At 39.0% G+C, this 144179-nt stretch overlaps 2 pseudogenes; both read left to right on the top strand.

Moving 5' to 3' along the window:
• The first annotated feature begins 2098 nt into the window (after positions 1–2098).
• Positions 2099–4293, top strand: LOC104656164 (annotated as a pseudogene).
• A 69052-nt stretch (positions 4294–73345) lies between these two features.
• On the top strand, positions 73346–132368 carry LOC104656165 (annotated as a pseudogene).
• The last annotated feature ends 11811 nt before the right edge of the window (positions 132369–144179 follow it).

The following is a 144179-nucleotide window of genomic DNA, read 5'->3' as shown; positions in this document are numbered from 1 at the left end:
ACAAAACACGGGCAAAAAAATAAAAAATAGACAAATGGTATTACATCAAACTAAAAAGCTTCTGCACAGCAAAGGACTCAATCAACAAGATGAAAAGGTAACCCACAGAATAGGAGAAATATTTGCAAACCATAATCTAATGAGAGGTTAGTATTCAAAATATATATGGTACTCAATCTAATAGCAAAAGAAAAAAAAAAAAAAAGGAAAGAAAGAAAAAAAAGAACCACCCAAATAAAAACAGGTATATCTTCCGAATAGGCATTTTTTTCAAAAAAATAAAAAAGTTACTAACAGGTATAAATACACAAAGGTGCTTGATTGACATCACTATCAGGGAAATTCAAATCAAAACCACAATGAGATACCACCTCACTTCTGCTACAATGACTATTACTAAAAATAGTCACCAACACCTCACAAGAGAGAACAACTGTTGCAGTGCGTGTAGAGAAAGGGAAGTCCTTGTACACTGTTGGTGTGAATGTAAATTGGTGCAGACATATGAACTAACATATAGATGTTCCTTAAAAAGTTAAAAATACAACTCACTTCTGGGTATGTATCTAAAGGAAAGGAAATCGATATTTTAAAGAGATAATCTGCACTTTATGTTTATTATGGCGTTATTTAAACCAGCCAAGACACAGAAACAACCTATCAGTCCACAGAGGGATGACTGGATACAGAAAACGCAGGATATATATTTAATGAAATATACTCAGCCAGAGGAAGGCAGAAACCGCCGTCTGTGACCTTTCGTCTGACCTGGAGGACTTCATGCTAAGAGAAATGATCCCGACAGAGAAAGGCAAACCCAGGATGGTGTCACTTAACTGTGGACTCCAGGGAGCGCGCCCCACGCTCAACCGCTGGCACCGCCCACTAGCGTGTCGCGGCGGCTTCGGGGGGTGCCTCATCAGCCCCGCCCTCCATCTCCTCCTTGCGTGCGCCGGGCTCGTGTGGCCCCGCAGCTGTTCCGCGCCCACTGGGGAGGCAGAGGCCGGGCCGTAGCTCTGCTCGTGGGCGCCGACTCTCAGCAGCAGCAGCCAGGCCGAACCGGGCACCACGCTAGGCGGCGCGGAGGAGGCCCCCACGGCGGCTGGCCAAGGACAAGGGGCCGGCCTCTGCCCGCACGAGAAGCGGCTGCTCGCGCGCGCCCGGGGCCACTCGCTGCCCCACGGCTGCGCGAGGAATGGGCAGGCGCGGGCCCCGGGCTCTCGGAGCACAGGTCGCTGCTCCGCTCCTTTGCACGCTGCGGAACGCGGGGCTCGGCCGGGCGCGGCGGAGTCGGTGGCAACTCGCTCGGGAGCAGGCACCTGGTGAACTGACCAACCGCAGGAGCCGCCGCGCCTTCCCTGCCTGGACGCCGAGCTTCTCGGGGCCGCGGAGGAGGAGGAAGATCCGTCCGGACAGGCCCGTGAAGCGGCGACAGCGCCAGCGGCTGGCCGGGCTCAGGTACGTTGGATGTGACTGCCCGGAGGCAGCCTCGGAGCTCTGTCTGGCCCGGGAGACTGCCTGGCAGCGTCGGGAAGCGCGGGCGGCCGGTCCCTTCCTGCTCCTTCCCTCAGCGCCTCTGTCTTGGCCTCCCGGAAGCGGGAAACCTTCCTTCCGGTTTTCAGGCTTCGGTGGAGACCCTTATGTTTTCCACCACTAAGGTTAAAAGATTCTGGAATAGAAGTACCGGAGGAGATGGTGAACCTTCTGCAATTCCTCCGATTTAGCCAGACTCCCTTTTGGGGCAGAAGACCACCCTTGAGCACCTCCCCAAGGGGTAGCTCCTTTCCGGTGTGACTTCTCTGATCTGCCCCTAGGAATGAAGAGTCTTCTGATAACCCGATAGGGCCCTGGAAGTCAAAGGGCAAACGAGATCTCGTAGGACATAAGTTTGTGATCGTTTGAGGCGGGGGGTCACTCACGTTTCTGAACGGAATTGGAGGAGCGTCAAAGCGGTGCCTGTGAAGAAGCGCGGCAGTCCTTTAAGTGGAGCAAAATTGAATTTTTCCATTTTTGCCAATATTTTGAAGACAGTTAAGTGTATCGTGCATTTACTATAAGATGAGAACTTTATGGAGTATTGTCTTCAAGAGCATAAACGATGACTACCCCAGCCCTGCTGCCCTCTCCAGACGTAGGATCCCACCTCTGAACCTGGGGCTGTCCTCCTGACATCACAGCGCTACCTTGAGACTTTCTGCGAAGACTCTTATTTTTAGTGCCTTCATCATCCGGTGTTTGGGGGCATTCTTTTTAATTCTAGGCTTCTCAAAACACAAACGCTTTGATCTGGGTTCAGACGATGTGTTAATTCCTCATGTAGTAGCTGGCAAAGGGGCTAAAAACCCTGAAGTCTTCCTGATCTATGCACTCGATTAACATACACACAGGGAAGAAGAAGAACCTCTGAGACATAAAATTCGAGCTGATCATGAGAAGGCCCTGGAAGAGACAAAAGAAAAGTTGAGAAAGTCAGACAGCCTGGGCTGTGGCTCACACCTGTAATCCCAACACTTTGGGAGGCCAAGTCTGGAGGATGGCTTTCATCTAGGAGTTTGAGACCAGCCTGGGCAACATGATGAGACCATATCTCCACAAAAAGTCAACAACTAGCCAGGTGTGGTAGTGCCCTCTTGTAATTCCAGCTATTCTGGAGTCTAAGGTGGGAGGACTGCTTGAGCCTGGGAGGTGGAGGCTGCAGTGAGTCCTGATGACAGTGCAACACTCAGCCTGGGTGACAGAGTGAGACCACATCTCAAAAAAAAAAAAAAAAAAGAAAAAGAAAAATCAAGCAAGGAAATCCAAGCAGAAATTCAGACAGAGAAAAATAAGGTCCAAGAAATGAAGACAGAGAACAAGCCGCTGCCGCCAGTTCCTATTCCAAACTTTTTAGGCATGAAAGGTGGAGACCCCAAAGACAACATCAGAAAAGGGAAAAAAAAATTAGAGCATGAAACATGTCTAGGATAATTATAGGACATACAGGTGGGGACATAATGAACTCAGACCTATTAAAAGGAAAGGATGTACCACTAACATTTCAAAGTTCACAAATGGGTGCTACCATTGTAGATGCTTTGGATACCCCTTATATCATGGGGCTCCATGCTGAATTCCTAGATGTGCAAAGATTGTTTAAGACAACCTTGAGGTCAGTGTGAATTCAGAGGTGTTTGTGTTTGAAGTCAGCATTCAGTTTAGTGAAGGCCTACTTGCAGCGTATCACCTTTCAGGAAAGGAGATATTCAATATTAAAGCTGTGCAACTGGCTAAGAAACTTCTTTCTGCCTTTCACACATCCACTGGGATTCCCTGGACAATGGTACATTTACAGAGTGGAGTAGGGTGCAACTGAGGCTAGGGGCCTGCATGTAGCAGCATTCTGGCTGAATCTGGTACAGTGCATATGGAGTTCGTCCACCTCAGCTACTTGACAGCAGACCTGGTTTACTACAACAAGGTCATGTATATGCAGAAACTGCTTCAGAAAATGGATTGTCCAAATGGTCTTTATCCAAATTGTTTGAACCCAAGAACAGGGCGCTGGGGTCGGTATCACACATCACTTGGTGATCTTGGAGACAGTTTTTATGAATACTTACTGAGAGCATGGTTGATGTCAGATAAAACAGACTATGAATGGAGAAAGATGCGTGATGATGTTATTGAGGCTGTGAAAAAACAGGAACTCCCATGGATGTCTTATCTTTAGTAAAGAATGGATCCGTGGGCACTTGGAAAACAAGATGGGCATGTGGCCTGCTTTGCTGGGGTAATGTTTGCACTAGAAGAAGATGGTTCCAGAATGGATAACATCTGTCATTACTTAGAGCTGGGGTAGAAATTGCGTGTACATGTCATGAGTCATATGACAGATGGCATTAAAGCTAGGTCCTGAGTCATCCAAGTTTGATGGTGCTTTGGAGGTTGTGGCTGTCAGGCTGAAAAGTATTATATCCTCTGTCAAGAGGTAATTGAAACCTATTGGTACCTATGGTGATTCTCTTACAATCCAAAATACAGGCAGTGGGGCTGAGAACAGCACTGGCTGTTGAAAAGTATTGCTGAGTCAGTGGTGGATTTTCTGGAGTCAAAGATGTACATTTTTCTACTCCTACACATGATAATGTACAGTGAGGTGTCTTTCTTGCCAAAACACTAAAATATTTGTATGTGCTGTTCTCCAGTGGTGACTTTCTACCTTTAGACTACTAGGTGTTTAATATAGAGGCTCACCCTCTCCCTGTGTTACATTTAGCCAGCACCACACTTTCAGGGAATTCTGCTGTTGGATAAAAGCAGTTTCAAGGACCAGGACCAGTCTCACCTGTTTTGTTTACATGGACCACTATAGAAATTAGTCTGAAAACCTGGACTTCTAAGTCACCATGATAGTGTTCATATAAGAATGATGTGTGTTATAGCAAAGATCGCAATTACTTTTGCATCACCTAGTACTCTACAAACCATATATATTTTATATATATATAAAATATATATATTATATGTACATATATAGCTATATGTAACACTATATATATAGAGTTATATAGAGAGAGTTTTATATGGAGAGAGAGTTATATATATTTATACACACACACACACACACACACACACACACACACACACACACACACACACACACACACACGGTTTGTAGAGTTCTGGAGTCTGGAGACAAGACTTCCTAAGAGAAACCCAAGAATATAGAGCACCTTGCAGGAGTTAAGGATGGCCTTCGGAACCAATTATGTATTCCTACAGTGGAGCAACTGTCAGATATTCCACAGTTTCATTTTTCTCCATTTTAGTAATGTAATGAACTAAGGTAAAGAAAAAAGATAGTATAACTGCATCAGTGACAAGAAGACTCAAAAAACAAACAGAAGTGCAATCCATGTCTGAATATTCAAGTTCCCTATTGGATGAACAGACTGGCAGTCAATTCAAATCCTATTTAATAGGTTTAAATAAAATCTATTTTATTTAAATTTCATGGTTAAATTTAGTTTTCTCCAGGGGCATGATCTCACAAAAAAATACTCTTCAAGTCTTTGTCTTCATATGAAATCATTAAAGCTGCTATTTATCATAACTACTACTTAGAAGCCTGCGTTTGAGACTTTGTTCATGTGGTTCTGTCAGTGGTGGTAGCATGACAAAAAGTGCGGAAAATGCCACAATTGGTTGCCTTGAAACCTGTTCTAAAAGAAATTTTTGGTTTTGCTGGTAGATTATTTTTCTGAACTAATAAATCTACCAATTAAGTTTTATCTACTTTAATCTCATAATAACATTAGGAGAGTCATCCAACTCACAACTTTATTTGTGTGACTTGGCAAAATTCACTGTACTATTATGTAGCCCTGAATTTGCCTTGATAAGCTAAATTACTTTTACAACTCATTAAAGCAAAAACAAAACACAGTGCAACTTTCTTAAATATTCTATCTGGGATGATACCCTTTATTATCTTACCAGGTGAGTGGGCCATTCACAAATATTTTATGTTTTTAAAATTTTTTCTATTGATGTGTATAGAAATCAGAATAATTAGAATAGCTTCAAAATAGTTTTCAGTGATAAAAGCATTGAAGTAAGTATCTCAGAGATTTTCTCTTACCATCAGTAGGTTTTGCATTGTTATTTCTTTTTAAATAAATTACTAATTCTTTATATTTTGGCAAAAAAATTTATCAGTAACTATGGTGTAAGATATCTAATGCTTACAAATTTTCTGTCACAAACTGAAGGGTCGTTTTTATTGTTTTAATTTAATTTAGACATCTTCCATTGACATTCATAAAATTGCAAACAGTATAACTAGTATGATATTTACTCTGAATTTTAAGATTTTATGAAATAAAGTTCATACAAGAAATCCACCTTGGAATTCTGAAGGTTTATTTCCTTATTTGATAATATTTCTTTTAAACTTAGCTTTTAGATTTAAGTTGGGAAAAGATTTAATGAATGAATATAATTAAATGTTTTCCAAGGTTGATCATCTTATACCACAAATTATTAAATAGTTCTCCCAGCCCAGCCAATAATCCATAAATGACAGCCAGTACAAAAGTTTTCAATAAACATAGAAAATAAGGATGTAGAGCCAGTTACAATAGAGTTTTTAAGAGAGTTAAATTTTAGGACATACTTTGAGATTGTAATATTTTTTACTACTTGAACCTTAAAAATTTTTAAATGATAAAGGTAGATTACTATAACTTTAGAAGAGAAAAGGGAAAGTACTTGGTTCTCGAAAAAGCCTTCTTGCTAAAAATAGCACAAGCCCACTTAACAAATCACTGAAAAAAAAAAGGCAAGAAAATTTAATTGTGAAAGACCCAGAGAAGCTGTGCAGATAGCAGTGAAGTCTCCAAACTCTTATTTTGTTTGGAAGAATGCAGAGTAAAGAGGCCTTCTTGGTCTTCCAGGAAATTCTCAAGGGATGAGGAGACACAACCTGTATCTCTAAGGGCTCTCATTGTATTAGTCAGATGACTGGAGTTAAGAGAAGACAGAGAAGTATTCAAGCAGAGTCAGTTCACAAGCAAAGAATTTGAGAGGGTCTTCTACACCTCTCCATACCTTCTGTGGAATGACAAGACTGGACCTACAACAGTACTTCCTTTTTTTTTTTTTTTTTTTTTTTATTGAGACAGAGTTTTGCTCTGCCCCCCAGGCTGGAGTGCAGTGGCGCAATCTCAGCTCACTGCAACCTCTGCCTCCCGGGTTCAAGCAATTCTCCTGCCTCAGCCTCCTGAGTAGCTGGGATTACAGGCGTGTTCTACCATGTGTGGCTAATTTTTGTATTTTTAGTAGAGACAGAGTTTCACCATGGTCGTCAGGCTGGTCTTGAACTCTTGACCTTGTGGTCAGCCACCTCGGCCTCCCAGAGTGCTGAGATTCCAGGCGTAAGCCACCGTGCCCGGCCCTCCATTTTTTTTTTCTTTTTTCTTCTCTCAGTACCAAAGACAATTCAGGCCAGCTGCAAATAACTTGCCAGCGTTATGTTTTATTTTTGTTACAGATTTTTAACCCATTTCCCACTTAGGAAAAAAAAAAAGTACACCTTCCTGCCAGCACAGTATTTTTGGGGCAAACAGAAAATGAGTAAATTTCCTCCAAGATCAATTTTTATCTTATATTCTGCTTAGTACTCATACTTTCTTCTCTTTTTTACAGCTTTTTGCATTTTGTAGACCTTATTTCTCTGGTAAAATACTGCATTTATCAGCCCTTCTGCAAATAGCCCAGAAATGCCCCTCAAAGAGCTGACACCTCACCTTGTGACTTTGGCACAAATGTGCAGAATAGATGGATTGGTTCGTGCATAACAGGAAAAAAAAATAGGAGTGTTAGACACCCCTCTACCTTCTACATGTATTTATCTTTATTTTAGAATAAAACTCTTTGGTTTAAGCCAGTTTTTTTTTTTTAATTCAACTTGTATTAAGTTGTCAAAACCAAGAGAATGAGGCCCTACCTGAAAAGAAGTCTCAGTGCAGAAAAACAAGTCCCCCATCAGGTGGTTCTTACCTTCCGGTGGACTGTGTGTTTTACTGCTAACACAACTTATAACCAGCTTCAAGCATATGATTATGTATAAAAGTCCAACCTGGGTATTGAAAGAATGCATTCTTTTTGTGGAGTATTGACTCGGATTCTCTATTATGTCATCTTGTGAACCCAGGGCTTTACTTAGTAGATTTTAACCAAGGAGTTTGAAATCTTGATTATCATCCTCTCATCTGCTCCACTGTCCGTCAAAGTCTTTGTCAAAACTCCTAGTTTGTTGATAAAAGATTGTGCTTTCAGTTCTCATTATAATGCAGTTTCTCCTTAAGCCCATATTTCTTTGATACATGAGTAAATGAGGGAATGAGTGAACAAACATTTATGAAGTATGTAATATGTGCCAAGCACTGTGCCTGGCACCTTGAAACATTTGAACGTTTTATGTGATTCCAGTGGCACTTTCTGTATGAGAGCAGTTTATACAATTTTACATGTTTTTCAATATGAATTGTGTTACAACATTTTAAATTTTATATTTTATATAAATTAAAAAGGTTTATAATACATTTTAAATAATGTGTACTATATCACTAACTATAATTGTAGCTAAAATTAAAGTATTGAAAAATGTCAAAGAAACAATTGATTTTTGATGCAACTTTGACTAAAATATTTACTTTAGAAATAAAAGCACTTTTAGTTTGCTATATCACTTCAATTATTAAAATCAATGTTTTATAGAAGTGCTGGTTAGTTTGAATTCAAAAAGCTTTTGTCACATCATTCGTGGGTAAAACTTGGACTTGTAAATTGTCTTTGGTATGGGTTCTACTAAACAGTCCCATACTGTTAAATATAAAGAAAAAATAATAATAAAATATTTTTAGGTTTCAAAAAGCTGTTTCTAGTAATAGGATTTTGAGTTCTTATTTATTTATTTTTTTTTAGATTTCCTCACACTCAAATTGGATAGCTCCTATCTCTCTCTCTCTCTCTCTCTCTATTTCTGTCTCTCTCCCTCTTTCTTTCTCTCCTCTCCCTCTTTCTCTATATCTATCTATCTGTATAATTTTTAAGTTAAACACAAAAAATTTGAATGCTATTTTTTAGTTAACAAACACAGTTTGTAACTAGTTTGGGCTGCACAAATTGTAAGCAGAATATTTGAGTAACCTGATATGGTTGGGATATTTCTGTCCTCCAAATCTCATGTTGAAATGTGATCCCTAGTGTCAGATGTGGGGCCTGGAGGAAGGTGTTTGAGTGATGGTGTGGATCCCTCATGAATGGCTTGGTGCCTTCCCCATGGTAATGAGCAAGCCCTTGTTCTGTTAGTTCACATGACAGCTGGTGGCTTAAAGGAGCATGGCATCTCTCTGGCTCCCTCTCTCACCGTGTGACAAACCTGTTCCCTTTTGCCATCTGCCATGAGTGGAAGCTTCCTGAGGTCCTGGACTAAAGCAGATAGTGGCACTATGCAGAACTGTGAGGCAAATTAACCTATTTTTAAAAATAGGGGTCGGGCCTGGTGGCTCATGCCTGTAATCCCAGCACTTTGGGAGGCCTAGGCAGGCAGATCACCTGACGTCAGGAGTTTGAGCCTGGCCAATATTGTGAAACCCCGCCTCTACTAAAAATACAAAAATAGCCAGACATGGTGGCATGCTCCTGTAGTTCTAGCAAATGGGAGACTGAGGTGGGAGAATCACTTGAACCTGGAAGGTGGCAGCTGCAGTGAGCTAAGATCATGCCACTGCATTCCAGTGGTGATAGAGTGAGACCCTGTCTTCGAAAAACAACAAATAAATAAAAATAAAGTAAAATAAATTACCCAGTCTGAAGTATTCTTTTATAAGAACACAATATTGGCTAATACAAACCACATATGATATGGAAATATATTAATCCACTTATTCTGGCTCAAGAACATTGGTGAAGATGATTTTGTTACTTCAGCTCATTCAGATTATGATGAAGATTCTCTTTTTAGTTTACAACCAGTCAGAGAGCTTTTCTGCAAAGGGCAGATAGTAAATATTTTAGGTTATATGAGCCATACCATCTTTCTTCTTACTTCTGTTGTTGAAGTGTGAAAACAGATAGAGATATTATGTAAATGAATGAGTATAGCTGTGTTCCAGTAAAGCTTTATTTACATAAGCAGGTAAAGGACTGCATTTGACCCACAGGTCATAGTTTTTACCCCAATCCCAAGATTAAGTAGTATAAGACCCGTTAGCCTTTTTTCTGTCTCTTTTCTCTGTGCTGTAATTTACATAATCATTTCAAAGCAAAAAAAGTGAATGTAGAATATAAAACAATAGCATTGAGTTGTTAGAAATAGAATGGTGTTTGACAAGATCTAGGAGTGGGTCAAATTGGGAGATGTAGGCCACAGTATACAAACTTTCCATTCTAAGATAAATAAGTTCTGAGGATATAAAGTAAAGCATGGTGACTACAGTTAATAATACTAAATTATATATTTTGAAATTTTCTAAGAATAGACCTTAAGCATTCTCATCAAAATGAAAGAAAAATTTAAGTCCCTGAGGTAGTGAATATGATAATTAACTTGACTGCAGCAATCAGTTCATAATATATACTTATTTCAAATCATTGTGTTGTACTTTTTAAATACACGCAATTTTATTTTTCATATTTCTTCACCTCAGTAAAGCTAAAGAAACTACATAAAAATAATTGTGATAAATCACATTAACGGAATAAAGAATGAAAATCATGTGGTGATTTTTTTCAAGATGGCTGACTAGAGACATCAGATACCAGTTCTTCTTTGAAAGAAGATTTAATGTTACAGGTGAATAATCATGGCTCAAGTGAAATGCTGAGAGAAAAGTGTCAGAACCTTTTGGAGAACCCACAGGAAGAAGTTGGGGGTACAGGAAAAAAACGGGCATAGATGTCTGCCACATGAGGAACTTGAATCCCATGGAAAGTGTAGATGGGAGTGTGTCTTTTTTTCCTTACCCTTGTACCTGACTGCTTACCACCAATTTGTCTGAGAACTCCTCTGCCCTTGCAAACCCAGGTACCACTGTTGGCAATGATTGGGGAACTTCTGGAGGGCAGAGCACTGGGTGGTGAGTTCACATAGGTTTGCTTGCTCTCACCCTGAAACCCGAGCTGAGGTGGTGAGCGCCATACAGACTGTACATCTGTTTGGGACCTCTATTCTGTCCAGACAATTTTAACCCTCGTGTCTCTCTGCATCACTAGATCCCACACAAATGTTTCCCAGAACCTTCTCTGCCTATGGCAACTGCAGGGGACCAGCAGGACCTTGGGGAGCCGCAAGATCCTTAGAGACCTAGCCTTTGATACAGGCCTTCACTAGGGAAGGGGGATTAGTCCACCAAAGCACATTTTGGGACAAAGGAAACTAGAATGCACATTCTTCCCTGATGGAGAGCCCCTCTCCCCACTTATAACCAGAAAATGGCTGTATTTCTCCCAGCAGAGACACAGGTGCAATGCTGATCTTTGAAAATGAGTATTGTCCTGTCCCAGTGGACAGGTGGCACCAGTGGCTGGGAACTGAAATGGAAAAGGCATCTTCGGCTCTCTCCATCACTGCTGCAGACACAGTCATGACGTTTTCTGCTGGGGTTTTGTGTGGGTGCACTTGGAAACAGGCTTTCAGTACACTTTTGGGCAGCTGCACCCCAGTTGAAAGTGTCCCCACCAACCTGGACTTGCTCAAAGGGTGTGACTTATCTCTTCCTCCCTATACAAAGCAGCAGCATTTCTGCACCATAGAATGAACCAGCTACAGAGTATGGACCAGCTACAGCTGTCTATTTCAAGCTGTGGGAAGAGGTTTTTTCCAGAGGTCATTTCAGCTGTAGCCACAGGATGAATGTTTTCTATGAAACGTAGTTGCATTGCAGCCTGGAGATAAAGGACATTCTCTATCTGAACTGAAGGTTGTGAGCCCTTGAACAGGAGTAGATAAGGATGTGAGTTACATCCCTAGGATGAGGAGCTAGTGCAACACCCTCCACACCTCTACCACCTGGCAGAGACCTGTGTGCATCCCACAGTGAGCTTTCCCACCACCCCCTTCAAGGAAGGAGCTTTTGCTGTTCATCAAATTGTCAAACAACAAGCCAGCATCTGCTAGTAAGTGCCAACTACTAAACAGTAAACTGAACTGCATAACCATATACAAAACCTGTTGGCAGAAGGGCATAATACTAGGGAATGAGATAATCTTCCTGAGGCCTCTGCACTCCCAGCCCTGCAAAAGATAGTGAGTCAGATTATATACCTGTTATATTGCTACAACAATCAGCATTTGAGAAAGCCACTGCACAAAAACTGTCTATAACCAAGAAACTCATCTAGGTCCTTAGCCTCCTGAAAGCACCCAGAATTGAAGCCAAATGATTACACACAACACGTAATCACACCCCCAAAAGAGAAAAGAATTGAAAATTGAAAATGTTATTCAAATGAAAGCAAATAAAAAATAACGAAGTGACAGCTTCTGTAAATGAGAAATAATGTGAAAACTTCAACAGTACAGAAAGACAGTGTTTTGACACCCACAAAGGATCACACCAGTTCTGAAGCAATGGATTGTAACAGAAATAAAACTAAAGTGACACATTAAAAGAAAATTCAAAATACTAATTGTAAGGAAGCTCAGTGAGATCCAAGAGAAAGTTGAAAACCAACATAAAGAAATCAGAATAACAATTCAGGATATTAGTACAAAATTTACTAAAGAGATATTTAAAAAACAAACAGAACTTATGGAAATAAAAACTCATTGAAGGAATTATAAAATGTAATTGAAGGTTTTAACAATAAACCAGACAAGCAGAAGGAAAAGTTTCAGACCTTAAAGCTCAGTCCTTTGAATTAACCCAATCATAAGAAAATTAGGGAAAAAACATAAAAAATTTAAAAAGCCCTCAAGAAATATGGGATTATGTAAAGTAATCAAACCTATAAACTATAGGCATTTCTGAGTGAGAAGAAGAAACAGTAAAAAGCATGGGAAATGTATCTAATTAGTTAACTCAAGAAACTTTTCTGATCTAGATAGAGAATTAGACTTTCAGATATAAGAAGTGCAAATAACACCTGAAAGATTTTCTGCAAGATGGATCTCACCAGGGCATATATTCATCAGACAAACCAAAGTTAACATAAAGTAACAAATGCTGAAATCAGCTAGAGAGAAGTATCAAAGCACCTATAAAGATAGTCCCATCAGAACCACAGTGGACTTCTTGCCAAAAAACTGTACCACTCAGAAGAGATCAGGCTTCTATTTTCTGTCTTCTTAAAGCAAAGAACTGCCAGCCAAAACCTTTGGCTTTGGCTAAATTAAGCTTCATAAATGAAGAAGAAATAAAGTATTTCTCAGACAAACAAAGGCTAAGGGAATTTGTCACGTCTTGACTGGACTTACAAGAAATGCTCAGGAGACTTCTAAAGATGGAAATGAAAGGGCAAAATTTGCCATCATAAAAGCACACATAAGTAAAAAGATCACATAATCTATAAAGCAGTTATACAATTGTTGCTACAAAACAACCAGGTGACAACATTATGACAGCAATAAAAACATTGCATTTCAATATTATCCCTGAATGTAATTGGCCTAAATATTCCACTTACAAGATACAGACTGGCAAATTAAATAGGAAAAGTAAGATCCAAAAATTTGCTGCCTACGAGAGACATACTTTAATGGTAAAAAGCCAAGCCTCAAAGAAAACCAGTGGGAAAAGATATACCACACAAATGGAAAACCAAAATGAGCTGAAATAGGCATACTTATACGAAATAAAACAGACTAAATCAACAGCATTAAAAAAAGAAAGAAGGTTATTACATAATAACAAAGGGCTCAATTCAACAAGAAGACATAACTAGCTAAATATATATGCACCCAATCCTGGGGCACCCATATTCATAAAACAAATACTGATAGACCTCAGAGAACAGATAAACAGCAATAATAATGGGGTATTAACACTGTTGACAATGCTGAGGCAGAAAGTCAGCACAGAAACATTGCAGTTAAATTAGACTTCAGACCAAATCGACCCAACTGGCATTTTCAGAACATTTTACACAATGGTAGGATATACATTATTCTCATCTGCACATGAAATATTCTCCAAAATAAAGCGTATATTTGGACATAAAGCAAATCTTAATAAATTAAAAACACCAAAAACAAATTAAGTGTCTCCTTGGATCATAGTGGAATAAAATTAGAAATCAATACCAAGAGGAACTCTCAAAAATATGCAAATACATAGAAACTGAACATCTTGCTCCTAAATGACCTTTAGCTACCTGACAAAATCAAGGCAGAAAATTTTAAAACAATTTTCAAACAAACAAAATAGAGACACAGCATGCCAAAACCTCTGGGATACAGCAAAAGCAGTGCTAAGTGAAAAGTGTATAGTGTCAAATACCTACATAAAAGAGTAGAAAATATCTCAAATTAATAACCTAACATTGCACTGCAAGGAATTAGAAAAACAAAAACAAACTAAGCTCAAACCTAGCAGATGAAAAGAAAGAACAAAGATCAGACCAAAACCAATGGGATTGAGAACAAAAAAAGATAAAAGAATAAACAAAATGACAAGTTTATGGAAAAGATAAAATTGATTGCTAGCTACACTAAAGAAAGAGAAAATTCAAATCAACACAATCAGAAATGATAAAGGTGGCATTACACCTGATGTCACAGAAATACACAAGATTACCAGAGACTTCTGTGAGCATCTCTAAGCACACAAACTGGAAAACCTAGAGGAAGTGAATAAATTCTGGAAGCATACAACCTCACGAGAATAAACCAGGAAGAAATAGAAATCCTGAACAGACCAATAACAAGTCATGCGATTTAACCAGAAATTATACATTTCCCAACAAAAACAACAGCAAAAAGACAAGACCAGACAGATTCACAGCCAAATTTTACTAGACATACAAAGTAGAGCTGGTACGTATTACTAAAAGTATTTCAGGAAATTGAGCAAGAAAGATTCTTCCTTAACTCATTCTATGCAACCAGTATTGTGATATCAACATCAGGCAAGAACATAATAATAAAAAACTACAGACCAACGTCCTTGATGAACAACGATGCAAAACTCCTCAACAAAATTAGCAAACCAAATTCAACAGCACATCAAAAAGATAATATAATCAAGTGGCTTTTATCTCAGGTATTCAAGGATGGCTTAACATATGCAAATCAATAAATGTAATTCACTGCATAAACAGAATTAAAAACAAAAATCATATGATCATCCCAATAGAGGCAGAATTTATTTGATAAAATCTAACACCCCTTAATGATAAAAACTCTTAATAAGATAGCATAGAAGAAATATATCTCAAAATAATAAAAGACATATATAACATTACCCATAGCCAACATTATACTGAATGAGGATAAGGTGAAAGCATTTTCCTGAAGAGCTGGGACTAGACAAGAATGCACACTCCCAACAGTCCTATTCAATTTAGTCCTAGCCAGAGCAATAAGGCAATAAAAAGAATAGACAGGCATACAAACTGGAAAGGAAGAAGTAAAATTGTCTCCGTTTGTAGATGTCATAATAATGAATGCACAAAATGCTACAACTCCATCCGAAATTATTAGGACTAATAAATAAGTTCAGTAAACTTACAGCATGGTTGTACAAAATATTAACATAAACATAATTAACACAAACAATTTATTTTTCTATATACAAATAATAATCCAAAATAAAGAAAACAATCTGAAGACAATAGCATCAGAAAGAATACCTATAAATAAATTTACCCAAGGAGGTGAAAGATCTGTACATTGAAAACTACAAAACATAGATTTAAAAACTTGAGAAAAATATAAATGTTGTGTAACTTATGTTTACAGATTAGAAGATTTATTATTGTTAAGATGTCTGTGCTACCCAAGGTGATCTATAGATTGAATCTAATCTTTATCAAAATTCCAATGGAATTTTTCACAAATACAGAAAAACAGTCCTAGCCTTCATATGGAATCTCAAAAGACCCCGAATAGGGCAATCTTGAGCAAGAGAAGAAAGCAGAAGGCCAGGCACAGTGGCTCACAACTGTAATGCCAGCACATTGAGAGCTGAGGCAGGCAGATCACTTGAGGCCAGGATTTTGAGACCAGCCAGGCCAACATGGCAAAACCCAGTGTCTACTAAAAATATAAAAAAAGTTAGCTGGGTGTGGTGGTGCACACCTATAATCCCAACTACTTGGGAGGCTGAGGCACAAGAATCGTTTGAACCCAGGAGGCAGAGGTTGCGGTGTGTAGAGATTGCACCACTGCACTCTAGTGACAAAGCGAGACTCTGTCAAAAAAAAATTTAAGGCTTCTGATTGAATTAAAACCTTTATAATTATGTAATGACCTGCTTTCTCCTTTGCTGTTGTTGAAGTCTCTTTTATCTGATAAAAGAATTGTAAGCCCTGGTCTTTTTTGTTTTCCATTTGCATGATAGTTTTCTCTCCATCCTTTTACTTTCAGTTTATGTGTGTAGTTAAGTATGAGATGGATCTTTTGAAAACATTAGAAGGTTGGATTTTTAAAAATCAAACTTGGTCCTCTGTGCCTTTTAAATGGGGGGCATTTAGATCATTATATTCAAGGTTAATATTGATATGGCTGCCTTTAAAATGTTTTATTTTGTGTTGACCTCAAAATGTTTGTCAGCTATATACCTTGGGGATGATCATCTTGTATAGTATCTCATAGGGGTTTTTCAATTTTTTGTGTTTGCATGTTGACCTCTCTAGTGAGATGGGGAACATTTTTATGAATTAAATCTTCAAATAAGTTTTCCAGTTGCTTACACTTTCTTCTTTTCTCTCTGAAATGCCTGTGAGTACTAGTTTCTGTTATTTTACATATTCCCATATTTCCTGGATTTTCTTGTTCAATTTTTATTTTTTTTCTTTACTTTTGTCTGACTGAGTTGATTTGAAGGAATTGTCTTAGAGATCTGAAATTCTTTGCTCTGCTTGGTCTAGTCTGTTGTTTAAGCTTCCATCTGTAGTTTGATACTCCTGTAGTGAATTTTTTAATTCCAGAAGTTCAGTTTGGTACTTTCTTAATATGCTTATGTTGTCTTTCAAATCTTGGATCATTTTTTCTGGCTTCCTTGGATTGGTTTCAACTTTGTCTTAAATCTCTTTGAGTTTTCTTGACACCCACATTCTGAATTACATGTCTTTAACTTCAGATATTTCCATCTGGCTAGGATTAATTGCTAGGGAGTCAGTGTGATCTTCTGGAGGTGACAAAACATTCTGACATTTTCGATTGCGAGAGTTCTTGTGCGAATTTTTTCTTATCTGAGAGAGCGGCCTTTTTTTTTTTTTTTTTTTTTTCAGTTTGCTATCATTTGGATAGGACTTTCTGTTTTTTTATTCTTGCTCCCCTTGAGAGTTTGACTGGTTAATATACTGTATAGTCAATCGGCTTCATTTCTGAGTGCTTTTAGAAGGCCAAGGCGCTGTATGTATGGGTTCCAAGGTTGTATATACATACTCTGACGGGTTTCGGAGACATTGCCTCTTGGAGGAATGTACTTGTGTTTGGTGGTATAATTTAAGATTTAGTCCACTAGATGGCGCATAAGAGTAAGGGCCGGCAGATAAGCTCTTAACTGCTGCGTACTTTTTCAGTGCTTATGCAGCAGTGCTCTGGGGAAAGAAGGCAGGGGCAAGAGATGACTTCCTCTCCAATCTCATTCCCAGGACTTGGTGCCATCCCCTTCAAAAACTGGCGCCGTGCCTGTGTTTTCTTTGCCGCAGTGGGAGATTTGGTAGGACGCACTGTCTCCTTCCTTAGGGGTGGTACCAGCTGAGTGTTGGGTCACCAGTAGATTCACAACTCCCCAGGGACTTGCCAGTTCTGTGCTTGAGAGAGTCCCAGTGGGTTGTGGGGTATGTCTACTGGTGCAGTGGGTCAAGAAGTGGAGGAGTTTCTGGCAGGGCAGTGATACCCAATGATATGCAACTGGGAAGGCACCCATGGCCCAGGGTTTTCAGCTCAGTGGATGGTTGTGGGGTCTATTCAGCTTGCATTCTCCCAGCCCAGTAAATCTGCCTCTGGCATCTGCCCCGGAGGCAACTTGACTAGCTAGGCTTGTCCCTAGCTTTCTGCAACCAGATTTCCGAGCTGTTCCAGATATTCCGAGTCATGGCCTGAAGTTTGCTTTTTGCATTGTGTCTCTGCAGCAGTTTGGTATCAGAATGATTCTGGCCTCATAGAATGAGTTCAAATTTTTTTGAAAGTTTCCGTAGGATTGGTCCCAGCTCTTCTATATACATATGGTAGAATTTGACTGTAGATCTGTGTGTTCAAGGGCTTTTTCTGGTTTGTAGATTTTATATTGCTGGTGCAAATTTTTTATCGTTTTTATTTATTTCAATTATTGTTTTTTGAAACAGAGTATCACTTTTTTGCCCAGGCTGGAGTGCAGTGGCACGATCTTGGCTCACTGCAACTTTGTGTCCCAGGCTCAAGTGATTCTTGTGCTGCAGCTTACCAAGTTGCTGGGATCACAGGCATGTGCCACCATGCCTGGCTAATTTTTGTATTTTTAGTAGAGACAGGTTTTGCTATATTGGCCAGGCTGGTCTCAAACTCCTAGCCTCAAGTGATCCACCTGCCTCAGTCTTCAAAGTGCAGGGATTAAAGAATGAGCCACTGTGCCTGGCTACTGTGCAATTTTAGAACTGATTATTGGTCTGTTCAGGGTCACAATTTCTTCTTAGTTCAGTTTTGGGGAGTTGCATGTTTGCAGGAATTTATCAATTTTTCTAGATTTTCTAGTTTTTCTGCATAGAGTTGTTCATAATAGTCTCTGAGGGTTTTTTTTGTATTTCTGTAAGGTCAGTAGTAATATCTCCTTGTTCATTTTTGATTGTAGGTTTTTGAATTTTCTTCCTTGTTTCCTTTATTAGTATAACTAGAAGTCTATCAGTCTTCTTTATCCTTAGAAAAAACAATTTTTGTTTCATTGATTTTTTGTAAGGTTTTCCTCATCTGCATTTCATTTAATTCAACTCTGACTTTGGTTATTTCTTTTTTGTTGGTTTGTTTTTGTTTTTTGAGATGGAGTTTTGCTCTTGTTGCCCAGGCTGGAGTGCAATGGTGCCATCTCAGCTCACCACAACCTCTGCCTCCCAGGTTCAAGTGATTCTCCTGCCCCAGCCTCCTGAGTGGCTGGGATTACAGGCATGCACCACCACACCTGGCCAATTTTGGATTTTTAGTAGAGACGGGGTTTCTCCATGTTGGTTAGGCTGGTCCAGAACTCCCAACCTCAGGTGATCTGCCCACCTCGGCCTCCCAAAGTGCTGGGATTACGGGCTTGAGCCACTGTGCCTGGCCTATTTATTTTCTTATGCAAATTTTGAGGTTGATTTTCTCTTGTTTTTTTTCAAGTTTCTATATTAATTTGAGATGTTTCTGATGTGGGTGTTTTGCACTACAAACTTTCCTCTTTAGTTATATCTCAGATTCTGGTGCAATATTTCTTTGCTTTTATTAGTTTCCCAGAATTTCTTAATTTTTGCCTTAATTTCTTTCTTAAAAGTCATTCAGGAATAGATTGTTTCATTTCCATTTAATTGTATGCTTTTGAGAGATCTACTTGGTATTGGTTTCTATTCTTGTTTTGCTGTGGTCCAAGAGTGTGGTTGATATGATATTTTTTTAATTTGTTAAGAATTGTTTTTGGCCAAGCATGGTGTCAATTTTAGAGGAAGTGCCACGTGAATGTGAGAGGAAGGAATATTTTGTTTTTGTTATGTGGAGTGTTATGGAGATGTCTGTTATGTCCATTTGGTGAAATGTTAAGTCTCAAATATCTTTGTTAGTATTCTGCCTTTATTATGTGTCCAAAAGTCACTTGGGTGTTGAAGTGTCCCACTTCTTTTGTGATGTTATCTAAGTCTCTTTGTATGTTTCTCAGAGCTATTTTATAAATATGGGTGCTCCAGTGTTAGATATATATATATATATGTATATATATATATATATATATATATATGTATATGTATGTGTATATATATACACACACATGTATGTATATATGCACATATATATGTATACACATATATACACACATATATACACATACATACATATATACACACACACATATATATATATAGAGAGAGATTTAGAATAGTTAAATCTTCTGGTTGAATTGAACACGTTATTATTATGTAATGCCCTTATTTATCTTTTTTTATTGTTGTTTGTTTAAAGTTAATTTTGTCTGAAGTAAAAATAGCAACCCCTGCTCTTTGTGGTCTTCTGTTTGCTTGATTGGTCTTTCTCCATCCATTTATTTTGAACCTGTGGGTGTTCTTGCATGTGAGATGGGTCTCTTGAAGACAGCATACAGTTGAGTCGTCTGCTTTACACACCTTGTCCCTCTTTGCCTTTTAAGTGGGGAGTTTAATTCATTTACATTCAAGATTAATATTAACATTTGCAGATTTGACCCTGTAATTATGTTGTTAGCTGATTGTCAAGTAGATTTGATTAAATATTGCTTTGTAGTGTGCATGGCCTAGGTACCTGAGTGTGTTTTGTGGTGATTGGAAAAGAACATTTATTTCCATGTTTCACTTTTCTTAAGGATCTTTTGTAAGGCAGACTTGGTGGTAACATATTCCCTTAGCATTTTTTTGTCTGAAAAGGATGTCATTTCTTATTCACTTATATATAAAGCTTAGCTTGACCAGGTATGAAATTCTTGGTTGAACTTTATTTTCTTTAAGGATTTTGAATATAGGCCCCTGATGTTTTATGGCTTAGAATTCTGCTGAAAGATTTGCTGTTAGCCTGTTGGGTTCCCTTTGTAGGTGACCTGCCACTTCTCTCTAGCTGCCGTTAATATTGTTTCATGTTGACCTTGGAGGATCTAATGACTATGTTTCTTAGTCATTTGAGTATCTCACAGAGGTTCTCTGAATTTCTTGAATTTGCATGTTTGTGTTTGTTGTTTGGAGTATCATGGAGATGTCTGTTAAGTCCATTTGGTGAAATATCAAGCTAAATCTCAACTAGGAAAGTTGGAGAAATGTTCATGGACAATATTCTTATATATGTTTTCCAAAACGATTGCTCTCTCTCTCTTTTCAGGAATGCCAATGTGTCATGGATTTGATCTGTCTACATAATCCTGTATTTCTAGATTTTTTTCACTTTTTAAAATCCTTTTTTCCTTATTTTTGTCTGACTTCATTTAAAGAACCAGTCTTTGAGCTCTGAGATTCTATCTTCAACTTGGTTTATTCTGCTGTTAATACTTCTGATACACTTACCACAGTAGTTTGAGCCAATTTCACATCTTGTGGGTCTTTCTGAAATTGTGCCTGTTATTAGGGGCTTGCAACAACCTGGCAGTCAACTAAGGGTATATGAAGCTTTGGTGAGGACTGAGGTTTGAAGGGAGGCAGGTACCTTAGTACCTGCTATCACTCTGCCAGCTACCACTGCCATTGCTGTTGGCACGTGTGAAGGAGGATGAATCCCACTGTCCCTGCTCTTCAGAACAGATTGGCTGATACCATCTATCAGAGTGTAGTGACCAGTAGACTAGGATCATATTTCCTTTGCCCTGGCCCCCAGCACAGTGGGTTCCTGACTTCAAAGAGCAAGGGAGCAAAGTTGGCACCCAATACAAGTCACCAAGATTTAGAGCATGCAGTCCAGGAGCTGGGAGTTGAGTGTTGGCCACCTTAAATCTTCCAGAAATGAAGCCAGTCAGCTGAATCCACCTTATACCACAATCAAACCCTCAAGGTTATCAATTAGGATTAAAGAAAAAAACTCACCCATAGGTCAGCAACCTCAAAGATTGAAGGTAATAAGCCCACAAAAATGAAAGGATCAGTGCAGGAACTCTGAAAACTCAAAAAGCCACAGAGACTCCTTTCCTCCAAATGAACACATCAGCTCTCCAGCAAAGGTTCTAAACTAAGCTGAGATGGCTGAAATGACAGTATTAGAATTCAGAACGTAGATAGGAACAAAAATCACTGAACTACAGAAGTACATTGAAACTTAATCCGAGGAAGCTAAAAATCATGATTAAATAATACAGGAACTGACAGTCAAAACAGCCAACATAGTAAAGAACATAACCAACCTGATAGAGCTGAAAATCACACTACAAGAATTTCATAGTGCTGTCACAAGTATTGAAAGCAGAATAGACCAAGTGGAAGAAAGAATCTCAGAGCTTCAACACTGGTTTGCTGAAATAAATACGACAGTCAGACAAACAGAGAAAAAAGAATGAGAAAAAAATGAACAAAACCTCTGAGAAATATGGAATTATGTAGAGATAAACTCTATGAATCATTGGTGTCCATGAAAGTGATGGGGGAGAGTGGAACCAACTTGCAAAACGTATTTCAATATATCATCCATAAGAATTTCCCCCAACCAAGCTAGAGAGGCCACCATTCAAATTCAGGAAATGCAGAGAACCCCAGTAAGATACTTCACAAAATGATAACTCTAACACATGTAGTCATCAGATTCTTTAAGGTCAAAATGGAAAAAACATGTTAAAGGCAACTAGAGAGAAATGTTACGTTACCTACAAAGGGAGCCCCATCAAACTAATGGTGAATCTCTCAGCAGAAATTCTACAAGCCAGAAGAGATTGGAGGCCAATATTCAACATTTTTAAAGAAAAGAAATTCCCACCCAATATTTTATATCTGATCAAACTAAGCTTCATGAGCAAAGGAGAAATAAGATTCTTTTCAGACAAGTAAGTGCTGAGGAAATTTTTTACCACCAGGCATGCCTTCCAAGAGCTTCTGACAAAAACACACTGAAGTACCCAGACCAGTCACATCATAAAGCAACCAAATAAGCAAGTTTGAAAAATCAGGTAACATCATGATGACAGGATCAAATCCACACATATCAATACTAACCTTGAATGTAAATGGGCTAAATGCACCCGATTAGAAGACAGAGTGGCAAGCTGGATAAAGAACCAAGACCCCTTGGGCTGCTGTCTTCAAAAGACTCATCTCACATGCAGTAACACATATAGGCTCAAAATAAAGAGCTGGAGAAAAATTTACCAAGCAAATGGAAAAAAGGAAAAAAAAAAAAAGCAGGGGTTGCAATCCTAGTTTTAGATAAAACAGACTTTAAAACGACAAAGATTTTTTTAAAAAAGAAACAAGGGCATTACATAATGGTAAAAAGTTCAACAAAAAGTTCTAACCATTCTGGATATATATACACCAAATACAGTAGCACCCAGATTCATAAAGCAAGTTCTTAGAGACCTTTAAAGCGACTTAGACTCCCACACAATAACATTGAGAGACTAATACTCCACTGACAATATTAGATCGTAGTGACAAACAATTAACAAAGATGTTTAGGACCTGAACTCCATTGGATCAAATGGTCCTGATAGGCATCTACAGAACTCTCCACCCAAAACCAACAGCATATACGTTCTTCTCATTGCCACATGACACATACTCTAAAATCAGTCACATAATCAGAAGTAAAACACTCTTTCACAAATGCAAAAAACTGAAATCATAACAATCATTCAGACCATGGTGAAATCAAATTAGAAAGCAAGACTAAGAAATTTACTCAAAATCATACAATTACATAGAAATTGAATAACCTGCTCATGAATGACTTTTGGGTAAATAATGAAATTAAGGCAGATATCAAGAGGTTTTTTGAAACTACTGGGAACAAAGAAACAACATACCAGAATCTCTGGGACACTGAATTCTTACTTCAATAGAAGTAGAAAGAAGTTTCTACCTCTAAATTGAGGTAGAAAAATCTCAAGATAACAATGTGACGTCACAAGAGAACTAGATAATCAAGAGTAAACAAATCTTAAAGCTAGCAGAAGACAAGAAATAACCAAAATGAGAGATGAACTGAAGGAGATTGAAACATCAAAATTTATTCAAAAGATCAATGAATCCTGCAGATAGCTTTTTGGAAAAAAAAAATAATGAAACAGATAGGCCACTAGCTAGACTAATAAAGAAGGAAAAAATTCAGAAAAGTACAATCTGAAACAAAGGCGGTATTACCAATCACTCCATAGGAATATAGACAGTCATCAGAGAGTATTATAAACACCTCTATGTATATAAACTAGAAAATCTGGAAGAAATTGATAAATACATAGACATGTACACCCTCCCAACACTGAACCAGAAAGAAATTGCATACCTGAGCAGACCGATAATGAGCTCTGGAATTTAGTTGGTGATTAATTGCCTAAAAAACAAAACAAATCCCAGGATGAGACAGATTTATAGCTGAATTCTACAAGATGTACAAAGAGCTGGTACAATTCCTGCTGAAACTATTTAAAAAAAAAATGAGAAGAAGGGAATCTTCCCTGGCTCATTCTGTGAGACCAGTATCATCTTGATACCAAAACCTGGTAGAGACACAACAAAAAAAGAAAACTTCAGGTTAATATCTTGATGAACATCGATGCAAAAGTCCTCAAGAAAACACTGGCAAACTGAAACCAGCAGCACATCCAAAACCTCATCCACTAAGATCAAATAGGCTTTATCCATTGGGTGGCAAGTTTGGTTCAACATATGTATATCAATAAATATGATTCATCACATAAACAGAACTAAAGACAAAAGCCACATGATTTTCTCAATAGAAGCAGGAATGGCTTTTGGTAAAATTCAACAGTACTTGTTAAAAACTCTCAATAAACTAGGTATTACAGAAACATACCTCAAAATAATAAGAACCATCTATGATGAACCCACAGCAAACATCATACTGAATGGGCAAAAGCTGGAAGCATTCCTCTTGAAAACTGGCACATGGCAAGGATGCTGTCTCTCACCACTCCTATTCAACACAGTATTGGAAGTCTCAGCCAGGGCAATCAGGCAAGAGAAAGAAATAAAAGGCATCCAAATAAGAAGAGAGGAAGTCAAAATATCACTGTTTGCAGATGACATGATTCTATATCCAAAAAACTCAATAGTCTTAGCCCAAAAGCTCCTTTACCCTGAACAATTTCAGCAAAGCCTCAGAATGTAAAACCAATGTGCAAAATGTATTGATGTTCCTATACACTGACAACAGTCAAGCCAAGAGCCAAATCAGAAATTCAGTTGCTATCACAATTGCCACACACAGAAAAAATAAAATAAAATATCTAGGAATATGGCTAACCAGAGAGGTGAAAGATCTCTACAAGGAGAAATATGGAACACTGCTCAAAGAAATCAGAGATAACATGAACAAGTGGAAAAACATTCCAGGCTCAAGAGAGAGGAAGAATCAATATTGTTAAAATGATCGTGCTGGCCAAAGCAATTTGTAGATTCAATGTTATTTCTATTAAACCACCACTGAGATTCTTCATATAATTAAAAAAAAACTATTTTAAAATTCATATGGAATCAAGAAAGAGCCTGAATAACTAAGGCAATCCTAAGCATAAAGAACAAAGCTGAAGGCATCACACTACCTGACTTCAAACTATATTACAGGGCCACAGTAACCAAAACAGCATGGTACTGGTAGAAAAACAGACACATAAACCAATGGAATAGAATAGAGAACCCAGAAATAAGGCCACACACCTACAATTATCTGATCTTTGACAAACCTGACAAAAACAAGCAATAGGAAAAGGACTCTCTATTTAATAAAAGGTGCTGGGATAACCAGCTAGCTATATGCATAAGATTGAAACTGGACCCTTTCTTTACACCATATACAAAAATTAACACAAGATGGATTAAAGACTTAAATGTAAAACCCAGAATTATAAAAACCCTGAAAAACAACCTAGACAGTACCATTCAGGATATAAGCATGAGCAAAGATTTTATGACAAAGATGCCAAAAACAATTGCAGCAAAAGGAAAAACTGACACATAGGATCTAATTAAACCAAAGCATTTCTGCACAGCAAAAGAAACAATCAACAGAGCAAACAGACAACCTGCAGAATGGGAGAAAAATACTGCAAACTATGCATCTGACAAAGGTCTACTGTTCAGCATCTATAAGAAACTTAAACAAATTTACAAGAAGAAAACAAACAACCATATTAAAAAGTGGGCAATTAACATGAACAGACACATTTCAAAAGAAGACAAACATGGATCCAACAAGCATATTTTAAAAAGCTCAACTTCACTGACCATTAGGGAAATGCAAATCAAAACCACCATGAGATACCATCTCACATCAGTTGGAATGGTTACTATTAAAAAGTCAAAAAATAACAGATGCTGGCAGAGCTGCAGAGAAAAAGGAACACATACATTGTCAGTGGAAGTGTAAATTAGTTAAATCATTGTAGAAGACAGTGTGACAATTCCTCAAAGACCTAAAAATAGGATTGCCATTCAACCCAGCAATCCCATTACTGGGTCTATACCCAAAGGAAGAGAAAGCATTCTATTATATAGAACATGCATGCAGCATTATTCTCAATATCAAACACAGAATCAACCTAAATGTTTATCAGTAATAGGTGAGATAAAAAAATATGGTACATATACACCAGGGAATAGCATGCAGTTATGAAAAAGAACAAGATCATGTCCTTTGCAGGAACAAGGATGGAGCTGGAGGCTATTATCTTTAGAAAACTAATGCAGAAACAGAAAAACAAATACTGCATGTTCTCACTTATAAATAAGAGCTAAATGATGAGAACACATGGACACGTAGAGGGGAACAACACCCCCTACCTATCAAAGAGTGGAGGTTTGGAGGAGGGAGAGGGTCAGAAAAAATAATAGATACTGGGCTTAATACTTGGGTGATGAAATAATCTGTACAACAAACTGCCATAACACATTTACCTATATAAAACCTGTATATGTACTCCTGAACTTTAATTAAAATTTAAATAAAAAATACTTCTGTTTGTGCTGTAAAATTCTTGTAGTGAATTTTTCAGCTCTATTAGCTCAGTTTGGTTCTATATTAAAATGGCTATTTTATCTTCCATTTTTTGAATTGTTATACTGGACTCTTTAGATTCTTTGGAATGGGTTTCAACTTTCTCCTGAATCTCGATGATGTTTCTTGCCATCCAGATTCTTTTCAGCCTTTTTGATGTAGGTATTTGGCATTGTGAATTTTCTTTTTAGCACTGGTTTTGCTGTATTCCAGAGGTCCTGATACCTTGTTTCCCTGTTATCATTCATTTCAAATATTTTAAAAATTTGATCATTGATTGTATTGTTAATCCAAAAATTATTCAGGAGCAGATTAATTTCTATGTACATGTATAGGTTTAAGGGACCTTTTGGAACTGACTTTTAGTTTTATTCCACTATGGTCTGTGAAGTGACTTCATATAATTTCAATATTAAAAAAAATTGATACTTGTTTTGTGGGTTATTTTATGGTCTATGTTGGAGAATGTTTCATGTGCTGCTGAGAAGATTGTATATTCTGCACGTCTTGGGTAGAATGTTTTCTGAATAGCTGTTAGGCCCATTTATTCCAGACTACATTGTAAGTCCAGGGTTTCTTTTTTGACTTTCGCGTTGATGATCTGTCTAATGCTGTCAGTAGAATATTGAATTCCCCGTTATTACTGTATTGCTGTCTCTTTTATTAGTCTAGTAGTAATACTTTTATGATTCTGGGAGCTCCAGAGTAAAATGCATATATATTTAATATTGTTATTTGTTATCATATAATTGATTATTTTATTATTATATAATGTTCTTCTTTGTCTTTTTTACTGTTGTTTCTTTAAAGTCTGTTTTTCTGATATAAGAATATCTACTCCTATTTGCTTTTGGTTTCCATTTTCATGAAATATCCTTTTTTACCCCTTTACCTTGAATTTTAAAGAATCTTTATGTATTAGGTGTGTCTCTTGAAGAAGGCAGATATTTGTTTTGTAATGTATTTTATTCTACCTATCTGTATTTTTTAAGTAGAACACTTAGACCATTTATATTCTATGTTGGTATTGAGATGTGAGGTAATTTTCCAGTTTGATTGTTACCAAGTGACTTTGTTTTCTCCATTGTGTTATTGTTTTATAAGCCCCATGAGTTTTATGTTTTTAAGAGTTTCTGTTGTGGCATGTATCAACCTTTCGTTTCAAAGTTGAATTTTTTTTAGCATTTTCTGTAGGACTTGTCTAGTACTGACACATTTCCTCATCATTTGCTTATCTGAGAAATACTTTTTTCCCTTCATTTATAAAACAGTTTCACTGGATATAAAATTCTTGGTTGACAGTCATCTTTTTTTTAGAAGGCTAAAGTTAGGATCGCAGTCACTTCTGGGTTGGAAGGTTTCTGTTGAGAAGTTTACTGTTAGCTTGATAGGTTTTAATTCATAAGTTTTTGTCTCACTGCTCTTAGAATTCTTTCCTTCACATTAACCTTAGGCCTTGGTGATATACTTGTTGGAATTAATCTCACAGAAGTTTTTTGAGCTTCTTGTATTTGGATGTCTAGATCTTTAGCAACACCAAGGAAGTTTCATCAATAATTCTGTCAAATGGGTATTCTAAAATTTTGTTTTTTCTTCTCACCCAGAAATACCTTTTGTTCTTAGGTTTGGTGATTTTACATAATCTCCTATTCATTGGGGAATTTGATCATTTTTGATTTTTTTTTTTCTGATTCGGTTAATTCAAAAGTTTTGTCTTCAAGTTCTGAAACTCTCTTATATTTGGTTTAGTCTGTTGTTAAAATTTTCTACTGAAATTTGTAGTTCCCTAAAAGTGTCTTTGATTGCAGAAGTTCTTTTAGGGAGAGCCCCTGAAACAATTGCTATGGAATAAAAGATGAAATGCTCCTGATTGTTGTAAATACAAAATTGCATGCAGGATTGTGTAAAGAAAATGCAAGGTTGGGCTGCCAGAATGAGCCAACAGCGCATGATATGCTTCCCCCTGCAGAGAGCCTATAAACGGACGTGCAGTTAGGGAGGTTTTGCATCACCAAGATTCCTATCCCAGAAAAGCAAATGTTCATAGCTCTGGGAATGGAATGTGACCCTTGTGGAGAGCTCATAAACAGACACATGAAGGGCGCCTGTTCATATGGATAAGATAGGGTTATAAATGCCCTTATCTTGCCATGGCTTTTGTAGGTCTCTTTAGGGTTAAGGCATACTCCCTTCTGAGAATTTGTGGCCTAACTTGTTGTCTAGTTTCATGTCCTGTTTCTATTTCATTGTTTGCCACCAGCTTTTGCTGCAATTATTACTGCTGATTTGTATCTTACTAAACATAGGTTATGTATAGACTGTGTATCTGTTTTAAGGCTCTGTTAGAAATTGCTGACACACACACAATATTGTAAATTCTTATCTCTGTATACTGTACTTCTGCATACCGACGTTATGTTAGAGAATTACTTCATCCCCATGTGATCATCTCACCTCATAATCAAACGACCCTAAATCCCTCACTAACCTACCCCCGTCCTCACTAAACTTAATAATAAATGCTGGTATAGCCAAGTGCATTGGCCGCATCACAGGACCAGAAGGCAGTGACCCCCCGGACCCAGCTTTCACTATCTTGTGTGTGTTTTTTATTTCTCGATCTGCCGATCTGCCTGGGAACAAAGGAAGAGCCCCGTTGCATTGTGGGCTTCTGGCCAGATCCCACAATAAATTCCGATTTGGTTTTCTTCAAAATATCTGTCTCTTAAGAAACTACCATCAGAGTGAACAGGCAACCTACAGAATGGGAGAAAATTTTTACAAGCTACCCATCTGACAAAGGGCTAATATCCAGAATCTACAAAGAACTTAAACAAATTTACAACAAAAAATCAACCCCATCAAAAAATGGGCAAAGGATATGAACAAACACTTCTCAAAAGAAGACATTTATGCAGTCAACAGACACATGAAAAAATGCCCATCATCACTGGCCATCAGAAATGCAAATCAAAACCACAGCGAGATACCATCTCGCACCAGTTAGAATGACGATCATTAAAAAGTCAGGAAACAACAGGTGCTGGGGAGGATGTGGAGAAATAGGAATACTTTTACACTGTTGGTGGGACTGTAAACTAGTTCAACCATTGTGGAAGACAGTGTGGCGATTCCTCAAGGATCTAGAAGTAGCCATCCCATTACTGGGTATATACCCAAAGGATTATAAATCATGCTGCTATAAAGACACATGCACACGTTTGTTTATCGTGGCACTATTCACAGTAGCAAAGACTTGGAACCAACCCAAATGTCCATCAGTGATAGACTGGATTAAGAAAGTGTGGCACAGCACATATACACCATGAAATACTATGCAGCCATAAAAAAGGATGAGTTCATGTCCTTTGTAGGGACATGGATGAAGCTGGAAACCATCATTCTGAGCAAACTATCGCAAGGACAGAAAACCAAACACCACATGTTCTCCCTCATAGGTGGGAATTGAACAATGGGAACACTTGGACACAGGGTGGGGAACATCACACACAGGAGCCTGTCATGGGGTGAGGGGAGGGAGGAGCGATAGCATTAAGATATATACCTAATGTAAATGATGAGTTAATGTGTTCAGCACACCAACATGGCACATGTATACATATGTAACAAACCTGCACATTGTGCACATGTACCCTAGAACTTAAAGTATAATTTTAAAAATAATAAAATAAAATATCTATCTCTTTAGAAAAGTTTCATTAATATCCTAAATTTTTAAAATTTCTTTATGTTGTTTTTTTACCTTTGTTTTGTATCTCCTTGAAGAAGTTAATGAACTTTTTGAATTTTTTATGTGGTATTTCAAGGATTTCATCTTAGTTTGGATCCACTGCTGGACAGTTAGTGTGATCGATTTAGAGGATTAGAGAGTGCTGTTTTTTTTGTTTTTTGTTTTAATTGCCAGAATTGGTTTTTTGGTTCTTTCTCCTTGGGGTAGACTATTTCTTGTAATTACTTTTGAATTAGTGGTTGATTATACTGCGTTTTTTTCCCTTCAGAATGTGATTTTTCGTTTTTGCTGTTGTTGTTGTTTGTTTGTTTGTTTTTGTTTTAGACAAAGTTTCACTGTGTCACCGAGCCTGGAGTGCAATGGCATGATCTCAGTTCACTGCATCGTTCACCTCCTGTACTCAAGTGATTCTCCTGCCTCAGACTCCTGAGTAGCTGGGATTATACGCATGTGCCACCATACCTGGCTAATTTTTGTATTTTTGGTAGAGGCAGGGTTTCACGACATTGGCTAAGCTGCTCTTGAAATCCTGGCCTCAAGTGATCCAACCGCCTCTGCCTCCCAAAGTGCTGGGATTGCAAGTGTGAGCCACCACACACGGCCAAGAATGTGACTTTAATGTTTACGGTTTATTGTCACCTAGCTTCAGCTCTGAGTGCTTTCAGTGGCAAAGACTATGTATGAATTTCTTGGTTATAGAGAATTTTTGTGTGATGGCTTTCTGAGACTCTGGTTGTAGTAGTGATGTGCTGGATACATGAATAGGTCCATTGTCTCTTGTTGGATGCTTTTGCCTGGCTCACAGTGTAGACTGCAGCCCACCACTTCATTCAAACAGTCTATGCTTTCTTTCAGGTTTTCTGATAAATTTCTGTGTTGTATCTTGGAAAAAGGTTCACAGGATTTACAAATATTTTGCCTTTCTACATGGGAGACACATGCTAACATTGCCTCCAATATGTATGTCATATTGAAAAAAAATTAAACATTTCTTATTTGATATTACTTCACATATAATTTTACAGACCAAATAATTCAAACTAGCTTAATATCTCTCTTTTTCAAAGCTGTGAGATGTCTTAGGGACCCTCTGTAACTATTGTAAGTTAATTCAAGGTCAGAAAGACTTAATTAAAAGTTTCTTTTGAGAAGTTTGTCAAAAGTATCAAACAAAATATTTAAAACAATAGAATCGTGTTATTATGACAAAAGAGGCAAAAACAGAGAAGTTACCTAGTTCTCAAAAAAACTCTAAACTTTTTAATTTTAAGAAGACTAGATTTTCTTACTTATCAGAAGACCTAATAAAATATGGAGCATAATACATTATTTTGATTAAACATAGAATTGTTTTTTTTTCCCTGAAGAAGTTTGTGTAAAGAGGGTTTTAAAAAAACCCTTTTATAGAGGGGGGCACCCAAGATGGCCGATTAGGAACAGCTCCAGCCTCTAGTTCCCAGCGTGAGTGACACAGAAGACTGGTGATTTCTGCATTTTCAACTGAGGTACCGGGTTTGTCTCACTGGGGCATGTCAGACAGTCGGTGCTGGTCAGTGGGTGCATCGCCTCACCTGAGAAGCGCAAGGGGGAAGAGAATTCCTTTTCCTAGCCAAGGGAAACTGAGACACACAACACCTGGAAAATCGGGTAACTCCCACCCTAATACTGTGCCTTACCAAGGGTCTTAGCAAATCGCACACCAAGAGATTATATCCCACATCTGGCCTGGAGGGTCCCACGCCAATGGAACCTCCCTCATTGCTAGCACTACAGTCTGAGATCTAAATGCAAGGCAGCAGCGAGGCTGGGGGAGGGGCGCCCACTGTTGCTGAGGCTTAAGTAGGTAAACAGAACCGTCGGGAAACTCAGAACTGGGTGGAGCCCACCGCAGCTCAAGGAGGCCTGCCTGCCTCTGTAGACTCCACCTCTGGGGACAGGGCATAGCTAAACAAAAAGCAGCAGAAACCTCTGCAGATGTAAATGACCCTATCTGACAGCTTTGAAGAGAGCAGTGGTTCTCCCAGCACTTAGTTTGAGATCTGAGAACAGACAGATTGCCTGCTCAAGTGGGTCCCTGACCCCTGAGTAGCCTAAATGGGAGACATCCCCCACTAGGTGCAGACGGACACCTCATGCCTCACACAGCTGGGTAAACCTCTGAGATGAAGCTTTCAGAGCAAGAATCAGACAGCAACATTGGTGTTCAGCAATATTCTATCTTCTGCAGCCTCTGCTGCTGATACCCAGGCAAACAGGGTCTGCAGTGGACCTCAAGCAAACTCCAACAGACCTGTAGCTGAGAGTCCTGACTGTTAGAAGGAAAACTAATTAACAGAAAGGACGCCCACACCAAAACTCCATCAGTACGCCACCATCATCAGAGACCAAAGTCAGATAAAACCACAAAGATGGGGGAAAAGCAGTGCTGAAGAGCTGGAAATTCAAAAAATCAGAGCACAACTTCCCCTCCAAAGGAACGCCGCTCATCGTCAGCAATGGAACAAAGCTGGATGGAGAATGACTTTGACGAGTTGAGAGAAGGCAGCTTCAGTCGATCAAACTTCTCAGAGCTAAAGGAGGAACTGCATACCCAGCGCAAAGAAACTAAAAACCTTGAAAAAGAATGGAAGAATGGATAACTAGAATAACCAATGCAGAGAAGTCCATAAACGAACTGATAGAGATGAAAACCATGACACAAGAACTATGTGACAAATGCACAAGCTTCAAACCAACTCGATCAACTGTAAGAAAGAGTATCAGTGATTGAAGATCAAATGAATGAAATGAAGCGAGAAGTTTAGAGAAAAAAGTAAAAAGAAATGAACAAAGCCTCCAAGAAATATGGGAGTATGTGAAAACACCAAATCTATGTTTGATTGGTATGCCTGAAAGTGACGGGGAGAATGGAACCAAGTTGGAAAACACTGCAGGATATTATCCAGGAGAACTTCCCCAACCTAGCAAGGCAGGCCAACATTCAAATTCAGGAAATACAGAGAACGCCACAAAGATACTCCTCGAGAAGAGCAACTCCAAGACACCCAATTATCAGATTCACCAAAGTTGAAATGAAGGAAAAACTGTTAAGGGCAGCAAGAGAGAAAGGTCGGGTTACCCACAAAGGGAAGCCCATCAGACTAACAGCAGATCTCTTGGCAGAAACTCTGCAAGCCAGAAGAGAGAGAGGGGCCAATATTCAACATTCTTAAAGAAAAGAATTTTCAACCCAGAATTTCATATCCAGCCAAACTAAGTTTCATAAGTGAAGGAGAAATAAAATTCTTTACAGACAAGCAAATGCTTAGAGATTTTGTCACCACCAGGCCTGCCCTACAAGAAATCCTGCAGGAAGCACTAAACATGGAAAGGAAGAACCGGTACCAACCATTGCAAAAACATGCCAAAATGTAAAGACCATTGATGCTAGGAAGAAACTGCATCAACTAACGAGCAAAATAACTAGCTAATATCATAATGACAGGATCAAGTTCACACATAACAATATTAATCCTCAATGTAAATGGACTAAATGGTCCAATTAAAAGACACAGACTGGCAAATTGGATAAGAATCAAGACCCATCAGTTTGGTCTATTCAGGAGACCCATCTCACATGCAGAGACACACATAGGCTCAAAATAAAGGGATGGAGGAAGATCTACCAAGCAAATGGAAAAAAAAAAAAAAAAAAGGCAGGCGTTGCAATCCTAGTCTCTGATAAAAGAGACTTTAAACCAACAAACATCAAAAGAGACAAAGAAGGCCTTTACATAATGGTAAAGGGATCAATTCAACAAGAAGAGCTAACTCTCCTAAATATATATGCACCCAATACAGGAGCACCCAGATTCATAAAGCAAGTCCTCAGAGACTTACAAAGAGACTTAGACTCCCATACAATAATAATGGGAGACTTTAACACCCTACTGTTAACATTAGACAAATCAACGAGACAGAAAGTTAACAAGGATATCCAGGAATTGAACTCAACTCCGCACCAAGTGGACCTAATAGACATCTACAGAACTCTCCACCACAAATCAACAGAATATACATTATTCTCAGCACCACATCGCACTTATTCCAAAATTGGCCACATAGTTGGAAGTAAAGCACTCCTCAGCAAATGTAAAAGAACAGAAATTATAACAAACTGTCTCTTAGACCACAGTGCAATCAAACTAGAACTCAGGACTAAGAAACTCAATCAAAACCACTCAACTACATGGAAACTGAGCAACCTGCTCCTGAATGACTACTGGGTACATAACAAAATGAAGGCAGAAATAAAGATGTTCTTTGAAACCAATGAGAACAAAGATACAACATACTAGAATCTCTGGACACATTTAAAGCAGTGTGTAGAGGGAAATTTATAGCACTAAATGCCCACAAGCAAAATCAGGAAAGATCTAAAATTGACACCCTGACATCACAATTAAAAGAACTAGAGAAGCAAGAGCAAACACATTCAAAAGCTAGCATAAGGCAAGAAGTAACTAAGATCAGAGCAGAACTGAAGGAGATAGAGACACAAAAAACCCTTCAAAAAATCAATGAATCTAGGAGTTGGTTTTTTGAAAAGATCAACAAAATTGATAGACCACTAGCAAGACTAATAAAGAAGAAAAGAGAGAAGAATCAAATAGATGCAATAAAAAATGATAAAGGGGATATCACCACTGACCCCACAGAAATACAAACTACCATCAGAGAATACTATAAACACCTCTACGCAAATAAACTAGTAAACCTAGAAGAAATGGATAAATTCCTGGACACATACACATTCCCAAGAATAAACCAGGAAGAAGTTGAATCCCTAAATAGACCAATAGTAGGCTCTGAAATTGAGGCAATAATTAATAGCCTACCAACTAAAAAAAGTCCAGGACAAGTCAGATTCACAGCCGAATTCTACAGAGGTACAAGGAGGAGCTGGTGCCATTCCTTCCAAAACTATTCTAATCAATAGAAAATGAGGGAATCCTCCCTAACTCATTTTATAAGGCCAACATCATCCTGATACCAAAGCCTGGCAGAGACACAATAAAAAAAGATAATTTTAGACCAATATCCCTGATGAACATCGATGCAAAAATCCTCAATAAAATACTGGCAAACTGAATCCAGCAGCACATCAAAAAAGCTTATCCACCATGATTAAGTGGGCTTCATCCCTGGAATGCAAGGCTGGTTCAACTTACGCAAATCAAAAAACTTAATCCAGCGTATATACAGAAACGAAGACAAAAACTATGTGATTATCTCAATAGATGCAGAAAAGGCCTTTGACAAAATTCAACAGCCCTTCATGCTAAAAACTCTCAATAAATTTGGTACTGATGGAACGTATCTCAAAATAATAAGAGCTATTTATGACAGACCCACAGCCAATATCATACTGAATGGGCAAAAACTGGAAACATTCCCTTTGAAAACTGGCACAAGACAGGGATGCCCTCTCTCACCACTCCTATTTAACACAGTGTTGGAAGTTCTGGCTAGGGCAATCAGGGAAGAGAAAGAAATAAAGGGTATTCACTTAGGAAAAGAAGAAGTCAAATTGTCCCTGTCTGCAGATGACAAGATTGTATATTTAGAAAACCCCATCCTCAGCCCATTTGTCTCAGTCCAAAATCTCCTTAAGCTGATAAGCAACTTCAGCAAAGTCTCAGGATACAAAATCAATGTGCAAAATCACAAGCATTCTCATACACCAGTAACAGACAAACAGAGAGCCAAATCATGAATGAACTCCCATTCACAATTGCTTCAAAGAGAATAAAATACCTAGGAATCCAACACACAAGGGATGTAAAGGACCTCTTCAAGGATAACTACAAACCACTGCTCAGTGAAATCAAAGAGGACACAAACAAATGGAAGAACAAACCATGCTCATGGATAGGAAGAATCAATATTGTGCAAATGGCCATACTGCCCAAGGTAATTTATAGATTCAATGCCATCCCCATCACGCTACCAATGACTTTCTTCACGGAATTGGAAAAATCTACTTTAAAGTTCATATGGAACTAACAAAGACCCCGCATTGTCAAGACAATCCTAAGCCAAAAGAACAAAGCTGGAGGCATCACGCTACCTGACTTCAAACTATACTACAAGGCTACAGTAACCGCAACGGCGTGGTACTGGTACCAAAACAGAGATATAGACCAATGGAACAGTACAGAGCCCTCAGAAATAATACCACACATCTACAGCCATCTGATCTTTGACAAACCTGACAAAAACAAGAAATGGGGAAGAGATTCCCTGCTTAATAAATGGTGCTGTGAAAATTGACTAGCCATGAGTAGAAAGCTGAAACTGGATCCTTTCCTTACTCCATATACGAAAATTAATTCAAGATGGATTAGAGACTTAAATGTTAGACCTGAAACCATAAAAACCGTAGAACAAAACCTAGGTAATACCGTTCAGGACATGGGCATGGGCAAGGACTTCATGTCTAAAACACCAAAAGCAATGGCAACAAAAGCCAAAATTGACAAATGGGATCTAATTAAATTAAAGAGCTTCTGCACAGCAAAAGAAACTACCATCAGAGTGAACAGGCAATCTACAGAATGGGAGAAAATTTTTGCAATCTACTCATCAGACAAAGGGCTATTGTCCAGAATCTACAAAGAACTCAAACAAACTTACAAGAGAAAAGCAACCCCATCAAAAAGTGGGCAAAGAATATGAACAGACACTTCTCAAAAGAAGAAATTCATACAGCCAACAGACACATGAAAACATGCTCATCATCACTAGCCATCAGAGAAATCTAAATCAAAACCACAATGAGATAGCATCTCACACCAGTTAGAATGGCAATCATTAAAAAGTGAAGAAACAACAAGTGCTGGAGAGGATGTGGAGAAATAGGAACACTTTTACATTGTTAGTGGGACTGTAAACTAGTTCAACCATTGTGAAAAACAGTGAGGCGATTCCTCAAGGATCTAGAACTAGAAATACCATTTGACTCAGCCATCCCATTACTGGGTATATACCCAAAGGATGATAAATCATGCTGCTATAAAGACACATGCACCGAATGTTTATTGCAGCACTATTCACAATAGCAAAGACTTGGAATCAACCCAAATGTCCATCATAATACACTGTGGAATACTATGCAGCCATAAAAAAGAATGAGTTCCTGCCCTTTGTAGGGACATGGATGCAGATGGAAACCATCATTATCAGCAAACTGCTGCAAGAACAGAAAACCAAGCACCGCATGTTCTCACTCATAGGTGGGAATTGAACAATGAGATCACTTGGATACAGGAAGGGGAACATCACATACTGGGGCCTATTGTGGGGAGGGGGGAGGGATAGCATTAGGAAGTATACCTTATGTAAATGATGAGTTAATGGGTGCAGCACACCAACCTGCCACATGTAGACATATGTAACAAACTGACATGTTGTGCACATGTACCCTATAACTTAAAACTTAAAGTATAATAAACAATAAAAATAAAAATAAATAAATAAATAAATAAATAAAATCTTAGTACTATAACTTAAAAAAAAAAAAAGCCTTTTATAATCTCTTATTATAGTCTCTCAAAAGAAACCCAGTAATTTTATTTTCAACTTTTAAATTCAGGGGTTCATGCACATGTTTCTTACATGAGTAATTGTGTGTCACTGGGGTTTGGTGTAAAAATGATTTTATCACACAGGTAGTGAGTGTGGTACCCAATAGGTAGTTTTCTGATTCTAACTCTCCTTTTCCCTTCCACCATCAAGTACGCCCTGGCATTTATGGTTTTCCTTTTTGTGCTTATGTGTACTCAAAGTTTAGCTCACACTTATACATGAGAACATGCAGTATTTGATTTTTCTGTTCCTGAATTAATTCACTTAGGGTAATGGCCTCCAGCTGCATCCATGTTGGTAGGAAAAATACATGATTTCATTCTTTTTTATGACTGCATAGTATTTCATAGTGTATATGTACCACATTTTCCTTATCCAGGCTACAGATGATGGGCACCTACGTTTGATTGCATGTCTTTGCCATTGTGAATATTGCTGCAATGAACAAAAACAAACGTGTCTTTTGGGGAAAATAATTTTTATTTATTTGGGTATATAACCAAAAATGGGATTGCTGGGTTGAATGGTAGTTCTATTTTAAGTTATTTGAAAATTCTCAAAATTTTTCCACAGTGGCTGAACTAAATCACATTCCCACTGGCAATCTGTAAGCATTCCTTTTTCTCCACATCCTCATCAACTTGTGTTTTGTGTGTGTGTGTGTTTTCAATTATAGCCATTCTGACTGCTGCAAAATTGTACTTAATTGTGGTTTTAATTTGTGTTTCTCTAATGATTAGTGATGTTGAATTTTTTTTCATGCTTCTTAGCCACGTGTTGTCTTCTTTTGAGAAGTGTCTGTTCATGTTCTTTGCCCATCTGTTGATGGGGTTGTTCATTTTTTACTTGTTGATTTGTTTAAATTTCTCATAGATTCTGAGTATTGAGTTTATCAGATATTTTCAACCATTTTGTAAATATTTTAACAATTCTGTAGGCTGTTTACTCTGTTAATGTTTTTGTTTTTGCTGTGCAGAAGATCTGTAGTTTAATTAGGTACCATTTGTCTATTTTTGTTGTCATCGTAATTGCTTTTGGAGATTTCACCGTAAAATTTTTGCTGATGCCTCTGTCCAGAATGCTGTATCCTAAGATTTCTTATTGATTCTTAAAAATAATTTTAGGTCTTACATTTAAGTCTTTAATCCACCATGAATTGATTTCTATATAAGATGTAAAGAAAGTGTCAATTTTTAGTCTTCTGCATATGGGTGTCCTGTTACCTTAGCAACATTTATTGAATAGGAAGTCCTATCACCATTGCTTCTTAAAAAAATTTTCAAATATAAGATAGTCATAGGTGGGCAGCTTTATTTCTGTGTTCTCTAAAACTGTTCAATTTGTCCATGTGTCTTTTTGTACCAGTGTTATGCTATTTTGGTTACTGTAGCCTTGTAATATAATAGGTTGACAGGTATTGTGATTCCTTCAGTTTTGTTGTTTTTGTTTAAGACTGCTTTAGTATTTTGGTTCTTTGGTTTCCATGTGAATAGTTGATGAATTTTAAAGTAGTTATTTCTAATTCTTTGACAAATGATTTGGTAGTTTGATAGGAATAGCATTGAATCTGTAAATTGCTTTGTGCTGTATGGACATTTTAATGCTATTGGTTCTTCCTATTCATGACCATGGAATGCTTTTCTACTTTTTTGTGTAATTTCTGATTTCTTTCAGCAGTGTTTTGTAATTCCTCTTGTAGAGATCTTTCAACTCTCTTGTTAGCTGTAGTCTTAGATATTTTATTGTTTTTATGTCTTTTATGAATGAAATTGTGTTCTTGATTTGGCTCTCATGTTAGATATTATTGGTAAACAGAAATGCTATTGATTTTTGTATAATGATTTTGTATGCTTAAACTTTGCTGAAGTAGTGTATTAGATCTAGCAGCTCTTGGGCAGATAATATGGGATTTTATAGGTGTAGAATTATATTGTCTGCAAAAAAATATAATTTGACTTCTTCTCTTTCTATTCTGGTACCTTTTATTTCTTTCTTTTACCTGATTGCACTGGCTAGGACTTTCAGTACTACTAGTATATTGAACAGGAGTGGTGAAAATGGGCATCCTTGTGTTGTTCCAGTTTTCAAGGGGAATGCTTCCAGCTCTTGCTCATTCAGTATAATGTTTGCTGTGGGTTTGTCATAGATGGCTCTTATTATTTTAAGGTATGTTTCTTTGATGCTTAGTTTGTTGAAGGTTTTTAACATGAAGGGATGTTGACATTTATCAAAAACTTTTTCTACATTTATAGAGATGATCATGTGGTTTCTGTTCTTAGTTCTGTTTATTTGATGGATCACTTTTATTGATTTGTGTATGTTGAACCAACCTTGTATCCCTGGAATAAAGACTATGTGATTGTGGTGGATTCACTTTTCTTGTTACCTGGGATTCAGCTTGCTTGTATTTGTTAAGGATGTTTGCATGTATGTTCACCAGGGATATTGTCATGAAGTTTTCTTTTTATATTGTGTCATTGTCAGGTTTTGGTATCATAAATGATGCTGTTCTTATAGAATGAGTTAGGGAGGAGTCCCTCCTCCTCAGTTTTTTGAGACAGTTTCAGCAGAATTAGTGCCAGCTCTTCATTATACATCTGGTAGAATCGAGCTGTAAATCTGTCTCATCCAGTGCTTCTTCTGGTTGGTAGGCTTTTGAAAAATTATTTATTCAATTTCAGAACCCATTATTGTATGTTCAGGGTTTTAAAATCCTTTTTGGTTTAATCACAAGAGGTTGTATGTTTCCAGGAGTGTATCCATTTTTTCTAGATTTTCTAATTTGTGTGCATAGAGGTGTTTGTAATTGTCTCTGAGGGTTTTCTGTATTTCTGTTTGGCCAGTGGTAGTACCCCATTTGTCATTTCTGATTGTGCTTGTTTGGATCTTCTCTCTCTCTCTCTTTTTTTTTTTTTCATTAGTCTAGCTAGTGGTCTATCAATCTTATGTATTCTTTCAAAAAACCAACTTTTGGTTTCATTTGATGTTTTGTATGATTTTTCATATCTTAGTTTTATTTAGTTCCGCTCTGATTCTCACTATTTTTTGAGATATCTTCTTGATATTGATTTCCAATTATATTTTTCTGTGGTCCAAGAGTGTGGTTGATATGATTTCAACGTTTTGAATTTGTTGAGATTTGCTTTATGATTGAGCATGCAGTTGATTTTGGATTATGTTTCATGTGCAGATGAAAATAGTATATATATTGTGTTGGTTTTTTTGGTGGAGTATTCTGTAGATGTCTGTTTGGTCTCTTTTACCAAGTGTCAAGTTTTAGTCCTGAAATTCTTTTTTTTTTTTACTTTTCTGTCTCGATGATCTGTCAGTGGAGTGTTAAAGTTGTTTGGTATTGTTGTGTGGTTACCTAAGTCTCTTTGTAGGTTTCTAACAACTTGCTTTATGAATCTGGGTGCTGCAGTGTTGAGTGCATATATATTTAAGATAGTTAAGTCTTCCTCTTGAATTGAACCCTTTATCATTATGTAATGCCTTTATTTGTCCTTTCTCATTACTGTTGATTAAAGTCTGTTTTGTCTGAAATAAGAATAGCAAATTCTGCTTTTTTGTTTAGTTGGTAAATTTTTCTATATTCCTATAATTTGAGCCTATGAGTGTCACAGCAACTAGCATGGGTATTTTCAATACAGCATGCAGTTGAGTCTTGCTTTTTTATCCAACTTGCCATTCTGTGACTTTTAAGTGGTGCATTTATTCCATTCACATTCAAGATTTATTGATATGTATGCATTTAATCCTGTCATAATTTTGTTAGCTGGTATTTATGTAGACTTAATTTTGTAGCTGCTTTATAGTGTCCTTGGTCTATATACATAAATGTGCTTTCTGGTGGCTAGTGACAGTCACTCATTTCCATGTTTAGCACTTCTTCAGGATCTCTTTTAAGGAAGGTCTGGTGGTCATTGCCTTAACATTTACTTATCTGAAAATAATTAGTTTTTTTTTTCTTATGAAGCTTAGTTTGGATGGATATGAAATACTTGGTTGGAATTTTTATTAAGGATACAGAATATAGGCCCTCAATCTCTTCTGGTTTATAGCTTTTTGCTGAAAAGTCTACTGTTAAGCTGATGAGATTCCCTTTGTTTGTGGCCTGCCCTTTCTCTCCACTTGCCTTTAATATTTTTTATTTCGCATTCACCCTGGAGAATATGCTGACTGCGTGTCTTGAGGAAGGTCTTCTTGTCTAGTATCTTGAAGTGGTTCTCTAAATTTTCTGACTATGAATGGTGACTTTGCTAGCAAAGTTGAGAAATTTTTCATCAACAATATTCTCAAATATGTTTTCCAAGTTGCTTGCTTTCTCTCCCTCTATTTCAGGGACACCAATGCATTATAGATTTAGTCTCTTCACATAATTGTATTATTTCTCAGAGATTTTGTTTATTTTAAAGTTCTTTTTTTAAATTTGTGTCTGACAGAGTCAGTTAGAAGAACCAGTCCTGAAGCTCTGAAATTCTTTCCTCAGCTTAGTATATTATGCTGTTAATGATTTATAAAATTCTTATAGTGAGTTTTTCAGTTCCATTAGATCAGTTTGGTTCTGCCTTAAAATGGCTTTGTCTTGTATCTTAGCTCTGGTATCATTTTGTTGATTTCCTTAGATTCCTTGAACTGGGTTTCAACTTTCTCCTGAATCTCAATGATCTTCATTGCCATATAGATTCTGCATTGTATGTCTGATATTTCAGTAATTTCTGTCTGGTTAAAGATCATTAATGGGGAGCTAGTTTGAGGATTTGAAGGTAGGAAGACATGTCTGCCCTTTCAGTTGCCAGAGTTTTGGCACCGATTCTCTTATCTATGTGGGGTGATGTTTCTTTAATTTTTGAAGTTGCTATTCCTTGGATGGAGCTTTTTGCTTTTATATTCTTTGATATCCTTGAGGACCTTACTGTGGTGACAGTTGGGTTCAGTTGGCTGGCTATTTTGCTGGATAATTTCAGGGGGCTGAGGCTCAGCTCAGTACTCCTGGGCTGTATATTCTAACACTGGGGACCTGGGACGAGGCCCATGGCTTTGTTCTCTAGCTCCTCAATGTTAAGCATCTGCTTCACTGGAGGTAGCAAGGCATTCTGGGTCTGCTGGCAGCAACACTTTGATGGAGGTGCTGTTAAAAGGGCTTCATTAGGGTACTGGCAGCAGGGTGTGCACTTGTACATTCCAGCAGGAACAGGGCAATGCTACGGCAGCATTCGTGTGCATGCCTGTGTGTACACAAGTGGCAGCAGCATGGCAGGGTCCACACATGTTCACATACTGGTGGCAGTAGGACAGTGGTATAGCAGGGCCCACATGTGCACCAGCAGTGGCAGGATGGTGGCTTAGCAGGGTCTGTGCATACATTTACACTGATGGCACCAGGATGGTGAGGCCCACAAACTTACATGCACCAGCAAAGCAGTTGGCAGAAATTTGGGGCAATTGCATGCCATCAAAGTGGTGGGAGGATGCTGCAGGCAAGAGTGTGCCAGTGAAGCAGTCAGGGGAGGCTGTGGGCAGTTGTGTGCTGGTGGGGTCCCTTGAACAGACACTCTCTGATAGCTAGGTGTGATCTTCCAGTGAAGGACCTATGGTGGTGGCCATTGGGAAGCACCTTGTTTGAGCATCTGAGGCTTCACTGTTAGTGGGTGTGGCCAAGCAGGGACCATAGGAGAGACTGGCAGACAGGAGGGTGTTCGGATCACAATGACTCCATCCCATGGGCAAGGTAACTTTATTCTCCTCAGATCCAACAGCCAAGAAAGGCCAAAGCTGCCTAAATGAGTGTGGTGAGCCTTAGGGGATGGGCATCCCGCATCCCTGGCCATGCTGTACTGAGTTGTTCCCCTGCCAAACCATTTGGGCTCCACAAAGGCTGGAGTCCCCTCTCTGCCAACTCTTCAAACAGCTCTCCCTGCCATCTCAAATGTCTGGGGTTCCTGGGATCTTCTGCAGCTAGGATTCTGGAGGTCCATGGTGAGAGTGAACCACTCCATGCCTATTTAACTCACCCCGTCCCCAAGAGCTGCATAAGGCCAGGAACAAATCCTGGTGCTTGGCAACCCTTTGCAGGGTTTCCACATTTCTACCTCTTCAGCCCAATGTCTGTGTCCTTCCTCCACACACAATGTGTTCTTTCTGACAATCTGCTTGGAGTATTGGTCTTCTTGATTCTCTGGTCTCCCAGTGAGAAGTTCTTTCTCACCGTGTCAGGTAATCCCTCTTGACTTTTCTCCCCTCTAATGTCTTTTTTTTTAAAAATTTTGAACATGTTATTTGAACATTTTTTTTTCCATTTGTGCCCTCGTGGACCTATGGATATATCTAGCTTTTAAGAAATGTAATAATGCAACTGGGTGTGGTGGCTCACACCTGTAATCCTAGTACTTTGGGAGGCCGAAGGGGGCAGATTGCCTGAGTTCAGGAGTTCGAGACCAGCCTGGGCAACACGGTGAAACCCCCATCTCTACTAAAAAAAAAAAAAGTACAAAAAATTAGCCAGGCATGGCATTGTGAGCCTGTGGTCCCAGTTACTCAGGAGGCTGAGATGGAAGAATCACTTGGGCCCGTGAGGCGGAGGTTGCAGTGAGCCGAGATAGTGCCACTGCACTCCAGCCTGGGCAAGAGAGTGAGACTCCATCTCCAAAAAAAAAGTAATAATGCTTTTTTAAGGGTGTGTGATTAACTCTTTTTTCCAGTGGATAAAAGAGCTTGAAAGAATAGGAGTTTGTAAACAAACATTGAGAATAAGTTATTAGTACTTGCGTCTTTTGTAATAGATGCCAAGATGCAAAAAAAGTTACGAAAAAACAGTAAATGTAAACTTACTTTCTTCAAGATTTACCATTAACTCTTTTCTTTCAACAAATGGAAGCACTTGACTATGTATAGATATATATCACTTAAAGTATTATATATATAATACTTTAAGTCCTAGGGTACCTGTGCACAACATGCAGGTTGCTACATAGGTAGACATGTGCCATGTTGGTTTGCCGCACCCATCAATTCATCATTTACATTAGGTATTTCTCCTAATGCTGTCCCATCCCCAGCCCCCAACCCCCCAACATGCCCCAGTGTGTGATGTTCCTCGCCCAGTGTCCATGTGTTCTCATTGTAGAACATATTATTTTAATGTTATTCTTCCTACTGACACCTCATAGGCCTATAGAGATATGCAGTAACAAGAGGCAAGTGGAATCATACTTTCCATAAAAAGCTTTATAACCTGTTTTTCTTTCCATGAATGATAGTTTGACAAAAAGGGAGCTTATAACCAAATGTTGAGAAGGTCATGTTTCTTTCTCTAACAGATGCCAAGTCCAAGAAAAAAGAAACCTCCACCCATAGAAAGGAAAAGTACCCTTGCTTTCTGCAAGATTGATTATTTACTGTTTTATTTCAATGAACTGAAATGTTTGGTGACTGCGATGCTTTTCTCAGTGAAGTTTAGAACATGTTATTGAACATTTTTCTCTTTCCACTGAGATTTCATAGACATACAGAAATATCCAGCAATAAAAGGCAAATGTAATCATGCTTCCCATAAGAAACACTGTAAACTGTTTTCATTCAGTGAATAAAGGAGTTTGACACTAAAAGGCATTTGAAAGTAAACATTTAGAAGAAATTATTAGAACACGGTTTTTCTCTAATGAGCACAGAGGCTGATAGAGAAATCCAACTATAAAATGTAAGCTTGTTTTCTGCAAGATTAATCATTAACTGTTTTCTTTCAGTTAATAGAAGAATTTGATAAATGAGATGCATTTCTAACCAAAAGTTTAGAACATGTTATTTGAATATTTTTCTATGCCCATTGTATCCATGTAGGCCTAAAGACATTTTTAGCAATAAAAGAGTAGTGTAATTATGGTTTTCTTAGAATGCATAATAAACTCCTTTTTTATTGAAGTGTTTCAAAAAGAAAGGTGTTTGTAAGCAAATGTTGAGAAGTTATTAGAACATATTTCTGTCTCCAATAGGCACCAATAGGCCAATAGAAAAATACACGTATAAAAAGTAAATGTAAGCGTACTTCTTTATGATTCATTGTTCACTGTTTCTTTCAGTCAGTGTAAGATTTTTATGAATAAGATAATTTTCTAAGTGAAAACTGAGAACATGCTATTGAAACATTTTTCTTTCTTCTTTGGACCTTCATTGGCCAGTAGAGCTATCCAGAAAAAAAAAAAAAAAAAAGCAAATTTAATTATGATTTCCTTAAGATGCATCACAGTATTTTTTCATTCAGTAAATGGGAGAGTTTGAAAAAAAAATCATCTTGAAGCAAACACAAAGAAGAAATTATTATGTTTCTTTTTCTAGTAGACAGCAAGGGGCCAATAGAAAATCCACCTATAAAGAGTAAATGTAAGCTTGCTTTCTTTAAGATTCATAATTAACTGCTTTCTTTCAGTGAATAAAAGAGCTTGAAGAAGAAGATCCTTTTCTAAGCAAAGGTTTGTGTTATATAATTTGAACATTTTTATTCCCTGTTGGGCTCTTATGGGCTTAGAGAGATGTCAAGCAATCAAAGGCAAATGTAAGCATGCTTTCCATAGGATGCATCTAGAACTGCTTTTTAAGATAGTGAATAGAGGAGTTTAACACAAAAATAATTTGCAATTAGACACTGAGAAGACATTATTGGGACATGCTTCTTTCTCCAATAGACACCAACAACCAGAAAAGGTACTCATAAATTTAAACAGTAAACGTAAGTTAACTTTTTTCACAATTTATCATCAACTGCTTTATCTCAGTGAATAAAATAGTTGGATGAATGAGATAATTTTTAACTAAAAATTTAGTTATGGTATTTTATATCGTTTGGCTGTGTCTCCACCCAAATCTCAGCTTGAATTATATCTCTCAGAATTCCCATGTGTTGTGGGAGGGACCCGGGGGAGGAAATTGAATCATGGGGGCCGGTCTTTCCCATGCTATTCTTGTAATAGTGAATAAGTCTCATGCGATATAATGGGTTTATTGAGGGTTTCTGCTTTTGCTTCTTCCTCATTTTCTCTTGCTCCTGCTACATAAGAAATGCCTTTCATGTCCCGTCATGTTTCTGAGGCCTCCCGAGCCATGTGGAACTGTAAGTCCGATTAAACCTCTCTTTCTACCAGTCTTGGGTATGTCTTTATCAGCAGTGTGAAAATAGACTAATACAGTAAATTGGTACCCAGAGTAGGTGTTGCTGAAAAGATACCTGAAAATGTGGAAGCGACTTTGGAACTGGGTGACAGGCAGATGTTGGAACAGTTTGGAGGTCTCAGAAGAAGACAGGAAAATGTGGGAAAGTTTGGAACTTCCTAGAGACTTGTTCAATAGCTTTGACAAAAATGCTGATAGTGATATGAACAATAAAGTCCAGGCTGAGGTGGTCTCAGATGGAGATGAATAACTTGTTGGGAACTGGAGTAAAAGTGTCCCTTGTTACAATTTAGCAAAGAGACTGGCAGCATTTTTCTCCTGCCCTAGCGATTTGAGGAACTTTGAACTTGAGAGAAATGATTTGGGGTATCTGGCAGAAGACATTTCTAAGCAGCAAAGCATTCAGGAGGTGACTTGGGTGCTGTTAAAGGCATTCAGTTTCAAAAGGGGAACAGAGCATAAAAGTTTTTTTAAAATTTGCGCCTGACAATGCAATAGAAAAGAAAACCTCATTTTCTGAGGAGAAATTCAAGTTGGCTGCAGAAATTTGCATAAGTAATGTTAATACCCAAGGCAATGGGGAAAATGTCTCCAGGGCATGTTAGAGGTCTTCACAGCAGCCTCTCCCATCACAGACTCAGAGGCCTAGGAGGAAAAGATGGTTTCCTGGGCCAGGCCCAGGGTCCCCATGCTGTATGCATTCTAGGGATTTGGTGCCCTGTGTCCCAGCCACTCCAGCTGTGGCTGAAAGAGGCCAATGTAGAGCTCAGGCTGTGGCTTCAGTGGGTGCAAGCCTCAAGCCTTGGCAGCTTCCATGTGGTGTTGAGCCTGTTGGTGCACAGAAGTCAAGAATTCAGGCTTGGGAACCTCCACCTAGGTTTCAGAGGATGTATGGAAATACCTGGATGTCCAGTCAGAAGTTTGCTGCAGGGCTGGGGCCCTCATGGAGAACCTCTGCTAGGGCAGTGCAGAAGGGAAATGTGGGGTGGGAGACCCCACACAGAGTCCCCACTGAGGCCCTGCCTAGTGGAGCTATGAGAAGAGAGCCACCATCCCACAGACCCCAGAATGGTAGATCCACTGACAGCTTGCACTGTGCACCTGGAAAAGCCACAAACACTCAACACCAGCCCATAAAAGCAACTGGGAGGGAGGCTGTATCCTGCCAAACCACAGGGGCGAAGCTGCCCAAGCCCATGTAAACCTACCTTGACCTGGATGTGAGACATGGAGTAAAAGGAGATCATTTTGAAACTTTAAGATTTGACTGCCTTGCTGGATTTTGGACTTGCATGGGGCCTGCAGCACCTTTATTTTTGCCAATTTCTCTCATTTGGAATGGCTGTATTTACCCAATGCCTGTACCCCTATTATATCTAGGAAGTAGCTAACTTGCTTTTGATTTTACATGTTCATAGGCATAAGGGACTTGCCTTTTCTCTGATGAGACTTTGGACTGTGGACTTTCGAGTTAATACTGAAATGAGTTAAGACTTTGGGGGACTGTTAAGAAGGCATGATTGGTTTTGAAATTTGAGGACATGAGATTTGGAGGGGCCGGGGTGGAATGATATGGTGTGGCTGTGTCCCCACCCAAATCTCAACTTGAATTGTATCTCCCAGAATTCCCACATGTGTGGGAGGGACCCAGGGGGAGGTAATTGAATCATGGGGGCTGGTCTTTCCCATGCTATTCTCATGATAGTGAATAAGTGTCATGAGATTTGATAGGTTTATCAGGGGTTTCCACTTTTGCTTCTTTCTCATTTTGTCTTGCCACCACCATATAAGAAATGCCTTTCGCCTCCCGCCATGATTCTGAGGTCTCCCCAGCCATGTGGAACTGTAAGTCCAATTAAACCTTTCTTTTTTCCCAGTCTCAGGTACTCTTTATCAGCAGTGTGAAAATGGACTAATACAGTATTCTAATATATATCTGGGTTTTTGGAGCCCTCATCAGCCAACACAGATACTCAGCAATAAAAGGAAAATGTGATTATGCTTCTTTAAGGATGCATCACAAAATATACTTTTTTAGTACATAGAAGAGTTTGACACAGAAAGGCATATTTAGGCAAATTTGGAAAATAGGTTATTAGAACATGTATCCTTGCCCATTTATGCCAGGAGGCCAATAGAGAAGTCTATGCATACAAAGTAAATGTAAGCTTGCATTCTTCATGATTCTTCGTTAACTTTTCTTTCAGTTAATGGAAAAGTTGGATGAAGAAGATGTTTTACAAAGTGAAAATTTAGAACTTGTTATATGAATTTTTTTTCTCATTCAGTGCTTATAGACCTAGAGAGATATTTAGATATAAAATACATTTGTAATCATCCTCCCCCTAGGATTCATCATATACCGTTTCCTGTCAGTGAATAGAATTAGTCCCAAAATGGCATTTGTAAGCAAATATTGAGAAATGTGTATTAGAACATATTCCTTTTGCTAATAGCTATCTAGAGCAGTGGTCCCCAAATTTTTCGCACCAGGGACCAGTTTCTTGGAAGAAAAATTTTCCACATATAGTGGAGAGATAATTTCAGAATAATTCAAACTCATTACATTTATTGTGCACTTTATTTCTATTATATTACATACTCACCATAATGTAGAATCAGTGGGAGCCCTGAGATTGTTTTCCTACAACTAGATGGTCTCATCTGGGGGTGATAGGAGACAGTGACAGACCATCAGGTATTAGAATCTCAAGGAGTGTGCAAGCTAGAACCTTCGCAGGGGCAGTTCACAATAGGTGTTGGAGTTCAGCTTTGCTCACGGACCCTCCACTCACCTCTTGCTGTGCAGCCCAGTTCCTAACAGGCCACAGAGCAGTACTGGTCCATGACCCAGAGATTGGGGACCCCTGGCCTAGAGGACGATAGAGCAATCCACCTATAGTCAATGTCAAGCTTGCTTTTATCAAAATTTATTATTAACTGTTTTCTTTCAGTGCATGAATGAGTTGTACAATAAAACTAATTTCTAATCAATTATATATATATATATATATATATATATATAATTTGAACTTCTTTTTACTTCTTCTGGCCTTCATCTACCAATAAAGACATCCAGCAATAAAAGACGAATGTAAGAAAGAGTTTTTCTTAGAATATATCATTAACTTTTATTAAAGTGAATGAAAAATTTTTATATAGAAAAACATTTGTAAGAAATTATAGTTTGATCAAAAGGATTATAAACTATTTTCTTTTTAGTAATTGGAAGGGTTTAACACAGAAAGGAATTTGTTAGCAAACATTGAGAAGTTTTAGAACATGTTTTTTTCTCTGATATGTACTAAGACTTACAGAGAAATCCACTCATAAAAAGTAAATATAAACTTGCTTTTAAAAACATTTACTATTTTTTTTCTCGGGGTATGAAAAGAGTTCAGTGAATGAGAAGTTTTTTTTTTTTTTAAACAGTCTCGCTCTGTCGCCCATGCTGGAGTGCAGTGGTGTGATCTCGGCTCACTGCAATCTCCGCCTCCTGGGTTCATGCCATTCTCCTGCCTCAGCCTCCCGAGTAGCTGGGACTACAGGCGCCCGCCACCATGCCTGGCTAATTTTTTGTATTTTTAGTAGAGACGGGATTTCACCGTGTTAGCCAGGATGGTCTCGATCTCCTGACCTCGTGATCCACCCACCTCAGCCTCCCAGAGTGCTGGGATTACAGGCGTGAGCCACCGCGCCTGGCCGAGAAAGTTTTTCTAAGTGAATGTTTACAAATGTTAGGAGAATATTTTTCATTTTGTATTGGTTACTCCATAGGCCTATAGTGATATGCGGCAATAAAAGGCAAATGGAATTATGCTTTCTTTCAAATGCATCTTATACTGTTTTCTTTCTATAACATAAGAATTTGATCCAGAAGGGACTTTGTAAGCAAACATTGGGAAAACGTTATTAGGATATGTTTACTCCATTAGGCAAAACTAGTGGACTAATTAATGATTAATTAATTATACCAGTCAGGACCTCTTCTCCTGGACTATTTAGAAACATGATAGGACTCTTTTTCAAGGGTAAGAGCCGTGTCCACTGAGCAGTAAAATTCATTTATTAAGCAAATATTTAAGAAAAATCTACCATGTTTCAGACATTGAGCTAGGTACTGGAGATAGCAAAACCACAAAGCCCCATGTTCACTTTAGTTGGGAAAACAGAAAATAAATAAATAAGTAAATAAATGTGAAAAATGTCAGGTGGCAAGAACTGCTGTGAAAAAAATAACACAGAAAATGGGACTAGAGGATAGGCAGAAGCATCGTTTTGATGAGGTGGTGAGGAAAACCTCCATGAAGAAGAAACATGAACGGAAGAAGCATGAGCCACACTGGTACTGTGGCTCGGAGTGTGCCCACGTGTTCACACTTCAAGGAACACGAAGCAGCTGGTTTGGCTGGTGAGCTGTGTCATGGGAGAATGGCTGGCTGTGAGCTGGGCTGGGGGCATATTCAGATCTTGCAGGGCCCTGGAGGCCATGGTGAAGCCTGTGACCAGTACTGCGAAACATGAGATGGGACCCTGGGAGCAACTGCTCTTACTTGCATTTTTAAAGGGTCATAATGGCTGCTGTGGGGGTCATGATGGCTGCTGTAGATTAGAAGTAGGAAGATGGAGGAAATTGTATCACTTTATGTCAGACGCCATGTTGCCTTGGACAGGCAGCAGGGCAAGTGGTAAGAAATGGATGGAAGCATTTCTGGGAGATTGGATAGGAAGTATGAGAGGCAGTCTTCAGGGATAATGACAAGATTGCTGTTCCAAACAACTGGATAAGGGGAATTGCTGGAGTGGGGAAGGCTGGGGGAGGGGCAGGGTTAGGGAGCAGGAACTAAGAATCTGGTTTTGGATATGTTTAATATGCCTGGTGGACCTTCAAGCTGAACTGTGACGTAAGCAGCTGCAGAGTGGCTGGGAGAGATTTCAGGACAGGAGATAAGTTGGGAGGTACCAGGCATGGGGCAACACACCACCACATGCTGCCAAGTCACCTGAGGATTTGTTAAAATGCATATTCTGATTCTGTAGGACGGGGGTAGGGCCCGGAAAGCCGCACTTCCAGCCAGCTCCCAGATGCTGCTACTGGTCCACAGAGCATGCTTTAAAAAGTAAAAATGTAGATGGAATTTAAAGCCATAAGACTGGGTGGGATAAACTAAGGAATGAATATAGGTTGAGAAGAGGAAAAACCCTTAGTGCTTAAGAGACTGGATCTGCTTCTGAGCTCAAGACTAGTATGGAATGATACCTTCTCCTAGGGTACCATCACCCCAGCTGGCCAGGAGTATCCTCCAAAAATAATGCAGTATGAGGCTCACTCAGAAATAAGGACTGCAAGACTTCCTGAGAAAGGTGTTGCCACATTATAAAGACCTTTCCTTAGAAGGGGAGGAAGAATGTCTGTGTGACAGCAGTGATGGGGTGGAGGTGACAGAACAGGTCTACTTATATCATGAACCAGCCAGTCCAGCTGTGTTGTATGTGAAAATGGTTACTGGGATAACTGGGATTCTTAAAAGACATTCCAAGATGTCAGGAAGATTCTGAGCCGTTTGGTGAGATTTGAAGCAAAAAATTATATTCCTCCCAATTTCTGAGAAGGTGTCTAATTTTTGGAAGTGGGTCTTCAGTGAGGCCAAGAACACTTAGAGATTAATGTAAATGTAAACCCTCTTTTCGTATCAGAAAAAATGAGGTGAGTCTTAATCATGTTAGAGATGTATTTTGTCAAGGTTGACGATGTACCTGGGAAAAACAGATAACCTACAATAGGATCTGGGGCCTGTGCTTTTTCTGAAGAAGATTTTGATGGCTTCAATATTTAAAGGGTAAATGTGGTGGAAGGGAAAAAGGGAAAGAAAGAAAAGATGGATATGGTCACATTCTTGTGAGGCTTCTATTGGGTTAACCGAATCCACCTGTTGCACATGAAAAGGCGGACATAGAGGGAAAAGTCAATTATGCATTCATCTCATGTTCAGTAAATATGCACTTTACATAAGATAAAGTAAGCATTGAGTCGAGGAAGCAGTCAAGTATGCGTTTGTCTTGGGGTGGGTAGTGGGACAGTTTCCAGTCTCCTCTTGTTTTGTATCCACAAAGATAAGCTGTTAATTTACATTGTCGGGATGAGGGAGGCCCTTTGTGGAGAAATGTGGCATTCTATCTGTAGCAGTCAGTTTAGGAACAAAAGGAAAGGCAGTTTTTTGTTTTGTTTTGTTTTGTTTTTTTAATAACTCAGCTTCTAAGCTTTAACTTTTCCCTTTTGGCATAGTTAATTTGGGGTTCCAACATTCTATTTTTTCTTTATCATTTCCCCCCTATTTAAAAGGATCTTTCAAATAAAGTATTTTCAATGAAAATGAATCTGTGGTATTGGGTTTTGTCTGACCTCTCATCACTAGGATAGTTCATTCCTAGATGGATAAGTCCCACATTGTTAGGAAGGCTCATTCAGGTTGTGAATTCTCACATTCCATTGAGAAGAACAGAGAAATAAAATGGGGGAAAAAAAGAAAGGAGGAGAGAGCATAACAACAAAAGGGGAAAAGAATCCTGGAAAACTGATTTAGGACATGAGTAGGTTGTTATTTCATCCTAAGTTGTTCAGCTTCAGTTCATAGGGCTTTAAGGAAAACACAGCTTTAATTTCTAGTGATTTCAAATTAGACAAACGGGAGATTAAAAAAAAAAAGAAAAAATTAAAAACATTAGTTTGGAAAACTTGTAGCCAGGAAAACTTTAGGATTTGGTCCAAATTGTAGAAAATAATAAAAACTGAAAAATCACTGAACAAGACTAGAATGTAATAACACATATACTGTAGTTTCTTTTGAAAGATAATTTTTCTCTTTCAGTTCTCCATTTTTACCAAAGACAACTCATAGAAGAACTAATTTATTTGTAAAAAAAAAAAAAAAATAAAAGTTTTAGTTTTATTATACTTGGCCTGATTATTTGCATAAAGTCCAGGAAGAAAAACTATCTTCCATATAGGCTTCTTTTTTAACTTGGCTTTACTGGAACGTTTTAATACAATAAATCTCAGGTTAGATTTTTTTCAAACCATGAAGCCCAAACAAAGATTTGTCTTTTCCCATAAACACCTGTATGAATATTTCCTCTCTTTTTTTAAGGACCCAAGATAACTTGGGGTTTCTGGGCTGGTCAGAAAGTGATAGTCTTTATATACTGCAGACCAGAAATTCTGTAAAGAACCTGCATAGACAAGGTATGTGATCAGTTTTTCCAAGGAGCTTTTCTTGGCTCTATAAGTCAATTTCAGTTTCTTAAGACAGTATGAAAATACGCCCTGCCAGTCAAAGCCTTGGTAAATAGTGTCTTCAATTGTGTCCTATACAAAAGAAAATAGATTCTTATTGAGTTTATGCAAATAACTATATTGTCATTTATTAAGAATACTAACGGCCGGGCGCGGTGGCTCAAGCCTGTAATCCCAGCACTTTGGGAGGCCGAGACGGGCGGATCACAAGATCAGGAGATCGAGACCATCCTGGCGAACACAGTGAAACCCCGTCTCTACTAAAAATACAAAAATCTAGCCGGGCGAGGTGGCGGGCGCCTGTAGTCCCAGCTACTTGGGAGGCTGAGGCAGGAGAATGGCGGGAACCCAGGAGGCGGAGCTTGCAGTGAGCTGAGATCCGGCCACTGCACTCCAGCCTGGGAGACAGAGCAAGACTCCGCCTCAAAAAAAAAAAAAAAAAAAAAAAAAAAAAAAAAAAAAAAAAGAATACTAACAAACAGTTTTCAAATTTTAAAGAAATCAGGTAGAGAGGAAGAAATGTGCTTCGAATTTTACTCAAAAGAATATACTTTACTCAATTGCTAATAGCTGTAATATATCAAAAGAAAAATGTTTTTGTGGCTCTTAAATAACAAAACAAAAAGAATCAACGTTTCTAACAAAAATAGTCAAAAAATTTATTTCAGTCTTCTGTTATTTAGTCCATGCAATTAACTCATTCCATTTGATATTGTGTTGGCAATTCTCATGAACACGTTAACTTTTAAATTAGAGTCCTGGAAGTTATATTTTTCTATTCCAACAACACAATCTCCAAAATTATCAGAAACCTATGTTTAAGAGCACTCCTTGAAGTTCTGTAGCTGATTACAAACCACTTTTTGTAAAGGATTAAAGTAATACAATATTTGTGGATGGCAAAATCTTAGAATTGCCATTGTTAGAGATACAGTTGACAAGGAAATTTGAGTATTTTGTAACATACAACAATTTAACATAATAGTTATAATTATTACTGATAACATATACTCAGACATATTAGAATTGTAGGAATCATACAATTTTGAAGCACATACAAATAAGACATTTATGTAAATATAACCCAAAGAAAGTTAAACACCTTTGTATGTTTGACAATGCTTCCTGTTTTATTTCATTTTACCAAATAAGACAAACATATCTTTCTTGGACTTCCAAAAAATTAGTGTCAGGCCAAAAGACTGAATTTAGAATTTGATTTTGAAGCATTTGTCAAATAACAAAAGTTTAAAACACTTAATATCATAAAATGGCATTATATGTCACTGAAAATAAGTTACTCAGTTAGCCAAAGTGATAACTCAAAGATTTCAAAAAAGCAGAAACTTCTACTCTTAACATAGAGGAGACTCATGTTCCCAAATAATAAGACCTAATAAAGACATCATTAGGCCAGTGGGTCTGTCTCTCTCTCTCCCTATTCCTGATTTTTTCTTCTTTTTTCACTCAAAGGGCATACAAAAATCTTTTACTATTTCTTAGTATTACAGAAACATTTTGTTCAAAAGAGAAAACTGAATTTTACCTTCATATAATGTATTACTAATATTTAAGCTAGTATAAATAAACCTTATGAACATATCTATCTAATTTTAATCAGCTTGATGGTAAGATATAACTTCCATAAATCCTTTATAAGCTTTTATTACTTTTTTAGTCAAGGAGCAGATTAGCGACTCAAGGAAACCTTGCAATTCCAACACAGGGACCTAGATGCTGACCTTGCATCAGTGTGCTTTTGATAATAACGTTTAATTTACAGGGAAACTCTGAACTAATTTTCTCTCTCAAAATAAGTCCCTATAATCTCACATGCCCACTCTTTCATAGTAGTCCCTGGGCTGAGAAAGATTGAATAAGTTTGATTTCTGGCCCTGTGTCTCACAAATGCATTTTAAATGTTCAAGATTTAGCAGGAATTGGTGCTTTTTCAAGACCCAGGAGTCAAAGTCCTGTAACTTAACCACACAAGGATTTTAAAATCAATACAGAATGTTATATAGATATATTTCTTAAGCAAATAAAAAATTTAATAATGATGATATAGGAATTATCTCAATAAAACATAAGATCTGTTTCTTAGGCCAGTTACCAAAAGTCAAAGAAAGACCTTCTGTAGTGACGGCTTCCCCTTATGAGAAGCCCATTCAGATCACCTGGAAGTCAAACCTAATGGAAAGAATACTCAAATTACTCGGAGTCATGAGTCAAGTTTTCCTGTTCATGAAATAATTCAGACATACTAAGAAAAACCAAGAGTGCAGAATCAAGTTATACTGGAGGAAACCTTTGCCTTTGAGACCTTCAAGATAAAATATTTTAGCATCAGGCTTCAACAGCATTTAGAGTTATAGGAAAAGAAAGTTACAAACGCTGATGAAAAAGTTACAAAGAGAAAGTTATCCTCTCAGGCCTTCTCAAGAGGACAGAAAGCTGAAAGCAGTAAGACACAACAAAAGTTGAACTTCTCTGAGTTGAAAATCAAAACTTTTTATAATATTAAGAGCAAATCAATACCTTAAGTTCTAACACATGGGACCAAAACTTGGAAAGAGTGCTATAAGTAATTTCAAAATTATTCTTTTATTCAATAATAACACACTTTTTGGGTTTTTTCAACTTTTATTTTAGATTCAGGGGATATGTGTGCAGGTTTGTTACATGAATTGTGTGTCCCTGAGGTATGGGGTATGAATAATACCATCACCCAGTTAGTGAGCGTAGTACCTGATGGGTCGTTTTTAAAAGTGCCCCCCATCTAACCCTCTCTCCTCTTGTAGCAACCAGCATCTGTTGTTCCCATCTTTATGTCCATGTATACTCAATGTTTAGATCCCACTTATAAGTGAAAACATGGTATTTGGTATTCTCTTTCTACACTGTTTCACTAAGGATAATGGCCTCCAGCTGCATCCATGTAGCTGCAAAGGACATGATTTCATTATTTTCTGTGGCTTTGTGGTATCGCATGGTATGTATTTAGCACATTTTCTTTATCCGGTCCACTATTAATGGGCACCTTGGTTGATTCCCTGTCTCTGCTATGGTGAATGCTGGTGTGGACATGCATTCTGGTGGAAGAGTTTATGTTGCTTTGGGCATATACCCAACAAGGAGTTTGCTGGGTTGACTGGATGAAATTATCTAGTGAAACAAGAGAGACATAAAAGAAGTGAGGCCATCCCTGAATAACACTAACATTTATGAGTCTGGGAGGCTCTGAGCTTTTCTTATTTTTTCTTTTTAAAAATACTTTTTTTAGAGCAGTTTTAGTTTACAGCAAAATTAAGTGGAGAGTACAGAGAGTTCCCTTGTATTAATACTGTCCTCCCCAGCCTACCTCATTATCAACATTGTCTGCCAGAGTGGTACATTTCTTACGACTGAGCCTACATTGCCACATCATTATCACCTAAAGTTTATAATTTTTTTTTTATACTTTTAGTTCTAGGGTACATGTGCACAATGTGCAGGTTTGTTACATATGTATACATGTGCCATGTTGGTGTGCTGCACCCATTAACTCGTCATTTACATTAGGTATATCTCCTAATGCTACCCTTCCCTCCTACCCGCTCCCCACAATAGAACCCGGTGTGTGATGTTTCCCTTCCTGTGTCCAAGTGATCTCATTGTTCAATTCCCACCTATGAGTGAGAACATGCGGTATTTGGTTTTCTGTTCTTGTGACAGTTTGCTTAGAATGATGGTTTTCAGCTGCATCCATGTCCCTACAAAGGACACGAACTCATCCTTTTTTATGGCTGCATAGTATTCCATGGGGTATATGTGCCACATTTTCTTAATCCAGTGTGTCACTGATGGACATTTGGGTTGATTCCAAGTCTTTGCTATTGTGAATAGTGCCGCAGTAAACATACATGTGCATGTGTCTTTATAGCAGCATGACTTATAATCCTTTGGGTATATACCCAGTAATGGGATGGCTGGGTCAAATGGTATTTCTAGTTCTAGATCCTTGAGGAATCGCCTCACTGTTTTCCACAATGGTTGAACTAGTTTACAGTCCCACCAACAGTGTAAAAGTGTTCCTATTTCTCCACATCCTCTCCAGCACCTGTTGTTTCCTGATTTTTTAATGATTGCCATTCTAACTGGTGTGAGATGGTATCTCATTGTGGTTTTGATTTGCATTTCTCTGATGGCGAGTGATGATGAGCATTTTTTCATGTGTCTGTTGGCTGTATGAATGTCTTCTTTTGAGAAATGTCTGTTCATATCCTTTGCCCACTTTTTGATGGGGTTGTTTTTTTCTTGTAAATTTGATTGAGTTCTTTATAGGTTCTGGATATTAGCTCTTTGTCAGATGAGTAGATTGCAAAAATGTTCTCCCATTCTGTAGCTTGCCTGTTCACTCTGATGGTAGTTTCTTTTGCTGTGCAGAAGCTCTTGAGTTTAATTAGATCCCATTTGTCAATTTTGGCTTTTGTTGCCGTTGCTTTTGGTGTTTTAGACATGAAGTCCTTGCCCATGCCTATGTCCTGAATGGTATTACCTAGGTTTTCTTCTAGGGTTTTTGTGGTTTCAGGTCTAACATTTAAGTCTCTAATCCATCTTGAATTAATTTTCGTATAAGGAGTAAGGAAAGGATCCAGTTTCAGCTTTCTACTTATGGCTAGCCAATTTTCCCAGCACCATTTATTAAATAGGGAATCCTTTCCCCTAAAGTTTATAATTTATTTTAGGGTTCAGTCTTGATGTTGCACATTTTGTAGGTTTTGACAAAGGTATACTGTAATGATATGTATCCAGTATTATAGCCTCATACAAAAAATTACACTGCTCTAAAAATCCTCTCTACTCTGCCTATTCATCCCACTCTCTCCCCGTTAACTCTCAGTAACCACTGATCTTTTTACTGTCTCCATAGTTTTGCCTTTTCCAGAATGACATATAGTTGGAATTATACAGTATGCACACTCCATGATTCTACATATGTGAAACCTAGTAAAGATAAATTTATGCGAGGCGCGGTGGCTCAAGCCTGTAATCCCAGCACTTTGGGAGGCCGAGACAGGCGGATCACGAGGTCAGGAGATCGAGACCATCCTGGCTAACACGGTGAAACCCTGTCTCTACTAAAAAATACAAAAAGCTAGCCGGGCGAGGTGGCGGGCGCCTGTAGTCCCAGCTACTTGGGAGGCTGAGGCAGGAGAATGGAGTAAACCCGGGAGGCGGAGCTTGCAGTGAGCTGAGATCCGGCCACTGCACTCCAGCCTGGGCGACACAGCGAGACTCCGTCTCAAAAAAAAAAAAAAAAAAGATAAATTTATAATGATAGCAGATCAATGTTTACCAGGGGCTGGAAACAGGGATTTTAGGAGAAGGTGGTTGACTGGGAAGTGACACAAGGGACTCTTTTGGGATGATTAAAATATTTTATATTTTTCTTGTGGTGATGATTGTACAATTGCATATGTTTGTCGAAACTTTTAAAGTGTATTCTTAAAGTGGCTGCATTTTATTTATGTAAATTATAAAAATTAAGTTGATGTTAAAAAATAATACAGAGTTTTCTGTTCACTTTGCGTTGTTTCCTCCAGTTGTAACATTTGAAAACTATAGTATAATATAGTACACATTAATATATACTATAGTGTATATATAATATACTATAATACAGTATAACAGATAGTATGTTATAGCATAGTGTTATGCTGCCAAGGATACAGAGAAACTGGATTACTCAAACATTGCTGCTGGAAATGTAAAATGGTACAACTACACTGAAAAGCAGTTTGTCGCTTTCTTAAAAACAAGTAAAAAATGTAACTACCATGTGACCCACAACTGTACTCCTGGGCATTTATCCCTGAGACATGAAAATTATGTTCATTATACAGTATAATATAGTATCTATTATACCAGGATATTGACATTGATATGATCTACTGACCATAATCCAATTTCCCTAATTTTGCTGTGCTCGTCATGTGTGTGGATTAAGTATTATATTATTTTAGAATTTGTATAAGTTCATGTCTTCAACACCACAGTTCATATACTGGTCAGTTCCAGCATCACAAGGATCCCTTATGTTGTAATTTCATAACTACACCCTCCTTCTTCTTCTTCTTATCTACTCCCACCTCTTCCTCCCACTCTGGCTACCAGTAATTAGTCTTGTATTTCTAAAATTTTGTCATTTCAAAAATGTCATATAAATGGAATTATACAGTATGTAACCTTTTAGAAATGGCTTTTTCGCTCAGCAAAATTCACTGGAGAATCGCCCAGTTTGTTATGTATATCAATCGTTTGCTCCTCTTAATTGGTGAATATGGTGTGATGATCAATTTTAAGTGTCAGTATGATTAAGCCATAGTACCCTGTTATTTAATTAAACACAATATAGGTGTTGCTGTGAATGTATTTTGTAGACATGGTTAACATCTACAATCAGTTGATTTTAAGTAAAAGACATTACTCTCAATAATGTAGTGGGCCTCATATAAATAGTTGAAGGCCTTAATAGAAAAGACTGGTTTTTCCAAAGAAAAAGAAATTTTGCTTCAAGACTTCAGCATCCACTCCTACCTGAGTTTTCAGTCTGCCTGTTTGGTCTACAAAGTTTAAAAATGCCAGCCCCTACAATTGTGTGAGCCAATTTCTAAAAATTTTCCCCTTCTCTCTCTCTCTCTCTCTCTCTCTCTCTCTCTCTCTCTCTCTCTCTCTCTCTCTCTCTGTCTCTCCCTCTCTCTCTCTGCCTCTTCCCCGCCCCTCATATATAATCTTATATTAATCCTCTTTCTCTGGAGAAGTTTAATTTATACACACGGCTTGAAGGCATCACAATTTGTCTGACAGTTCACCTACTGAAGGATGTCTGGGTTGTTTCCAGTTTGGGGCTATTATGACTAATGTTGGTATAAACATTAGCATACAGGTGATTGTATAAACATAATTTTCATTTCTCAGGGATAAGCACCCAGGAATACAGTGATGTGTCATATGGTACTTACAGGTTTCATTTTTTTTAGAAAGTGCCAAACTATTTTTCAGAGTGTTTGTACCATTTTACATTTCACCAGCAATGTTCGAGTGATCCAGTTTCTCTGTATCCTTAGAAGCATTATGCTACTTCTATTAATTTTTATTGTAATCATTCTGATATGTGTGTAGTAATATCATTATTTATTTATTTGAGATAGAATCTCGCTGAGTCACCAAGACTGGAGTGCAGTGGCGCGATCTCTGCTTATTGCAACCTCCGCCTCCTGGGTTGAAGTGATTCTCCTGCCTCAGCCTCCTGAGTAGCTGGGATTATAGGCATGCACCACAATGCCCAGCTAATTTTTTGTATTTTTATTAGAGACACGGTTTCCCTTATGTTGGCTAGGCTGGTCTTGAACTCCTGACCTCAGGTGATCCACCAGCCTTGGCCTCCCAAAGTGCTGGGATTACAGGCATGAGCCATCAGGTTTCATTTGTCGTTTCCCTTATAGTTAATGAAGTTGAATATTTTTCATGTACTTATTTGGCATCCTTATATCCTCTTCAGTGAAATGTCTGTTTGTGTTTTTTGCCTATTTTGTCTTTCATTGTTTGTTGTTTTCAGAGTTTTGTGAGTGCTTTATATACTTTAGATAGTTGTCTTTGAGGGGTCACCACTCTGACTTGTCTGAACTCCATGTCTCCCACCCCTGTGTGAGTTGTGGTCGTTGTTTAACTCTTGGCTCAGCCCATGCAGTTTCACCCTAGTAACATGTGGCTCAGTATTCAGAATCAGACTAGAGTGGCAACCTTCTAAAGATTTCTCAAGCTCTTTTTGAAATCAGCTCTTTCTCCTGACACTTCTTTTTAAAAATTCCAGCCACTTCTGTCTCTCCAAACTCTGGTCTCTCTTTCCCTAACTTGGTGAAATGCTGTGCTCTGTTCAAATTCCCCCTTCCAGTTCTGCAGTCCAGAGGCGCCTGCAGGCAGAAAGCCAGGGGGATTACAGGACTCACAACTTTTGTTTGTCTTCTCTTAGGGATCACAGCCCTGCCGTGACCATTGTTTAAAAACGGTTGTTTCATATATTTTGTCTGGTTTTCTAGTTGCTTATAGTGGGAAGGTAAATTTAACTTCAGTTCCTCATCATAGCTAGAAGCAGACACACTGACCTGCGTTCTCTCCATAGGCCTGATAAAAACATAAACACTGGGCCATGCAGGGCGGGTGGTGCCTGAGTCTTGGACTGAGAGGGCAAATCATTGGGCATTGGCACTTCACTTAACTTTCTTAAGAATTTTTCAGTTGTATCCTAGACTAGTTTCCTAGGATACATACATTCAGATATATGCAATTAAACACTTGCCCTGCTTGTACAGGTTTGCAAAGACTAGAATATGAGCACTAGTTTTACGTGATGTGTACATACAAATCTTGTATATAGTGCTTTACAAAGTGGGCAAGATTTATTTTATTTTGAAAGTTTAAGCTGCCCTCTAGTGGAAAATACATGTCAAGATTTGGGCCTGGCTTTTCTTTGGTTTTGTTTTCATCATCTGGGAGCCCCAGATACTCAAATCAGTAGCAGTGAGCTAGTATCTCTTCTCTCCCTGAAGCCGATGGGTGTTGTGGGCTACCTTTCTTTCTTATGGAAAGTGCTCAGGCCCACCCTGGGCCCATGTGGAGCTCCATACAGCTGCAGATAGAGAGACAAGCCTTACCCCAATGGGACCCCTCCTACAATCAGGGCCCTCTCTCCCTTTCTCTGCTGTTCAGAATATGTGCTGTCTGTCTGGTCCATATCTGCTCTCTGAAATCCATTCACATGAATGTCCAATAATGACTTACAGTAGTACCCGTCTCCCAGGGAATCAAAGCCCTTAGCCATGCTGTTAGTTACCACCCAAAAGGCTGCTTCTATTCTTAGGGAAGATGTTGAGATGATTTGCAGGCAGAGGAGGGTCACCAACACAATCAGCCTTCACTGACCCTGACTCGGGTAATGACGTCAATGTTGAATCTGCTTCCTAGAAGCATCTGGGCAGAAGCAGCCAGCATGGTCCCAGCCCTGGCTGCTGGACTCTAAACCCAAGTTATTCGGCTAATGACATTGTGTTATTATACATAAAAAGAACTGTAGGCAAACCACTATCTGAATGGCCCACTAGGGGTTAGAGACCATGTTGGTGATGAAAAGAGAATGCAAAGGAAGGAAGGAAGGAAGGAAGGAAGGGAGGGAGGAAGGGAGGGAGGAAAATAAAACAAGCAGTAAATTAGAGAATCTGGTAATGATGAAGATGGCAGATGAGAGACTTTGTACATGACACAGTCACAGGGAAATAGAAAAATAGTGCTTAAAGATCAACTCTGTGAACTTTCCCTCAAGAAGGAAGACAGGAATTCAGACTAGTGAAGGACACACCAGACTCTGGGGAGGGAAAGACGCACAAGCAGCTTCCATGACAGCGCTTGGCTGATCAGTGAGTGAAGCCCTTGTCTGCAAGGGCGGCAGCCTGTCTCCCTCTGTGTCTCACCCTTCTGCTAGGGGTCTGTGCAACCCAGACCAAGACAGAGCACCACTTGTTTTCCCAAGCCCTGGAGGTAGCTTGGGGGAGGCTGAGAGATGGAGGGAGGGAAGACACTGGGAAAAGCTGCTGGCATTTTCCCAGACTTGGGACTGAGAGGGTGACACCATTTTTAATCTGGGCTCATACCAAGGCAGTCACTGTGTGGCAACTTGGCAATAGTGTCTTCTGCAAACATTTTAGTCTCGGGTCAGAGAGTGAAGCATTTGCCCTGGAGCAGGGGAAGGGCCCCCACAGCCAGAATGGAGTGGTGAGTGTGGAGAGCACCCCAGGAGCAGCCAGTGAAATTAGATTATCTTGTTACAGGGCTGCCACAGGAGGAGAAGTGCTGAAGAAGAGGTTTCTCCTTAGCAGTAGGACTTGCAGCCAAGAACAGCTTTACAATCTGGAACCAGCCAGTGTGTGTCCTTGCTGGGTGCCCCACCTCGCTCCCTTGATCAGCTGCCGAAGTGTGACCCACCAACTTTGAGGAGTGGAAGGGAGGCATCCCTCCCCCTGCCCGCCTGCACCGCTGCCCTGGAGACCTAACCCTTGGTGAGGACTGCCTTTGAGGGAAGTAAGAACACAGCCTGTCAGAGCTTCCCTTGGGTCAAAGGAAATGCAAGCGCAGTGCCAACCACTGGAGGGGCCAACACCAAAGCCTACAAACAAACATGGAGAGGAGGTCGTTTAATTGCCCCATCTCTCCCCAGTGCACTGCTGTGTATGCAGCCACAGATCTTCCTCTTGGATCCCGGGAAGTGTGGGCTGAAAGAGGCAGTTCTCGAGCTTCTCAAGGGCTTCTACTTCTGCTGAAGAACAGCAGTACTCGGGGAGGGTGCTCTTGTATTTCTCTATTGCCTCCACCCTTGCTGAGGGTGAGCACAGGCAAAGTGAGACCCTGATGCTGGCTCTTACCCTGAGGTGCCATCAACTTTACTGCAGTCTGAATTATAACACCAAATGAAAACACATTGCTACACCAAGCAGTTTCCGAGAAAGCCACCATATGAATCTGTCTGCAACCAAGGAACCCAGGCCCTCTGAAAGCTCTCAGACATAAAGTCAATTGATCATACACAGCGTAAACCACAGTCAAATCCTCAAAGGAAAAAATGATAAGAAATCAAAATGCCCCATCTAAATAATAGCACATTTGAAAAATAAAGCGTCAACTTTCTCAGATGAGAAGCAATCAGCACAAGAACTCTAGTAATACAAAAAGCCAGAGTGTTTTGTCACCTCCAAAGTATCTTACTAGCTCCCAAGAAATAGATTCTAACCAGAAAGAAATGTCTGAAATGACAGAAATATAATTCAGAGTATGGGTGGCAAAGAAACTCAACAAGATCTAAGAGAAAATTGAAATCCAACACAAAGGAAACAGAAAAGTGATTCAGGATTTGAAAGACAACGTAATTATGTTATGAAATAAACAGAACTTCTGGGATTGAAAATTTTAAAAATTCACTACAGGAATTTTAAACTACATTGGAAACCTTAGCAACAGAATAGACCAAGCAGATGAAAGAATCTCAGAGTTCAAAGATTGGTTCTTTGAATCAACACAGACAAAAATAAAGAAAAAAAATTAATGAACTAAGGTTTTGAGAAACATGAGATTATGTAAAGCAATAAAAATCTATGATATTTTGGCACTCTTGAGAGAGAAGAATAGAAAATAAGCAACTTGGAAAATATATTTGAGAATATAATTCAGGAGAGTTTCTCCAACTTTTCTATAGAGGTCAACATGCAGATATTAGAAATCCAGAGAACTCCTGCAAGATACTATAAAAGACACCTATCCCCAAGGCACATAGACTATCCAAGGTCAGTGTGAAAGAAAAAAATCTTAAAGTCAGCTAAAGAAAAGGGTCATGTTAACTATGAAGGGAAACCCAGCAGAAGAACAGCGGACTTCTCAGCAAAAACCTTACAAGCCAGAATAGATTGAGACCCATATTTAGAATCCTTAAAGAAAAGAAATGCCAGCCAAGAATTTTATATGCCAACAAACTAAGCTTCATAAAGCAGAAATAAAGTCTTTCCCAGACAAGCAATAGCTAAGGGAATCTATGACCACCAGATAAGGCCTACAAGAGATGCTTAAGGAAGTTCTAAACATGGAAATAAAAGAACGATACTCACTACCAAACAACAAAAACAAATAAAAACAGCTTCTCACCAAAAAAAGCCCTGGACTACAGCTGGATTCTACCTGACACATAAAAGACAGCTAGTACCAATCACACTGAAACTATTCAAACAAAATTGAAGAGGAGGGATTCTTTCCTAAAACATTCCATGAAACCAGTATCATCTTGATACCAAAATCTGGCAAAGACACAACCAAAAAATATACATTCAAAAACCCTCAACAAAATACTAGCAAACTAAATCTAGTAACACATCAGAAACTTAGTTCACACATGATCAAATGGGCTTTACTTCTGGAATGCAAGATTAGTTTAACATATGCAAATTAACAAATGTGATTCAACCTATAAACAGAAATAAAAACAAAAACTACAGGATTATATAATAGATGCAGGAAAAGCATTCGATAAAATTCAGCATTTGTTTATGATAAAAACCCTCAAATAACTAGGCATAAAAGTAATATGTATCAAAATAATAAGAGCCATCTATGATAAAGCAACAGCCAACATCATATTGAATGGCCAAAAGCTGGGCCATTTCCCCTAGGAACTGGAACACAACAAGGATATTCAGTTTCACCACTTTTATTCAACACAGTACTGGATGTCCTAGCCAGAGCAATAAGGAAAGAGAAAGAAGTAAAATGCGTTAAAATAGGAAAAGAAGTAGTCATGTTCTCTCTCTTTACTGATGATATAATCCTGTACCTAAAAAAAACCAAAGACTCCACCGAAAGATCTCTAGACTCAATAAATGACTTCAGTAAAGTTTCAGGATACAAAATCAACATACAAACATCAGTAGCATTTCTATACACTAATAATGTTCAAGCCGATTACCAAGTAAAGACTGAAATCTTATTTACAATAGCCACAAAAAAATAAAATACCTAGGAATATATCTAACCAAGAAAGTGAAAGATCTCTACAAGGAGAATTACAAAACATTGCTGAAAGAAGGTATAAATGACACAAACAAATGGAAAACATTCCATACTGATGCATTGGAAAAATTAGTATCATTAAAATAGCCATACTTCCCAAAGCAGCCTACAAATTCAATGATATTCCTATCAAATTACCAACTTCACTTTCCACAAAACTAGGAAAAACTACTCTAAATTTCATGTGGAACCAAAGTGTCCTAATACCCAAAGCAATCCTAAGCAAAAAGAACAAGGCCAGAGGCATTGCATCACCTGATTTCAAACTACTGCAAGGCTACAGTAATCAAAAATGTATGTTACTGATACTAAATTGATGCATAGACTAATGAAACAGAATAGAGAATTCAGAAATAAAGATGCACGCCTACAATCAACTGATCTTCAACAAAGGTAACAACAACAATAGCAACAACAAAGTAATGGGTAGAGATACCTTATTCAATATATGATGCTGGGAAAACTGTCTAACTATAGGCAGAAGAATGAAATTGGACCTCTGTCTATTGCCACATATAATAATTAGCTAAAGATGTATTAAAGACTAAATGTAAGATCTCAAACTATAAAATTCCTAGAGAAAACTTTTGAAAAACACTCTCTGGACATTGGCCTGGGCAAAGAAATTATGACTAAGTCCTCAAAAGCAAATGTAACAAAAACAAAAATTGACAGTTGGGACCTAATTAAACTAAAGAGTTTCTGCACAGCAAAATAAACTATTAACCGAAAACACAGAATGCCAAAAATATTTGTAAACTATGCATCCAACAAAGAACAAGCATCCAGTATCTATAAGGAACTTAAATGAATCAGCAACAACAAATACCACCCCATTGAAAAGTGAGCAAAGGACGTGAACATGAACAGACACTGCTCAAAAGAAGACATACATGTGGCCAACAAGCCTATGAAAAAAATGCTCAGTATTACTAATCATCAGAAAAATGCAAATCAAAATCGCCATGAGAGACCCTCTCATTCCAATCAAAATGCTATTAATTAAAAAGTCACAAAATAACAGATGTTGGCATGGTTGCAAAAAAAAAAAAAAAAAAAAAGAGAGAGAGAGAACACTTGTCCACTGTTGGTAGGAATGTTTGTTTGGCCACTTTGGGAAACAGTTTAGAGATTTCTCAAAGGACTAAACATAAAACAATCATTCAACCCAGCAGTCTTATTATTGGGTATATACCCAAAGGAAAAGAAATCATTCTACCTAAAAGACACCTGCACTTGTATGTTCATTGCAGCACTGTTCACAATAGGAAAGACATGGAATCAACCTAGGTGCCTATCAGTGGCAGACTGGATAAAGAAAATGTACCACATATATACCATGGAATACTACACAGCAATAAAAAGAATGAACTCATCCCCTTAGCAGTGGTATGAATGCAGCTGGAGGCCATTATCCTACGCAAACTAATGCAGAAATAGAAATGCATATATTGCATGTTCTCACTTGTAAGTGGGAGCTAAACACGGGGTTTACATGGACATAAAGATGAGAACAGTAGACACTGGTGACTCCAAAAAGTGGAAGAAAAGGAAGAGGGCAAGGGCTGAAAAACTACCTACTGGGTACTGATATGGTTTGGCTCTGTGTCCCCATCCAAATCTCATGTGGAATTGTAATCTCCGTGTGTCAAGAGAGGGACCTGGTGGGAGTTGATTGGATCATAGGGGCAGATTTCCCTTTTGCTGTTGTCATGATAGTGTGTCCTCACGACATCTGGTTGTTTAAAAGTATTTGCTTCTGCTGTTTCTGCTTCTGCTTCTGCTGCTGCTGCTGCTGCTTCTTCTTTCTTCTTCTTTCTCCTTCTCCTTCTCCTTTTTCCTCTCTCTCTCTCTCTCTCTCTCTCTCTCTCTCTCTCTCTCTCTCTGTCTTACCACCATGTAAGATGTGATTTGCTTCCCCTTTGCCATCCTCCATGATTGTAAGTTTCCTGAGGCCTCCCCAGTCATGCGGAACTGTGAGTCAAGTAAACTTCTTTTCTTTATAAATTACCCAGTTTCAAGTGGTTATTTATAGCAGTGTGAAAATGGAAAAATACAGGTACTATGTTCACTATTTGGGTGTCAGGATCAATAGAAACCCAAACCTCAGCATCATGTAATATGTCCTTGCAAGTATCCCACATTTGCACCCTTGAATCTAAAATTTAAAAGAAAAAGGACACACACGCACACAGAAAGAAACAGTATTAATTTAGTTTTTCCCTCTACTAAATTGGTACTAGTGGCAGGTGCCTGCAATGCAATGAGGAACATGACACATTTCTTGCCTTCAAAGAGTGCACAGCCTGTGACAATGCACCATGCAGACTAGGTCTTAGATGTCTCAAACTAGTGGTCTGCAGATAGGTTTTATTTGGCAGGGATACTGTTTGCATTTTTAAAAACTAGATGTTAACATTTTAATACGGAAATTGTCTGATTACATTTAGCTTTATGGCTTCTCTTGGAAGGTCCATGTGGCAACACTGGCTCATCTCCTGCCCACTGGAGAAACAGCAGCACTCACTTCTCTGCTTTGTGTCTTTGGTCTAGACTTTGGATAGTTTGAGACCCCTAGATCAGAAGCAGCAAAGGAGAGCAGTCAATTCTGAAGGGCTGGGGCAGGTGGAGGCTTGAGTGTGACTTTCTAGATGCTGTCCCAGCAGCCCTAGGGGACATGGTGGCAGCCCACACAGGCTGTGGTCGGGGAGTGGGATGTGGTGAGAGACATCTGAACTGGAAGATCGGCTGTGCTTAGGTGTGGCTTTGCAGCATAGTGGAGGTGGAGGTGAACCACAGGTAAGAAGCCCAGGTCAGGTTTTCCAGCAGGAATATGAAAATTGAAACAGCCTCAGGAGAGACGTGAGTTCTGAAGGCTCTTGCATCAAATGTGAATGATGTCACTCGGGGACTGTGGATCTTGTTGAACACAGATTCTGATCAAGCAGCTCTGGGGGACAGGTCAGGGAGGGAGGGAGCGGCTCTATATTTCTAACAAGTTCCTGGTCCCTGGACTACACTTTTAGTAGTTGGGGCTTGGAACAGAAATCACAATCTGATGGTCCATGGGCCAATTTGGCCCAGGAAGTAAAGTTTTTCTGGCTTACATGATATTTAACTTTTAAAAAAAGTAGTTGAGAACAGTTTAAAGCCAAGTGTTTTGCATAAAATCTGAATTTGTTCCCCTTCATTTTCTGTCACATCATTGAATTTTATTTTTTGCATTTTTTATAATTGAAATTTGCTTGTGAATTGATTTTTTTTTTAACTTTTCATCATGTATTTCCATTAGGCTGTAAATTCTGTGCAGGCTGGGACATTGGCTGTCTTATTTGCCCTGTTACCCTAGAATGTAGAACAATGTCTGGCACACAGTCTATACTATATATATTTATTACTGGACAAATGAATGAGCAAATCTACTTTCTTGCATAAATCACCATAACAGTGAATTTTCATTAACTGAGTTTATATTGCAGGAAGAAAGACTGGAGCTTTTCAATACCCCTGGATAGACTTTTGTCATAAACCATTGCCTGCTCTGTGGGCTCAACAGATTTTGTCCCAGGTCATTGTATGTTCTTTAAGCCCATGGAATTCTCCCCACAAATAATTTACTCCCCCCCAATCATCTATACTTCCTCACCTCCCTTTGCCTTAAGAAGAAGGGTATACAACCATCTCTACCCCACTGCATGGTGCGGTCATGCTGTGTAATATCCCCAACCCTGTGCACGTGAATACATTTGTATGCCTTTTCTCTTATTGATCTGCCTTTTGTTGGTTGATTTTCAGCAAACCTTCAAGCGTGAAGGAGAAGTTTTCCTTTGGCCGTGACAGTGACTACCAGATGAGTAGTGTATACAGTGTGGGCACTTCTGGACAAAGGAATGAGTGTTGCTACTCAGAACAGCTCACAATTTGAAACCTGTAATTTATTTCTGGAATTTTTTATTCAATCTTTTCAGACCACAGTTGACCCAGGTACTACTGTAGTCAGAGAACTGGAATGGCGATCAAGGGAGAGGACACAGAGGGCGAGCGAGGTAAGAGCACAGGGGTGGGTGGTCAGCCACGTCAGTGCTGTGGGGTGGAGGCTGGGGGCCTCAGGAGGGGCTGCTGGCCTTCAAGAAAGCAGGAGAGGGAGGCACTGTACTGAAAAGTTTGGGGCTACCAAGAAGGGAAGCAAGAGGACAGTTTTTCAAGGTTGAAATTGGGCTTTGGGAAGGTTTTAGGGGGAGCACAGATATTTGTGAGCCCATGTTTAAACAGAGGGTAAGGACCCAGTAGTGATAAAAAGAGCAAAGATATAAAAAAGTCAGAATAGCAGTAGGTGATGTCCACCTTAGGGCAAGTAGAAGGTTGTGATAGGCTACAAGGGAAGAGATTGAAAAGGAGGAAGAAGAAAAATAGTTTCTTTAGGATATGGAGGGGCAGGGAAAGAAAACTCCCAAGAAATATGTGCATTTAACAGGTCACCACTTAGGGAGACACTCTAAAAACCTCTGATAGAATCTGAACAAGTAGTAAATATGTGGTGACACAGGTTTGGAAATGAGAAGGGCTGTGTCTAGCAAATGTATCCCATGTAATCAATAGTTTCTCCTTAACGGAGTTTGCAAATAGCATTGGTATTTTGTCTGACCCTGTGGCCTCCTGTTTCTTTCAAATAATTTTCTAGAAGCACTGGTTTGAGTAATATCTTGATGTTTGAAGAAATATTTGGTAGTTGAATAAGAAGTGAGCTGTGTTGTCTCCAGTGATAATGAAAATGGGTAAGGAGAAGTGCTGCCACTTGTGAGGTTTATGGGCGGGAGGGTTGAAGGGAAAAATTATGAAAAAGCTACCTTAGTCCTCAAGCCCCGTTGTTAGTCCTCATTTTATTGTTTTCTGTGTTTTCACCTTATGGTGCTCAATAAATATTTGTTCAGTGAACAAATAAATGTAAGGTCAGACTCCGCACACAAGTCAAAGAAATCTTGTTTCCTGGCAAAGCTAGCTGAATTCAGTGCAGGTTTCCACCATCACCTCTCCTGGCTGCGTTTTATTTCAGCTGCAGGGGATCTGAGAGATTGTAGCCCAGGTTTTCCTTCCAAGCAGTAAGTGAAAATGTTTCCCCATGACAAGGTTGCACTGGGTGTCATGTCCAGGCTCCTGGCCTCCTGTGGACTCACCCTGCCTGGTGTCCTGGTGACATGGGCTATCTCAGGCTGCTCTCATTAGCCTGGCAGTGAGGGCCTGGCAGAGACACTAAAGGGTTTCTTCTGGAGTCTGTCTGGTTTCGCCTCCTGGCTTTACCTAGTGAGATTGGAGAAGTCACTTCACTTCTCGTTGACTCCATTCTCTGTAAAATAGGTATAATAATAGTTCCTTTCTCACGGGATGGTTTTTGAAGATTAAATAAGATAATTCAGGTAAAGCATGCAGGAGGGTGTCTCGCACACAGTACTCAGTAAATGTTAGCCATTATTGGAAGCTACAGCTGCCTTTGATCAATAATAAAAAAAATACTACATTTGACATTCTTTGAAAATACACTGTGCGTGTGCGTGTGTGTGTTGAGAGGAGAGAGAGAGAGAGACTGATTTTGGTGGTGGAATTTTCTGGTCATGGAGGGGGGCCAGCATCCTGGCACAGGTGAGGTGCGCCTGAAAGGGGAAATGATTTGCCCAAGGCAGTGCCCCTAAGAATGGCCAAAGCCCGTCTAAACACCATGTCTTCTGACTCTCAATCCAGTGTATTTCCCACTCTCTCTCATTCCAGGCATGGCTTGCTCATTTTTCAAAAATCATCTCCAATGATGTTCCCGTTCAACTTCGCTCCCGTTGGTCCCGCGCAGCCCCACGCCAGAGCTTAAGCGAGAGCAGCAGTCCGCCTGCCCGGAGGGGGCGCTCGGCGGGGGCGGCGGGGCGGGGCTCTCAAGGGTACGAGCTCGGCCGCCCGTCCAATCAGAGGCGCCGCGCCGTCGCGTCACTGTCCAGGGGACCGTCCGCGGGAATTTGAAGTGAGTGACTGGGCTGCCGGGGAGACGGAGACTCGGGGTCGCGTGCACCTGGGCGGCCAGGGAGGTGCCAGTGTCCGGGAGGAAGGTGAACGCCCGCCGGGCTGGGCCAGGAGCTGCTCTCGAGCGTGGCCTGGGCGTCGGGACCCTCGTGGGGCGCCCGGGCCGAGGCCTCGGGACCCGGCGGGCCAGGACGTCGGGGTCGGGAAGGACCAGGGTCGGGGCTTCACTCTCTGCCTCAGCTTCCCCGAGACTGCAGGGAGCTGGGCTGCGTCAGGGACTCCCCACCTGGGTGGGCTTCAAGGAACTGCCGCGAGCTGTGGAGCGATGGCTCTGCTTTTCCAGCTCCATCTCCGCGGAGATTCGAGCCATTCGCTCTCCCGAAGAAAAAGGCAGCTGGAACCCTGGGCCCGCGCAGCTGTCCTGATCGCCCAGGGCAGAGCGACCCCAAGTCTGGCGGGCAGCCTACGGACGGGGTCCAGAAATGGAACGGGGTCCCCTCGTTCTCGGTCTTTTCTGCCTCCTCACTCCTCGGGCAGATTCCTCCTCCCCCGCTCCCCGCCCCCCCGACATTTTAAACTGGGTCACGTTTTTTACTTTTAACACGTTCAGTTGTATCGTGTAGTGGAAAGAGCCGCCGCGAAGTGAGAAGACATAAGTGTGACTTAATTCCACCACTGACCCACCTTTCCAATTAGCAAAAGTCTCCGGGCCGCAGTTTTCCCATCTAAAGACGGAGCCAGTGACTGTCCTTGTGGTGAAGACGCAGTGAAACAATGTGCGAAGCAGAATATTTTTAAAGTGGCTGTAAAGAAAGAAAAATTCTAAATAATATCACCTATGTGGAAAATAAAACAGAACTGAGAGAAAAAGCAGCGCGGTGCTTGCCTGCAAGTGGGAGAAATGGGGAAGATGCGGGTCAACGTGTACAAAGTTGAGTAAGTTCTGGGGATCTAGTGTGCAGCTTGGTAACTGTAGTTAATGACACTAATGTGTACTTTAAATTTGCCGAGAATGAAACAAGTGTTCCCAGCACACAAATGCAAGGTGATGGAAATGTTAATTTGCTTTATGGTGGCAATCATTTCATAATGTATATCAAAACATCACATTGTACACCTTATATTACAAAATTTTTATTTACTTCGGTAAAACTGGAAAAACAAAATGGCTGTAAAGAGTGGTGCTGAAGTAAGGTATATTTAACAAATATACATATATACTGTGTAATTGGCACTGTAGTAAATGGTTAACAAGTAATTTATTTAATTCTCTTAATTGAAGTAGGCATACTGTTTTTGTCTTCTCTTTATAGGCAAGAAAACTGAGGCACAGAGAGATTGTCACACAGCCAGTAAGGTGTTGATGCCCTCTAAGGCTCATGCGCGTCAGTGTTTGTGAACAGTAGTAGACCCTTGCCTGCTTTGATCATCTTATCTGTGGGATCAAGTAATTCTAGAGGCCTGAGCCGGGACAAAGGAATGGAAGGAAGGAGAAAGGGAAAGGGAAAGAAAATCAAAGGTGGTGGGGGAAGAAAGACTGCTGCTAATTACTGTCTCAGACACCTTCCTTGAAACTGCCTTCGGAAACTACTCTGCCAGTCTAAGTGCTACCCTCAGCATTGCTTATTTAGTAGTCATTTCGTTTTTTTAAAAACATCTTATTACACAGAATTAGATATGCCACTGGCTGAATCATGCCTTATGAAACATAATTACATACAGCCCAAACCTAATGTGATTTGCATTTTCTCATCTTTTCCTTAGACACAGTCATTGAAATTAATGAGGAGGAACCTAGTAGTAGTCTTAGTGAAGTAAACCTTATGCGTTATTAAGAATCTCTCATCCCTGTTTATTGAGGAGCCATTGGCAGACTGATATTGTAGAAAATAAAGAGGTTTCAACCCACTGGAAAGGGAGTATAGGAAATCAGCTCTCTTAATGCTGCTTTATGGCAGTGTTTGAGAGGGAAAAAAATAACAGATACTTGACTTTTATAACTTGCTAACTATAGTAAAGATCCCTAGAAGAACTTAGGTGGTTTCCACTGGATTAAAAAACAACGTTATTTCTCTGCTTTCCCCCAAATCCCCACATAACAACAAAAACCTAACTTGCGAAAGGTCTTAAGCTCTTACTGTTTTTAAGTAGAACTTGGATTCTGAGATTTTTTAAGTTTGTAAAGCTGTTTCTTCTGACAATAATAGAGATAAAAGTAGAGCATTCATACTCAAATCCTTGTTGGTTTGGAATTTCAAGCAAGGATGTGAAGACAGAAGCACTCTACGAGCACTGGAAGTATCTGGGATACTTATGCCTGCTTATTTTTTGTGGTTTTTTAGGTTTCTTTCAAAATGAAGATTCACTCAGTGGTCGTAGCTGTCTTGATAAGCCGGGTTTACAAAGTTTTATTCCAGAAGGAAAAAAGCCACTTCACCTAGAAATTTTCCAAACAAATCAACTTTTGCTCTGTGAGTAATCCAGGGCCTATCAAGACTACATTTTAGGTGAGTAGGTTCTCTTTTTTGTTTCTTTTCTGGGTTTTTTTTTTTTTTTTTTTTGTGATAGAGTCTTGCTCTGTCACCCAGGCTGGAGGGCAGTGGCATGATCTTGGCTCACTGCAACCTCTGCTTCTCAGCTCTAGCCATCCTCCCACCTCAGCCGCTTGAGCAGCTGGGACTACAGGCATGCACCACTACACCTGGCTAATTTTTGTGTTTTTTCTAGAGAGAGGGTTTTGCCACGTTGCCCAGGCTGGTCTCGAACTCCTGAGCTCTAGTGATCTGCCCACCTAGGCCTCCCAAAGTGCTGGGATTACAGGCGTGAGCCACCGTGCCCGGCCTTTTTTGCCCCTTTTATCTTTTTAGTTTATAAGTAGATGGCCTATCTCAGTCCCTCAGATTGCCAGTTGTTGGTTCTGAGAAAATGGATTTAAGTGGATTTATTAACTTTCCTCTGCTTTCTGCATTCTCACTTCTTACTGTGTTTAATTTGTTTGTGGCTGACTGCAAGGCCTCTGAGGCACGGAAATTCACAGCTGAGTTCTTGGAGAAGGTCCTTGAGCCATCTGGATGGCGTGCAGTCTGGCACATAATGCGCTCAAGGTGCTGCTTGAGGTGAAGTTAATTTTGTTGTTAAGACATTTGTCTCAAGCTATAAGCACTTTACTTCAGACTCTTAGAGCCAAAGTGCTTATTTTTAATTAAAGTTTATGAGCTGATTGAAATAGCATGTTTTTCACATCTAATTGCCATGGTGTAGGAAGTGTTCCGCAAATTTTAAAGGCAATTGAGGAGGAGCTACCAGGGAATTAAAATGGCTTAAGTTTCAGTGTCCTTTGACAAGGGGAACTGGATTATAAACCTATGAAGTGGAGGAAATATTTGAGATCGTTTAAAAAATGAGGAGGCCTAATTATGAAGTCAACAGTTTCCATTAATTTACCTTCTGAGTTGTAGCCCATTAAGTAGCTCAAACCAAAGAGGCATTTTAAAACTATCCCATTTTTGCCTAGTAAATTTGTAGGTATGTGGTTAATCTCTTGATAATGTGTCTCATTGCAGAAAGTAAAAACAATCTTATTTTTCAAATGACTGGGCCTTTTACATTAAATTTGCACTCCAATTACAGCTGTGAGTTTTTCGCAGTGTTTGTTAACTGAACCACAAAAAGCCCTGTTAAGCTAAAATGTTAAACCAAGGAGTGTGAGTACAAGTTTTTTTGCAGCTCCTTTAGTAAATGGCATTGCATACTGCAGTGATTATGAACGAGGCAGTGGGTTGCAGCTCTTCCTTGTGAGTTTTTAAGTTTTGGATTATGCCAATATCTTCAGTTGAAGTTCAGGCCTTTTCATTGGGTTATGATAGTGCCCGCCCCTCCTGCCCTCGTCACTTCTCTAAAAGCAGTCAAAGTCATTGTTTTAAAAGAAGTATGCAATTTCTCTGCTTAAAACTACTAATGCATTGCATTTACCAAGGGTTCCGTGTTGGCTTTATGGCTTCTCATTGTGCTGGAGAACTTGTAAAATCCAAGTGCCTGATGCTCTATGTGTCCTGGTCTTTTTGCCTTTCTCTCCCACCTTATCTCCTACTGTTTCTCGCCCGCTCCCAACTTCCTCCCTTTGGCTCTAGCAAGAAGGACTGCCTTTCTGCTCTTTCAGTGGCCACGCCCATCTCTGCCACAGGCCTTTTGCATCTTCCGTGCTCTTTAGATGGCTGCTTCCTTTTTATTCTCAGCTCAGGTGACTTCTCCTGGCCATCCCAGCAAAACCAGATCACCACCCTGCTAGTTACTCTCTGTCACCTACTCATCACTATCTTGTTTATTTACTCCCTTGATTACAATGTAAGTTCCATGAGGCTAAAAGCTAGGCCTCTCTTGTTTATCCTTTATGGAAGGATAGGCTTCCGTAATGGAAGAAGAATCCCTGCCCCTATTGCATGCTTTTAAAAAATCACCCTGTTAGTAGTGTTTTATATGTGGAGCTTAATTTTGATTTCCACATGTTAAGTCACATTATTTTACATTTTAGGTGACAGATGTGGACATTTCAGCCTTGAAGGCAATGGTACAGCTTGCTGAACCATACCTCTGTGAATCTTGAGCAAGGACTTTCACCTTGGAGTATATAAAAGAGTTCCTCGAGCTGAAGGAACATCAGTTGCCCCTGCAGGAGCTGGGTAGTGTTCGATGATTCTGGAGTGTTTGACCAGATAGCACTTGCAACTGAGCATGTCAGATAGGAAGGTAAGTTGATAAAAATCACTTTGTGGCCAGAAACTGGATGAATTGAAGTAATTCTGGTCTGTGTTAGACCCAGCTTTAAAATTCAAACTGTAAACTTGGTCATGGCAATATTTTAAAATATTCAATGATAGGATAATCTTTTTTAAGTTAAAAAAAGTTTTAAATCATTTGGGATAATTTCAAACTCAGAAAAGTTAACAAAAATAGTACAGTACGAAGCATTCCTATTTGTCTTTTACCTAGTATCCCCAAATGTTAACAAAAGGTAGGGGATTCTTAATTTGGTTTGTGTATATTTAGAAACTGACTTAAAAGTTATGGATGCTAAGGCTTATGGTTGGTATATTTGAGTCTAAAAGGACAGAAAGAGGAAAGGAAAGGAAGTGAAGAAGTTTGTATACCATGATGATGATGTATGCACTCATTTAACTAATACACATTTTCTTCAAGGAGGTATCTGGTCAGAGAAGGTGTTTTCTGAGGCTGCTTCCCGGATCCCTAGGCAATGTGTTCCTGCCATTCAGCCTTTTTGGCAGTTATTTCCACTTGTCCAAGCAGACCCTTTGTCCCTTACCTGAGAAAGAAAGCCCACACCTGGATTCATATTAATAGGTATGATTTAAAATTTTTTTCAGATAAATCTTCTATCAGACAGTGCCTGATACAGATAGTTCTTTTGGATTTTCTATATGTAAGTATATTCACTGAAGAAGGCTACTTTTAGCCATGTAAAAATGGACTTATATTCTTCTAGTAACTGGAAGACTGGCTAATGCAGTGATCATAATGTTAATAATGTTGCTTGGTATTTTGTAGTTTTGAAAGTACTTTCCTGTTTCTATACCATTAGTCAGCTAACCAGGTTTTGCTAAGCTTAATTTACATACTTGATAAAGAAGCAGAGTGCCTCAGACGCCACTTCTGACATCTTATGGACAATCTCTAATTGCATGCAAGAACATTTAACCCTGGGTGTTCAGTTTTAAGCCAAGCAATATAAATCTGAAGAACTGGTTTCTGTCCAGGACCAAAATAACTCCCTTATGTTTCTCTTGCTTTAAAATAGTCTGTCAGTCAAAGCATTTGAAGGTGAAGGGATAACTGATGAATTCAGGAAATTAGGAGAGAGGGTGCCAATCTCTGTGGGTATAGAAGTTGGTAGAAAGACAAGTACCAGGAACTGGTAAGAGTTCCTGTTAAGGAAGAGGAGCCTGATTACATTTACTCTCCATGTTGAGGACTCACATTCTGGTCAGTGACTAGAGAAGATCAAATTTGAGGGTTTTCATTTGCCTATTGATCCAGTAAGTGTGGAGTGCTGGGTTCTCAGTTGAGGGTGGGGTATGACTGGTGCACAAAACCAACACCCTCTTTGGGGAGCTGCCAGTCTACAGGTGGGAGGTGAAGCTTTATGGAATAATCACATAAGGATGCAGATGCGATTGGAAGCAGCCGTGAGCACCCTGAAGAATTTCAGAGTGTCCTAAGACTGGGTCAGGTTGCTGTTCTGTGCTTATTTCCTGAGGAAATGACATTCGAATTTGGGTCTAAAAGGTGAAAGGAGTGGCAGGTGAAAGGGGTGGCAGAGATGGGGGAACAGGTTCAGGAACTCAGTGGGTTTAAGGAGCTGCAAGGTCAATGTGGCCAGAACACAGTGCTGGGAGAGGCCTAGGAAGCCAGGGTAGAGAGGTTGGCAGGGCACAGTGCAGGGCTCCGTCAACCAGTGAATCATTTTGTAAGAGCATGAAAAGCCATTGAGGGGTTTTTATTTTGGGGTGGATATGACTTGCTTTGTGTTTTTAAAGGTTCATTCTGGCTGCTGTGTGGAAAACAAATGGAGGGAGATGGAATAGGGAGGTGGGGATACAGAAAGGTCTAGACTGGGAATATGGAGGGGTCTAGAGTAAGGATATGGAGAAATCTAGAGTAGGGATATGGAGGGGTCTAGAGTGGGGATGTGGAGGGGTCTAGAGTGGGGATGTGGAGGGGTCTAGAGTAGGAATGTGCAGGAGTCTAGAGTAGGGATATGGAGAGGTTTAGAGGGGGATATGGAGGGGTCTAGAGTGGGGGATATGGAGGGGTCTAGTGTGGGGGATATGGAGCGGTTTAGAGTGGGGATATGGAGGGATCTAGAGTGGGGATGTGGAGGGGTCTAGAGTAGGAATGTGCAGGAGTCTAGAGTAGGGATATGGAGAGGTTTAGAGGGGGATATGGAGGGGTCTAGAGTGGGGGATATGGAGCGGTTTAGAGTGGGGATATGGAGGGGTCTAGAGTGGGGATATGGAAGGGTCTAGAGTGGAGATATGGGGGGGTGTGGGGAATATAGAGAGGTCCAGAGTGGGGATATGGAGAGGTCTAAAATGGGGATATGGAGAGGTCTAGAATGGGGACACAGAGGGATCTAGAGTGGGGATATGGAGGGGTCTAGAGTGGGGATGTGGAGGAGTCTAGAGTGGGAATATGGAGGGTTCTAGAGTGGAGTAGAAGCTCATTGAGAAAGTAGAATAGCTGGGCCTTGGTGGTCAAGTGGTTATGGGGGATGAGACATGAGTGGATGTGGAAGTCAAGGCTGATACCCATGTTTCTGGCTTAAAGGAATAAAGACTGGGGAGGTGCAGATGTGAATGATGTGTAAGTGCCCGACATGGTACTGGTGAGGAGGATATCTGAGCTGAGTCATGGGATGTAAATACAAGCTTACCAGGTGGAGAAGGAAGACACTTCCGGCAGCCTGACCAGCATGTTACATGGAGGTTTGAAAGAGCTTGTGAAATTGAGAGTTTACCCACAAGGGCTCTGAGGCAAGAGAGGTAATTGGAGTTAAATTATGAATCCATGTTATATTACCACGTTTAGGATTTCATTTTAAGGGCAACAAAGAGCCGGCAGAGGTTTCTTTGAATTGAGTAAAGGCATGCTTAGATTCATTAAAAAAAAAAAAAAAAAAAAAAAAGACTCTAGAGGGTGAAGAGACTGACAGCCCAATCCATAAGAATTAAAAGATGGCTGGCTTCATTTTTAGTGCTCCTTTCTTTTCACACAGAACTTTTCGAAAGAGTTATATATAGTCACAGACAGACGGTCTGTACTTCTTGGCATCCCAGTAACACTTCTAATCTAACTTCACCATGAAAATTGTGCTCAAGATTACCAAAGACTTCCATGTTCTCAAATCCAGTTGACACTTCTCTGATCTCATACTGCTTGACCTTTTGACTGCATTCTAGGTATTTGATCATTTCTATCTTTTTATTTTTTTATTTTAAATTTTTGTGGGTACATAGTAGGTTTATATATTTATGGGTTACATGAGATGTTTTGATACAGGCATGCAATGTGAAATAATCACATCATGGAGGATAGTGTATCCTTCTCTTCAAGTGCTTATCCTTTGTGTTATAAACAATCCAATTAGACTCTTTTTGTTCTTTTAACATGTTCAATTATGTTATTATTGACTGTAGTCACTCTGTTGTGCTGTCAACTAATAGTTTCTATTCATTCTTTCTAATTAACCATCCCCACCTTCCCCTCACCCTCCCCCACTTCCCTTTTAGCCTGTAGTAACCATCTTTCTACCTCTATCTCCATAAGCTCAATTGTTTTGAATTTTAGATCTCACAAATAAGTGAGAACATGCAATGTTTGTATTTCTGTGCCTGGCTTATTTCACTTAACATAATGATCCCCAGTTTCATCCATGTTGTTGCAAATGATTCATTCTTTTTTATGGCTGAATAGTATTCCATTGTGTATAAGTCTCATGTGTTCTTTATCCATTTTTGTGTTGATGGACACTTAGGTTGCTGCCAAATCCCAGCTATTGTAAACTGTCCTGCAAATAAACGTAGGAGTGCAGATATCTTTTCAATATACTGATTTTCCTTCTTTTTGGATATATACCTAGGAGTGGGATTGCTGGATGATATAGTAGCTCCATTTTTAGTTTTTCGAGGAACTTCCAAACTGTTCTCCATAGTTATTTTACTAATTTACATTCTCACCAGCAGTGTAGGATGGTTCCCTTTTCTTTCTTTCTTTTTTTTTTTTTTTTGAGATGGAGTTTCATTCCTGTTGCCCAGGCTGTAGTGCAATGGCACGATCTCAGCTCACCACAACCTCCGCCTTCCAGGTTCGAGTGATTCTCCTGCCTCAGCCTCCCGAATAGCTGGGATTATAGGGATGTGCCACCACGCCCAGCTAATTTTGTATTTTTAGTAGAGATGGGGTTTCTCCATGTTGGTCAGGCTGGTCTCGAACTCCCAACCTCCAGTGATCCATCCTCCTTGGCCTCCAAAAGTGCTGGGATTACAGGCATGAGCCACCATGCCCAATGTGGTTCTCTTTTCTTAACATCTTCGCCAGCATTTGTTATTGCCTGTCTTTTGGATATAAGCCATTTTAACTGGGGTGAGATGATATCTCATTGTAGTTTTGATTTGCGTTGCTCTGGTGATCAATGATGTTGAGCACCTTTTCATATGCTTGTTTGCCATTTGTATGTCTTCTTTTGAGAAATGGCTATTCAAATATTTTGCCCATTTTTTGATTATTAGATTTTTTCCTATAGAGTTGTTTGCAGCCCCGTGTATATTCTGGTTATTAATTTCTTATCAGATGGGTAGTTTGCAAGTATTTTCTCCCATTCCATGGGTTGTCTCTTCACTTCATTGATTGTATCCTTTGCTATGAAGAAGCTTTTTAACTTGATGTGATCCCGTCTGTCCATTTCTGCTTTGGTTGTCTGTGCTTGTAGGGTATTACTCAATAAGTTTTTGCCCAGACCAATGTTCTAGAGAAAACCCTAATTTTTTTTGTAGTAGTTTTATAGTTTAAGGGTTTTTTATAATTTGAGGTTTTAGATTTAAGTCTTCATTTTGATTTGATTTATGTGTATAGCAAGAGATAGGAGTCTAGTTTCCTTCTTCTGCATATAGATATCCAGTTTTCCCAGCACTAGTTTCTGAAGAAGCTATCTTTTTCCCAGTGTTTATTCTTGGCACCTTTGTGGAAAATGAGTTCACTGTATGTGTGGGGATTTGTTTTTTGGTTCTCTATTCTTTATCATTGGTCTATGTGTCTGTTTTTATGCCAGTCCCTGCAGTTTGGTTACTATAGCTCTGTAATGTAATTTTAAGGTTAGGTAATGTGATTCTTCCAGTTTTGTTCTTTTTCCTTATGATAGCATTGAATCTGTAGATTGCTTTGGGTAGTATCAACATTTTAACAAAATTGCTTCTACCATTCCATGAGCATGGAATATTTTTCCTTTTTTTGGTGTTCTCTTTAAATTCTTTCATCACTGTTTGATAGTTTTCATTATAATCTTTCACTTCTTTGGGTAGTTCCTAGGTATTTAATTTTATGTGTAACTATTTTAAAAGGGGGTACTTATTTTTTTTCAGATTGTTCACTATTGTCATATAAAAATGCTACTGATTTTTATATATTGATTTTGTATTCTGCAACTTGACTGAATTTATCACTTCTAATAGTTTTTGGGTGGAGTCTTTAGGTTTTTTTCAAATATAAGATCACATCATCTGCAAATAAGGATAACTTGACTTCTTCCATTCCAATTTGGATGCCCTTTATATCCTTCTCTTGTCTGATTGCTCTAGCTAGGACTTATAGTACTGTGGTGAATAACAGTAGTGAAAGTGGGCATCCTTGTATTCCAAATCTTACAGGAAAGACTTTGAGTTCTCTGCATTCAGTATGATAAGAGCTATTGGTCTGCTGTATATGGCTTTTATTATGTTGAGATATGTTCCTTCTGTACCCAGCTTTTTGAGAGTTTTTATCATGAAGGGAAGTTGAATTTTATGAAATGCCTTTTCAGCACCAATTGAAATGATCATATGATTTTTATCCTTCATTCTGTTATTATATGTCACATTGATTTATGTATGTTGAACCATCCTTGTATCCCAGGGATAAATTACATTTGATCATGATGAATGATCTAATATGTTAGTGAATTTGGTTTGGTAATGTTGAGAATTTTTGAATCAATATTCATCAGAGATATTGGCCTGTAGTTTTCTTTCTTTTTTTTTTCTTTTCTTTTTTGTTTTGTTTTGATGTGTCTTTGTCTGATTTTGATATCAGGGTAATACTGGTCTTGTAGAATGAGTTTGGAAGTATTCCCTCCTCCTCTATTTTTTGGAATAGTTTGGGGAGGATTGGTAAAAATTCAGCAGTGAAACCATCAGTCCCGAGCTTTTCTTTACTGGGAGACTTTTTATTATAGCTTCAACATTGTTACTTCTTATTGGTCCGTTCAGGTTTTAGATTTCTTCCTGATTCAGTCTTGATTGGTTGTATATATCTAGGAATTTGTCCATTTCTTCTAGATTTTCTGATTTATTGGTATATAGTTGCTTATACTATCTACCAGTGATACTAGGAATCACATTCTTTGAATTTCTACAATATCAGTTGTAATGTCTCCTTTTTCATTTTTGATTCTATTTGTATCTTTTTTTTTTTTTTTTTAGTTTGGCTATGTCAATCTTGTTTAACTTTTTAAAAAACAACCTTTTGTTTCATTGATGTTTTGTATTTTCATTTCAGTTTTATTTATGTCTGTGCTGATCTTTATTATTTATTTTCTTGTAATTTTGGGTTTGATTTGCTCTTGCTTTTCTAGTTCTTTAAGATGCATGATTAGATTATTTATGTGGAGTTCTTCCTCTTTCTGATGTAGGCACTTATAGCTATAAACTTTCTTTTGAGTACTACTTCTACTGTATCTCATAGATTTGGCTGTGTTGTATTTCCATTATCATCTGTTTCAAGAAATTGTTCAGTTTTCTCCTTAATTTCTTCATTGACTCACTGGTCCTTTAGGTGCCTATTGTTTAATTTCCATATATTTGCATAGTTTCCAAAATTCCTCTTAGTGATTTCTAGTTTTATTCTCCTTTGGTCAGAGAAGATGCTTGGTATTATCTCAGTTTTTTTAAATGTTTGAAGTCTTGTTTTGATACCTAACATATGACCTATCCTTAAGGAGGATTTGAATAAACTTGCAACCCCCATTTCTTTCTCTACCTGCTAAGACCAATAACTCTTAGAATTACCCTTTTGAGGCATTTTCTACATCCTGTAGACATGTTTCATTGTTTTTTCTTTCTTCTCTGAGTGTGTATTTTTCCAATAGCTTGTATTGAAGCTCACTATTCTTTCTTCTGCTTGATTAATTCTGGTATTAATGGACTCTATTCCATTCTTCAGTATGCCAGTTGCATTTTTCAGCTCCATAATTTCTGCTCGATTCTTTTTATTTCAGTCTCCTTGTTAAATTTATCTGATAGAATTCTGCATTTCTTTTCTGTGTTGCCTTGAATTTTCTTGAGTTTTCTCAAAACAGCTATTTTGAATTCTCTATCTGAAAGGTCATGTATTGCTGTTTCTTCAGGAAGAGCCCTGGTGCCTTATCTAGTTCATTTGGTGAGGTATTTTTTTCCTGGAATGTCTTGATTCTTGTAGGTGTTCATCTGTGTCTGGGCATTGAAGAGTTAGGTACTTACTTGTAGTCTTTACTGTCTGGGTTTGTTTGTACTCGTCTTTCTTAGGAAGGCTTTCCAGATATTTGAAGAGACTTGAGTGTTGTGATCTAAGCTGTACCTGCTTTAGGGGGCACTCCAAGTCCAGTAACACTATGGTTCTTGCAGACTCATAGAGGTACTGCCTTTATGGTCTTCGGCAAGATCCAGGAGAATTCTCTGGATTACCAAGCAGAGACTCTTGTTCTCTTCCCTTACTTTCTCCCAAGCAGAGTTTCTCTTCTGAGTCGCCTAAAGTTGGGGGTGGAGTGACACAACCACCCCTGTGGCCACCACCACTGTGACTGTACTGGGTCAGACCTGAAGCCAGCACACCACTGAGTCTCACCCAAGGCCTACTGTAACCACATCCTGGCTACTGCCTATATTTGCTCAAGAACCTGGTGCTTAACAATCAGCAAGTGGCAAAGCCAGCCAGGCCTGTGTCTTTCCCTTCAGGGTGATGAGGTCCCCCAGGCTCCAGGTGGATCCAGAGGTGTTGTCCTGAAGTCAGGGACTAGAGCCAAAGCCTTAGACGTCTACCTGATGTTCTGTTGTATTGTGGCTGAGCTGACACTCAAACCACAAGATACAGTCCTTCTCACTCTTCTGTACCCTTTCCAAAAGCAGAGGAGCCTCACCCCATAGCTACCACCATCCCAGGCCACAAGGACTACTGCCAGACTATTGCTGATGTTCCCGTAAGGCCCCAGGTCTCTCGACTCGGTTGGTGGTGAATGCTGCCTGGCCTGGGACTCACCCTTCACGGCAGTGGGCTTCCCTCCCTCTGACCCAGGACAGGTCCAGAAATGCCATTCAAGAATCAAGTCCTGGAATTAGGGACACTAATAGCCCGCTGGGTACTCTACCCCGCTGTGGCTGTGCTAGTGTCTAAGGTGCAAGATGAAGTCCCCTTTACTTTTCTCAAGCAGAAGGAGTCTCGGCCTGTGGCCCACCACAGCTGGGAATGTGCTGAGTCTCCCCTGAAGCCAGCAAGTCTCAGTGGCTCACTAAGGCCCTTGACATAGTACCTGGGTATCACTGCTGGTTATTCAGGGCCCAAGGGGTCTTCATTTGGCAGATGATGAATGCTGGCAGGACTGGGTCCTTGTAACCCAGGATGTGTCTAGAAATGTCATTGGGGATTGGGAGTTAGGGCCTGGAATGCGGGGTGGGGGAGCCTCACAACTCTGCCTGGTGACCTGTCCTGTTTTAGCTGAGCTGGTATCCAAGATGGAAGATGAAGACCTCACCACTCTTCCCCTTCTCTTCTCAAGTGGAGGAAAGGGGTCTCCTTTAGAGCTGTGAGCTGTGCAGTCTGGATTTAGGAGTGGGGTGATGCCAGCACTCCCTTAGCCACCTCAGCTGATGTCTCAGTAGGTTGTGTGCCCCTACCAAGTCCACTGTGCTCTGGGCCCGTTTCAGCCCTAGGACTCACCTGAGAGTTGCAGTCCTTATGGCCTAGTCTGCCTTTCAAGTTTACTTAGAGACACAAAGTGCTTTAGCCCTCAGTGGCGAGGTTTACAGGATCTCAAGTTTGGACTGCTGGGAAGAGTGATTCGGCTCTGGCTGGGCCTGGTTTAAATGCCGCCATGGGTGAGCATCAGCTGAGTTTGGTCCAGTTTTCCTTTCTGCTGTAGCAGGACAGCTGAGTTTAACGCCTCACAATTGCAGTGCTCTCTCTCTCCTCCAGCGCCCAGATATGCTCTCTGTACCACACAGGAGGGTGGGTGAGGGGTGGCATTGGTGATTCAAGACTTCTTTTTCTATCTCTTCCGTGCCTCTTTTCAGTGATATGAACTTAAAACCAGGTACTATAGGTGCTTGTGTGAGTTTTAGTTCTGACGAAGTTGGTTTTCTGTGTGGTTAGTTGTTAAATTGGTGTCCTTGCACAGAGGATGATCAGAGGAGCCTTCTTTTCTACCACCTTGCTCCGCCTCCTCCATTCCCATCTTAACACACTGTCCTCTCAGCCTCTGGGATAGCACTGTTCATTTCGTGTCTCACTGGCTTGGTTTTCTAGTCATCTTGCCCAGCTCTTCTCTCATGCTCTATCTTTTTAGAGTGTTCGAGTTACCAAGGGATCAATCCTATTACTCTTCTTTTTCTAATCTACTCTACCTTGGAAGTGCATTATAATAACTTGGGGATTTTCCTTATAGACGTGTTCCAACCACTACATGAAGAAGGAATGATAGAATATCCATATTTTGTAACCACTAATGGAATAAAGGTTATAAGCAGTGATCCTCCATGACTGCTATAATCTTTAGGTAAAAAATTAATAGAGAACTTTGTAGTGGATGAATCAGGTTGACAACACCTGAATCCATTGATCAGTCTTAACCTCACAAAAAGAGATGGCTAGGCATTATAGAAGTCTTCACTTACTGTTGTTGACAGGTTCTTGGAAACTTCAACTTTAAGCGAAATAACAAAACCAATGTTACCATAGGCTAATACATATAAACAAAAGTTAAAGTTCCTATGGCATATTTCTGGTCACAAAAACATCACCAAACTTCTAATAAAGACCCAAAACAATTTTAATCTTGAACATTGAAATAAATGTGAATCCTGTATACATGTAAGAAAACAAAATAATTATTTACCCAATTTTTGGTGAACCAGTGAGTCATGGCAGTCATTCATGGTGGTTGTTGGTCAAATTGAGGAATAAATGTCGGCAAAGTAAATATTGTAAGGAGTACCCTTTACCACCACGTGGTTCAAACCAGTCACAAACTTGATGGACTTGCTGAGCGATTTTATACTGCATTGTTTATTGTTGTGCATTTGTATGATTATTGTCTAATTTAAAATTTTTTATTTGACAATAATTCATATTCATTTTTTCATTTTCCAACTTGCTTGTTCCAGTTCAGGATTGCAGGTGGCCAAAACCTATCATGGCAGCTTAGGGTGCAAGATAGGAACCAGCAGGAGACAGAATGCCGTTTCATCCCAGGGTGCACTCACACCCACACTCAGACTGGGAGGATGTTGACACACCAGTTCAGCTAGCATGCACATCTTTCGTATGCACATCTTTATGATGTGGGAAGCCAGGGTACGTGTAGAAAACCCATGCAGACATGGGAAAACATGAAAACTCCACACAGGCTGTGACTATGGCCAGGAATTGATGTTTATTCCTTTATATAATGAAAGACATTGAATGAAAGGCTGACATTAGAGGACTTGCTGTATGCGCTTCCTGATGCAAGTACATCATACCTCACTTGAAGTATTCCTGCCAACAAATCTTTCCTGAAGCCCATCAAGCTCTAGATCTTACTATCAGTTTACTAGAAAGAAAGGAAACAGAAAAACATGTTAAATAAATGACCCCCTGGAGAAGTAATCAACAAAATTCAGTGTATGGGAAGCTATTAAATAAATTACAAGGGTAAAAAGAACAAGGGGTAATGTATAGAATAAAAATGATTTAAGAGACACATCCATTAAGGACCACAGCTGGCCTTGTTTGGATCCTAATTTGAATAAGTCAACTGTAAAACAACAATAGCAAAGAGAAAATTAGGAAAATTTGAGTACTGACTGGGTATTTGGTAATATTAGAAATTAAAACTTTTGTGGCATAAAGATTTATTTTAGGGCTAAAAATTTGTGAATGATTTTATGTATCTGAGATTTGCTTCACAATAAGCCAGGGAAAGGATGGTGGGAGGAGAGGAGCAGAGGGTAGGTTGGTGAGGTAGAGATGAAATTAGATTGCTCCTAAGTGGGTAATTATTGGAATTGACTGATGGATACATGATATTCATGATACTATTTTATCTGTTATATGTTGAGAATTTTTTGTCATAAAAATTTGTTAAAGTGCTTAGAGAGCTTTAAAAAAAATGTGGATGCTAACCCCCCTCCCTCCACAGATACCTGATTTATTGGTCTGGGATAGGGAATCAATTTTTTAAAGTGTTCCGGGGGACCCTAATGTGCAACCAGGGTTGAGAACTGCTGCTTTATATTATGTCCTTAGATGATCTCATTTACTGCTTTAAAACTATTAATATGCTGACACCTCCGAGATTTATGTCTCTAGCCCTGACCTTTCCCTGGATCTCTGGGCTTGTGTATTCCTCTGCACAGTTGTCATCATTACTGGGAGATCAGATAGGCATCTCAACCTGAACATGGCAAAGACAAAACTTCATTTTCAACCGCAAACCTGTTTCTCTACCAGTGTTTTCTATCTCAACAAATGGAACTACTATCTGCCCAGTTACCGGCGGTGAATAAATACTACTTCTGATAAAAAGAAAGTTTTATAAAAAGAATGTTGTAGAAAAACCCCTCTAGCTGATCCAAAGAAGGTCATTATCTTGTGTGACTCAACTGATAACCATAGCAAATATGCAGCATTCTCTGAGATATGAGAACTGCTTTGATTTATTTTTTAGCTCTCATCCCTCCAGAATCCTAACATTTGGGGCCAGTGATTAAATTTGAATGATATTAAGTTATTTTTTAGGTTTTCCTACCAAAACATTTGGAAGAGTTGGAGTGAAGAAAAGGATGATGCATATGATTGTTTTGTCAGATGTGTTGAACCTCAGTTGAGATTGTGTTTATTACTGATCTTGTACATATTGAAAAAATAGTTATCATGGCTTAATTTTACCTTTGTGAGACACACACACACACATATGCATGCACAACACACACACATGTACAGTCTTACTCCAAGGGCCTATAGACAGAAATAGACCAATATACAAATAGTGCAACCCCTTTTCAAGTTATTAAATGAAACAAACAAGTGCAGAGAAACCTGCTTTTACTGTTTATAAACTGAGTCTAAAATCAGGAGGTTTGTGAACATCTATTCAATGACAATTGTTTTTTTCAAAGAGTGAACTTATTTGAATTATAGAGACTTTTTTGCTTTAAACTTTTAAAGAATACTTTTTAAGCTATATGGCTTTACTCTAAGTTCCTATAGTAAAACATACTAGGTTAAACTAACAGATGAATCCAAAATACCTAAACACATTCTTTTAATTTATCATATTTTGACAAGGAAAAGCCCTTCCATACAAAAATACCAAAATTAATCATGTAACCTAAATTAAGTAGTTGTTCTATGCTGGTCTTGTTACATGTGACACTTATCTTTCCACTAGATGGTGCCCTAAGACCAGTAATTTTCTCCTATATTCATGAGCAGTAAATTATTAGGCAATGCTGCAATAAAATTAGAACTCACATTAAAAAAATTGTAGAAGGTAATTTGTTTTTCCTATGTGAAAGATGATTTGACTATATAAGACAAGGCAGGAATTCTTTACATTTTCATGCAGTTTGATTTGATTTAGTAAGTTTCTCTTGGTTTAAGTAGTAAATAATAACAAAATTTAAAAAATGAAAATCTGGTTAATGGTTCTACGTGGTTTAGAATTATGTATGTCTGATTTCAGCTTTCATAAGTTGGCTGTGATTTCTATTTAGCCTTTGTAATTTTTCTATTGTGCATTTCCTATTTTTCTATAGTGTGTTCAGTACAATCCCAGAACATCAAAAAGCTTGAGTATTTTCTAGGTTTGATACACTTGCTCTTAAAGAGTAGTCATTGGTTTTGATTGAAGTGGAATGTAATGGTAGGAGAATATAATGCATATCTGGCAAATTTGATCTGTATGTGGACAAAAATTGTACTCTGATTTGAGAGCCTTGCATGTGTGAACAAGTAATGATTTCCATACATGCCTTGTACATCACTGGCAGATGGGACAGCATAAGGGAGGAATTGTTTTTAGTTACGGAGAAGAAACTATGGCACTTGATGGAGGGACTGGAATGTTACCAAATGTAGGCAGACTCTAAAAAGGTCCTTGGGCTAAGATAGGAGTAGAGCTATCAGCCAGCAAGATCTAATCACTGTCTTGATTTTGCACTGTGTGGCAAATACTTTCCTTTTTAATTCAAAACACACTGCTTCAGAACTTAGGGGTCTGAAGATGGTGTTGGTTTATTGGTTCTAGGCTATGAAGTTTCAATCTAATGAGAAGAAATAAGCTAACTTGCATGGATATTGGAAATGCTAAGAAACTTATTTTAAAATTTTAGTCTTAATCTTTACGACTTAATAGACCAATGATTTGGTTCCTAATTTCTTATTTGCAAAGTAGATTTCTAGAATATCTTTGAATGTGGGTAGCCAAAGTAGACAAAATCCCTACTTTTTCAAGCTTTACCTAATCCATTTACTTGAAAAGCAAGAAAATAAAATCCTCTGTTCATTTTAAATATTGAGTGTTCACTATAATTTGATATAAATTAGGGTTTTGTTCTGCTTTTCCCCCCCATCTTCTTCAGAGCATGACTAAGTTAAAAAAATAATAGTCATCTAAGACAATAGTTCTCAACTTTGGCTACACATTACATCCCTAGGGAACTTTAAAAAATACCTCTCCACTTTCAGAGACCAGTTTTTATTGCTCTGGATGTTGGCCTGAGCATCTGTATTTTTGAAAGATCCTAGGTGATTCTGATATCGGAATTGAGAAGCTGTAACCTAAGGCACAGCTAGTTGATATACATTTAACTGAAAAATAAAGCAATTATTTTAAAACTACAAGTAGTGGCAATAGTTTAGTGTTAAACCCATTAGTTTAATATCTATTGACTGTATATTTATAAATTATTTTATTACATTGAGACATACTTTTTGTTCTGTCATTATATTTGAGAATTTATGTAAATGAATAAATTTCAAGTGCTAGTGAGGTTGTCCAGTACGAGGTTATTTTGTGTTAATCATTCTCTAATAATGACAGCATTTTTTTCCCCTCAGAATCTCAAAGATTTATTTTTTTGAAATCCCATGATCTTTCTCAGGGAATATTCAACATAATTTTGTGCTTATATAGTGCTTTAAGTGCAAGGAAGGACTAGACAATTTGAGTCATTTCTAATTTTTGATCCTATAAATATGGTAATCTTTTAAAACATTTTAAAATTACATTCAGATCTCTGAAAAACATGGCACTCTTAACCATTGTGAAACAATTTACTTCGCTCTATACACCTATTCCCCAGTTGGCCCTTGCCACCCACTCCTTATTAAGATTTTGAATCTAATATATGAGAAGAAAATAATTTCATATCAAATAATGATTACAAATTGTACAACATGAACTTTAGGTAATTCTAAAGCACAAATGTTTGGATCTAAGAAAAAACAATTCCTCAAAAGAAGAAAAATTAGTGACTTTAATGAAGTGGTGCTTCAAACTTTCAACAGCTACTACTTAGAGTACTATTCAGGGAGACTTAACATGTACCTGAGTTATAAAGCACTTTTCTTAGTGGGTCTTTGAGGACTACATGGGCTTTCTTAATGAGAAAAAATGTGTCTGAAAGGCAATGGATTTCAGTTTGCTTTTAAACTCTCAAGCATTATGACATTCTTGAAAACTGGAGTTCCTTCAGGACGTGACTGCCACAATCTGTTGTCTCAATGTGAGGAGATTTACAGCACATTTTTTAATCTGAGAAGCAGTTTGTCAAATTGTAGCTTTGAACAGGAAAATATCTCTATGGTTGAAGGGTTAAAATTGTATTCAGAGATTGAACAGGTGAAGCAAAAGCTAAAACTCATGGAGAATCCTTTGTTAAGGTATGTGTGTCTTTGTAATTCTTAGCTAGTTAGCATCTTTTCTTCCTCGCTGTCTTACTGAGAACTGATAACGTCTGTTTGGTTTCTTCATGGTATGTGTTTGATTATCAGAATTCTAACATCTAAGCAAAGGGTGTCCATCTGGTGGTCAGTAGTTCCACCCATGAGATCTCCTTCACCAGGATGACTGGTCTGCTGTGGACCCTATTCACGGACAGGCTTTGCCAGGTGCCTTGGGGAAAGAGATAGAAATACAGGTAAAAGGAGAGTTTCTTGCTGCAAGTGGCTTTTTTCCTTCTGATTCACCATACGTTTTCATGAATTCTACAAAAAGCTTCCCAGAGATGGTTTTCTGTTATATAGGAAGTAGTGAGAACCCTGCCTTTCATCAGCAGTAGCCATTTACCAGGCGTTCATTTGGTTCAGTCCACTACCAAAGGAGATGCTTCAGTGTGCAGTGTTGGCTCCATTTTCAGAGTGAGATATAAAGGCACTTGGAATAATACTCAAGTTGCTTTGTGGGGGTGTATATTTGTCACTTTGCACACTGCCTATAAATACCTGAAACAGGGTAATTTATAAAGAAAAGAGGTTTAATTGGCTCACAGTTCTGCAGGTTATAAGGACACATGGCAGGGGAGGCCTCAGGAAACTCACAATCATGGCGGAAGGTGAAGGGGAAGCAGGCAAGGCTTACATGGCTGGAGCAGGAAGAAGAGAGAGAGAGAGAGGGTAGGTGCTACATACTTTTAAACAACCGGATCTCGTGAGAACTCTATCATGAGACAGCACTAGGGGGATGGTATTAAACTGTTAGAAACTGTCCCTATGACCCAGTCACCTCCGACTAGACCCCACAACCAACATTGGGGATTACAATTGAACATGCGACTTGGGTGGGGACACAGATCCAAACCATGTGAGGGTGTATATTTGCAAGTATGTTGTTTTCTAGTTCTGTAGTGATCCATTACCTGTTATAAATGCCTGCTATGAAGGTGACACTGTTATTGTTTGTCCTGGCCATTTTGTGGTACATGGCATAATGGAGTGCAGTGTTGACTCCATTGAGTTGGCAGGTGGGAATGGAAGACACAACCAAACTCTCATGCATGACATGATTAAGTGAATAATAAACGACTGTTCTTGTCAACGCTCCAAGAATGTGATTTCAACCTATTTGACTTCAAATGAATTATTGAATTGCCTTGAAACATTAAAGACATTGGAAGCTTAAAAGGAGTTGACCCAGTTTTTAAGTGGACTTGTGGTTCTTTGTAGCAGTGTATATGTTGGGAAGTTACTTACAGGCCTATATAGAAAAAAGACCATGAGGAAGAAGCATGCTTTACAGATTGTAGGTGATTTATGGAAAGGATGTCAAATTTCTAGAATTAAAAAAAAAAAAAAATTGCAACAATATATATTTTTTAATTTCAGTATTTTTTAGTTTGTTGCTTGCTCTTATCTCATAGATATTGTGATATCTTAGTGCATGAGTTTTTGTTTTAAATTTAGCTTATTTTTATGAGAGATATGGTGAAGGACATTTTACTTGAAATTGGTATCAAAAATTATCTTAATTCTCTAAAAGTTTGCTGAGTGTCACAAATGCTACACTTTGTCTCTCGACAGTATGCTTTTGAAAACAATGAAACAATGTTGAAATATTAATATTAAAATAAATATATTAGTTAATAAATAGATAACTATTATCTGCTTTAATAGATATCTTTAATATCTATTAAAAATAACTTTTCAAGTTATAATCTTTTTCATTTGGAATAATTCCTAAGTTTAGATTACTTTACAATTGTTCATCTTGGTCCTGTGTATTTCCATAATGTATCAAATTTAGTTGTACCTGTTCAACTATTTACCAAAACTGCTACAAGTTAGCAATGAAGCTTGTAATGCAAAAAAATCATATATCATTTTGGGACTTGTGCAGCTGTTCACAAACTGCTTAAGCTGTGCTGTTGATCTTTATCTTGTCAAAATTTCTTAATGGAATCAAGGCTGGGAGTTTAATTTCCTGCTGTTCACTAGTACATCATCTCACTCCCTTTTTTGTTTTATGTTTGTTAATTTTGTTCTTTCTCATCTCCAATGCTTGATTTATAATAGATGTGTATGTATAAGTAACACATCTGCAGGATAAATCACTGCAATAAAAACACTTCATTTTTTGGCAGAGTAAAAATAACATTGATATTATAAATTGTATAGTAGAGGGGCGGAGCAAGATGGCCGAATAGGAACAGCTCCAGTCTCCAACTCCCAGCGCGAGGGACACAGAAGACCGGTGATTTCTGCATTTTCAACTGAGGTACTGGGGTCATCTCACTAGGGAGTGCCGGACAATCGGTGCTGGTCAGCTGCTGCAGCCTGACCAGCGAGAGCTGAAGCAGGGCGAGGCATCGCCTCACCTGGAAGCTCAAGGGGGAAGGGGATCCGTTTTCCTAGCCAGGGGAACTGAGACACACAACACCTGGAAAATCGGGTAACTCCCACCCCAATACTGCGATGTAAGCATACAAGCACACCAGGAGAATATATCCCACACCTGGCCGGGAGGGTCCCACGCCCATGAAGCCTCCCTCACTGCTAACACAGCAGTCTGCCGCGATCTATCTGCAAGGCAGCAGCGAGGCTGGGGGAGGGACGCCCGCCATTGCTGAGGCTTAAGTAGGTAAACAAAGCCGCTGGGAAGCTTGAACTGGGTGGAGCTCACAGCAGCTCAAGGAAGCCTGCCTGTCTCTGTAGTCTCCACCTCTGGGGACAGCGCACAGCTGAAGACCAACAGGGGAAGTAGCGGGAGCCAGTGCAGACGCGAACGACTCTGTCTGACAGCTTTGGGGATCTCCCAACGCGGAGGTTGAGATCTGAGAACGGACAGACTGCCTGCTCAGGTGGGTCCCTGACCCCTGAGTAGCCTAGCTGGGAGAAATCCCCCACTAGGGGCAGTCTGACACCCCACACCTCACAGGGTGGAGTACACCCCTGAGAGGAAACTTCCAAAGGAAGAATCAGACAGGTACACTCGCTGTTCAGCAATATTCTATCTTCAGCAACCTCTGCTGCTGATACCCAGGCAAACAGGGTCTGGAGTGGACCTCAAGCAATCTCCAACAGACCAACAGACAGTCCTTCTGACTGTCAGAAGGAAAACTATCAAACAGGAAGGACACCTATACCAAAACCCCATCAGTACATCACCACCATCAAAGACCAGAGACAGATAAAACCACAAAGATGGGGAAGAAGCAGGGCAGAAAAGCTGGAAATTCAAAAAATAAGAGCGCATCTCCCCCTGCAAAGGAGCGCAGCCCATCGCCAGCAACGGATCAAAGCTGGTCAGAGAATGACTTGGACGAGAGGAGAGAAGAAGGCTTCAGTCCATCAAACTTCTCAGAGCTAAAGGAGGAATTACGTACCCAGCGCAAAGAAACTAAAAATCTTGAAAAAAGAGTGGAAGAATTGACAGCTAGACTCATTAATGCAGAGAAGATCATAAACGAAATGACAGAGATGAAAACCATGACACGAGAAATACGTGACAAATGCACAAGCTTCAGTAACCGACTCGATCAACTGGAAGAAAGAGTATCAGCGATTGAAGATCAAATGAATGAAATGAAGCGAGAAGAGAAACCAAAAGAAAAAAGAAGAAAAAGAAATGAGCAAAGCCTGCAAGAAGTATGGGATTACGTAAAAAGACCAAATCTACGTCTGATTGGGGTGCCTGAAAGTGAGGGGGAAAATGGAACCAAGTTGGAAAACACTCTTCAGGATATCATCCAGGAGAACTTCCCCAACCTAGTAGGGCAGGCCAACATTCAAATTCAGGAAATACAGAGAACGCCACAAAGATACTCCTCCAGAAGAGCAACTCCAAGACACATAATTGCCAGATTCACCAAAGTTGAAATGAAGGAAAAAATCTTAAGGGCAGCCAGAGAGAAAGGTCGGGTTACCCACAAAGGGAAGCCCATCAGACTAACAGCAGATCTCTCGGCAGAAACTCTACAAGCCAGAAGAGAGTGGGGGCCAATATTCAACATTCTTAAAGAAAATAATTTTAAACCCAGAATTTCATATCCAGCCAAACTAAGTTTCATAAGTGAAGGAGAAATAAAATCCTTTACAGATAAGCAAATGCTTAGAGATTTTGTCACCACCAGGCCTGCCTTACAAGAGACCCTGAAGGAAGCCCTAAACATGGAAAGGAACAACCGGTACCAGCCATCGCAAAAACATGCCAAAATGTAAAGACCATCGAGGCTAGGAAGAAACTGCATCAACTAACGAGCAAAATAACCAGTTAATATCATAATGGCAGGTTCAAGTTCACACATAACAATATTAACCTTAAATGTTAATGGACTAAATGCTCCAATTAAAAGACACAGACTGGCAAACTGGATAAAGAGTCAAGACCCATCAGTCTGCTGTATTCAGGAGACCCATCTCACATGCAGAGACATACATAGGCTCAAAATAAAGGGATGGAGGAAGATCTACCAAGCAAATGGAGAACAAAAAAAAGCAGGGGTTGCAATCCTAGTCTCTGATAAAACAGACTTTAAACCATCAAAGATCAAAAGAGACAAAGAAGGCCATTACATAATGGTAAAGGGATCAATTCAACAGGAAGAGCTAACTCTCCTAAATATATATGCACCCAATACAGGAGTACCCAGATTCATAAAGCAAGTCCTTAGAGACTTACAAAGAGACTTAGACTCCCATACAATAATAATGGGAGACTTCAACACTCCGCTGTCAACATTAGACAGATCAACGAGACAGAAAGTTAACAAGGATATCCAGGAATTGAACTCATCTCTGCACCAAGCGGACCTAATAGACATCTATAGAACTCTCCACCCCAAATCAACAGAATATACATTCTTCTCAGCACCACATCGCACTTATTCCAAAATTGACCACATAATTGGAAGTAAAGCACTCCTCAGCAAATGTAAAAGAACAGAAATTATAACAAACTGTCTCTCAGACCACAGTGCAATCAAACTAGAACTCAGGACTAAGAAACTCAATCAAAACCGCTCAACTACATGGAAACTGAACAACCTGCTCCTGAATGACTACTGGGTACATAACGAAATGAAAGCGGAAATAAAGATGTTCTTTGAAACCAATGAGAACAAAGATACAACATACCAGAATCTCTGGGACACATTTAAAGCAGTGTGTAGAGGGAAATTTATAGCACTAAATGCCCACAAGAGAAAGCAGGAAAGATCTAAAATTGACACTCTAACATCACAATTAAAAGAACTAGAGAGGCAAGAGCAAACACATTCAAAAGCTAGCAGAAGGCAAGAAATAACTAAGATCAGAGCCGAACTCTAGGAGATAGAGACACAAAAAACCCTCCAAAAAATCAATGAATCCAGGAGTTGGTTTTTTGGAAAGATCAACAAAATTGGCTAGCAAGGCTAATAAAGAAGAAAAGAGAGAGGAATCAAATAGATGCAATAAAAAATGATAAAGGGGATATCACCACTGACCCCACAGAAATACAAACTACCATCAGAGAATACTATAAACGCCTCTACGCAAATCAACTAGAAAATCTAGAAGAAATGGATAATTTCCTGGACACTTACACTCTCCCAAGGCTAAACCAGGAAGAAGTTGAATCCCTGAATAGACCAATAGCAGGCTCTAAAATTGAGGCAACAATTAATAGCCTACCCACCAAAAAAAGTCCAGGACCAGATGGATTCACAGCTGAATTCTACCAGAGGTACAAGGAGGAGCTGGTACCATTCCTTCTGAAACTATTCCAATCCATAGAAAAAGAGGGAATCCTCCCTCACTCATTTTATGAGGCCAACATCATCCTGATACCAAAGCCTGGCAGAGACACAACAAGAAAAGAGAATTTTAGACCAATATCCCTGATGAACATTGATGCAAAAATTCTCAATAAAATACTGGCAAACCGGATTCAGCAGCACATCAAAAAGCTTATCCACCATGATCAAGTGGGCTTCATCCCTGGGATGCAAGGCTGGTTCAACATTCGCAAATCAATAAACGTAATCCAGCATATAAACAGAACCAAAGGCAAGAACCACATGATTGTCTCAATAGATGCAGAAAAGGCTTTTGACAAAATTCAACAGCCCTTCATGCTAAAAACGCTCAATAAATTCGGTATTGATGGAACATACCTCAAAATAATAAGAGCTATTTATGACAAACCCACAGCTAATATCATACTGAATGGGCAAAAACTGGAAAAATTCCCTTTGAAAACTGGCACAAGACAGGGATGCCCTCTCTCACCACTCTCACCACTCCTATTCAACATAGTGTTGGAAGTTCTGGCTAGGGCAATCAGGCAAGAGAAAGAAATCAAGGGTATCCAGTTAGGAAAAGAAGAAGTCAAATTGTCCCTGTTTGCAGATGACATGATTGTATATTTAGAAAACCCCATCGTCTCAGCCCAAAATCTCCTTAAGCTGATAAGCAACTTCAGCAAAGTCTCAGGATACAAAATTAATGTGCAAAAATCACAAGCATTCTTATACACCAGTAACAGACAAGCAGAGAGCCAAATCAGGAATGAACTTCCATTCACAATTGCTTCAAAGAGAATAAAATACCTAGGAATCCAACTTACAAGGGATGTAAAGGACCTCTTCAAGGAGAACTACAAACCACTGCTCAGTGAAATCAAAGAGGACACAACCAAATGGAAGAACATACCATGCTCATGGATAGGAAGAATCAATATCGTGAAAATGGCCATACTGCCCAAGGTTATTTATAGATTCAATGCCATCCCCATCAAGCTACCAATGAGTTTCTTCACAGAATTGGAAAAAACTGCTTTAAAGTTCATATGGAACCAAAAAAGAGCCCGCATTGCCAAGACAATCCTAAGTCAAAAGGACAAAGCTGGAGGCGTCACGCTACCTGACTTCATACTATACTACAAGGCTACAGTAACCAAAACAGCATGGTACTGGTACCAAAACAGAGATATAGACCAATGGAACAGAACAGAGTCCTCAGAAATAATACCGCACATCTACAGCCATCTGATCTTTGACAAACCTGAGAGAAACAAGAAATGGGGAAAGGATTCCCTATTTAATAAATGGTGCTGGGAAAATTGGCTAGCCATAAGTAGAAAGCTGAAACTGGATCCTTTCCTTACCCCTTATACGAAGATTAATTCAAGATGGATTAGAGACTTAAATGTTAGACCTAATACCATAAAAACCCTGGAAGAAAATCTAGGTAGTACCATTCTGGACATAGGCATGGGCAAGGACTTCATGTCTAAAACACCAAAAGCAACGGCAGCAAAAGCAAAAATTGACAAATGGGATCTAATTAAACTAAAGAGCTTTTGCACAGCAAAAGAAACTACCATCAGAGTGAACAGGCAACCTACAGAATGGGAGAAAATTTTTGCAACCTACTCATCTGACAAAGGGCTAATATCCAGAATCTACAAAGAACTCAAACAAATATACGAGAAAAAAACAAACAACCCCATCAAAAAGTGGGGAAAGGATATGAACAGACATTTCTCAAAAGAAGATATTCATACAGCCAACAGACACATGAAAAAATGCTCATCATCACTCGCCATCAGAGAAATGCAAATCAAAACCACAATGAGATACCATCTCACACCAGTTAGAATGGTAATCATTAAGAAGTCAGGAAACAACAGGTGTTGGAGAGGATGTGGAGAAATAGGAACACTTTTACACTGTTGGTGGGATTGTAAACTAGTTCAACCATTATGGAAAACAGTATGGCAATTCCTCAAGGATCTAGAACTAGATGTACCATATGACCCAGCCATCCCACTACTGGGTATATACCCAAAGGATTATAAATTATTCTACTACAAAGACACATGTACACGTATGTTTATTGCGGCACTATTCACAATAGCAAAGACTTGGAATCAACCCAAATGTCCATCGGTGACAGACTGGATTAAGAAAATGTGGCACATATACACCATGGAATACTATGCAGCCATAAAAAGGATGAGTTTGCGTCCTTTGTAGGGACACGGATGCAGCTGGAAACCATCATTCTTAGCAAACTATCACAAGAAGAGAAAACCAAACACCGCATGTTCTCACTCATAGGTGGGAACTGAACAATAAGATCACTTGGACTCGGGAAGGGGAACATCACGCACTGGGGCCTATCATGGGGAGGGGGGAGGGGGGAGGAGGGAGGGATTGCATTAGGGAGTTATACATGATATAAATGAATTGATGGGTGCTGACGAGTTGATGGGTGCAGCACACCAACATGGCATAAGTATACATATGTAACAAACCTGCAGGTTATGCACATGTACCCTAGAACTTAAAGTATAATAAAAAAATAAATAAATAAATAAATAAAAAAAAATAAATTGTATAGTAGATAAGAGTTCTTCTTAGATTGTTGAGGAAATTACAATGTAATTGCCAGAGTGTCAAAATAACCTATCAAATTCTGATAGTTGAGTGTAAAAATGACTGTAAATTTACTAACAGAGGACATTTCTGAGAACTGAGGAATCAAATGGTATCTCTGGTGTGAATATATGGAGCACTTGCTTATGAGTAAATTAAAGCTTATCTGATGGTAATCTATAGCCAACACTTAAAATGAGATATATTGAGTACCTACTATGTGCAGAGTATTAATAGTACTTATAGTTGGGCTTCTCTTTCTTCTTTAGAAAATCTGTTCATTTTAGGTAATGGCTTTATGTTTTAAATTGGTGAGAATACATAATTTGTGTAAAAATCTGTTTTTTCTTCAATATGCAATAATTTTCTATTTTTAATTTTTCTAATGGTAAAAAAACCAATGGTTATTGTGGAAAATATTCAAAGTACAGGCCGACACATACAGAATCAGAAACAAAATTACTCACTGTTCAGTCATTTCTAGACCACCCCTGATAGCATTCTAGTGTATGGAGTCGTCTTGCCTTCTCTAGTGCCCCCAAAGGCTTGTCTGTACCCTTCAAGTACGGATAAGTTCAGTGGCTTTGTCTGTTTACTGCAGTTACTGCTTTCATATACTCAAGGACTTATCATTAGACAATGAGGTCTTTCTTTCTTACAGCTTTGTCTGTGTGTTTGTCTTCTGTTTTATAATGAAAGTCAAGCGAGATTTTTAGTTTTCTGATATTCCAGGTTTTTGTAAACCCACTCAGAGGCTTGGCCTGTATTATTGATTTGATTAAGATTTATAGAGATCTGATGGTTTTTGTTAATTAATGAGGTAGACTGTTTTTTCCTGTAGCTAAACTGTCCTAAGTCAGTTTGTCAGATTTTAAGTCATTCTTTCTACAAGAATATTAAAATTAGGTAATCCTGAGAACTGCTTCGGTTTATTCAAATGTAATTTATATTAGAATCATAGAATCTCAGATACTTAAGGTTCCTTCTACAGCACCCATGCAGTTAGAAAAAAGCTTAAGAGTGCTGAATGCTTTAAAGCCCTTTCACCCAGATGTAGGTCCTTAGGATTATTTTTTAACTTTTATGGCAGCTTTGTATGTGAATTTTGTGCTGGGCTGGTCTGAGATGGCTGATAGAGTAGTCTTGCTAATATGAGGACACATTGGGAAGTTGTTACTGTTAAAAATTTGATGCCCTGGTTTAAATAGGATATGTGGGGAGATCAACTTTATTTAAATGCATCTGGGTTGGCTGGTCTCATCATTTCGAGTCTCTTGCACTAGAGAAATGTGTTCTACATTTTTGTGTTTGGACATTTCCCCTCACCCACCCTAAATGTTTCTGTTCTCCCTTAAGATGTGTTCTACCAATTGATATTGTGATAGAAAATAGGGAAAAAGGTGACACTTCTGTGGACTGTGTGAATGAGGATATTAACATCTCAGGCTTAAGATTTGTTCAGCATGGTGTTGTAGAAGGAATCTTAAGTAAGTGTCTGACTGTTTGGTGTATTTACTCATTCTAGGCTTTGAAGAAAAACTTTACTTTCTATGAAAGAGAGAATTTAATGAAATGCCACTGTTAAGTACAGGAATACGTTGTTTTATTGTGCTTCGCAGATATTGAATGTTTTATACATTGAAGGTTTGTGGTAACCCTGCTTCGAGCAAGTCTACTTGGCCTCATTTCTCCAATAACTGGTGCTCACTTTATGCCTTTGTGTGACATTTTGGTAATTCTCACAATATTTCAAACATTTTTATTTTATATTTGTTATGCTAATCTGTGACCAGTAGTCTTTGATATTACCACTGTAATTGTTTTGGGTGACATGAACTGCATCACCATAGAAAATGGTGAACTTAGTAAGTGTTGTGTGTGTTCTGACTGTTCCAACAATCAGCCATGCTCCCTTCTCTCTCCCTCTTCTTGGACTTCTCTATTCTGAGACAAAGCAATATTGAAAGGAGACCAATGAATAACCCTACAGTGGCATCTATGTGTTCAAGTGAAAGGAAGAGTTGCATGTCCCTCACATTAAACAAAGTCTAGAAATGATTAAGCCTAGTGAGAAAGGCACGTCAAAAGCCAAACACATGAATAAGAAAGCAAAACAGCCTTATTACTGATATGGAGAAAGTTTTAGTGGTCAGGATAGAAGATTAAAGCAGCTACAACATTCCCTTAAGCATAAGCCTACACAGGAAAGTCCTAACTCTTTTTAATTCTATGAAGGCTGAGAGAGGCAAGGGAGCTACAGAAGAAAAAGTTGGCTAGCAGAGGTTGGTTAATGAAGTTTAAGGAAAGAAGCCATCTCTGTAACATGAAAGTGCAAGGTGAAACAGCAGTTTCTATTGTAGAAGCTGCAGCAAGCTATCCAGAAGAGCTAGCTGAAATCACTGATGAAGGTGGCTCACTACAGCAGATTTTCACTGTAGATGAAATGACCTTCTATTGGAAGAAGATGCATCTAGGACTTTCATAACTAGAGAAAAGTCATTAGTTGGCTTCAGAGCCTCAAAAGACTGGCCAACTCTTTTACGGGTGACTTTAAGTTGAATCAGTGCTCATTTACAATTCTGAAAATCTTAGGGCCCTTAAGAATTATGCTATATCTATTCTGCCTGTGCTCTAGAAATGGAACAACAGAGCCTGGGTGGTAGCACATCTGTTATTTGCATTGTTTGCTGAATATTTCAAGCCCACTGTTGAGATGTACTGCTCAGAAAAATAAAATCCTTCTAAAATATTGTTGCTTACTGAACAAAGCACCTGGCCACCTGAGAGCTCTGACAGAAATGTGCCAGGAGATTAATGTTCTTTTTGTGCTAACACAACATCCATTTTGCAGCCCATGGGTCAAGGAGTAATTTCAACTTTTAAGTCGTAATATTTAAGAAGTACACTTCATAAACTATAGCTTCAATTGATAGTGATTTCTCTGATGAATCTGGGCAGAGTCAATTGAAAACCTTCTGGGAAGGATTCACCACTTAGATGTCACTAAGAGCATTCAAGAATCTTGAGAGGAGGTCAGAATATCAACATTAACATGAGTTTGGGAGAACTTGATTCCAACACTTCCAAACTCTTTCAGGGTCAAGAAGTCAGTGGAGGAAGTAACTGCAGATGTAGTAGAAATAGTGAGAGAACCAGAATCAGAAGTGGGGCCTGGAGATGGGAATGAGTTGCTATAATCTTGTGACAAAACTTGAACAGGTGAGGATTTACTTTTTATGGATGAGCAAAGAAGATGATTTCTTGAGATGGAATCTACTCCTGGTAAAGAGACTGAATATTGTTGAAATGACAATATGCCTATATGTGGAAGGCTGATTATTTATTTGTGTACACAGCATGACAACTTAGGAATCTTACCCTGATGTGAAAAATAGTTCAGCTTATTCTTGAAAATGTGTTAGTTTAATATTAATTTCTTCTCGGTGCAGTCATCTTTTTCTTTTAATACTTTCCAACGTGGTGGTCTGTATTCATTGTTTTCAATTTATCACTAGACTGAAACTAGCTATCTTCACATTGCAGTAGTATTTGTTTCCTAGGATCTGTGTCTTCTTTCTTGAATAAGGTATTTTTTTCCCAAGATACTGGGCAAAGTTGCTCTCTGATATTCTTTTGTGGTAATGAAAGTGCTTTTGCATTTCTGAGGTCAAGTCATTCTTTTTTAAGAATGTTGCTTTTAGATTTTAGAAAATAACTCAAAATAGTCATTGTTTTGTATTTTATGAATTTCTAATTCAAGTTTAAATGGAAGCTATTAAATATTTAGACTATATCTAATGTCAGCTCCAGGCTGTCCCTGATACTGGAAAAGGTACATTACTTCTTAAAGCAGTCAGCTGTATGTTTTCATCACAGGCACTCACCATAGTGAGACTCCATCAGAAAACTGTGCTGCCATGTGAAGTAGCATGAGGCACAGCACGCACATCAGTAGAATTTTTAATGAAGAACTTGGATTTACATGGTGACAAGATATGATGAGTTTTTTTGGGAAATAGTTTGAGTTTAAGTTGTAAATAAATATGTAAAATATGAGACCAAGATGTAACTGCATACTCCTATTCTCTTCAAAGAAGTTCAGACATTTGTATCTACTAAGTCATGCAAGCTCAATTGTACAAGGTTCTTATGTAGCATTTTCAAAACATAGATTAGTAAGAAAAATAAATCTCACAATTTATGGTAATTTTCAGAGAATTTTAGACCTTAAAATTATAACTTTGTAAACAATTTTGTAACAGTTAAAGCTCAGTTGCTTTTATTTAATTACTTTTTATTTTGAGGTAATTATAGATTCACTACTGTTGTAAGAGATAACACAAAGAGATCCTGTATGTACGCTCTTTACCAGTTTAGCCCAGTGGTGACAACTTATGAAACCACAGTGTGGTAGCACAGCCAGAGTGCTGACATTCAGTTAGGCTGAGGAGCACATCCATCACCACAGGGATTCCTCCAGTTACCCTTTTATAGCCACATTCACTTACTTCCCTCTCCCACCAGTCGCTTCCTTAACTGTTGGCAAACCTTAATCTGTTTTCCATTTCTATTATTTCATCATTTCAAAAAAGTTTTAAAAGTGAAATCACATTCCTTTTGGGATATGACCTTGTAGGACTGGCATTTTTCACTTAGCATAATTCTCTGGAGCCTCATCCTGGTTGCTGTATGTACCAGTAATTTGTTCCTTTTTATTGTTGGGTAGTAGTCCAATGTGTGGTTGTTCTACAGTTTATTTACCCATTGGAGGACATCTAGATTATTTTCAGTTTTTGCCTATTGTCACTAAAGCTGCTATAAGCATTTGTGTACAGATTTTGATGAGACTATACTTTTTATTTCTTAGGGTTTGCCCAGGAATACAATTGTAGGTCCTATGGCAGTTGCATGTTTAGTTTTTTAAGGAAACTGCCAGACTGTTCTCCAGAGTAGTTGTACCATTTTCAGTTCCCACTAGCAATGTTTGAGTGATCCAGTTTCTTCATATCCTGAAAGCATTTGATGTTTTCACTATTTTTTGTTTTAGCCATTCTGATAGGTGATAGTACTGTCTAACTGTGGTTTTAATTATTTCCGTAGTGGTTAACGATGTTGAACATTTTTTCATAGGCTTATTTGCTATTCTTCTATCCTCTTTAGTGAGATGTCTATTTGTGACTTTTGCCTATTTTCTAATTGGATTGTTTGTCCTTTTTACTGTAGCTTTGAGAGTTATATATATATATATTCTAGATACTAGTCCTTTGTCAAGTATGTGTTTTGCGGATACTTTCTGTTGCGTTGTAGCTGGTCTTTTTATCTTCTTTATATGGGTTTTTACAGAGTAAAGTTTTTATTTTGTCCAATTTATCAATTTTTCCTTTTATGGATTGAGCTTTTCAGTGTTAAGAACTCTTTGCCTAACTGTAGATTTCAAAATATTTTCCCCTATTTTTTATGAAATTTTTATGGTTTTACATTCTACCTAAAGTTGTGATCCAGTTCTTAGTAATTTTGCTGTAAGATGTGAGGTTTAGGTCAAGGTTCATTTTTTTTGCCTGTGGATGTCCAGTTGCTCCTTTACCATTTCTTGAAAAGACTGTCCTTCCTCCAATAAGTTGGTTTTATGTTTTTTTCAAATATTGTTTGGGCATATTTGTATAGGTCTATTTCTGTGTTCTCTACTCTGTTTCACTGATCAGTGGCCTATTTCTTCACTAATACCTGTAGCTGGATTTACGTCTTGAAATCAAATAGAGTGATTTCTCTCACTTGGTCTCTATGAAAATTGTTTCAACTACCCAAGTTCTTTGCCTTTCAATATAAATTTTAGAATAATTTTGTATACACAAGAAATTATGCTGAAATTTTGATAGGAATTTTAATAAACTTGTATATAAATTTGGAAAGAATTGACATCTTTATTATGTTGAGTCTTCCAGTCTGTGAACATATTTCTCTGTTTATTTATATCTTTGATTTCCTTCGTCAACATTATGTAATCTTCAGCATACAATTGTTGTTTGTGTTTTATATATTTTTTTTCAACTTTCATTTTAGATTCATGAGGGACATGCGCAGGTTCATTACATGGGTAAATTGTATGTCACTGGGGTTTGATGTGCAAATGATTTAGCCACTCAAGTATTGAGCACAGTACCCAATAGGTAGGTTTTTTGACCTTTATCCACTTACCACTCTCCCCGCTAAAGTAGGTTCTGTTGTCTGTTGTTCCCATCTTTGTGTCCATGTGTCCTGAGTTTTTAGCTCCCATTTATAAGTGAGAACATGCAGTATTTGGTTTTCTATTCCAGTGTTAATTTGCTTAGGATAATGACCTCCATTTGCATCCATGTTTCTTCAAGGGATACGATTTTTTTATGTCTGTGTAGTATTCCACGGTATATATTTACCACATTTTCTTTATCCAGTCCACCCTTGATGGGCATCTAAGTTGTTCCCATGTCTTTGCTATTGTGACTAGTGCTGCAGTGAACATATGAGTTCGTGTGTCTTTTTGGTAGAATGATTTATATTCCTTTGGGTATATATCCAGTAATAGGGTTGTTAGGTCAAATGGTAGTTGTGTTTTAAGTTCACTGAAAAATCTTGAAACTGCTTTCCATAGTGACTGAATTAATTTACAGTACCAATAAGAGTGTTTAAGCATGCCCTTTTCTGTAACTTCACCAACATCTGCTATTTTTTGACTTTAATTATGACCATTCTGACTGGTGTGAGATGGTATCTCATTGTGGCTTTTATTTGCATTTCTCTGATTACTGATATTGAATATTTTTTCATATGCTTGTTGGCCATGTGTATATCTTCTTTTCAGAAGTGTCTGTTTATGTCGTTTACTCATTTTTAGATGGGTTTGTTTGGTTTTTGCCTTTTTTTTCTTATAGATTCTAGCCATTAAGACTTTGTCAGATGCATAGCTTACAAATATTTACTCTCATTCTGTAGGTTGTTTACTCTGCTGATACCCTGCAGTAGCTCTTTAGTTTTTCTTCTAAGGTTTTTATACTTTTAGATCTTACTTTTAAGTCTTTAATCCATTTTCAGTTGGTTTTTAATACGGTGAAGGGAAGGGGTTCAGTTTCAGTCTTCTGCATATGGCTAGCCAGTTATCCCAGCAAAATTTATTGAATAGAGAGTTTTTTCTCCATTATTTGTTATTATTAGATTGTCATACTATATTTTTAAGTTCAATGTTCATATGTTTATTGCTAGTATATAGAAATATGATTGATTTCTGTATGTTCATTTTGTATTTTGTGACCTTGCTGAATGTTACCTATTAGTTATAGAAGTGTTTTTGTAGATTCCTTGGGATTTTCTATGTAGCCAATCATGTTATCTGTAAGTATCAAAAGTTGTTTTTTCTTGTTTTTGTTTTGTTTTCTGATTAGTATGCTTTTTTTTTTTTTTTTTTTTTTTTTTTTTTTTTTTTTAATTTCTTGCCTTATTGCACTGGCTAGAACTTCCAGCACTATGTTGAATAAGAGTAGATAGCTTAACTTTATTTTTCATGTTATGGGGAATGCATTCAATATTTCATCATTAAGAATGAGGTTAGCTAGGTGTTTTATGGATATTCTTTATCAAGGTAAAGAAGTTCTCCTCTATTTCTCTTTTTCTGAGAACTTTTATCATAAATGAATGTTGACTTTCCTTAATGCTTTTTCTGCATTTCCTGAGATGATCACCTGATTTTTATTATTAGAAAAAAAAAGATAATGATGGATTATACTGGTTGACTTTCAAATTTTGAATCAGCCTTGCCTCAATGGCATAAATACCACTTTGCCATAGTGTATAATCTTTTTATATTTTGCTGACTTGTACTTGCTAATGTTTTGTGAGGAAATTTTGCATCTATATTCATAAAGAATATTGGTCTGTAGTTTTGTTTTTTTGAACTCCTGTCTTTGGTTTGGGTATCACTAATACTAGCTTCATAAAATGAACTCTGAAGCATTTTTTTCTCTTATTTTCTAGAAGAAATTTTGTAGAATTACTGTTAATTCTTTAAATGTTTAATAGATTTCTCCAATGAAACCACCTGAGCCAGGAAATTTATCTTTTGGAATTTTTAAAATTATGAATTCAATTTTCTTAATAGGTAAAGAACTATTCAAATGACCTATTTTATATAGAGTAAATTTTGGTAGTTTTTGTTTTAGCAGTATTGAACCGTTTCTTCTAAGTTGTCAAATTTACATATATCGGAATGTTTTATAGTATTTCCTTTTTCTTTTGATGTTGGCAGGGTCTGTAGTGATCATCTCTGTTTGATAATCTACATTGGTAGCTCGTTTGTTCTCTCTCTTTTAAGAACCAACTCTGTTTCATTGATTTTTAGAAATTGTTCTGTTTTCAATTTCATTGTTTTTTGTTGTTTTTATTATGTCATTCCCTCTGCCTGTTTTGGGTTTGTTTTGCTTTTGATTAATGTGCACACTTAATGTTAACAAACTTCCCTCTCAGCATTACTTTAGCTGTGTTCCACAAATTTTTATATTTTGTATTTTCATTATTTGACCCATGCAGAATTTAGAAGTGTTAGTTTCTAAGTTTTGGGAGTATTACTGTTATCTTTTTGTTGATTCCTAGTTTGATTCCATGGTTGTCAGAAAACACAGTGTGTGACTTCAGCTCTTTGAAATTTGTTGAGGTTTGTTTCATGACCCAAGATGTGGTCTATCTTGTTATGTGTAAAGTGACCCTATGAAAAGAATATGTATTCTGCTGTTGTTGGGTATTTCATTCTATAAATATCAACTAGATCAAATTGGTTGGTGGTATTGTTGAGTTTTCCTGTATTCTTTTTGATTTTCTGTTTAGTAATTCTGTCAGTTTTTGAGATAGAGTTGCTAACATCTCTAAGCACAAGTATGGATATGTTTGGCTTTTCAGTTCTGTTAGTTTTTGCTTCACATATCTTGCAGTTCTGTTATTTGTTGTATGCCCATTTAGGATTGCTATGTTGTCATTTTGGTGAAACATATTTCTGATTATATAATGTTATTATCTGTCTCTGGTTATTTTCTTTGCTCCAAAGTCTACCTTATCTGACACTAATATAACCACACTTGCCTTCCCTTGATTAATGTTTGCATGATACATCTTTTTCCACCATTTTACTTTCAACTTGCCTATATTATTTTGTTTAAATTTGGTTATTGACAGCCTATAGTTGAGTCATGTTTTTAATCTACTCTGCGAATCTGTGTCTTTTAATGTCTTTATATTTAGATCATTTACATTTAATTATTGATGTTTAGTCATTAATCTATTTGTTGTTTTCTGTTTGTTCTGCTTTTTATTTCTTGATTTGCATTTTTCTGCCATCCTGGGGATTACCTGAGCAGTTTTCATAGTTTCATTTGTTTTTGAGTATATCTTTTTGTATAGCTATTTTTTTAGTGATTGCTTCAGGTAATATATGTACATAGCCTCACAGTTTACTGGTGTCTTCATTCACCAGTTCAAGTGAAGTAGAGAAACTCTGCTTTCCTTTACATCTCTTGTGGAGCACCCGATTCTGTCGCTGATCGTGGGACCACTGTGTAACCCGCATGAACCTAGGGGGACCAAACAAAGCTGGGCAAATGTAGGAATAAAAGACAAGAGACAAAAGAGTATATTTGGAAGAAGGAGTCAGGGGGCACCTTGCCTCTAGTGGACAAGGGCCCTGAGCTTTACACAGTCTTCCATATTTATTCGGCAAAAGAGATAGTGAGAAGGGGAATGGAAGAAGGGATCAGCTGCTTGGTCCAGAGCAGGCTTGCAAGAATGCAGTCCTTGAACAACGGGCTGTAGATGTCATAGTAGATAACCTCAGCACCAGGGAGTGATTGCCTCCAGCAAACCTTCTGTCAGCAGGAGCAGTCGTGAGTTTGCCTACATCCTGCATTCATGAAAAACAGTTTGTTGTTTGATCATAGAGCCTCCAGTGGAATGCTGAGTTGGTCACATCCCACCAGCCTTTGGCTCCCTGCAATTTCTTTTTATAATTGTCTTAAACATCTCCTTTATGTACATCTAGAACCACATTAGACAATAATAATATTTTCATTTCAAATTTCAAACATAATTTAAACTCAAGAGGAGAAGGAAAGCCTATTTACTGGTATTTTTGCTTACTTTTGCTCCTTTTTCCTTTCTGATCTTCCAAGATTCCCTCTTTTATTATTTCTCTTTTGTTCAGAGAACTTTCTTTACCCATTCTATTAGAGTAGATCTGCTGGTTGCTAATTATCTTAGTTTCTCCTCTTCTTAGAATGTTTTGATTTCTTCATCATTCCTGAACAATATCTTTACTGGCTATAGGATTCTGGATTGACAGTTCTTTTCTTTCCACCCTTAAATAATACTGGGCCTCTTTTGTCTGCCATCCATGGTTTCTGATGCTCTCAATCACTATTTCTCTCCAATGGGTAAGGTGTAAATTTTTCACTGATGTTTTCAATACTGTTTTTTGTTTTTGCCATTAGTTTTCAGTAATTTAATTATGATATATGTTTTCACGGATTTATTTGAGTTTATCCTGTGTGGAGTTTGCTCAGCTTCTTGACTCTATGGGCTTATTGTGTCTTACCAAATGTGGGAGCTTTTAGTCATTATTTCCTCAATTACCTTTTTAGCCTCACCTTCTTTCTCCTCTCCTTCCAGGTCTGTAATGACACAAATATTGAATCTTTTGTTATAGTCCAGTTAGGTCCCTGAAGCTCTGTTTACATTTATTTTTCAGTTTAATTTCTCTCTATTGTTCAGATAGGGTAATTTTTATTGTTCTATCTTTGTATGCACTGTTTCTTTCCTCTGTTCTTTTCATTCTGCTGTTGAACTTATCATTGAGATTTTTATTTCAATTATTCTTCAGTTCTAAAATTTATATATATATACACACACACACACACACACCCACACCATGAAATACTACTCAGAAAATAATGAACTATGAAAAATAAATAATGTCTTTTGGAGCAACTTAGATCAAGCTGGAGACCATTATTCTATAGGAAGTAACTCAGGAGTGGAAAATCAAATACTACATGTTGTCACTTACAAGTGGGAGCTAAGCTTTAGGTGTACAAAGGCTTACAGACTGGTATCACCAACATTGGAGGCTCAGAATAGACAAGGTTGGAAGGAGGGTGAAGGATGAAAAACTATCTGTTGGGTACAATGTGTACTATTTGGGTGATGGATATTCTAAAATCCCAAACTCTCCACCACTATACAATTCATCCTGTAACCAAAAAGCACATGTACTCTGTATTAGGATGTTCTTGCACTGCTATAAAGAAATATGTGAGGCTGGGTAGTTTATAGGAAAAGGGGTTTAATTGGCTAATGGTTCTGCCGACTATATAGGAAGCATAGTGGCATCTGCTTCTAGGGATGTCTCAGGAAGCTTACTATTATGGCAGAAGGCAGAGGGGGAGCTGGCACATTGCGGCTCCTGGCTGGACCAGGAGCAAGAGAGAGAGAGAGGGGCCGCAGGTATCATACACTTTTAAATGACCTGATCTCACAAGGTCTCACTCACTATCCTGAAGATAGCATCAGGCCATGAGAGATCTGCCCCCATGATCCAAAAACCTCCCACCAGGCCCCACCTTCAGCATTGGGGATTACAATTCAACATGAGATGTGGGCAGGGAAAAATGTATATCCAAACTATATCATTCTGCCCCGGACCCTCCCAAATCTCGTGTCTCTCTCACATTGCAAAATACAATCATGCCTTCCCAATAGTCTCCCAAAGTCTTAACTTGTTCCAGCATTAACTCAAAGTTTAAGGTTCAAAATCTCATCTGAGTCTCATCTGAACAAGGCAAGTCCAGTCCACAAATGAGCCTGTAAAGTCAAAAGGAAGTTATGTACTTCCAAGATAGAATGGAGCTATAGTCATTGGGTAAACATTCCCATTCCACAAGGGAGGAATCAGCCAAAAGGAAGGGGTTACAGGCCCCATACAGGTTTAAAACCCAGTGGGGCAGTCATGAAATCTTAAAGCTCCAAAATAATCTCCATTGACTCCATGTCCCACACCCAAGTTACACTGATGGAAGGGGTGAGCCCCTGAGGCCTTGGGCAGCTCTTCCCCTGTGCCTTTCGAGAATTCAGCTCCTGCAGCTGCTCTCACTGGCTGTTGAGTGCCTGTGGCTTTTCCAGGCTCAGGGTGCAAGCTGATGGTGGATCTACCATTCTCAGATCTGGAGTTTGGCCACCTGCTTCTCACAGCTCCACTAGGCAGTGCTCCAGTGGGGACTCTAGAGGTTCCATCCCCACATTTCCTCTAGGCACTGCCTTAGTAGAGGTTCTCCATGGGGGCTCTTCCCCTACAGCAGACTTCTGTCTGGACACCCAGCAGGCTTTTCTGTACATCCTCTGAAATCTATGTAGAGGGTACCAAGCCTCATTCACTCTTATGCTCTGTGCACTCACAGGCTTAACTCCATGTGGAAGCTGCCAAAGGCTATGGTGGCTTACCCACTCTGGATTGGTGGCACAAGCAGTATCTGCGACTCTTTGAGCCACAGCTGGAGCCAGAGCAGCCAGAATGTGGGGAGCACTGTCCTGAGGTTGTGCAGGCTTTGGGAACCTTGCCCTGGCCACCCAAACAATTCTTCCCTCCTAGGCCTTTGGGCTTGTGATAGGAGGGGCTGGTGAGAAGAGCTCTGAAATGCCTTCAAGGCCTTTTCCCCAGTGTCTTGGCTATTAGCACTTGGATCCCTTTTAGTTAAGCAAATATTTTTTTTTTTTTTTTTTTGCATCTTCATTTCTTTTTTTTTTTTTTTTTTTTTATTATACTTTAAGTTCTAGGGTACATGTGCATAACGTGCAGGTTTGTTACATATGTATACTTATGCCATGTTGGTGTGCTGCACCCATCAACTCGTCAGCACCCATCAATTCATCATTTATATCTTGTATAACTCCCCAATGCAAGCCCTCCCTCCTCCCCCCTCCCCCCTCCCCATGATAGGCCCCTGTGCGTGATGTTCCCCTTCCCGAGTCCAAGTGGTCTCATTGTTCAGTTCCCACCTATGAGTGAGAACATGCGGTGTTTGGTTTTCTGTTCTTGTGATAGTTTGCTAAGAATGATGGTTTCCAGCTGCATCCATGTCCCTACAAAGGACGCAAACTCATCCTTTTTTATGGCTGCATAGTATTCCATGGTGTATATGTGCCACATTTTCTTAATCCAGTCTGTCACAGATGGACATTTGGGTTGATTCCAAGTCTTTGCTATTGTGAATAGTGCCGCAATAAACATACGTGTACATGTGTCTTTGTAGTAGAATAATTTATAATCCTTTGGGTATATACCCAGTAGTGGGATGGCTGGGTCATATGGTACATCTAGTTCTAGATCCTTGAGGAATTGCCATACTGTTTTCCATAATGGTTGAACTAGTTTACAATCCCACCAACAGTGTAAAAGTGTTCCTATTTCTCCACATCCTCTCCAACACCTGTTGTTTCCTGACTTCTTAATGATTGCCATTCTAACTGGTGTGAGATGGTATCTCATTGTGGTTTTGATTTGCATTTCTCTGATGGCGAGTGATGATGAGCATTTTTTCATGTGTCTGTTGGCTGTATGAATATCTTCTTTTGAGAAATGTCTGTTCATATCCTTTCCCCACTTTTTGATGGGGTTGTTTGTTTTTTTCTCGTATATTTGTTTGAGTTCTTTGTAGATTCTGGATATTAGCCCTTTGTCAGATGAGTAGGTTGCAAAAATTTTCTCCCATTCTGTAGGTTGCCTGTTCACTCTGATGGTAGTTTCTTTTGCTGTGCAAAAGCTCTTTAGTTTAATTAGATCCCATTTGTCAATTTTTGCTTTTGCTGCCGTTGCTTTTGGTGTTTTAGACATGAAGTCCTTGCCCATGCCTATGTCCTGAATGGTACTACCTAGATTTTCTTCTAGGGTTTTTATGGTATTAGGTCTAACATTTAAGTCTCTAATCCATCTTGAATTAATCTTCGTATAAGGGGTAAGGAAAGGATCCAGTTTCAGCTTTCTACTTATGGCTAGCCAATTTTCCCAGCACCATTTATTAAATAGGGAATCCTTTCCCCATTTCTTGTTTCTCTCAGGTTTGTCAAAGATCAGATGGCTGTAGATGTGCGGTATTATTTCTGAGGACTCTGTTCTGTTCCATTGGTCTATATCTCTGTTTTGGTACCAGTACCATGCTGTTTTGGTTACTGTAGCCTTGTAGTATAGTATGAAGTCAGGTAGCGTGACGCCTCCAGCTTTGTCCTTTTGACTTAGGATTGTCTTGGCAATGCGGGCTCTTTTGTGGTTCCATATGAACTTTAAAGCAGTTTTTTCCAATTCTGTGAAGAAACTCATTGGTAGCTTGATGGGGATGGCATTGAATCTATAAATAACCTTGGGGAGTATGGCCATTTTCACGATATTGATTCTTCCTATCCATGAGCATGGTATGTTCTTCCATTTGTTTGTGTCCTCTTTGATTTCACTGAGCAGTGGTTTGTAGTTCTCCTTGAAGAGGTCCTTTACATCCCTTGTAAGCTGGATTCCTAGGTATTTTATTCTCTTTGAAGCAATTGTGAATGGAAGTTCATTCCTGATTTGGCTCTCTGCTTGTCTGTTGCTGGTGTATAAGAATGCTTGTGATTTTTGCACATTAATTTTGTATCCTGAGACTTTGCTGAAGTTGCTTATCAGCTTAAGGAGATTTTGGGCTGAGACGATGGGGTTTTCTAAATATACAATCATGTCATCTGCAAACAGGGACAATTTGACTTCTTCTTTTCCTAACTGGATACCCTTGATTTCTTTCTCTTGCCTGATTGCCCTAGCCAGAACTTCCAACACTATGTTGAATAGGAGTGGTGAGAGAGGGCATCCCTGTCTTGTGCCAGTTTTCAAAGGGAATTTTTCCAGTTTTTGCCCATTCAGTATGATATTAGCTGTGGGTTTTTCATAAATAGCTCTTATTATTTTGAGGTACGTTCCATCAATACCGAATTTATTGAGCGTTTTTAGCATGAAGGGCTGTTGAATTGTGTCAAAAGCCTTTTCTGCATCTATTGAGACAATCATGTGGTTCTTGTCTTTGGTTCTGTTTATATGCTGGATTACGTTTATTGATTTGCGAATGTTGAACCAGCCTTGCATCCCAGGGATGAAGCCCACTTGATCATGGTGGATAAGCTTTTTGATGTGCTGCTGAATCCGGTTTGCCAGTATTTTATTGAGAATTTTTGCATCAATGTTCATCAGGGATATTGGTCTAAAATTCTCTTTTTTTGATGTGTCTCTGCCAGGCTTTGGTATCAGGATGATGTTGGCCTCATAAAATGAGTTAGGGAGGATTCCCTCTTTTTCTATTGATTGGAATAGTTTCAGAAGGAATGGTACCAGCTCCTTCTTGTACCTCTGGTAGAATTCAGCTGTGAATCCATCTGGTCCTGGACTTTTTTTGGTGGGTAGGCTGTTAATTGTTGCCTCAATTTCAGAGCCTACTATTGGTCTATTCAGGGATTCAACTTCTTCCTGGTTTAGCCTTGGGAGAGTGTAAGTGTCCAGGAAATTATCCATTTCTTCTAGATTTTCTAGTTGATTTGCGTAGAGGCGTTTATAGTATTCTCTGATGGTAGTTTGTATTTCTGTGGGGTCAGTGGTGATATCCCCTTTATCATTTTTTATTGCATCTATTTGATTCCTCTCTCTTTTCTTCTTTATTAGCCTTGCTAGCGGTCTGTCAATTTTGTTGATCTTTTCAAAAAACCAACTCCTGGATTCATTGATTTTTTGGAGGGTTTTTTGTGTCTCTATCTCCTTCAGTTCGGCTCTGATCTTAGTTATTTCTTGCCTTCTGCTAGCTTTTGAATGTGTTTGCTCTTGCCTCTCTAGTTCTTTTAATTGTGATGTTAGAGTGTCAATTTTAGATCTTTCCTGCTTTCTCTTGTGGGCATTTAGTGCTATAAATTTCCCTCTACACACTGCTTTAAATGTGTCCCAGAGATTCTGGTATGTTGTATCTTTGTTCTCATTGGTTTCAAAGAACATCTTTATTTCCGCTTTCATTTCGTTATGTACCCAGTAGTCATTCAGGAGCAGGTTGTTCAGTTTCCATGTAGTTGAGCGGTTTTGATTGAGTTTCTTAGTCCTGAGTTCTAGTTTGATTGCACTGTGGTCTGAGAGACAGTTTGTTATAATTTCTGTTCTTTTACATTTGCTGAGGAGTGCTTTACTTCCAATTATGTGGTCAATTTTGGAATAAGTGTGATGTGGTGCTGAGAAGAATGTATATTCTGTTGATTTGGGGTGGAGAGTTCTATAGATGTCTATTAGGTCCGCTTGGTGCAGAGATGAGTTCAATTCCTGGATATCCTTGTTAACTTTCTGTCTCGTTGATCTGTCTAATGTTGACAGTGGAGTGTTGAAGTCTCCCATTATTATTGTATGGGAGTCTAAGTCTCTTTGTAAGTCTCTAAGGACTTGCTTTATGAATCTGGGTGCTCCTGTATTGGGTGCATATATATTTAGGAGAGTTAGCTCTTCCTGTTGAATTGATCCCTTTACCATTATGTAATGGCCTTCTTTGTCTCTTTTGATCTTTGATGGTTTAAAGTCTGTTTTATCAGAGACAAGGATTGCAACCCCTGCTTTTTTTTGTTCTCCATTTGCTTGGTAGATCTTCCTCCATCCCTTTATTTTGAGCCTATGTATGTCTCTGCATGTGAGATGGGTCTCCTGAATACAGCAGACTGATGGGTCTTGACTCTTTATCCAGTTTGCCAGTCTGTGTCTTTTAATTGGAGCATTTAGTCCATTAACATTTAAGGTTAATATTGTTATGTGTGAACTTGATCCTGCCATTATGATATTAACTGGTTATTTTGCTCGTTAGTCGATGCAGTTTCTTCCTAGCCTCGATGGTCTTTACATTTTGGCATGTTTTTGTGATGGCTGGTACCGGTTGTTCGTTTCCATGTTTAGGGCTTCCTTCAGGGTCTCTTGTAAGGCAGGCCTGGTGGTGACAAAATCTCTAAGCATTTGCTTATCTGTAAAGGATTTTATTTCTCCTTCACTTATGAAACTTAGTTTGGCTGGATATGAAATTCTAGGTTTAAAATTCTTTTCTTTAAGAACGTTGAATATTGGCCCCCACTCTCTTCTGGCTTGTAGAGTTTCTGCCGAGAGATCTGCTGTTATTCTGATGGGCTTCCCTTTGTGGGTTACCCGACCTTTCTCTCTGGCTGCCCTTAAGATTTTTTCCTTCATTTCAACTTTGGTGAATCTGGCAATGATGTGTCTTGGAGTTGCTCTTCTGGAGGAGTATCTTTGTGGCGTTCTCTGTATTTCCTGAATTTGAATGTTGTCCTGCCCTACTAGGTTGGGGAAGTTCTCCTGGATGATATCCTGAAGAGTGTTTTCCAACTTGGTTCCATTTTCCCCCTCACTTTCAGGCACCCCAATCAGACGTAGATTTGGTCTTTTTACGTAATCCCATACTTCTTGCAGGCTTTGCTCATTTCTTTTTCTTCTTTTTTCTTTTGGTTTCTCTTCTCGCTTCATTTCATTCATTTGATCTTCAATCGCTGATACTCTTTCTTCCAGTTGATCGAGTCGGTTACTGAAGCTTGTGCATTTGTCACGTATTTCTCGTGTCATGGTTTTCATCTCTGTCATTTCGTTTATGATCTTCTCTGCATTAATTAGTCTAGCTGTCAATTCTTACACTCTTTTTTCAAGATTTTTAGTTTCTTTGCGCTGGGTACGTAATTCCTCCTTTAGCTCTGATAAGTTTGATGGACTGAAGCCTTCTTCTCTCCTCTCGTCCAAGTCATTCTCTGACCAGCTTTGATCCGTTGCTGGCGATGGGCTGCGCTCCTTCGCAGGGGGAGATGCGCTCTTATTTTTTGAATTTCCAGCTTTTCTGCCCTGCTTCTTCCCCATCTTTGTGGTTTTATCTGTCTCTGGTCTTTGATGGTGGTGACGTACTGATGGGGTTTTGGTATAGGTGTCCTTCCTGTTTGATAGTTTTCCTTCTGACAGTCAGAAGGACTGTCTGTTGGTCTGTTGGAGATTGCTTGAGGTCCACTCCAGACCCTGTTTGCCTGGGTAACAGCAGCAGAGGTTGCCGAAGATAGAATATTGCTGAACAGCGAGTGTACCTGTCTGATTCTTCCTTTGGAAGTTTCCTCTCAGGGGTGTACTCCACCCTGTGAGGTGTGGGGTGTCAGACTGCCCCTAGTGGGGGATTTCTTCCAGCTAGGCTACTCAGGGTTCAGAGACACACCTGAGCAGGCAGTCTGTCCGTTCTCAGATCTCAACCTCCGCGTTAGGAGATCCACGGCTCTCCCCAAAGCTGTCAGACAGAGTCGTTCGCGTCTGCACTGGCTCCCGCTACTTCCCCTGTTGGTCTTCAGCTGTGCGCTGTCCCCAGAGGTGGAGACTACAGAGACAGGCAGGCTTCCTTGAGCTGCTGTGAGCTCCACCCAGTTCGAGCTTCCCAGCGGCTTTGTTTACCTACTTAAGCCTCAGCAATGGCGGGCGCCCCTCCCCCAGCCTCGCTGCTGCCTTGCGGATAGATCGCGGCAGACTGCTGTGTTAGCAGTGAGGGAGGCTTCGTGGGCGTGGTACCCTCCCGGCCAGGATTGGGATATATTCTCCTGGTGTGCCTGTATGCTTACAGCGCAGTATTGGGGTGGGAGTTACCCGATTTTCCAGGTGTTGTGTGTCTCAGTTCCCCTGGCTAGGAAAACGGATCCCCTTCCCCCTTGCGCTTCCAGGTGAGGCGATGCCTCGCCCTGCTTCAGCTCTCGCTGGTCAGGCTGCAGCAGCTGACCAGCACCGATTGTCCGGCACTCCCTAGTGAGACGACCCCAGTACCTCAGTTGAAAATGCAGAAATCACCGGTCTTCTGTGTCGCTTGCGCTGGGAGTTGGAGACTGGAGTTGTTCCTATTCGGCCATCTTGCTCCGCCCCCCTTCCTATTTTGTTTTTTACAAAGTGTACATATACATTTGTAGGTACACTGGAAAAGATCTCGGGCCGCCGCCTCCCAGCGCTAACTCCTCGCCGCGGCGCCTGGGCCGACTAGAGCGCAGCTGACTAGTTAAGCAAATATTTAACAAGTAGTTGTTCCACAGCCTGCTTGAATTCTTCTCCCCCAGAAAGCTTTTTCTTTCTCTGCCACATGGCCAGGCTGCAAATTTTCTAAACTTTTATGCTCTGCTCCCCCTTTAAAGCTCCAGCTTAAAGTCATTCCTTTGCTCTTGCATCTGGGCGTAGATTGTTAGAAGCAGCAGCCAGGCCACTTTTTGAGTGCTTTGTGGCTTAGAAATTTCTTCTGCCAGATACTCTAAGTCATTGCTCTGTAGTGCAAACTTCCACAGATCCCTAGGGCATGAATAGAATGCAGCCAAGCTCTTTGCCAAGGCATAACACACGTGACCGTTGCTCCAGTTTCTTGTTTCTCCTGTCCATCTGAGGCTGGGCTTCATTGTCCGTGTCACTATCAGCATTTTGGTCACAACCATTTAACCAGTCTGTAAGAAATTCCAAACTTTTTCTCATCTTCTTGTCTTTTTTGGAGCCCTCCACACTTTTTCTAACCTCTGCCTATTACCCAGTTCCAAAGGTGCCTCCACATTTTCAGGTGTTTTTAAAGCAATGCCCCACTCCTCAGTACCAGTTTTCTGTATTAGGCTGTTCTTGCATTGCTCTAATGAAATGCCTGATACTGGGTAATTTAAAAAGAAAAGAGGTTTAATTGACTCATGGTTCTGCAGGCTTTAGAGGAAGCATGATGTTGGCATTTGCTTAGCTTCTAGGGAGGCCTCAGGGAGCTTACAATCATGGTGGAAGGAAAAGAGGGAGCAGATACCTCACATGGCAAAAGCAGGAGCAAGTGAAAGGGGGGTGGGAGGGGGCACATACTTGTGAGATGTGAGACCACATCTCACAAGAACTCACTTATTGAAATGACAGAACCAAGCCAAGAGAGATTTGCCCCCATGACCCAAACACCTCCCACCAAACCCTACCCTCGGCATTGGAGATTACAGTTCCATATGAGATTTGGGTGGGGACAAATATCCAAACTATATTACAGTCGTAAAGCTATTGAAATAAAAATTAAAAATAAAATTTTAATTGGGTGCTTTCTATGTTCTATTTCTTTGCTGAGACTCATTTTTCATTTGTTTGAAGTATGTTCGTAATTGCTCATTGAAGCATTTTTATCCTGGCTGCTTTCAAATTATTGTCAGTTAATTCTGTCATGTCTGACATCTTGGTTTTGGCATCAGTTGATTGTCTTATTCAGTTTGACACCTTCTTGGTTCTTGGCATGACAAGTAATTTTCATTTGAATCCTGTACATTTTTTGTATTACATTGTGGAAGTCTGGATCTTCTCTAACTTCTCTGACATTCCTGCAGGAAGATAAAAGATGGGGGTAGGTGGCCATCAACTTGTTAAGGTAGAAGTCATAGTTTCCCCTTGGCCTCTGTTGATATTCAAGCTGGGTGGAGGAGCTCCTTGTTACTGCTGGGTAAGGGTGGGAATTCTAGCTTCCCATTTGGACTCTGCTGACACTGTGGTATACGGGCCTGGTCTTCTTACCATTGGCTAATTGTGAAAGTTGTAATCTCCACTAGGCTTGTTCTGACACCACCCCAGTGGGGAGGGGGCAAGCATCTTGTTGCTGCTAGATGGGGGTACAGGCCCAGGCTCCTCAGTCTTCACTGATACTGCTGCAGAGACAGTCTTGTAACCAGTTAGTGGGGATGAAAGTCCTGGCTCCCTCTTTTGCTTTCACTGATTCCACCCCAGTGGGAGTATACCTGGTTATAGCCTTCAGAGGGCAAAAGTCCAGGTTCCTCTCGACCTTGGCTGGCATGATGGGAATGGGGTTGCTCTTTTATTTTGTGCTGTTTGACTGGAATGGAGGTATTATTACCTGTTTTCAGTCTTTGTAGGTTGCCTAGACAAAGCAGTATTTTGGGGGCTTTTTTTGTCTTTGTCTGTTTGTGTACTGGATTGCCAGCTACATCAGCTCCAAGTCTGGGGACTGTGAAATGAAAAGAAAACCCTGGGAACTTCCCACTGTGTTGGTGTTCTTTCTTGGGTCTTGAGGTCTGTTGCTGGTCTGCCACCTTCTCTCCGTTTTTCAGTTATCTTATGTTTATTTTATATATAATGCCGATGGTTTTTGGTTATACCTAGCAGGAAAAATAGAGACATCCCTATTGTTTCACAAGTGGCAGTTACTTTTTAATTGCCAAATTATCTGTTCATCTTTATAACTGAGTTTGAATATGATTGTATCATTTGCCAGATAGCTGCTGTTCCCATTCTTTTTAAATTTGATATGATTCCTGATAGTTTGATATTTAACTATTTGTATATGTATTTTTAATAAAATCACTCCTATGTCTTTTTTGCACATAACCCCAAGCTGACATTTTTTTTTTTTATTATACTTTAAGTTCTAGGGTACATGTGCATAACGTGCAGGTTTGTTACATATGTATACCTATGCCATGTTGGTGTGCTGCACCCATCAACTCGTCAGCACCCATCAATTCATCATTTATATCATGTATAACTCCCCAATGCAATCCCTCCCCCCTCCCCCCTCCCCATGATAGGCCCTGGTGTGTGATGTTCCCCTCCCTGAGTCCAAGTGATCTCATTGTTCAGTTCCCACCTATGAGTGAGAACATGCGGTGTTTGGTTTTCTCTTCTTGTGATAGTTTGCTAAGAATGATGGTTTCCAGCTGCATCCATGTCCCTACAAAGGACGCAAACTCATCCTTTTTTATGGCTGCATAGTATTCCATGGTATATATGTGCCACATTTTCTTAATCCAGTCTGTCACAGATGGACATTTGGGTTGATTCCAAGTCTTTGCTATTGTGAATAGTGCTGCAATAAACATACGTGTGCATGTGTCTTTGTAGTAGAATAATTTATAATCCTTTGGGTATATACCCAGTAGTGCGATGGCTGGGTCATATGGTACATCTAGTTCTAGATCCTTGAGGAATCGCCATACTGTTTTCCATAATGGTTGAACTAGTTTACAATCCCACCAACAGTGTAAAAGTGTTCCTGTTTCTCCACATCCTCTCCAACACCTGTTGTTTCCTGGCTTTTTAATGATTGCCATCCTAACTGGTGTGAGATGGTATCTCATTGTGGTTTTGATTTGCATTTCTCTGATGGCGAGTGATGATGAGCATTTTTTCATGTGTCTGTTGGCTGTATGAATATCTTCTTTTGAGAAATGTCTGTTCATATCCTTTCCCCACTTTTTGATGGGGTTGTTTGTTTTTTTCTCGTATATTTGTTTGAGTTCTTTGTAGATTCTGGATATTAGCCCTTTGTCAGATGAGTAGGTTGCAAAAATTTTCTCCCATTCTGTAGGTTGCCTGTTCACTCTGATGGTAGTTTCTTTTGCTGTGCAAAAGCTCTTTAGTTTAATTAGATCCCATTTGTCAATTTTTGCTTTTGCTGCCGTTGCTTTTGGTGTTTTAGACATGAAGTCCTTGCCCATGCCTATGTCCTGAATGGTACTACCTAGATTTTCTTCTAGGGTTTTTATGGTATTAGGTCTAACATTTAAGTCTCTAATCCATCTTGAATTAATCTTCGTATAAGGGGTAAGGAAAGGATCCAGTTTCAGCTTTCTACTTATGGCTAGCCAATTTTCCCAGCACCATTTATTAAATAGGGAATCCTTTCCCCATTTCTTGTTTCTCTCAGGTTTGTCAAAGATCAGATGGCTGTAGATGTGCGGTATTATTTCTGAGGACTCTGTTCTGTTCCATTGGTCTATATCTCTGTTTTGGTACCAGTACCATGCTGTTTTGGTTACTGTAGCCTTGTAGTATAGTATGAAGTCAGGTAGCGTGACGCCTCCAGCTTTGTCCTTTTGACTTAGGATTGTCTTGGCAATGCGGGCTCTTTTGTGGTTCCATATGAACTTTAAAGCAGTTTTTTCCAATTCTGTGAAGAAACTCATTGGTAGCTTGATGGGGATGGCATTGAATCTATAAATAACCTTGGGCAGTATGGCCATTTTCACGATATTGATTCTTCCTATCCATGAGCATGGTATGTTCTTCCATTTGTTTGTGTCCTCTTTTATTTCACTGAGCAGTTGTTTGTAGTTCTCCTTGAAGAGGTCCTTTACATCCCTTGTAAGCTGGATTCCTAGGTATTTTATTCTCTTTGAAGCAATTGTGAATGGAAGTTCATTCCTGATTTGGCTCTCTGTTTTTCTGTTACTGGTGTATAAGAATGCTTGTGATTTTTGCACATTAATTTTGTATCCTGAGACTTTGCTGGAGTTGCTTATCAGCTTAAGGAGATTTTGGGCTGAGATGATGGGGTTTTCTAAATATACAATCATGTCATCTGCAAACAGGGACAATTTGACTTCTTCTTTTCCTAACTGGATACCCATGATTTCTTTCTCTTGCCTGATTGCCCTAGCCAGAACTTCCAACACTATGTTGAATAGGAGTGGTGAGAGAGGGCATCCCTGTCTTGTGTCAGTTTTCAAAGGGAATTTTTCCAGTTTTTGCCCATTCAGTATGATATTAGCTGTGGGTTTGTCATAAATGGCTCTTATTATTTTGAGGTACGTTCCATCAATACCGAATTCATTGAGCGTTTTTAGCATGAAGGGCTGTTGAATTGTGTCAAAAGCCTTTTCTGCATCTATTGAGATAATCATGTGGTTCTTGTCTTTGGTTCTGTTTATATGCTGGATTACGTTTATTGATTTGTGAATGTTGAACCAGCCTTGCATCCCAGGGATGAAGCCCACTTGATCATGGTGGATAAGCTTTTTGATGTGCTGCTGAATCCGGTTTGCCAGTATTTTATTCAGAATTTTTGCATCGATGTTCATCAGGGATATTGGTCTAAAATTCTCTTTTTTTGTTGTGTCTCTGCCAGGCTTTGGTATCAGGATGATGTTGGCCTCATAAAATGAGTGAGGGAGGATTCTCTCTTTTTCTATTGATTGGAATAGTTTCAGAAGGAATGGTATCAGCTCCTCCTTGTACCTCTGGTAGAATTCAGCTGTGAATCCATCTGGTCCTGGACTTTTTTTGGTGGGTAGGCTATTAATTGTTGCCTCAATTTCAGAGCCTGCTATTGGTCTATTCAGGGATTCAACTTCTTCCTGGTTTAGCCTTGGGAGAGTGTAAGTGTCCAGGAAATTATCCATTTCTTCTAGATTTTCTAGTTGATTTGCGTAGAGGCGTTTATAGTATTCTCTGATGGTTGTTTGTATTTCTGTGGGGTCAGTGGTGATATCCCCTTTATCATTTTTTATTGCGTCTATTTGATTCCTCTCTCTTTTCTTCTTTATTAGCCTTGCTAGAGGTCTGTCAATTTTGTTGATCTTTTCAAAAAACCAACTCCTGGATTCATTGATTTTTTGGAGGGTTTTTTGTGTCTCTATCTCCTTCAGTTCTGCTCTGATCTTAGTTATTTCTTGCCTTCTGCTAGCTTTTGAATGTGTTTGCTCTTGCCTCTCTAGTTCTTTTAATTGTGATGTTAGAGTGTCAATTTTAGATCTTTCCTGCTTTCTCTTGTGGGCATTTAGTGCTATAAATTTCCCTCTACACACTGCTTTAAATGTGTCCCAGAGATTCTGATATGTTGCATCTTTGTTCTCATTGGTTTCAAAGAACATCTTTATTTCCGCTTTCATTTCGTTATGTACCCAGTAGTCATTCAAGAGCAGGTTGTTCAGTTTCCATGTAGTTGAGCGGTTTTGATTGAGTTTCTTAGTCCTGAGTTCTAGTTTGATTGCACTGTGGTCTGAGAGACAGTTTGTTATAATTTCTGTTCTTTTACATTTGCTGAGGAGTGCTTTACTTCCAATTATGTGGTCAATTTTGGAATAAGTGTGATGTGGTGCTGAGAAGAATGTATATTCTGTTGATTTGGGGTGGAGAGTTCTATAGATGTCTATTAGGTCCGCTTGGTGCAGAGATGAGTTCAATTCCTGGATATCCTTGTTAACTTTCTGTCTCGCTGATCTGTCTAATGTTGACAGTGGAGTGTTGAAGTCTCCCATTATTATTGTATGGGAGTCTAAGTCTCTTTGTAAGTCTCTAAGGACTTGCTTGATGAATCTGGGTGCTCCTGTATTGGGTACATATATATTTAGGAGAGTTAGCTCTTCCTGTTGAATTGATCCCTTTACCATTATGTAACGGCCTTCTTTGTCTCTTTTGGTCTTTGATGGTTTAAAGTCTGTTTTATCAGAGACTAGGATTGCAACCCCTGCTTTTTTTTGTTCTCCATTTGCTTGGTAGATCTTCCTCCATCCCTTTATTTTGAGCCTATGTATGTCTCTGCATGTGAGATGGGTCTCCTGAATACAGCAGACTGATGGGTCTTGACTCTTTATCCAGTTTGCCAGTCTGTGTCTTTTAATTGGAGCATTTAGTCAATTTACATTTAAGGTTAATATTGTTATGTGTGAACTTGATCCTGCCATTATGATATTAACTGGTTATTTTGCTCATTAGTTGATGCAGTTTCTTCCTAGCCTCGATGGTCTTTACATTTTGGCATGATTTTGCAATGGCTGGTACCGGTTGTTTCTTTCCATGTTTAGGGCTTCCTTCAGGGTCTCTTGTAAGGCAGGCCTGGTGGTGACAAAATCTCTAAGCATTTGCTTATCTGTAAAGGATTTTATTTCTCCTTCACTGATGAAACTTAGTTTGGCTGGATATGAAATTCTGGGTTGAAAATTCTTTCCTTTAAGAACATTGAATATTGGCCCCCACTCTCTTCTGGCTTGTAGAGTTTCTGCCGAGAGATCCGCTGTTAGTCTGATGGGCTTCCCTTTGTGGGTAACCCGACCTTTCTCTCTGGCTGCCCTTAAGATTTTTTCCTTCATTTCAACTTTGGTGAATCTGGCAATTATGTGTCTTGGAGTTGCTCTTCTGGAGGAGTATCTTTGTGGCGTTCTCTGTATTTCCTGAATTTGAATGTTGTCCTGCCCTACTAGGTTGGGAAGTTCTCCTGGATGATATCCTGAAGAGTGTTTTCCAACTTGGTTCCATTTCCCCCCTCACTTTCAGGCACCCCAATCAGACGTAGATTTGGTCTTTTTACATAATCCCATACTTCTTGCAGGCTTTGTTCATTTCTTTTTCTTCTTTTTTCTTTTGGTTTCTCTTCTTGCTTCATTTCATTCATTTGATCCTCAATCGCTGATACTCTTTCTTCCAGTTGATCGAGTCGGTTACTGAAGCTTGTGCATTTGTCACGTATTTCTCGTGTCATGGTTTTCATCTCTGTCATTTCGTTTATGACCTTCTGTGCATTAATTAGTCTAGCTGTCAATTCTTCCACTCTTTTTTCAAGATTTTTAGTTTCTTTGCGCTGGGTACGTAATTCCTCCTTTAGCTCTGAGAAGTTTGATGGACTGAAGCCTTCTTCTCTCATCTCGTCAAAGTCATTCTCTGACCAGCTTCGATCCGTTGCTGGCGATGGGCTGCGCCCCTTTGCAGGGGGAGATGCGCTCTTATTTTTTGAATTTCCCGCTTTTCTGCCCTGCTTCTTCCCCATCTTTGTGGTTTTATCTGTCTCTGGTCTTTGATGATGGTGACGTACTGATGGGGTTTTGGTATAGGTGTCCTTCCTGTTTGATAGTTTTCCTTCTGACAGTCAGAAGGACTGTCTGTTGGTCTGTTGGAGATTGCTTGAGGTCCACTCCAGACCCTGTTTGCCTGGGTATCAGCAGCAGAGGTTGCCGAAGATAGAATATTGCTGAACAGCGAGTGTACCTGTCTGATTCTTCCTTTGGAAGTTTCCTCTCAGGGGTGTACTCCACCCTGTGAGGTGTGGGGTGTCAGACTGCCCCTAGTGGGGGATGTCTCCCAGCTAGGCTACTCAGGGGTCAGGGACCCACCTGAGCAGGCAGTCTGTCCGTTCTCAGATCTCAACCTCCGCTTTGGGAGATCCACGGCTCTCCCCAAAGCTGTCAGAGTTGTTCGCGTCTGCACCAGCCCGCGCTGCTTCCCCTGTTGGTCTGCAGCTGTGCGCTGTCCCCAGAGGTGGAGTCTACAGAGACAGGCAGGCTTCCTTGAGCTGCTGTGAGCTCCACCCAGTTCAAGCTTCCCAGAGGCTTTGTTTACCTACTTAAGCCTCAGCAATGGCGGGCGCCACTCCCCCAGCCTCGCTGCTGCCTTGCGGATAGATCGCGGCAGACTGCTGTGTTAGCAGTGAGGGAGGCTCCGTGGGCGTAGGACCCTCCCGGCCAGGTGTGGGATATATTCTCCTGGTATGCCTGTTTGCTTACATCGCAGTATTGGGGTGGGAGTTACCCGATTTTCCAGGTGTTGTGTGTCTCAGTTCCCCTGGCTAGGAAAACGGATTCCCTTCCCCCTTGGGCTTCCAGGTGAGGCGATGCCTCGCCCTGCTTCAGCTCTCGCTGGTCAGGCTGCAGCAGCTGACCAGCACCGATTGTCCGGCACTCCCTAGTGAGATGACCCCAGTACCTCAGTTGAAAATGCAGAAATCACCGGTCTTCTGTGTCCCTCGCGCTGGGAGTTGGAGACTGGAGCTGTTCCTATTCGGCCATCTTGCTCTGCCCCCGACATTTTTTTAGCTTAAGTCCCAGTTAGCAGATTTTTAAAAACATCTCAATAGAAGAGATAAGTTAGTGTGTACATATGTGGTTCAGAGACACTTGAATTAGTTGTTAATTTTTACCTGTGTAGCAGTGAAGGCCATTACTTAATTCATAGAAGCAATTTTTGAGTTGGATTGGGGTATCTTATAACTGGCATTTTTTTAATGTAGGGCCTTGTTTCTAGTCTCAAATTATACTTTACTAAACTCAGATACTGTTCTTCACTAATTGAGTAGATGAGAGAATGGTCATTTTGAATAAGTGCATCTTTCAACAAAATTGTTAAAGGATTTCTACTTTTGACAGAATCTGAAAACCGATTTATCTAGAATGAAAGACAGTGGAACCGGAATTGAATGTTGACACTCAGTCTGTGTGTTGGGGTGGGGTGGGGTGGTTTGAAAATGATGCATGCTAATGACTTGCTAATCTGGAACAAATGAAGTGTTGTTTTAAAATACCTAATAAAGCTTATCTGTAAAACACTTTATCTTTGTGCTTTACATTTGCACTGTGTAAAAGGCTAAAAAGTGATTGTAATAAAACTCTTCCTGTGTTTTTGGAACTGATTGTTATTATCTCAAAGTGTAACTTGCAGGGTGCTGGCGTAGAAATATATGGGAGTAAGTTCGGGTTCCCTGAGTGAGAATGGACCTGCTGTTGCAAGGAAGGGCTTCTCATTAAGCTGAACATCAACTGAGACACTTGCTTTCTAAAGGTTGGAATGATTTCACCTAAGAAATTATGCTTTATTACATTCCCATGTTGGGTCCTATTGTTTTCTGATTTTGAAAGGCCTAAATAGTATATAAATTCTAATAATATCAGTAGCTAATGATTGAAAGTCTTTTGCAAGAATCTTTGTTGCCTATAGATCTGCAGAAATGACAGAGGAATGCTGCATCACACTGTGCTACAGCATGTCAGTCAGCATAGCTTTTCTGCGTTATTTTTAAAATAGTGTGAAAAAAGCCAAGATTTTTTAAGCAGGCAGTGTTGAAAAGACAGTTCCTTGAAACATTTGTTTCAGTGTCACAGGTCTTCTTAGATGAGCATTATGACATTCCCAGAATATCCTTGGTGAGTAATATCATAAAATGAAGGTTATGGTGTTTTCTTGGTGAAAACTACAATTTTCTCTAATCTGCAAGAAAATGCCCAAGATGAAACTGAAGGTATGCGATATTTAGGAATTTTAGATAGAAAAATCAGACCTAATTTACTTGTTTTTATCATTAAAATCTGATTAAGGATCTGAGTCTTCCTGCTTTTTTCTTTTTTCTTTTTCTTTTTTTTTTTTTTTTTTTTATGATTGCCAGAATATATTTGGGCATGGAGAAAGAGAAGTTTGGTAAAGCTATAATATAGAATCTGAGGGACAAAGGAACTTTCAAAGTCAGCTAGTTCAACTGTTCATTCAAAACTTTGACATTGTGGTTTCTGTGGTCCTGCGGTTCCCTTCTTACCGTGGTTGGCTTTCTATAAACAGATAGAATGAGGATGGGTGTGTGATAGCAGTGGTGGCTCTGGCTGGCGTCTGTTGAGGTTGGAGGTGGGGAAATCCGTGTGCCAGGTTGAGGGCTGTGTTTACTGGAGTGGATAGTGGAGTTTGCCTCCATTTTTTATTGGTAGAGGGAAGTGCCTCCCTGTCATCTGCCTCTCTTGGCAGCAAAGGTGAGCTAACTCACTGGATATTTGTGAACTTCAAAGCAGTGCCATAGATCTCAGTCTACTAAATCTCAGTCGTAGAGAAGAATTAAGTATTGACTGAGTTAAGGAAAGTTTAAAGCAGTTTCAAGAGTACTCCTTGTCATCCTTCAGGGTCCACTCCTGAAGAACTAGTTCTTTATTTCTTCACAGGTCTGAAGGGTGAAGTCAAGGTGTCAGCTGGACAGTGCTCTGATTTGAAAGCTCAGCTGGGGCTGGACGCAATGGCTCATGCCTGTAATCCCAGCACTTTGGGAGGCCAAGGTGGGCAGATCACCTGAGGTCAGGAGTTCGAGACCAGCCTGACCAATATGGAGAAACCCTGTCTCTACTAAAATTACAAAATTAGCCAGGTTTGGTGGCACATGCCTGTGATCCCAACTACTCGTGAGGCTGAGGCAAGAGAATCGCTTGAACCCGGGAGGCAGAGGTTGCAGTGAGCCGAGATTGTGCCATTGCACTTCAGCCTGGGCAACAAGAATGAAACTCCATCTCAAAAAATAAAAGAAAGCTCAGCTGGAAGAACCTGCTTCCGAACACATTCATGTTATTCATCAACAGAATTCATTTATGTAGGTTGTAGGACTGAGGTCTCTGTTTTCTTGTTGGCTATTGGCTGGGGCTCGCACTTAGCTTCTAGAGGCTGCTCTCAGATTCTTGCCCCATGGTCCGCTCTATCTCAGCAAAAGAGAACCTCCCTCAAGGCAAACCTTTCATGCTTTGAATCTCTCTGAATTCCTCTTTTCCAACCAGCTGGAGAAAACTGATTAGGAACCTTAATTACATTGCAAATTGCAGTGCAAAGTCCTTTTGCCATTTTATCATCATGAAAATAATACCAGGGGGCTGGGATCTTGGGGCTCATCTAGAGTTTGCTGCAAGATTGGGAATTAAAGGAAAATAGCACTGTCTTACCAATCTGCATCCTAGTTCCTAACACAATGCTTAACAGATAGTAAATATCCAATAAATATCTGTTGAGTGGAGAAGATTCTAGGATGAAAAGGGTAGACAAATAGTTCAAAATTTGTGGTCCTGTATGAAGATCAGGAAACCGCATAAAGAGCAAGGCAGTCACTCATTGAGATTCTTATGGCAAGGAATTTGTAAACTCCAGTTAGATGACAGCAGGAATGCTTGGCAGAAAAAACTTGAAAGCTCTAACAAACTGTGTAGAAATATTCATGTTTTAGTTGGGCTAGCTTGTATACTGAACTTTGTCATAGTTTGTTTCTCCAGAAAATAAAGCACTTAAAATTCAGACAAGTAGAAAGGCAGATGTAACTGAAAGAGTAGATCCAGAGGAGCTGATGCAATGTGCACCTGCTGAAATGGAGCTTTATGCAAGATCTGACCTTTCTGAGCAAGTTGAGGGAAACTGTAAATGAACTGGTTCCTGCCTTTACACAAAAAGGCCAGATAAAGAAGAAATGGTTAAGTGAACTGGGGATCATGCAAGCTGATGACAACCTAATGTCACAAGTGATGTTTGTTGGAATTACGGGGATCCAGTTCAAGTGGAATGAGAAAGAGTGTTTTGGCACATTCTGATCACAATGATATTAGATAGCAAAATAGTATATTTTGCACATGCTGCCCGAAGAATCACTGTTGCCGTTGTAGTTTGCTTTATGTCTGTATTTTATATTTGATTATTCTGCTGGGCTTGAGTGTAGATTTATTTCTGTTAGCAGATATTGCGCATCAAACACTCCTTTATAAGAAAGATTGTAAAAACATATAACAGAAAATATTTGGAGATTTCTTATCTGAAAGCCTCACTTTCTTAAACATATAGTTCTCTTGTAATAAGCCCATTTGTAACTGTCTAGTGTAATTATACTTTAATCTGGCACTTCAAAGAGGAGGAAGAAAGGAAGAGAATGCAAAATGAGTGCATAAAATGCAATAGGTGTCACATGTACAGCCTTCTTCTCAGAGTGTCTTCTTATCCCAATTACAGTGAGTCCGATTTCCACCCTAGATTTCCATAATAGTTGTCCTAAAATAAAAGCTTTTATGATTGGGAAGTTATCTGCCTAATCAGACTTATTATTGGGAATCTGAATGGGACGCATTTTCATTTTGAACTGTGTAATCATCAAAACAGCAATAGGTAGCCCACCAGGTCTGAAAAAGAGATGAAATGTGTTGTTCAGAGCCACCGTGTACATAGAGCATTTTTACTATTGCTGAATGAGAATGATTGAAAAGAAGTTACTTTTCCTTCATTGTAACAGTATTCTGATCATATTTCTTTCACAGTCAGAATGATTACCTATACAACCTATATCGGTTGTGTGTTTTTGGTATCATATTGTTGAGACACAGCTTTTAATAATGTATATTTTAAAAGTGTATGTGACATTAATATGCCTAATGATTAAGATTATAGTGATGAAATAATAAAATCAAATCTTGTTATTTTTTCAAACCCATTATGGACCATAGTGCCAGTGTAGCCTATGTGATTATCTTAAGAACCCACAGTATTTTATCTTTTTGGTGTTTCAGAAAGAGTATTACTGTTTTTCTTCCCTAAGTGTGGTTATGTTTGTTTCTTAAATTTGAAAAAAACAAAAAACAAAAAAAACTCTTATATTTAAGATGCTACTAAATGTAGAAGGATATATGTTAGATTTATTGTTTGATCACTGAAATGTTTTTTTTTACTTCTTTTTAAAAATCCTGTTGCAAAGAGTTTTAAAATGTAATGCTGATTAATTCTACTTCAGCTTCAGCCAAATATTGATTAAAAACCATTTATTCTTTTTTCTTTTTCCCTCTAGATATGATGCCTCAAGATAAAGCCATTTATTCATCTTAAAGAAAACCATGTTGGTTTTTCAATTGAATTTTCACTTTATCTTGGAGTTTAGATTTTGTATATTCTTTTGTAACTTTCTAGAGTGTCAAGACAATATACAGATAGGTCAGTGAAGTTAATACCATCCTTGTTCCTGATAGTTTTTAAGAGTTTATTTTGATTTTAGTTTAAATCTAAGCTAATATTAATTTGTATTCATGTGATTAGTTATTAGCGAATAGGCCTTATGTGGTCTTGTTTAAGTTACAGAGAGTAGATTTTTTTCTCAGTCATAGAGAGTCACACATCTCAGATGGCGTAGTGTAGGGAGTATTGAGAGCACCGTGGAGTGGTATGGATTTGGCATTTTAGATGAAAATGCTGGTGTGGAAAAAGGATAGTCTTCTGTGTTGATTGAGTTACCCCGTGTTCTGTCCTTCTGGTCTTCCCTTAGTGTAACCTGAATATGGCAGGTAGCAAAATTCTGTACCTTAATTGACTACATTTGAGCTTCACAAGTATCACCTTTCCTAGGTTTCTTGTTCTGTCATTGCACCATAGATGTAAACATTAATGTATTTTTAAAAACTGCCTAGAGATCATTTGACCTCAAGTATATCCCCCTTTCCTGGAGTTGTAGAAGGATGATGAAATATTTATTTTCTGGATTTGGCCTTCCAGAGGGAGATGAAGAAAGTTATATATCAAACACTGATGACCTCATGGAGCAATACCACTTTTGTTTCTTTATAATTCAGTTTGCTGCTGCTATTTCTTCTCCTTTCTAGGAAAAATATTCCATGGGCTTCTTTGGAAATTAAGATAAATTTGATGACTGGGCTTTGATGCAAATTTTATGCATGAAGTTTTATTTTATTGTGTGATTTTTAAAAATGTGTATAAATAATATTTTTCAAGGTCTTTTATGTGTTAGTGTTAAAGTGAACATTCTCCTCTTTTGCCAGCTCTCACTATTAACATAAAAATATATATCTTAAAAACAACAAACCAGGCATAATATAATAATGCTCTGAAAATTGCTATTGCTGTTTTCCCTTAACACCTTGTGGAAAATTATGTCTGTACATACAAATCCACCTCATCTCTGTGTATTTGTGTTCTACTCCATTGCCAGAGTTCTTTCAGTTATAAGTGACAGAAACTCAGTTCAAGCAGTCCTTATACGGATCGATCCTGGAACTAGGAAGTCTGAGGACAAGAGCTGATTTTAGGCATGGTTGGTGGGTCCGTCTTTTTAGTTCTGGCTTTTCTGGTGTGGCTGTCACTCTCAGGTTGGCTTTGTTCGATGCGGTGCCAAAGATGGCCTCAGCAGCCCCAGTTTTTATGGACTCGGAGAGAGAGACTCCTTTCTTCTAGCATCTGCTTGACTCTGGCCATATTTTCTGCTTGTGTTTTGACCACTCACTATACAACCAGAGAAATGGAGTCATCTGTTTCTATTAAATCACGTTTCTATCCTGATAGAGAGCGGGTAGAGCCTCGTGAATGGTGCCTTCCAGGTGATGGAAGGGCAGTTTCTAGGGGAAAGGGGCAGATTCTGTTGCTAGAAGAAGGTAGAAAGACTGCTTTGCAGACAAAAACATCGATGTCTGCTGTGGATGGATGAGTCATTACTTAACCTATTCGCCGGTATTCAAATTTCCAGTTTTTCATTATTACAAATAGATACATAGAAAGGATTCAAAACGCAACACTTTGTGTCTTCTCTAAGATATTCTATGTTTAGATTGTTGGATGAAGACTTTTTGGGTTGAGGGTTGTGGATTTAAAATTTTGATAGCTTTTGCCAGAATGTCCTGAACAACAGAGCACTGGTTTACACTCCTACCCACGGTATATGGGAGTGATAGTTTGACATGCTTTCGTAACACTGAATATTAGCAATTTTGAAAAATGCTTCTCTGATGAATGAAAAAAAACATTGTACTTTGTATTTGATTACTGTTATTTGATTGATTATCTCATCGTTTACTATATTTTCACAGGTTTATTTTCTGAAAATTGCCAGTGCATCTTTTGCCTGTTCTATTGGATTTGAATTTTTAAATTGATTTATAGGTATTGTATACAGTGTGGCTTTTAATCGTTTAGTATTTAAACAAAAGCATCATATATATAAGTATATATATAAATAACATACTCATATCTATAGAAATGTTTACACTTTCAAGTATAAAGTATTCTCTTGGGCTGTCTGAGCTTGTGAACTTGGTTTATGGTATTTTATTTAAGTTTTAATTATAGTCAGATCTACTCTTCTGGGTCTTGTGAATTGTTTATATAGGCCTTATCTATCACAAGATTTAAAAAATTTAATATTTTCTAATGGCTATAATCTTGTTTAAATTTACATTTGTATTCCATCTGTAATTTGATTTTGTGTACTGTATGATGTGGAACTATTTTTCTCTAAATGCCTCAGAAGTTCTCACGATACTGTCTATTGAAGCGTTGATTCTTTCCCCATTTACTGGGAATAATACTAAATTCCCACGTGTGCCTACTGTTAACCCTCTGGCCTAAATACTCCCAACCAGTATTTTAGTTAAATGTATATTCTGCTACAAGGACCCAAAGCACTAGCACCCTACCAAATTTGACCAGAAGGACTATTTCCCAGACATCCTGAATGTAGCAAGTTGTTTTTCCTACTAATGACTAGGGGAAAATGTAGTCTTACTCTTACTCCATTCTTATTTCTACAGGCTTCTTAGCTATTTTTGTTTTAAATCAGCTTATATCATCTTTTTTTTGATACAATAAAATAATCATCAATTTTAAGTGATTCTCTGGGTCTTGACAAATATATGCAGTTTTATACCTATCACAATCATAATATTGAATGTTTGTATCACTTCCAAAAGTCCCTCATTTTCTTTTGCAGGCAAATTCCCCTGCCCATACTTGAACCTGGCAACCATTGATGTGCTTTCTGTCACCATAGTTTTGCCTGTTCTTGAATTACATAGAAAAGAAATGAGTCAGTATATAGTCTTTGCTATTGCTCTTACACTTTGCATAATGCCCTTAAAATGAATTCATCTGTTGTTTCCTGTATCAGTAGTTTGTTTCTTTCTATTTGTCTGTTCATTCACCAGTTGATGGACCACTTGGGTTGTTCATAGTTTTTGGTTATTATGGATAAAGTTGCTAAGAATACTTGGGCAACAATTTTTGCCTGAACATATATTTCATTTCTCTTGGGGTAAATACCTGTGAGATTGTTGGACTATATAGTAAGTGCACATTTATTTCATTATAAAGTTTCAAATTGTTTTCCTAGTGGCTGTCCCATTTTGTAGTCTTACCAGCCATGCCTGAGAGTTCTAGTTGCTCCTCATCTTTGTCAGCAATTGCTATTGTCCGTCTCTTAAATCTTCAGTGTTCTGTGGATGTGTCGTGGTAGTTCATTTTGGTTTTAATTCGAGTTTCTCTTATTATTAATGATGTTTAGTATCTTTTCATGTGCATATTTGCCATTTATATCTCTGGTAAAGTGTCTATTTAAATCTTTGACCTTCTTTTTATATTGTCTCCAAATCAAGTTGTCTTGAGTCATATATATATATTTTTTTTGCAGGGGAGGGGCATGGGGCAGAGAAGCTAGTACTTTATCAAATGTGTGTGTTGCAGACATTTTCCTTCTGTCTGTGGCTTGGTTTTCTATTTTTTTAGCAGTGTCTTTTGAGGAACAGAAGCTTACATTTTGATCAAGTCTAATTTATCAATATTTTTTCTGTGATTTATACTTATGCCTTATCTGAAAAATCTTTTTTCTTTTTCTGACTTCTTTTGGAATGAGAGTTTAAAAATGTTTTTTGAGGAATTAATATTATGTCTACTATTGGCTTATCAGCTCTACCTTTTTTTTTTTTTTTTTTTTTTTTTTTTGAGATAGAATCTCACTGTGTCACCCAGACTGGAGTGCAGTGGCACAATCTCAGCTCACTGCAACCTCTACCTCCTGGGGTCAAGCGATTCTCCTGCCTCATCCTCCCAAGTAGCTGGGACTACAGGCAGGTGCCACCATGCCCAGCTAATTTTTGTATTTTTAGTAGAGACGGAGTTACACCATGTTGACCAGGCTTGTCTTGACCTCCTGACCTCAGGTGATCCACCCTCCTCAGCCTCCCGAAGTTCTGGGATTACAGGCGTGAGCCACCATACCTGGCCAAGCTCTACCTCTTTTTTATTAAAAAAAAAAAAAAAAAAAAAAAAAAAAAAAAATATTAGGTGTACTCTAGTGCAGTAGTTTGTCAGGTGTCTCTCTCACCCTCAGGATGTTTGTCAGTGTCTGGAGACATACTTGATTGTCACCACTGGGGGCAGGTGTTCATGACATCTATTGGGTAGAGGCCAGGGATCCCACTGAACACCTTACAGTGCACAGGACACCCCCCACAAAAAGGGATTATCTGGCTCAGAATGTCAGTAGCGCCAAGGTAGAGAAATTTTATTCTAGGACAGGACTTAGCAACTTTTTCTGTAAAGAACCAGGTAGCAAATATTTTAGATTTTGTATGACCTCTTCCAAAATGTAAAAACCATTCTTAGCTTCTGAACTATACAAAAATAGCAGGCTGGATTTAGTCTGTGCCAGAGTTTGCTGACCCCTGCTTTAGGGTTTACAACATGCATGTACTACCTGCAAATAATATTTTATCCCCTTCTGTGTAAGGTCCATTTCCCACCTATTGTTTGTGTTGTTGTCATACGTTGTACTCTTCACATATGTTTATAAACTTCTGAAGATATTGTTATTTTTGTTTGAAACTTTATCCTTTATAAAGATTTAAAATTTCTTTAATGGTTTTAATATAATGACCACTTCCAGTGCTTTTTATTCTTTTGTAAAGGTTCAGATTTCTATTTAGTGTCTTATTCCATCTGAGTTACTTCATCATTTCTTTGGCTTAAGTTCTGTTGACAACTGAATTCAAACTCTTTTATTTGAAAAATGTCTTTAATTTTGAAAGAGGACTTTCGCTGGGTAGAGAATCCCGAATTGACAGTGTATTTCAATACTTTAAGGACATTCCTCCGCTGTCATTTGGTTCACATAGTTTCTGACAATGCTGCTGTCATGTATCTTTTTCTCTTGGATGTTTTTTCAGATTTTCGTTATATTACTGGTCAACAGTTTCATTATTGTGTCTTTGTGTGGTTTTCTTCATTTTTATTCTTCAAGGAGTTCATTGTACTTCATCATATGAGTTTATTTCTTCATATTTTTCTTCTATTCCACCTTCTCTTTTCTCTTCTTCCTTGACTGTAATTGCATGTATGTTACTTCTTTCATTTTGTCCCACAGGTCACTGGTGCTTTATTCATTCTTCTGTCATTTTTTTCTTTTTGGATAATTTCTAGTACCATGTTTTCAAGTTTGCTCATCTTTTCCTCTGCACTGTTTACACTGCTGTTAATCCCATTCAGTGAATTTTTTATTTCAGACATTGTATTTTTCATTTCTAAATGGTGTTTACTCTCTTTCTCTCTTCATCTTGATCATGTTTTTCTAATAGCCATTTTAGTATATTTATTTGCTCTTTTTATCACCTCTCTTGTCTCTGGTTCTATTTCTATTGATTACTTTTTCTCTTGGTTATGGGTCATATTTTTCCATTTCTTTGCTGTCTTATTTCTGACTGGATGATGAATACGAAGAATTTCGTATTATTGCTGTGATTGGTTTTAGTTCTTTAAGTAATGTGGCTTTTTTGTGGAGTACAGTTATTTGGGATTAGTTGGATCCTTTCAGTGCTTGCTTGTAAGCTTCGTTTGAGCACATGCAGAGCAGTCTCGGGCTAATTTAGGCCCTCCTTTCACCTTTTATTCATTTTATTTTTATTTATGTTTAAATTTTATTTTTAATTGTGGTTATAAACCCATAAAGTTAAATTTGCCACCTTAACTATTTTTATGTGTACAGTTCAGTAATGTTAGTATATTTACATTGTTGTGCAACAGGTTTCCAGAGCTTCAGCTTGCAGAACTGAAACTCTATGTCCATTAGGCACTAATTCTGTCTCCTCTCAACAACCGCGGCAACCATCTTCCAACTTCTGCTTCTGTGATTTTGATTTATTTAGATACCTCATGTGAGTCCCCTTTATTTTGAAGAAATCTGTCTGGTCCCTCATGTATTATGTGATCTTTTCACTCTGGCTGGTAGGAGTGAGATTTTTCCTGCTTATTCCTTTCTGGTGGCTCTTTCCCAGCGCTGACTATTACCTTCTCACACCATACAGATTGGAACTCAAATAATCCTTGAGGGGACCATCTGCAGGTTTCTGGTGCTCTCTGGCTCTGCATTTCCCTCATTTCCTATGCTCTGCCTTACAAATTCTGGCTGCCTTGTCCTCTAAACTCTGACTCTGTCTCCCTGAATTAGTGAATCAGCTGAGCTTCATTTCCCCTCCCTGTACTGAGGCCTGGAAACTGCCTTCCGGTAGGAAGCTGGTATAATTGTAGAGTTCACATTTTCTATTTCCCTTCTTACGAATCGCAGTCCTGTGTTACCTGATATCTAATGTCCAGAAAACCATTGCTTCAAATATTTTGTCCACTTTTGTAGTTATTTAAGGCAGTTATTTAAGACAGTTATTTAAAACACATTTTGTTTCCCTTCTTATGAATTGCATTCCTCTGTTGCCTGATATCTAATGTCCAGAAAACCATTGCTTCATTTATTTTGTCCACTTTTTAGTTATTTAAGGCAGGAGGGTAAATCTGATACCTGTTACTCAATCTTGACTGAAAGCTAAAGTTGTCTTGAATCTTCAAGATTGGAACTATTTCCAAAGGAAGTGGAGGACTCTGTTAGTAGCCAATTGGTAACCAGGTCAAATTTCTAAGAGTTTCTCTGACTCATTTCTGTATAGCTCTTAACTAAAATGGTTGTTGTTTGACCACAGAAACATTTGAGAACATTTAGATAAAGGGGAGTCTGGGTGGAGTGACCTCCCAGGACATTATCTCTTCCAGGTGAACACATTCACACCCAGATCTCAGCAACCCAGATTCCATTTGCTTACATCAAGTTGTTTTCTGCACTCAGAACCTGTTTGTTTGGGTGAGGTCACAGGTGGTTGAAATAAAATCCTCCCTTACTAAAAAGCATGTGAGCCCCCCATGCCTGTGCACTTGTGGAGTTCAGTTTCTGCTGCCTTCAGGCCAGGAGGGCTGATAACTTTCTCACAGAAATATTGGAAGTATTTTTGGTGTGTAGCTCTTTAAAGGTCATTTTGAATAAAATTGGAACAATTTAGCAAGCAATTAAAAGCTAATTAGAATCTTTGCATTATTTTCAGGGGAAGCATAATACATTGTAGTTTCTTGTGAGTGTTACTGCAAAATTAAATATCTCTAATTTATAGCTGGCCCTTAGCTAGAGGCAGCTTTGTAGTTGTTAGCTGCCAATATTTTCCATCAAGGCTTTTAGGAACTCACATGTCGTTTTACTTTAGATTTCTCAAAACTTTTTGGAAGGTGTTAGGTATACTACCATTGATGTGGCTTCCAATACATTAATAAAGTGTTCCTGCACTTAACTTTTCTTCAGTGCTCACAAGGTACCAAATGAGCTGATGGAAGATCAGACACTTTAACACTTTGTGAAGTAATATTAAGCTTTACAGCACTAGAAATCTATTTAATTCCCTGTCATTGCTTCTAAAATACATTTCAAATTTGTTGTCATTGGCAGAATGCTCAGAGTCACTGAAGAATTGTTTTTGACTTGTTGTCTATATCTAAAATTTTCTAGTGAGACAAATCCTCTCCAGTGCTGGAGTAAATTAACATTTTGGGTTTTCAAGATAGTATTGGTATTAAGTTAGAGCTTACAGTTCCCTGAGGTCTTTCAGTCTTTGGGACTTAGAAAGGCTAACAACATTTCTTTCTTTTTTGTTTTTTTTGTTTTGTTTTGTTTTTTGAGACGGAGTCTTACTCTCTCGCCCAGGCGGGAGTGCAGTGGCGCAATCTCGGTTCACTGCAAGCTCTGCCTCCCAGGTTCACACTATTCTCTGGCCTCAGCCTCTTCGAGTAACTGGGACTACAGGCACCCGCCACTACGCCCGGCTAATTTTTTGTATTTTTAGTAGAGACGGGGTTTCACTGTGATCTTGATCTCCTGACCTCGTGATCTGCCCACCTCAGCCTCCCAAAGTGCTGGGATTACAAGCGTGAGCCACCGCACCCGGCCAAGGCTAACAACATTTCTTATTCTTTGTTTTTGGAAAGTCATAATGTCTTGGTCACAGTTTTTCTTTAAATCCCATTTTTTTTTCTTTTAAATCGCTATTTTATTGAGTCAAGTCACTGTAATTCTATATTACATAGATGTTATCTCTTAATTTGAAAAGCAAAATCAACGGCTGTAATTCTTTTTTTAATCAGTGTAAAATGCATATGTCCAGAATGTAATTGACTACTCAGTAATTGGCAGGAGAGGTTTCCACTAGGCTCTGTGAAATGTAATAACTAATTTGCTAATGGCATTATTCTGTGATGAGGGAAGAACACTGTCACCTAAAAGCGTTTCTGGAGGAGGGGCTGATGTGAGCTGTTACTGTTAGATGAGCGCTTATACTGTAAAATTAACTGCATAATGTCATAGGGGAAAATCTCAGAATATTAAAGCAAATATTGACAATATAAAGCTAAATCATTTTCTCAAAATGTAAATGTTGGTCTACAGGTATTTCTCTGCAGTATTTACTACACCTTGGAGGCTTTACAAAAGGGATCAGGTATGCACATTGGCATATTAATCCTGCAGTGAAAAGGTATTTAACCCTTTTAATCCCAGAGTTCCCCAAACGTAGTTGAACACAAGCCATTTTTTTTTCCCCAGATTAACACCTGCAGAACTACTATTCCTTGAAACACTTTTTGAGGAACACTTGGTCAGGAGAAATTTTCTTTTTCTTTTTCTGGGCCTAGTCTATCAAATGGCCAATGTCTACACCTCACAGGATTGTGAGGAAAAAAATGTTTAACACTGTGCTGAGCACATACGCTTAATAAATGGCAACTTAAAAAAATTTTTTTTGAGGAATAATACATGCAATAAAGTGCACAAATTTTAAGTAAACAGCTTGATTAACTTATGTATATGTACACACCCATATAACCACCACCCAGATCATGGCATAGAACCTCTCTAGCACACCAAATCTCCCTTGTGCCACCTTCTAATGAATAGCTCCTAATTCTCTCTTCTGTCATATGGAAGAAGTCATACAGATTCTGATTTTTGTAAGTCTGGCTTCTTTCACTCAATATTATACCTGAGAAATTCGCCATGTGTGTATTTAATAGTCTATAAATGCACAATTCTATATCCCTTCTCCTATTGATGGACATCTGCTTGGTTGCAGTGGGGCTATTATAAATAATGCTGCCATGAACTTATCTCTCACAGTTATATCGCTAGAATTGCTGAGTCATAGGGTGGGTGTATGTTTGTTTAGTAGAGAGGCAAGTTGTGTGTTTCCCACCACCTAAAAATGCCCCTCTGAGACACACTCCAATCACTGCCAAGCCTTCCTTAACCATTGTAGGGTGACCAGCCCTCCTGGTTTGCCCACAACTGAAGGGTTTCCTAGGATATGGAACTTTCAGTGCTAACACAAGGGAAGTCCCAGACGGACCAGGATGAGCTGATCCCCCTACCACACAGTCTACAGTGCCTTCTCTTTTCTCTGTACATCATAGTTTATCATTTGACTATTAATGTGCAGTAGTACAGACTTTTTTGGTAGGAGTCTCCTTACCTACAAAGGTTCATTGGAACAGGAGCTAGATCTCGTTTATCTTTCACTCTCCCACACACCCAGTAGAATGCCTTCTACAGAGCACTGTCCAGGTATGCCACTGGGGAATGCTCAGACATTCTCATAAGAATGTTAGTTAAGAGACTTAGACATTAAGGAACCCTTCTGAAGTGGATTCTAAGCATATAGGCAGAGCTGTATTACTCCCATTTTTTAAATGAGAAAGTATTCACAGATGAGTTTTCACATGTTCAAGATCACATGACTAGTAGGTGGTAGAGGTCAGGGAAAAAAATTTCACCAACTCTAAATATTCAGAGTTCTGGGCTTTCTGCAAATATGGCTGCCAAGCAATAATGTAACAACTATGAGGAAACTAGATCAAGGATTACCAAGCAACATTTCTTAACTTGACCACAGATTTTTAGGAAGGGGGTTGGGAGGACAGAATTTTAGAGGACTTTAGGAAACACTTCACTCTGCCTTTTAAGCAGAGGTCTTCCCTTGGAGAGCTATCTGGCACAGAATGGGATGTGTAGTGGAACAGTAATAGAGAGAGCCGAGAGTTAGAGATTGGGGTATAGAGAGTGTTGAATACGATGCAAAATACATTGAACACAAGGCAATGACGTTGAAAGTATTCTAAAGAGACTTTATTGGGTGCACAGTGACTTGGCAGGGAGAGAAGAAGAGGTAAAGTCTTAATTAGGACGTGTCACTGTGGTCTATGGGTAAGTCAGAAAGGACCCAAGCTCGAGA

This window comes from Rhinopithecus roxellana, chromosome 12, assembly GCF_007565055.1.
Source record: "Rhinopithecus roxellana isolate Shanxi Qingling chromosome 12, ASM756505v1, whole genome shotgun sequence".
NCBI classification, from domain to species: domain Eukaryota; kingdom Metazoa; phylum Chordata; class Mammalia; order Primates; family Cercopithecidae; genus Rhinopithecus; species Rhinopithecus roxellana.
The sequence above is the reverse complement of the archived record's forward strand: the minus strand, read 5'-3'. Positions and strand labels throughout refer to the sequence as shown.